This window comes from Ovis canadensis, chromosome 2 (assembly GCF_042477335.2).
Source record: "Ovis canadensis isolate MfBH-ARS-UI-01 breed Bighorn chromosome 2, ARS-UI_OviCan_v2, whole genome shotgun sequence".
In the NCBI taxonomy this organism is placed as follows: Eukaryota; Metazoa; Chordata; class Mammalia; order Artiodactyla; family Bovidae; genus Ovis; species Ovis canadensis.
The window spans coordinates 211146722-211290900 of record NC_091246.1 but is presented as its reverse complement, the minus strand read 5'-3'; the positions used below and the strand labels follow the sequence as shown (position 1 = coordinate 211290900).

Sequence of the window (144179 nt, the reverse complement as noted above, 5' to 3'; positions counted from 1 at the left end):
TGCCAAGAGAACACACTGGTCATAGCAAACACTCTCTTCCAACAACATGAGAGAAGACTCTACACATGGACATCACCAGATGGTCAACACCAAAATCAGATGATTCTATTCTTTGCAGCCAAAGATGGAAAAGCTCTATACAGTCAGCAAAAACAAGACCGGGAGCTGACTGTGGCTCAGATCATGAACTCCTTATTGCCAAATTCAGACTTAAATTGAAGAAAGCAGGGAAAACCACTAGACCATTCAGGTATGACCTAAATCAAATCCCTTATGATTATACAGTGGAAGTGAGAAATAGATTTAAGGGCCTAGATCTGATACATATAGTGCCTGATGAACTATGGAATGAGGTTTGTGACATTGTACAGGAGACAGGGATCAAGACCATCTCCATGGAAAAGAAATGCAAAAGAGCAAAATGGCTGTCTGGGAAGGCCTTTAAAATAGCTGTGAAAAGAAGAGAAGCAAAAAGCAAAGGAGAAAAGGAAAGATATAGGCATCTAAATGCAGAGTTCCAAAGAATAGCAAGGAGAGATAAGAAAGCCTTCCTCAGCGATCAATGCAAAGAAATAGAGGAAAACAACAGAATGGGAAAGACTAGAGATTTCTTCAAGAAAATTAGAGATAACAAGGGAACATTTCACGCAAAGATGGGCTTGATAAAGGACAGAAATGGTATGGACCTAACAGAAGCAGAAGATGTTAAGAAGAGGTGGCAAGAATACACAGAAGAACTATACAAAAAAGATCTTCATGACCCAGATAATCACAATGGTATGATCACTCACCTAGAGACAGACATCCTGGAATGTGAAGTCAAATGGACCTTAGAAAGCATCACTACGAACAAAGCTAGTGGAGGTGATGGAATTCCAGTTGAGCTATTTCAAATCCTGAAAGATGATGCTATGAAAGTGCTGCACTCAATATGCCAGCAAATTGGGAAAATTCAGCAGTGGCCACAGGACTGGAAAAGGTCAGGTTTCATTCCAATCCCAAAGAAAGGCAATGCCAAGGAATGCTCAAACTACCACACAATTGCACTCATCTCACTTGCTAGTAAAGTAATGTTCAAAAGTCTCCAAGCCAGGCTTCAGCAATATGTGAACCGTGAAATTCCTGATGTTCAAGGAAGTTATCGAAAAGGCCAAGGAACCAGAGATCAAATTGCCAACATCTGCCTGATCATGGAAAAAGCAACAGAGTTCCTGAAAAACATCTATTTCTGCTTTATTGACTATGCCAAAGCCTTTGACTGTGTGGATCACAAGAAACTGTGGAAAATTCTGAAAGAGATGGGAATACCAGACGACGTGACCTGCCTCTTGAGAAACCTATATGCAGGTCAGGAAGCAACAGTTAGAACTGGACATGGGATACATTTAGAAAAGATGGCGGAGGAATAGGACGGGAAGATCACGTTCTCCCTCACAAATTCCTCAAAAGAACATTTCAACGCCGAGCAAACTCCACAAAACAACTTCTGTAGGCTGGCAGAGGACATCAGGCAACCAGAAAAGCAGACCATTGTCTTCAAAAACAGGTAGGAAAAAATATAAAAGACGAAAAAGGAGACAAAGGAGGTGGGGAGGGAGCTCCGTCCCGAGAAGGGAAGCCCGTCCCGGGAAGGGAATTTTAAGAAGAGAGGTTTCCAAACACCAGGAAACACTCTCCCTGCCGAGTCTGTGGCGAGCCTTGGAAACACAGAGGGCAACATAATAGGAAGGAAAAATAGATAAATAATTAAAACCAACAGATTACAAGCCCACCAGTAACTCCCCCAGCGGAAAAGCAGCACAGACGCCTGCATCCGCCATTGGGAAGTGGGGGCAGGGCAGGGACGCGCGGGAGGAGCGGGCTGCAGAGCTTTGCAAGAATCGGGCAGGAACGCCCCACCCGCAACCAGAACGATCTAACTTGGGCTAGCAAACCAGACTGTGGGATAGCTACCACGCGAAAAGCTCGAACATAAGACACCGCCAGGACTGAGCACAGAACAAAGGACGGAGCAGAAAAAGCCGGCTGCAGACCATCCCCCGCCGGGGACAGGCAGCCAGAGCCGTAAGGACTGGAAAGGGGCAATTGCAGACCCGGAGAGACTTTACTTACCTAACTGCAAGCAGGCTCCTTTGCTAAGACTTCTGGGGGTGCTGGACAGTCACAGTCTGCCTCACGGGGTGCGCCAGCGGTCCACCCAGAGAGCTGAGCGGCAGCGGCGGAAAAGGTGACAAGCCGCGGCGATTGCGCTCGCCAAACTCCTGAGCTACTCGGACCTGGGAAGGGCACAAAGCGCAGTCCCAGCCGCATTTGTGCCTCTGAGGGCTGCCTGAGCACCGAACCTGAGCGGCTTGGACCGGGGAAGTGCACGCAGCCTAGGGCCGGCCCCAGACGGTTCCCGGCTGAGCATCGTAGAGCTGGAGCGGTTTGTGCGCCGCGAGAAAGGACAGGTCAAGCGGGGCAGAGATACTGTGTACACACGACAGTGCTATTTGTTTGCAGCATCCCCCCTCCCCACAGCGCGACTGAACTAGTGAGCCTAAAAACCAGCAAACAGAAGAAGTTAAACAGAGGGAACCACCTTGGAAGTGAGCCCACACGGCCCATAACATCAGAGAAGAGCCAGATATATTTTTAATTTTTTAATATTTTTAAAATCATTCTTTTTTTTTGCTTTTTGCTTTTTTTTTTCCTTTTTTTTCCGAGCTTTTTTTTAATTGTTAAGTCTTCTATTTCTCCTCTAATTTTTATTTCTATAACCTAGCATTACTATTTTTTAAAAAAAAAAAAGACTTTTTTTTTTTTTTTTAAGGCAAACACCATATATACTCTTTGGATGGCTGTTGGTGTTTTGTTTTGTTTTTTTTTGTTTGTTTGTTTTTTAATAATTCTTTTTTTTTCTTTCTTCCTTTTTCCTTCTGCTTTTCTTTAATATTGTATCTTTGAAAATCCAACCTCTACTCCAGATTTTTAATCTTTGCTCTTAGGTTTTTGTTGTCAATTTTGTACATTTAAAAACCCAAACTTCACTACCCAAGTTTACCTGAGAGCGAGATTACTGGCTTGACCACTCTCTCCTCCTCTGGACTCTCCTTTTTCTCCACCAGGTGGCCTCTGTCTCTTTTCTCCCCCATCTCTTCTCTATCCAACTCTGTGAATCTCTGTGTGTTCCAGACGGTAGAGAACACCTAAGGAACTGGTTACTGGCAGGATTTGTCTCTCTCCTACTCATTCCTCTCTCTTATCCTCCTGGTCACCTCTGTCTACTTCCTCCCTCTCCTCTTCCCCGTATAACTCTGTAAATACCTCTGAGCGGTCCAGACTATAGAGCGCACATAAGGAAGTGACTACTGGCTAGCTTGCTCTCTCCTCTCTTGATCTCACCGCATCTCATTCCAGTTACCTCTAACTACCCCCTCCATCTTCTCTTCTCCTTGTAACTCAGTGAACCTCTCTGAGTGTCCCTCAATGTGGAGAAACTTTTCATCTTTAACCTAGATGTTTTATCATCGGTGCTGTATAGATGGAGAAGTCTAGAGGCTACTGTAAAAATAAAACTGAAAACCAGAAGCAGGAAGCTTAAACCCAAAGCCTGAAAACATTAGAGAACTCTTGAATTCAGGGAACATTAAGCAATAGGAGCTCATCAAATGCCTTCATACCTACACTGAAACCAAGCTCCACCCAAGGGCCAACAAGTTCCAAAACAAGACATACCACCCAAATTCTCCAGCAACACAGGAACACTCCCCTGAGCCTCAATATACAGGCAGCTCAAAATTATCCCAAAACCTTTGATGTCTCATAACCCATTATGGGTCACTCCACTGCACTCCAGAGAGAAGAAACCCAGCTCCACCCACCAAAACTCCAACACAAGCCTCCCTAACCAGGAAACCTTGACAAGCCACTGATAGAACCCCACCCAAAGTGAGGAAGCTCCATAATAAAGAGAACTCCACAAATTATCAGAATATAAAAAGGCCACCCCAAACGCAGCAATATAACCAAGATGAAGAGACAGAGGAATACTCAGCAGGTAAAGGAACAGGAAAGTTGCCCACCAAACCAAACAAAAGAGGAAGAAGTAGGGAATCTACCGGAGAAGGAATTCCGAATATTGATAGTGAAAATGATTCAAAATCTTGAAATCAAAATGGAAACACAGATAAATAGCCTAGAGACAAGGATTGAGAAGATGCAAGAAAGGTTTAACAAGGACCTAGAAGAAATAAAAAAGAGTCAAAATATAATGAATAACACAATAAATGAGATCAGAAACTCTCTGGAGGCAACAAATAGTAGAATAACGGAGGCAGAAGATAGGATTAGTGAAATAGAAGATAGAATGGTAGAAATAAATGAATCAGAGAGGAAACAAGAAAAACGAATTAAAAGAAACGAGGACAATCTCAGAGACCTCCAGGACAATATGAAACACTCCAACATTCGAATTATAGGAGTCCCAGAAGAAGAAGACAGAAAGAAAGACCATGAGAAAATCCTTGAGGAGATAATAGTTGAAAACTTCCCTAAAATGGGGAAGGAAATAATCACCCAAGTCCAAGAAACACAGAGAGTCCCAAATAGGATAAACCCAAGGCGAAACACCCCAAGACACATATTAATCAAATTAACAAAGATCAAACACAAAGAACAAATATTAAAAGCAGCAAGGGAAAAACAACAAATAACACACAAGGGGATTCCCATAAGGATAACAGCTGATCTGTCAATAGAAACTCTTCAGGCCAGGAGGGAATGGCAAGACATACTTAAAGTGGAAAGACAATAACCTACAGCCCAGATTACTGTACCCAGCAAGGATCTCATTCAAATACGAAGGAGAAATCAAAAGCTTTACAGACAAGCAAAAGCTGAGAGAATTCAGCACCACCAAACCAGCTCTCCAACAAATTCTAAAGGATATCCTCTAGACAGGAAACACGAAAAGGGTGTATAAACCCGAACCCAAAACAATAAAGTAAATGGCAACGGGATCATACTTATCAATAATTACCTTAAACGTAAATGGGTTGAACGCCCCAACCAAAAGACAAAGACTGGCCGAATGGATACAAAAACAAGACCCCTCTATATGCTGCTTACAAGAGACCCACCTCAAAACAAGGGACACATACAGACTGAAAGTGAAGGGCTGGAAAAAGATATACCACGCGAATAGAGACCAAAAGAAAGCAGGAGTGGCAATACTCATATCCGATAAAATAGACTTTAAAACAAAGGCTGTGAAAAGAGACAAAGAAGGCCACTACATAATGATCAAAGGAACAATCCAAGAAGAAGATATAACAATTATAAATATATATGCACCCAATATAGGAGCACCACAATATGTAAGACAAATGCTAACAAGTATGAAAGGGGAAATCAACAATAACACAATAATAGTGGGAGACTTTAATACCCCACTCACACCTATGGACAGATCAACTAAACAGAAAATTAACAAAGAAACGCAAACTTTAAATGATACATTAGATCAGTTAGACCTAATTGATATCTATAGGACATTTCACCCCAAAACAACGAATTTCACCTTTTTTTCAAGTGCTCATGGAACCTTCTCCAGGATAGATCACATCCTGGGCCATAAATCTAAACTTGATAAATTCAAGAAAGTCGAAATCATTCCAAGCATCTTTTCTGACCATAATGCATTAAGATTAGATCTCAATTACAGGAGGAAAACTATTAAAAATTCCAACATATGGAGGTTGAACAACACACTTCTGAATAACCAACAAATCACAGAAGAAATCAAAAAAGAAATCAAAATATGCATAGAAACTAATGAAAATGAAAACACAACAACCCAAAACCTGTGGGACACGATAAAAGCAGTGCTAAGAGGAAAGTTCATAGCAATACAGGCATACCTCAAGAAACAAGAAAAAAGTCAAATAAATAACCTAACTCTACAACTAAAGCAACTAGAAAAGGAAGAGTTGGAGAACCCCAGAGTTAGTAGAAGGAAAGAAATCTTAAAAATTAGGGCAGAAATAAATGCAAAAGAAACAAAAGAGACCATAGCAAAAATCAACAAAGCCAAAAGCTGGTTCTTTGAAAGGATAAATAAAATTGACAAACCATTAGCCAGACTCATCAAGAAGCAAAGAGAGAAAAATCAAATCAATAAAATTAGAAATGAAAATGGAGAGATCACAACAGACAACACAGAAATACAAAGGATCATAAGAGACTACTATCAGCAGTTGTATGCCAATAAAATGGACAACGTGGAAGAAATGGACAAATTCTTAGAAAAGTACAATTTTCCAAAACTGAACCAGGAAGAAATAGAAAATCTTAACAGACCCATCACAAGCACGGAAATTGATACTGTAATCAGAAATCTTCCAGCAAACAAAAGCCCAGGTCCAGATGGCTTCACAGCTGAATTCTACCAAAAATTTAGAGAAGAGCTAACACCTATCCTCCTCAAACTCTTCCAGAAAATTGCAGAGGAAGGTAAACTTCCAAACTCATTCTATGAGGCCACCATCACCCTAATACCAAAACCTGACAAAGATGTCACAAAAAAGGAAAACTACAGGCCAATATCTCTGATGAACATAGATGCAAAAATCCTCAACAAAATTCTAGCAATCAGAATCCAACAACACATTAAAAAGATCATACACCATGACCAAGTGGGCTTTATCCCAGGGATGCAAGGATTCTTCAATATCCGCAAATCAATCAATGTAATTCACCACATTAACAAATTGAAAAATAAAAACCATATGATTATCTCAATAGATGCAGAGAAGGCCTTTGACAAAATTCAACATCCATTTATGATAAAAACTCTCCAGAAAGCAGGAATAGAAGGAACATACCTCAACATAATAAAAGCTATCTATGACAAACCCACAGCAAACATTATCCTCAATGGTGAAAAATTGAAAGCATTTCCCCTAAAGTCAGGAACAAGACAAGGGTGTCCACTTTCACCGCTACTATTCAACATAGTTCTGGAAGTTTTGGCCACAGCAATCAGAGCAGAAAAAGAAATAAAAGGAATCCAAATCGGAAAAGAAGAAGTAAAACTCTCACTGTTTGCAGATGACATGATCCTCTACATGGAAAACCCTAAAGACTCCACCAGAAATTTACTAGAGCTAATCAATGAATATAGTAAAGTTGCAGGATATAAAATCAACACACAGAAATCCCTTGCATTCCTATACACGAATAATGAGAAAGTAGAAAAAGAAATTAAGGAAACAATTCCATTCACCATTGCAACAAAAAGAATAAAATACTTAGGAATATATCTACCTAAAGAAACTAAAGACCTGTATATAGAAAACTATAAAACACTGATGAAAGAAATCAAAGAGGACACTAATAGATGGAGAAATATACCATGTTCATGGATTGGAAGAATCAATATAGTGAAAATGAGTATACTACCCAAAGCAATTTACAAATTCAATGCAATCCCTATCAAGCTACCAGCCACATTTTTCACAGAACTAGAACAAATAATTTCAAGATTTGTATGGAAATACAAAAAACCTCGAATAGCCAAAGCAATCTTGAGAAAGAAGAATGGAACTGGAGGAATCAACTTGCCTGACTTCAGGCTCTACTACAAAGCCACAGTCATCAAGACAGTATGGTACTGGCACAAAGACAGACATATAGATCAATGGAACAAAATAGAAAGCCCAGAGATAAATCCACACACATATGGACACCTTATCTTTGACAAAGGAGGCAAGAATATACAATGGAGTAAAGACAATCTGTTTAACAAGTGGTGCTGGGAAAACTGGTCAACCACTTGTAAAAGAATGAAACTAGATCACTTTCTAACACCGCACACAAAAATAAACTCAAAATGGATTAAAGATCTAAATGTAAGACCAGAAACTATAAAACTCCTAGAGGAGAACATAGGCAAAACACTCTCAGACATAAATCACAGCAGGATCCTCTATGATCCACCTCCCAGAATGCTGGAAATAAAAGCAAAAATAAACAAATGGGATCTAATTAAAATTAAAAGCTTCTGCACAACAAAGGAAACTATAAGCAAGGTGAAGAGACAGCCTTCTGAATGGGAGAAAATAATAGCAAATGAAGCAACTGACAAACAACTAATCTCAAAAATATACAAGCAACTTCTGCAGCTCAATTCCAGAAAAATAAACGACCCAATCAAAAAATGGGCCAAAGAACTAAATAGACATTTCTCCAAAGAAGACATACGGATGGCTAACAAACACATGAAAAGATGCTCAACATCACTCATTATTAGAGAAATGCAAATCAAAACCACAATGAGGTACCACTTCACACCAGTCAGAATGGCTGCGATCCAAAAATCTGCAAGCAATAAATGCTGGAGAGGGTGTGGAGAAAAGGGAACCCTCCTACACTGTTGGTGGGAATGCAAACTAGTACAGCCACTATGGAGAACGGTGTGGAGATTCCTTAAAAAATTGCAAATAGAACTACCTTATGACCCAGCAATCCCACTGCTGGGCATACACACCGAGGAAACCAGAATTGAAAGAGACACATGTACCCCAATGTTCATTGCAGCACTGTTTATAATAGCCAGGACATGGAAACAACCTAGATGTCCATCAGCAGATGAATGGATAAGAAAGCTGTGGTACATATACACAATGGAGTATTACTCAGCCGTTAAAAAGAATTCATTTGAATCAGTTCTGATGAGATGGATGAAACTGGAGCCGATTATACAGAGTGAAGTAAGCCAGAAAGAAAAACACCAATACAGTATACTAACACATATATATGGAATTTAGGAAGATGGCAATGACGACCCTGTATGCAAGACAGGGAAAGAGACACAGATGTGTATAACGGACTTTTGGACTCAGAGGGAGAGGGAGAGGGTGGGATGATTTGGGAGAATGACATTCTAACATGTATACTATCATGTGAATTGAATCGCCAGTCTATGTCTGACGCAGGATGCAGCATGCTTGGGGCTGGTGCATGGGGATGACCCAGAAAGTTGTTATGGGGAGGGAGGTGGGAGGGGGGTTCATGTTTGGGAATGCATGTAAGAATTAAAGATTTTAAAATTTAAAAAATAAAAAACTAAAATTAAAATCAAAAAAAAAAAAAGAACTGGACATGGAACAACAGACTGGTTCCAAATAGGAAAATGAGTACGTAAAGGCTGTATATTGTCACCCTGCTTATTTAACTTATATGCAGAGTGCATCATGAGAAATGCTGGGCTGGAAGAAGCACAAGCTGGAATCAAGATTGCTGGGAGAAATATCAATAACCTCAAATATGCAGATAACACCACCCTTATGGCAGAAAGTGAAGAGGAACTAAAAAGCCTCTTGATGAAAGTGGAAGTGGAGAGTGAAAAAGTTGGCTTAAAGCTCAACATTCAGAAAATGAAGATCATGGCATCCGTTCCCATCACTTCATGGGAAATAGATGGGGAAACAGTGGAAACAGTGTCAGACTTTATTTTTCTGGGCTCCAAAATCACTGCAGATGGTGATTGCAGCCATGAAATTAAAAGACACTTACTCCTTGGAAGGAAAGTTATGACCAACCTAGATAGCATATTCAAAAGCAGAGACATTACTTTGCTGACTAAGGTCTGTCTAGTCAAGGCTATGGTTTTTCCAGCGGTCATGTATGGATGTGAGAGTTGGACTGTGAAGAAAGCTGAGCACCGATGAATTGATGTTTTTGAACTGTGGTGTTGGAGAAGACTCTTGAGAATCCCTTGGACTTCAAGGAGATCCAACCAGTCCATTCTAAAGGAGATCAGTCCTGGGTGTTGTTTGGAAGGAATGATGTTAAAGCTGAAACTCCAATACTTTGGCCACCTCATGAGAAGTGTTGAGTCATTGGAAAAGACTCTGATGCTGGGAGGGATTGGAGGCAGGAGGAGAAGGGGACAACAGAGGATGAGATGGCTGGATGGCATCACCAACTCGATGGACATGAGTTTAGGTGAACTCTGGGAGTTGGTGATAGACAGGGAGGCCTGGCATGCTGCGATTCATAAGGTCGCAAAGAGCTGGACACGACTGAGCGACTGAACTGAACTGAACTGAACCCACTCCCGTATTCTTGCCTGGAGAATGAATCCAGGGACAGAAGATCCTGGTGGGCTACAGTCCATGGGGTCACAAAGAGTCGGACACAACTGAGTAACTAACGCACATGTTCCCAACTTAGTAGCTGTAGGCTCACCAGGCAAGTGCCTGAACTTCTGAGTTCAACTTTTTCATCTGTAAAATGAAAATAATAATGATAATATCTGCCTCGTTAGTTCGTTCTGGTAATTAAATGAATTAACCCAAATAACCTATTTCCACCTATAGTGTTTTATTTGCTCAATTTTAGCTGCCGCTGGGGTTTAAAGTCACAGAAACAGCTCATGACTTCTCACCTATTCTCCACACTGCTTGGCTCAGCCTCCTATTTCAGTCAAATGGCCAACAGAAGGACCAAGGGTATCTATATGACTTGCATGGTGATCCTGTGGTTAGCTGGTAAACACGTCAAGCTGTCTGTGGTGACAGTGGTGAGGCTTTGTGATTCCAGCTGTCTTGGTGGGTTTTGTTTTGAAGATGCAAAGATTGCTTAATTACCTCTAAAAGAACCGCTTGAAACTTTCTCTTGCTTGACCAGTAAAATTCAGCCAAAACTAAAGCAATTCCCTTATTATGTGTGCTCTAAGCTGAATATAGAAAGAAGACAACTAAGGTGAAATGTGTGAAAGGAAGAGAGGTGTGAAGAAAGCTAAGTGCAGATTTTGATGTTATTTTCAAGTCCAAGGTGGAAAGTTTTCTTATATTATCTCGTGGGAAAAAGTCTTATATTTTCTTATATTATCTAGTGGGAAAAAGTCCCTTGAAGCTTCCCTCCCAATCAAACTGCATCCATAATGATAGAGGAGAAGGAAACAAAAATCACTTTTCCCCCAAATAGTTTCCAAGTTGGCTGTTCAGTTTGATATATTCAACTTCATGTTGACAGAGTTTTCCCTAAATATCCCCAGAATTTAATGAAATAATACCAATTCTTTAAGGACATCAATTATCCAAGCCAGATTCATTTTGATGTCCCATTTGTGCCTAAAATAGATAGAACAGTGTGCGTGGTGACCTGGAAAACCCACCTGTCTTCCCCAGAATGTTTGAGAGCATCATGAGCAATGCTTCTCTCTATGAAGCATAGTCCCTTCCAGTTGGCCAGAACTGGAAAGTTCTTGCTTGTAAGTGCTTAGTCGCTCAGTCCCATCCAACTCTGTGTGACCCGTGGACTGTAGTCCACCAGGCTCCTCCGTCCATGGGGATTGTCCAGGCAAGAATACCAGAGTGGGGTGGCATTTCCTTCTCTAGGGGATCTTCCCAACCCAGGGATCGACCCCAGATCTCCCATATTGCGGGCGGATTCTTTACCATCTGAGCCACGAGGGAAGCCACCAGGGAAGGTCCTTTTTTGGAGATATCAGAGGATGCTGAAAGCACAAGATGCCTGATGAAGTGCCCTGATTGGTCAGCTGGCAGTACACGCCCAATCAGAGGTGGGCAGTGATTGGAGGATAAGGACAGCGAAAGTTTGAAGGGAGATAAGAGAGGAAAATATGAGAGGGAGCAGAGAAAAGAGTTGAGGGATAAGAAATAAAAAGGAGGGGGAAGGGAGATCACAACAGTCAGAGGAAGAGAGAACTGTGAGAAGGAAAGCAATGTTTCTAGGGAAAGATTTTAACAAGGAAACATTTATTGAGAACAACCCATTCCACCTCTGCAGGCTTAACTGGCTTCTTAAAGGCTTCGATAAGGTAGCACCTCTGAAATGAAGCATTGATCCCCAAATTTCAAACCTTCTTGTAGCCATCATTTTATTTTTGGTTTTATTTTTGCTTTGGGTTTTTGTTTCTGCTTTCATTATTTCCCAGTGCCACTCGGACTGTAATTACCTTGACACATATTTTTACAAAATTTGCCCTTTTGTTTATATTTTTATTTAAAAGTTAAAGAAATCTCATACCAGTAATTAAATGGAAAGATAGTATTATTTGCCGTAAATAAAAGGTGATGAGATAAATAAAATAGAAACAATGCATTAAATTCTAGCTAGAGAGTGGGAGAGTTGGAGATTAGCAAATGTAAGGGAAGTGGTGAAGATATAAGGCTACTGAATGAGACTTGTCCTTTGATGTAATCAAAAAGAATGAAAGAGAATTGAAATGGGAAAAAAATTATATTCTCACTTTGTGAGTCAATGTGATTTTATGTCATGTTCAAGTTCTATCTGAACTCATTTTTTCTCATACTCTCCAAAACTAGTGGTATCCATCACACACTTTGAAAAGCTTACAAAATGCTATATTTTGTTTTTAGACGGGACCTTGCTCTTTATAAATTGATACATTTTCTCCTTGACGAGCCATCAGTATCACCAGACTTTAGTTAACCTTCAGTTCAGTTCAGTTCAGTTCAGTTCAGTCGCTCAGTCGTGTCCGACTCTTTGCAACCTCATGAATCACAGCACCAGGCCTCCCTGTCCATCACCATCTCCCAGAGTTCACTCAAACTCACATCCATCAAGTTGGTGATGCCATCCAGCCATCTCATCCTCTGTCATCTCCTTTTCCTCCTGCCCCCAATCCCTCCCAGCATCAGTTTTTTCCAATGAGTTAACTCTTCGCTTGAGGTGGCCAAAGTACTGAAGTTTCAGCTTTAGCATCATTCCTTCCAAAGAACATCCAGGGCTGATCTCCCTCAGAATGGACTGGTTGGATCTCCTTGCAGTCCAAGGGACTCTCAAGAGTCTTCTCCAACACCACAGTTCAAAAGCATCAATTCTTTGGCGCTCAGCTTTCTTTATAGTCCAACTCTCACATCCATACGTGACCGCTGGAAAACCCATAGCCTTGACTAGACGGACCTTAGTCGGCAAAGTAATGTCTCTGCTTTTGAATATGCTATCTAGGTCGGTCATAACTTTTCTTCCAAGGAGTAAGTGTCTTTTAATTTCATGGCTGCAATCACCATCTGCAGTGATTTTGGAGCCCAGAACAATAAAGTCTGACACTGTTTCCACTGTTTCCCCATCTAGCCCCTCTTCTGGGAGTTAATCACCTCTGGGAGTTCTAAGAGTATATGATAGGAGGAAATCCAGGATCAGAGCTGGGAGATGTACCACCCCAGAGAAGCACTGCGAAGTAGTCACTGAGCACTGGGTAACATCCCATCCTGCACCCACTCTTGCCCTGTCCAATATGGCAGCCTCCAGACCACGTGGTTACTGAGTACTTGAAAACTGCTAGTCCAAATGGCCATGCACTATCAGTGTAAAATACAAACCAAATTATTTTAGGACAGTAACCAAAAAAGATAAAATCTCATTAAAATAATTCTAAAACGAATACATGTTGAAATGATAACATTTTGGATGTATTAGGTTAAATAAAATATGTTGCAATACTAAACTCACTTGTTTCTTTTTAATTTTTAAATTATTATATTTTGAACCACCTTCAGACTTTTCAGAATAGTTGCACAATTGTACAGTGTTTCCAAATATTCTTCACCTAGCTTCCTCTCAACACAGTATCTTTTGTAACTACAGTACAGTTATCAAAAGCAATAAATTAGTGTTGCCATAATGCCGTAAACTAAACTGCAAACTGTATTCAAATTTCACTTTTTTCCACTGATACCCTTTTTTGTTGTTGTCCCAGAATCCAACCCAAGATGCAGCATCAAGTTTAGTTCCCTTAGGTCCTCCAGTCTAGGACAGTTCCCTGGTCCTTCTTGTCCAGATCCAGAATTTGAACACAGGGATTTAATTCCAGCACCTGGACTTAAAACTGCCACACTTATTAAAGCCACGTGTGTGTACATGCTAAGTTGCTTCAGTCATGTCCGACTCTTTGTGACCCTATGGACTCTAGCCTGCCAGGCTCCTCTGTCCATGGGATTTCCCACACATGAATACTACCCAGGGACCAAACTCAAGTCTCTGTTGTCTCCTGCATTGGCAGGCAGTTTCTTTACCACTAACACCACCTGGGCAACCCTTTCAAAGCCATGACATCAGTTAATTCATCCTCCACAACTCAAGATTTACCAGTTGTAAACCCTCTGTTTTAACTTTTTCTCTGCACAACATACAGTGGGAGAATCGACATTTATTTAAGCTTTCATACACTGTGCTACGAATTTAACACATATTATCTCATTAAATGCTCAGAGCAGTTCTATTTTACAAATAAGAAAACTGAGGCTCAAGAAAATAGCAACTGGCAGAGACTGCAGTCACATGTTTGACTACTATCTACCCATTATATTCATGTATGTTTCAAATGGCTCCGCTGAATAAGGGTTTCATTTTATCACCTTTTTAATGTTTTAATAATTTTGAAAAATTGGTCCTCTACTATAAGGATTCTATCCATCCTCAGGTTTTATGATAATTGATAATGAGCCTAATGTTCACAATGAATCTGCCTGTAGTTGAATACAGAATCCATTGTGTTACAATGGAGTATTACTCAGCCGTTAAAAAGAATTCATTTGAATCAGTTCTGATGAGATGGATGAAACTGGAGCCGATTATACAGAGTGAAGTAAGCCAGAAAGAAAAACACCAATACAGTATACTAACACATATATATGGAATTTAGGAAGATGGCAATGACGACCCTGTATGCAAGACAGGGAAAGAGACACAGATGTGTATAACGGACTTTTGGACTCAGAGGGAGAGGGAGAGGGTGGGATGATTTGGGAGAATGACATTCTAACATGTATACTATCATGTGAATTGAATCGCCAGTCTATGTCTGACGCAGGATGCAGCATGGTTGGGGCTGGTGCATGGGGATGACCCAGAGAGTTGTTATGGGGAGGGAGGTGGGAGGGGGTTCATGTTTGGGAATGCATGTAAGAATTAAAGATTTTAAAATTTAAAAAATAAAAAACTAAAATTAAAAAAAATTAAAAAAAAGAAAAAAAAAAAAAAAGAAAAAAAAAAAAAGAATCCATTGTGTTAATCAATACCCACTCCAGGGGCTGAACAGCAGAATATCCTTTAATCAAAGAGTAGAACTGATCACCACTTCCTGGGCTTGTGCTGCTTGAGTGGAGACAGGCAGAGTGTGGGCCCAGATGAATATTCCACAGATTTCTGAGACCAGAGCAGAGAGACGTAATTCTTTCTATTTGTTCAACTGGGTTGTCTTTTAAAAAGTTTAGTTAGGTGATTTTTAAATTCCTGAATAATTAAACATACCTGGATAAGCTGTAGCGGTGGCTGATATTATTAGATATTAAAAAGAAAATATTTCTAAGGGTGTTCTAACTTGACGTCCCATCTCAGAGACGTTTTCAATTCCAAAATACAGCCACTAGGAGGTGCTGATGGATCATACTTGACTCTCAAAACCTACAGTTGTATAAATGCTTTTGTTTTGCTGCAACCAAAGAAAAGAAAAAGAACAATTTCCATAGATGTACAGTGCAGTTCAGTGCAAGGGTAAGCGTTGTTTTGTTTTGTTTTGTTTTTAACAGTTTGCAGTACAAGCCCATAGGGCAAACACAATGCAGGTAAATCCCAGCAAGAAGAGATGGATTATCTTGTTGCAGTGATACCTTCACTGGAATTGTTTTCTTAAATGAATTTTTTATTTTCATTCAAGGAAATGATTGCTTGAAAACCTGTGCATTTTTTGTCATGACTGGCCTTGGAGAGGGGCTAGAGAGGAAGATAGTGGGAGTGCTTCCATACAAAGATTTGAGATTTGTCCTTGAAGGAATGTGACATCCCAGTGAAGGCAAGAAAATCAGCTGAAATTGCCATGCATCCCATCAGACTCATCTTGGTCCTATTTCCACCCTCTCTAACTGTAAATGCATTTCATAGTACTTGCCTGAGCAGCATCAGATTCGTCACCCACAAAGCAAGGTAACCTGAAACAAAATTCATATGCTTACATTCAGGGAAGAAACAAAAGGAGAGGGCAAAGGCTGAGAACAGAACATGACCCCACCACCCATGGGGATATGTCATCTGGTTAAAGACACCCCGAGGAGAAGTACTGATAAAGGTCAGGTGGAGGAGGTGACAACACCTGATCACGTACCTCAGGGAGAGGAGAAAGCTGAGCAGAAGCCAGTTCCTTGTGAAAGATTGACTGGTTCCCCAGACATCATGGTCTTAAGAAATTGATTGCTGGAGTCAAAGGGAATTGAATTCCCAGTTTTGCTTTTTAAAATATCTTGCGTCGTAAACAGTTTTTAGTATCCTAAGCAGTTCGGTTTATATTTTTAGTGTATTAACTGTGTTAAAATATTTAAATATAACTGTTTAGAATGTCTGTAAATAAATGGCTGCAGAGTTTTTAGAGAACCCTGCTTCTGAGCTACACTAACACAGCAATACTGCCTTTCCCTCCCTCCATAAATGGTTGTTCTTGATTGTTCCCTTTAACCACTGAAGATCCCCTGGAGAAGGGAATGGCAATCCACTCCAGTATTCTTGCCTGGAGAATTCCACGGATAGAGAGCCTGGTGGGCTACAGTTCGTGGGGTCACAAAGAGTCAGACACGATTGAGTGACTAACACACACACATACACTTGGAGAGAAAGGGTTTCTCAGGTAGCAATAGTCCTGAAGAACCTGCCTGCCAGTGCAGGAGACACATCAGGAAGATCCCCTGCAGGAGCAAACGGCAACCCACTCCAGTATTCTTGCCTGAGGAATCCCATGGACAGAGGAGCCTGGCAGGCTACGGTCCATAGAGTTGGAGTCAGACACGACTGAAGCGACTTAGCACACACTTGAAGAGAATGGACAATCACAACACAGGCATGCCTCAACTCCCTGAGAGCATACATTCTGGAAGTTCATTGGCAGGCCATGTTTGGAACTGAGAAAAGTGTGAAGGACAGTTAGAGTCCTTAGGCTGCCAATCAGAGCACATGCAATCCCTAGGCTAGACTGTATCAGGAGCAGAGAGAAGCTATCTGCACTGAGCGCTTACTGTATACCACCACCAACAACCATACCTTACTTCCTTTTACTCTCAAAGTAACTTTGAGGTGGGTATTAAGATACTATTTTGTAGATGATTTGGATTAGACAGTTTATAATAACCCCCATCAAAATCCCACAGTCAGTAAAGTCAGAGATAAACCAATTGACTTCAAAGCCTGTGCCCTTTCACTTAACACCCCTGTACCTATCACACGCTTTCCGTGTACCAGGCTCTCTTCCAAGTGCGTCACACATCATGTCATTTAAACCCACAATGGGTGTAACAGATAGGTACTGTTATTTCCATTTTAAAGGTGAGGCAACTGAAGTACAGAGAGGCTAAGAAGAGGTAAAGTAGCTATAAGGTAACAGGGCCTGGATTCCAAACCAGGCCTTGGGGCTCCAGAACTCCTGCTGTGAAACCAAGCACCACCTAGGGACCTTCAGCAAGTACTCAGGCACTGGCTGAGTTACAAATCCATGGGCCAGAGGCCATGACTGCCAAAAGGGAAAGAAAGGGGTTTCTCTCCCCACACTGGGTTCTCTCCCCATACTGGGTAAGGTAACACTTGTTTAGAGTTTATTATTTGCCAGGCTCCATGTTCAGTGCTTTATATTTATGATATCATTTGGTTCTCATAGTAGTCCTGGGAGAAAAGGATAATTAGTCTTATGTTTAGATGGGAATACTTGGGCAAAAAATGTTTCTTAACTTACCCAAGGACATGCAATTAATAACCAGCAATTCAGTTCAGTCGCTCAGTTGTGTCCAACTCTTTGCAACCCCCATGGACTGCAGCATACCAGGCTTTCCTGTCCATCACCAACTCCCAGAGCTTGCTCAAATTCATGTTCATCCAGTCAGTGATGCCATCCAACTATCTCATCCTCTGCCATCCCCTTCTCCTTCTGCCCTGAATCTTTCCCAGCATCAGGGTCTTTTCAAATGAGTCAGTTCTTCACATCAGGTGGGCAAAGTACTGGAGTTTCAGCTTCAGCATCAGTCCTTCCAATGAATATTCAGGACTGATTTCGTTTTTTAGGATGGACTGGTTGGATCTCCTTGCAGTCCAAGGGACTCTCGAGAGTCTTTTCCAACACTACAGTTCAAAAGCATCAATTTTTCGGCACTCAGCTTTCTTTATAGTCCAACTCTCACATCCATACATGACTACTGGAAAAACCATAGCTTTGACTAGACGGACCTTAGTCAGCAAAGTAATGTCCTTGCTTTTTAATATGCTGTCTAGGTTGGTCATAGCTTTTCTTATAATAAATAACAGAGGCAAGACTGAAAATGTAACTTGGAGGGATTTCCATGAAGTATTGTTGAATAAGAAAAGCCAAATCCAAAAAAGTATGCACAATGTACATATGTAAAGAATTATTAATATCAACATGGAGAAAATATAGGAGGAAGCATCTCCTATATGCTAAGCACCTTAGCATATAGGAGAAGGTGTGAAGGATGTAAAAAGTATTTACATCACACATTTTTCCCATATGTGAAAATTACGCATATGTGTTTATGCACATATAATCATACAATTTATATGAAAGATATAATAAATATAAATAAAGTTAAATAACCACACATATTTGATGAAACTCAATATCCATTTTTAAAGTTCTTAGAACCCTTTATTGTTAAAGATGTATCTTTGTAACACTGGAAATGTTAACAGAAGTCCAAGTAAACGTTATATTTAGGTTTAAAATTCTGGGTGTATCACGTTAAAGTCAGGAAAAAGGCTAGAAGTCCAATTATTATTCTCTATCATTCAATATTGTTTTAGAAGTTCTAGTTCATGCAATAAGAAAAATAATTAATAAGGTGAAAGCATTATAACGGAAGACACAAAATGACATATACAAATGATTCTGTTATAAAAGAAAACAATACATATACATCAACACAATACTGCCTGCACACAACATAAGCCCAATCCTAGATGCCACTTTTCAAGTGGCAAAAATTAACATTGGTGCCACTTTATCCCCTTTACTACTTATCACTTACTAGTTTCTACTCCTCCAAATCTTGGTGCCATTATGTTTCTCTAAGTCCTAAAATTACCCACTTCTTCCTCTCCTCCTTAGTAGAAGAAAGTGACCTCCCTACACACACACACACACACACACACACACACACACACACACACGCACAAGCACATACACAAACTAATTCATACTTAAATGAGAATGACCACTAAAATTCTATTGTATTGCCTTTGCTTCTTTGTCAAAGACCAGTTAACTATATTTATATGGGTCTATTTCTGGGCTTTCTATTCTGTTCCGCTGATCTATTTGTGTATTATTTCACTAACACCACAGTGTTTTCATTACAGTAGCTTTATAATGTCTTGAGGTCAGGTCATCTTGATCTTCCAACTCTGTTCTTCAGTGTTCAGCTGGCTATTATAGGTCTTTAGACTCTCCACATAAATTTTAAAATCAGTTTGTCTACATCCACAAAATAACTTTCTCAGACACTGATTGGAATTGCATTGAATCTATATATCAAATTGGGAAGAACTGTTGTTGTTTTTTTTTTTTAATTGAAGTGTAGTTGCTGTACGATATTATGTAAGTTACAGGTATACAACATAATGATTCACAATTTTTAAAGATTATACTCCATTCATAGCTGTTATAAAATATTGGCTATATTGAAGACAATACTGAGTCTTTCCATATATGAATATGACAAACCTCTTCATTTATTTTGTTCTTCTTTGGTGTTTTCATCATACAGTTTTGTAGTTTTCTTCATATAGACCTGACACATATTTTATTAGTTCTATATTACACATTTCATTTCTGGAGGTACTAACTTAAGTATTAATGTGTTCCTCTACAATATGAATTTTTCCAGTACTTCTCATTATTTTCTCCCCTTAGGTGGGACAGGATGGTGGAGAAGGGAGAGGTTTGGGACTACATGGAAGGCCAGAGCAGACTGAGGTTGGGTATTTCTTTTCCCTCACGTAGGTTATGTCGTGATAAATTTCCAGTAGATTAGGCTCTAGTAAAATACTTTCTTCTGAGAACAGAAGAATAGGATGCTCTTGCATATTTCAAAATGATTCCTTTTCCTCTTGTTCTGGAAGCACAAGAAGGTTTTCCTCTAGGCTTAACTGTGAGACCTGGTAGAACTTCTGGAAGTAAAACCCAGTGAAGGCCCAGCACAGCCAGTTTCCTTTCCAAGTCTTTCCGAGATTTCTCTCATCATGTTTGAATGTTTCTCTTCCGAGTTTAGTTTTTCAGAGCAGAGATCCTGAGGAACTCAAAGAACAACAGGCAGGAATCAGGAAATCTGTCTTCTGGTCCTAATTACATTACCTTGAGCAAGATGGTTAACTTTTGTGGATCTTTACTCCTATCATCACATAAATAGAGTTGGAAATAGTTTTTAGTTCAACAAGAACAAAAGAGAGTGTCATTCAGAACAAAAGAAACATTGCTATGATTTAAAGTCCAATATTGTAAAAATACATAACTTTTTAAAAAGTGATATTTATTTTACCAAACTGAAGACAAGGAAAAAGAACACTCTAGACTCTCCAAAACTTTTGTAGGCTTTCCTGCAGAAGACTGACCACTTTTATCATCATGAATAAGATAACCATACAATAATTGAAATCAACAGAACATTAAAAATGATGTCGTTCAAACTATAGATCTGTTCTTTTTCATTTCTTTTTTGGTCAAAGTACATTTTTTAAAGCCCATGGGTCACTGACTATTTATAGAATTTACTTAAAGAACTTCGAAAGTTCAAGTGTACACACAGTGCAATAAGAATCATGTATGGATTTTGGGCAGGTCTTCAAAATGTTTTGCAGTCAGATAGTCTGCATGCTTCTCTGGAGGTTACTAGGCTCAGCCTTCCTCTGAAACTTGGGCAGATGTGAACTGAGCTGGACAAAAACTCCAAGCTGGATCTCAGTAGCTGTTCCAAAGCTAATAACAGCTCCATTTCAAGAATTCCTTCTTGCTGATCAAACAAATGCTCAGCAAATTTAACCCAGTCTTTCCCATTTTAACTGCTAAAAATATTTAAGGCTCACGCCCTTCGCATCATAACTTCTCTGTTTCTGAGGAAGGATGATGTTAAGACTCAAAGCAATCTCAAATCCTTCAAGCGTTTTCTAGTTCTTCCCCACCTCAGCATTTTTCTAGTTCATAAGAGACAAAAAAGTTGAGGAAATAAGCTTATTAGATCAATTAAAAAGAAGGAGAGGAAAAGATGGGATTAGAAAAGAGCAGACATACAATTAACATGAAGCCAGCTTGCTTGCTTTTGCTGGTGCTCATTCGTGTCTGACTCTTGGCAACTCCATGGACTGTAGCCCACAAGGCTCCTCTGTCCATGGGATTCTCCAGCAAGAATACTGGATGGGTTGCCATTTCCTCCTCCAGGGGATCTTCCCCATCCAGGGATCAAACCAGATTCTTTACCACTGAGCTACCTGGGAAGCCCAATGTGAAGTCAGAACCCTAAAACCCTAGTACAAAACATAAAACTGCCAATGTACTTCCATCTGATTTTCCCAGATTCTCAAATTTCACAAAGTAAATTTTCGAAATAAAAAGTGGAGGACCTTGTTCACTTTTCCCCTTTCCAGGTCATGGCATTTAGTGAATAAAATTTGAAAAACAAAACAGTTCCTAGTATAAACTAACATAACAAATTCATTGAAAGGACATACCTGAAACCAAAAAACAGGGAAGTAAACAGTCTTCAGATAATGACAATTCTTTGAATGGAATCAAAAGTGTACTATATCAATCACATTTTTCTCATTTTACTACAGACAAGTGAAAGTTTATCAAAGAATACTCCTCCTACTAGGTCTGGCATCTGAAAACCTCCCAACTTGTCCATCATGAGAGTGAAATTAAAAAGAAGAGCCCAAGATGCAGCAGGCAGAGGATGGTTTCACAGTGCTGCCGAGGGAACATCTGGCATGTGAAACTATACAGAGTTCTTAATTTGAACCTCCATCAAAAGTGATTGTAGTATCCAAAAGAAGCAAACCACTAACCTTCACCATACTTTAGATACAACAGTTGATCTTGCAACTTGCAGGTATCCTGCAACCTTGCTGACTTTGTACATTAGTGCTAAAAGTTTTTTGGTGAACTATTGAGGTTGTTCTATGTATATGATCATTTCATACACAAATGAGAGAGTTGTATTTCTTATTTTCCAACCTGGGGGCTTCTATTTCTTTTTCATGCTTAATTTCCCTAGCTAAAACCTCCACTACAGGGTTGATTAGAAGTGGCAAAAAGAGACAGCCCTGTCTTATTCCCCTTCTCAGAGGAAAAGCTTTCAGTTTTTCACTAGTAAGTATGATGTTAGCTGGGCTTCCCCAGTGGCTCAGAGGTAAAGAATCTGCCTTCAGGAGACACAGGAGAGCGGATTCGATCCCTGGGTCAGGAAGACCCCTGGAGGAGGGAATGGCGACCCACTCCAGTATTCTTGCCTGGAGAATCCCATGGACAGAGGAACCTGGCAGGCTACAGTCCATAGCGTTGCAAAAAATCAGACACTCACACAGAGAGATGCTAGTCAAAAAAGGACAAACTTCTAGTTATAAGATAAATAAATTCTAATATACAATAGGGTGTTTATAGTTAATAAATACGATATTATAATACTTGAAAGATGCTAAGAGAACAGATCTTAAACACTCTTACCACAAAAAAAGAAATGGTGATTATACGACGTGATGATGGTAGATGCCAGATACAAGCTTATTTTCAGAAAATAAGATTCTTACACAATTGATAGGTGCAAGATACAAGCTAGACAAGATACCTTGTAGCACCAAAAATGACCAGCATGACCTGATAGCTAATTCTTAAGGGGCAAAACTTAAGTTTAATTTTAAGTTATTCACAGATCATAATTATGCTTGAGCTAACTGTACAGGAAAATAACATTTATAAAGTTTCAGTCCATAACCACAGTTTAGTTGTTTTCAATTAATCTTTGTGGCAGACATTGCTAATTGTCCCCCAGCATCTTGTCCTTTTTTTTTTTTCATAATAGAAAATTTTACCTGGATACATAACTCCACCAACAAAGCTGACATCTCTCAGCCACCTTTTCACCTAGATGTATCATGTGACCAGATTTTGGCCAATAGGAAATGAGAGAAAGTGATGTGCAATTTATAGGTCATACCCTTAAAAATACAGGGATGTCTTCTTCCCCCTTCCTTATTCCTGTTTGTTGGAATGTAAAAGTCATGGTGGAAGTTAGAGAATCCTTCACAGATCACAATATGGAAGTCATAAGTTGAGCATAACAGAGAATGCCCGCCACCCCCTTGGTCTTCTTGAATTGTTTCATTCAGACCATTAAGTAAGAGAGAAATGAATTTCCATCTTATTTGACCCACTGCTATTTTGGCCTTTGTTACAGAAGCCAAATTAATATCCTAAGTTTTACAATCTTTGCCTAAAATTTCAGGTTTAAAATAAAAAATCTCAAGATATTGCTAGACATATTTTTATCTAACTCGTTGCAGCTTTCAATGTTAATCACAATTTTGGTATTACAAAACAAATGAACAAAAAGACCAGATAAATAATATCCTTTACAGAATATTATCTTAATAGGGCTCCTCTTCAGCCATTTGTTTCTCTCTTTTCACTCTCTCTTGAACACAATTCAGTCAAGTTCTTTCTCCTTCTCCTCCATCAAAATCACTTGGTGAGTGACTGGGATCAACAATGACCTCCACATAATGAGATTCTATGCTTAATTCTCAACATCAGAATATCGGTACATATTTCCCTCTTTGAAAGACTTCACTCAGTTTACAGAACAGCTCACTCTCCTGGACTTCCCCCAATCTCACCAGCTGCTCTGTGTCAGTCTCATCTTCATTGCTCTTACCTCATATTATTAGAGTGCTCCTCAGTCCTCAGAAATCTCTTTTCTATCTACATTCACTTCCTTGGTGATCTTATCCAATCTCATACCTTTGTTGTTGTTCAGTCATTAAGTCATGTCTGACTCTTTGTAACCCCATGAACTGTAGCACACCAGGCTTCCCTGTCCTTCACTATCTCCTGGAATTTGCTCAAACTCATGTCTGTTGAGTCAGTGATGCCATCCAATCATCTCGTCCTCTGTCATCCCCTTCTCCACTTGCCCTCAATCCTTCCCAGCATCAGGGTCTTTTCCAATGAGTCAACTCTTTGCATCAGGTGGCCAAAAGACTGGAGCTTCAGCTTCAGTCCTTCCAATGAATATTCAGGGTTGATTTCCTTTAGGATGGACTGGTTTGATCTCTTCGTAGTCCAAGGGACTCTCAAGAGTTCTCCAACACCACAGTTCAAAAGCATCAATCCTTCAGCACTCTGCCTTCTTTATAGTCCAACTCTCACATTCATACATGACTACTGGAAAAACCACAGCTTTCACTATGTGGACCTTTGTAGGCAAAATTATGTCTCTGCTTTTTAATACACTGTCTAGGTTTGTCATAGCTGTTCTTCCAAGGAGCAAGCATCTTTTAATTTTGTGGCTGCAGTCACCATCCATAGTGATTTTGAAGCCCAAGAAAATGAAATCCCACAGTTTCCAAAATTTCCCCATCTATTTGCCATGAAGTGATAGGACCAGATGCCATGATCTTAGCTTTTTGAATGTTGAGTTTTAAACCATCTTTTTCACTCTCCTCTTTCACCTTCATCAAGAGGCTCTTTAGATCCTCTTCACTTTCTGCCATTAAAGTGGTATTATCTGCATATCTGAGGTTTTTTACATTTCTCCCGGCAATCTTGATTCCAGCTAGTGCTTCACCCAGCCCAATAGTTCATGTGATGTACTCTGCATATAAGTTAAATAAACAGGGTGACAATATACAGCCTTGACATACTTCTTTCCCAATTTTGAACTAATCCATTGTTTCATGTCAAGTTCTAACTGTTGCTTCTTGTCCTGCATACAGGTTTCTCAGGAGGCAGGTGATGTGGTGTGGTAGTCCTGTTTCATTAAGTATATTCCACAGTTTGTTGTGATCCACACAGTCAAAGTTAAACTTATAACTTTAAAACCATATAGATATTGCAACTCCTAAACTCTCTTTCCAGCCTATAAGCCCTACGATGTCAGGAATTCTTGTCTGCTTCTTTGCTGGTGCTTCTTCAGAGCCTAGAACTGGACCCGGTTCATATCAGTGCCACAAATACATAGTTGTTGAGTGAATAAATGAATAGCTAGAAGCTTCTTTGCTTTATCAAAGATCTCTTTAAAGCATTTAATATTTATTTTCACGTTGAAAGTCTTAGTAGAGGGCCAAGAAAACCCTACCTTAACTCAGCATACTGAGCATATGCAGAATAAAATTCAACTATTCAACTAGAGGTTGTAATGCTGGGCTGGAAGAAGCACAAGCTGGAATCAAGATTGTCGGGAGAAATATCAATAACCTCAGATATGCAGATGACACCACCCTTATGGCAGAAAGTAAAGAGGAACTAAAAAGCCTCTTGATGAGAGTGAAAGAGGAGAGTGAAAAAGTTGGCTTAAAGCTCAACATTCAGAAAACTAAGATCATGGCATCTGGTACCATCACTTCATGAGAAATAGATGGGGAAACAGTGGAAACAGTGTCAGACTTTATTTTTTGGTGCTCCAAAATCACTGCAGATGGTGATTGCAGCCATGAAATTAAAAGACGCTTACTCCTTGGAAGGAAAGTTATGACCAACCTAGATAGCATATTCAAAAGCAGAGACATTACTTTGCCAACAAAGGTCCATCTAGTCAAGACTATGGTGTTTCCAGTGGTCATGTATGGATGTGAGAGTTGGACTGTGAAGAAAGCTGAGCACTGAAGAATTGATGTTTTTGAACTGTGGTATTGCAGAAGACTCTTGAGAGTCCCTTGGACTGCAAGGAGATCCAACCAGTCCATTCTAAAAGAGATCAGCCCTGAGATTTCTTTGGAAGGAATGATGCTGAAGCTGAAACTCCAGTACTTTGGCCACCTCATGTGAAGAGTTGACTCATTGGAAAAGACTCTGTTTAAAATTTAAAAAAAAATAAAAAATAAATAAAAATAAAATTAAAAAAAAAAAGGAAAAGACTCTGATGCTGGGAGGGATTGGGGACAGGAGGAGAAGTGGACGACGGAGGATGAGATGGCTGGATGGCATCACTGACTCAATGGACGTGAGTTTGAGTGAACTCTGGGAGATGGTGATGGACAGGAGGCCTGGCGTACTGCAGTTCCTGGGGTCGCAAAGAGTCGGACACGACTGAGCAACTGAACTGAACTGAACTGAACTGAACTGAATGACAGTTCAGTTCAGGTCCTCAGTCGGCCTTAAGAATTTATAGCCACAAATAAACAGAACATGAGCTGATATGACAAAGTCAATAATAGGCTTAAAGAAAATGAGCTCTCATTAGTATTCAGCTCTTCCCACATCTGTGAATGCTAGTCCCCAGCACAAACTCTTCTAGGGTCATAAACAATGCTCAAAGACCAGCACTTTCAAATGGTGCTTACAGGATCCTCTTGGCTTCTGTGTATATTTAACAACCAATTACACTCAGTGGGATTCTTGGGCAATCTGAAAAGAGCACATGTGTCTGATTAGAAATATTATCAGTTATATGCAGGCTCACTTAGTCCTAATATGACCTGTGTTTATCCAAAACTGAATTAGGAACTGCAATTAGCTTTCTCTTAAAAAAATCATCCTATTGGTGTCGCTGTTGTTCAGTCCCTAAGTTGTGTCCAAGTCTTTGTGACCCCATGAACTGCAGCATGCAAGGCTTCCCTGTCCTTCACCATCTCCCGGAGCTTGTTCAAACTCATGTTCATTGAGTTGGTGATGCCATCCAACCATCTCACCCCCTATTGCCTCCTTCTCTTCCTGCCCTCTGTCTTTCCCAGCATCAGGGTCTTTTCCAATGAGTCATCTCTTCACATCAGGCGGCCAAAATATTGGAGCTTGAGCCTCAGCATCAGTCCTTCCAATGAATATTCTAGGTTGATTTCCTTTCAGATTGACTGGTTTGATCTCCTTGCTGTCCAAGGGATGCTCAAGAGTCTTCTCCAGCACCATAATTCGAAAGCATCAATTCTGTACATGTTTAACTTTCTGGATGTTTATTGAATGCCCTCTGAGTGAGCATCTCAAGGTGGGTGTCTCTAGGTATGTGTTTCTGTGTGTGAGTGTGTATCTGAGACTACATGTCTGTCTATGGTCTGAAAATACTCTGCAGATCTCAGAAGGAAAAAGAAGAGCTGACTATTACCTGAAAATCAGTTGCTAAACAGAACATTCGGGAGAGAAAATACTTTCCATCTAGGAACCTAGATGGGCTTCCCTGATAGCTCAGTTGGTAAAGAATCTGCCTGTAATGTGGGAGACCCTGATTTGATTCCTGGGTTGGGAAAATCTCCTGGAGAAGGCATAGGCTACCCATGTCAGTATTCTGGCCTGGAGAATTCCATGGACTGTATAGTCCAAGGGTTGTAAAGAGTCAGACATGACTGCGTGACTTTCACTTAATTTCACTTCAAGAACCTAGATTGGAACCTAAATTCTCTTCAGAGAATTGAGCAAACTTTTATTATAAGAGCTAGGTAGTAAATATTTTAAGGGTTCAGCTACCTTTGGTTTTTGGTTTTGTTTTTTAAAACCCTTTACAAATGTAAAAACCTTTTTTTAGGTCATGCGTCATTCAAACATAGGCTGCAGGCTGGATTTGACTCATAGACTATAGTTTGCCAGCTCCTTGTCTAGCCCGTCATAATAGCTTCATTCCCCTTGCAAGTCACTGCTTTAGAAGAGGACGTGTGACCCAATTCTAGCCAATGAGATATATGGGAAAATCTGTGAGATGCCTCCTCATCTCTCTGGCCCCCCAGAAACTACTGCAGCTGTCTTGTCATGTGGATCAACACAAAAAGGGACCAGAGCCAGAAGGGTCACAGGGAAGTGAAACCAGACCCTTAATTGTATCCTGCCTAAAGCCCATCCTGCCTCTGGACTTATTGCTATGCAGAATAATGACTTCCATCACCACTGAGCTCATCTGAACCAGTATTTTCAGCTACTATAACCCAAAGTCCAAAGTCTAATTGATCCAGATGGTAATGCATCCAGAGCAGATGAGAAGAGGAAAAAGAATAGTTGGGAAGATAAGATGGCAGAAGATGTTTTCTCAGTTCCCTGAATACCCTGTCCTTCCCTTGATCCTCCTCAACTCCCTCTCTGATTTCATATATAAAGATGTCTGAATGAGTATTAAAAACTAGTTTAGTTTTAAAAACCCTAGAATTTTAGAGAAAAAAAGAGACATTAGGGATAATCTACCATAATTCCTTCATTCAGTGAATGAGAACATGGAGCTCAGAGAGAAGGAATTTGCCCCTAATTACACAGCTACTTGGCAGTAGGGATGGAATTAGACATGGGTCTTAAATCCAGGTCTACATACTGAAACAAGTAACCCAAAGTCTACACACCAGGATATAGGGTCTTCCAACCGTGCTTATCATGAAAACCTAGAAATCAAGATTTCCCTTTGAACATAAAGAAATTTTGTTATATCCAGGCATATAATCATTATATCTGTGTATTAGTCAGTGTTCTTCAGATAAATATAAGCAATAGGCTGAGAGAGAAAGACTCTGAGGCTGAAGCTCCAATCCTTTGGCCACATGATTCATAGCCAATTCATTAGAAAAGATCTTGATGCTGGGAAAGACTGAAGGCAGGAGGAGAAGGGGATGACAGAGGATGAGATGGTTGGATGGCATCACCAGCTCGATGGACATGAGTTTGAGCAAACTCTGGGAGATGATGAAGGACAGGGAAGCCTGGCTTGCTGGAATCCATGGAGTCACAAAGGGTCAGACACGACTGAGAGACTGAACAACAACCACCGTATGGAGGCTGACAAGTCCCAAGATCTGCCATTCGCAAGCTGCAGATGCGTAAGAGCCAGTGTGTGATCCCAGCCCAAATATGGGCAGGCTTGAGACTCAGGAAGAACCAGTATTTCATTTCCAGTCTGAAAGTGGGAAAAAAGCCAACAATTGAATTCAAAGGCAATTAAGCAGAAGTAGTTACTTCTTCTTCATGGGAGGGTCAGCCTTTTATTCAGGTCTTCAATTGATTGAATGAGGCCCACCCACATTAGAGAGGGAAATATGCTTTACTCAGATTACCAATTTCTTTTTTTTTTCCTCTTTCTCTTCTTTTTTCTTTTTTTCAGCCAAATAACACAGCATGTGATCTTAGTTCCCAAACCAGGGATTGAACCCCTGCTTCCTACACAGGAAGTGCAGAGCCTTAATCACTGGACCACCAGTGAAGTCCTGAGCCTACCAATTTAAGAGTTAGTTACTCCCAGAAACACCCTTACTCACACCCAAAGTAATGTTTGACCACATAACTAAGCACCGCATGGCCCAGTCAAATTGACACAAAATTAACCATCACAATCTGTAAGCACTGGATTTTCGGGTCTGGGTAAAAGGGAGGCAGAGTTGTACATACAGCCCCCAACACATCTATCTTTGACAAGTGTCCCTGGCTTCAAAGCTGTGGAGAACTGTGGTGTCAGGAAAAGAAGAGGTACCAAGGCCTCCTGTCTGAGCCCATTCTTTTGGATTTGCAGCTAAGAGTGGATAAACTACAGCTAAAATAACCCCATGTACACTAGAATTTGAAATGTCAATCCTGACATTTAAGAATAAAATGGAAAAAAGAATAAAAGGTATGAGTATCTTAGAGAAATTTACTCAAATAGAGAGGATTTTGGAAAGGCAGAGAGTGTGATAAGAATAGCTTTGTCTCTGTGGTTTTTCTAGAAAGCCAGGGGTCCTCCAGTTTTGATAAGAAGGTCCATTTATCATTCTTTCAGTCTTGTGCTCATGAGTGCAGTGTTGCAGGGAGGGAAAAAAGCCATAATAGAAAGCAGTAGAGGAAGGGGCTCTCCCTTACTGATTGGAATTTTGGTCAGCGACAGAGCTCTCTGTAGTTGTTCATATAAAGATCTTGGGGCCCCATTAAGAAAAGATTAAAAGCTTATGATTGGGGTTAATTAGCATTGACACCTAACACCCTGTAAATGTTCAAAAATCAAAATAACAGGAAGAAAAAATAAGAAGGCGCTCTATAGAAGCCACATAGAGTAAAAAGTTTACAAAAAATTGGAAGCAATGTCAGCAGTTTCTAATGGGAAGTGAAAGACAGATGAAGAACTTAACTATTTAAAGAAATCAAGAGAGGCCCCATGAAAATGAAGATTCTATTCATGGCCTTCAGTAAAATTTCCTCTGAACCTTTTGAGTGATGAAAATGTATTATTTTTAGGTAAAGTACATTTGCAATTTCATTGCTTGGGCTGCATATTTGGTGGATTTTCAGGCTATCAGATAAATTTCACAGCATAGAGAGTCCAATCAGAGGCAGGAAGGAGACTTGGCCATTGTTGGAGGATGTAATTCTATGGCTTGTGCCAGAACTGGTGTTCGGGAGAACACCCGCTAAGACCACAAGTGCCACACAGCTGACAGCAATATCCTGTTTTTAAAAAATTAAAGAGAGGTTGGTTAATTACCATACTTTGGAGATCAAATCTGGTTACACCCTTCTAGACTGACAATCTTCTTCCTACTGAAATAAATGCACCTGGAAACTTCCCCAAAATATGCCTGTGACCCTATCCCACCTGAGAATTCATCTCTTCATCTTCTAAGTGTATCTGATTTTCAAGGTCCTAGAAATGGCCTCTTGTTTGCCTGACCTCCTTCAGAACCATGGCAAAGGGTCAAAGATTGGAAGCAGCATATCTGGAACAGGGCTAGAAATTAAATGATGCTGAATATTCATTAGGAGGACTGAAGTTGAAACTCCAATACTTTGGCCACCTGATGCGAAAAGCTGAGTCATTGGAAAAGACCCTGATGCTGGGAAAGACTGAGGGCAAGAGAAGGAAGGCAACAGAGGATGAGATGATTGGATAGCATCACCGACTCAATGGACATGAGTTTGAGCAAACTCTAGGACACATTGACGGACAGGCTCCCCTGGCATGCTGCAGTCCGTAGGGCAGCAAAGAGTCCAACACAACATAGTGATGGAACAACAACAATAAATTAAATGAAAGAGACAGAAGTAAAAATGTCCAATGTCTGCTTACTGTCCAGGAACTGAGTTATTATCAGCTGAGCAGAGTTAGCTTCTAAAGATTTCCTCCTCCGGGGCAATCTGGCCAACATCTTGACTGGTACATGCCTCGTGAACCCACAGGAGTGGGCCACAGGCCCTAAGTAAAGAGAAGAGAATGGTGGGGGGCAGCACAGAAGAAATCTTGGCTGATGGTTTTTAATCCAGATTGTTCCATTAAAATAGACATACTATATGTTTAACCTCAAGGAATAAGGAGGTTCCCCCCCCCCTTTCTTTTTTTCAACAAGAATTAAATGCTGTGGTGTTTGGAGACATAATTGTATAAATTGTGAGGAAAGAAAAAAACTCTTGTGTTCAGACTGTTTAAAATACTTTATGAACAAGGCCAAAGACATTACTACGTAGAAACCTCACACACAAAAACGTGAGACACAAAGAAATAAATCAAACTATGAAGCAGTAAGTTCGAGACCTGATTGGGAGGTAAGGCTGGGCTTCTGACTCCAGAGGATTCATCCCCTCCAGTTACCATGTCTTCAGAACTGAGACAAGGGCCAGGAGAGGGAGAAAAGAATATAGGACAAAGAGACACTTGTTTCTTTTTTTTTTTTTTTCCCTACAGTTTTTTAAATCTAGACACTAGGAAAGTGTCAGACATTTTGTAAATAATAATGGATAATGTGCACATTTGTAAGCAATCTTGTGCTAATGATATCCTACATTTTTTTTAAACCCTTAAAATAGCTGCTTATCTATCAAGGTTTTTTTTTTCCCCAAGATAAAAAGTACAGAGAAAATAAAGTCCTAGTCTTCTTTGTTTTGCTAAAAAAAGTGTTAGTCCCAAATCCCAGGATATCATGGCAGCCAGGGAGAGACAGTCTGACGAGGAAAAATACATAGAGGAGGCTGAGTCCGTAACCCTTTGCAGGAAGGACTTTATGTACTGCCCCTGCTTTGGACTGTCTATGTCCAGGATGTTCAGTTCCTGAGTCCATGCCAGTTCTGAAAGGGACAAGAGGAGGTGTCTGATGGGGTTTTCTCCCACAAAGGCAAACTGTTGGTAATTAACAAGGGTGGCCAAGAGGCTCTTGGGTCATCGGGTATTTAAAGGGATATGGGAAAAGACTGTTCAGGAAAAGGAAATTGAAGGCAGTTAAGTCCCTGTGTCCACATGAAATGGAGATGCGCACTTTCCACAGTCAACATCCTCGTGTCTCATGGTTCAGAACACAAAGCATTCTGGATAGTAGGGAGAGTATAACCATTGCTCTCGGGCTCCTCCTCTTGGCAGATCACTCTCATTTTAGGGAACTTGCTTATACCAGAAAGATGGAGGCTTTCTGATCACATTCCTCAGAAATGGTTGCAAGAAGGGTGGATCACATCCTCAGCTAAGCTAGAGTCCTGAGCAGAAAAGAGGTGTTCTCTGGAGAGGAGAGACCAGAATGCAGTATGAGAGTCCCCATCCTCAGTGACCCAGAGCAAAGACATAGGGGCTCAAAAGCTCACTTGGCTCCAAAGTGACCCACTGTGCCCATCCCAATTCTTGCTAAGTAATCTTCAAGCTCCTGAGTCTTCCTGATTCATAATCATCACCGTTTCCCTGACCAATATGCTTTCTTTCTTTTCCTGGGTTTCCTCTGACTTCTAAGTGTTCATTTCTTCATTCTCAGCATTCCTTTCATGACAAGTCCTATTTATAAAGCCTATTAAACCAGAACAATGGTGCTCCCACTTGATCCCATCTCATCATAACAGACCTCTGGAAGAATTCTTTATGTTCAGAGTTTCTGGTGCCACGAAATGAGATTATTGTCTTCCTCAGACATCCAAGTTCACACTTGACAATGAATTCCTTTAAGAAAAATTCTGGAAATAGGAGGAAAAAGCACAGAAGTATTTCCCTGCCCTAGCTCTAGTCCATAATTGGCAATGATAAGTAACATTCAGTTGTATATAGTGACTTGTTCTGATTGAGCTTCTTGTGGTTCTCAACCCTGGCTACACATTAAAATCACCTGGGGGAGGTTTTATAAACAAATGCCAGTGTCCCAAGCCCTTGTGGTTCTGATTCAGATGGTCTGAGTTAGAACCCAGGCAACAGTAGATTTTGATTCCTTGTAAAGTATTTTTTGGAAAAGGCAATGGCAACCCACTCCAGTACTCTTGCCTGGAAAATCCCATGGACGGAGGAGCCTGGTAGGCTGCAGTCCATGGGGTCACAAAGAGTCGGACAGGACTGAGCGACTTCACTTTCACTTTTCACCTTCATACATTGGAGAAGGAAATGGCAACCCACTCCAGTGTTCTTGCCTGGAGAATCCCAGGGATGGGGGAGCCTGGTGGGCTGCCGTCTATGGGGTCACACAGAGCAAACACGACTGATGTGACTTAGCAGCAGAGTATTTTTAGTTTCAGTAATTGTGTTGTTTGTCTCTGTATATTTATTCTTTAAATCTTCTAGGCCTTTGTTAATTTATTCTCACATTTTCTCCATTTTGTTTTCGAGGTTTTTGATCATCTTTACTATCATTATTCTGTATTCTTTTTCAGGTAGTTTACCTCTTTCCTCTTCATTTATTTGGGCTTCTGTGTTTCTAGTTTCTTCCTTCATTTGTGTAGTATTTCTCTGCCTTTTCATTATTGTTTTTAACTTATTTTGTTTGAGGTCTCTTTTTCACAGGCTTCAAGGTTGAATTCCTTCTTCCTTTTGGCTTCTGCCCTCCTAAGGTTGGTCCAGTGGTTTATGTAATCTTCTTGTAGGGTGAGATTTGTGCTGAGTTTTTGTTTGTTTGTTTTTCCTCTGATGGGCAAGGCTGAGTGAGGTGGTAATCCTGTCTGCTAATGATTGGGTTTGTATTTTTGCTTTGTTTGTTGTTTAGATGAAGTGTCCTACACAGGGTGTTACTGGTGGTTGGGTGATGCCGGGTCTTATATTCCAGTGGTTTTCTTTCTGTGAGTTCTCACTATTTGATACCCCTAGGGTCAGTTCTCTAGTAGTCTAGGGTCTTGGAGTCAGTGCTCCCACCCCAAAGGCTCAGGGCTTGATCTCAAACAAGCTGAAATCCACAGACCAGTGCAGAGACAAGGTTGAGGCTCATGTCCCTGTGACCCGAATGGCAGGGATGCTTTTCCTTTATGTCGAGAAAATGAGCTTTGAATCCCCAAAGTCTGACTATAGGGCTAAACCTCTCAACCACTCTATTTTGCTGAGAAAACCTGAAAAGAGGATGATTCTCTGATATGTTCACACCCAATTATAGTCACTGTGGCAACTCCTGATGAAATAACACCTGTTTTTGATGGAATTTCTTTGGCTGGTGAAATATTGGTGAAGTGATGTGTGGCAGTCTCAGGCAGAAATGTCCAGAGTCAGCACATGGTTTGCCACATTCTCCATTTTACTTCTGCCACTAGATCCAGCAATGTTCCAGACAGAGGCTGTTCTGTTTGCCTAGCTGAGCTCCAGGCACCAGAACCCCTCGACAGCCATTTTTAAAAGATCCCCTGAGATGATGATTACAATGAACAGCTCAAGCTGAGAATCACTGCTAACTTCATAAACAGAGTCTGACTATATCCGTTTTTTTCCAAGTCAGAATTCTGTGTTCCTCTCGGAGGCAAGCAGCTCCGAGGAGATATTTCCTTGATTCATGACTTGCTCTTGCCTGTCACGTACATTTTCTTCATAATTGACTTAGACATGCTATGACTCATTTCAAAAGTCAAAAAAGCCCAAATTCCATTTTAGGTAGATCTGAACAACTACAGCAGTCTTCGTGCTCTCACATTTGAAAAGTGCATTCTACTCTACAGATCACTGTCTTGACGCAGTATCTCACTCCATCCTCACCACAGTCCTAGAGTAAAAAGGTCAGATGTTATTCTCCCATGTTAAAGAAGAGAAAACCAATACCTAAAGAGAGAGAGAGAGAGTGGTTACCCCAGAATCACACCAAAGGAAAATGGAAGAAGCGTGTCTAGAACCAGGTCTCATATCTCAGTCTAGTCTTCTTCACATCCCTACAGTCTGCCTACAGTCAAATTTGCAACCCAACCCTATTGGCCCCATATTACGACCTGCCTTTTTTCGTCACTTAAAGGGCTTCTCATTCTCAAGGTGCCTGCGGATCGTGTTAAAAATGCAGAATCTGAGTCACTGGGTTCAGGATGGGGACTAGGATTTTATGTTTCTAATCTGCTCTTCGTGGGCACCAATGTTGCTGGGAATCATACATACTTTGAGTAGCAAAGTCATCACAAAATCACGACAGATATCCCTTGAAATAATACTGAAGAAAAAAATTAAACTGAGCTTCACTCCTCTACTGGATGCTCATGAGACAAGACACACTTATTGAAGCACATCATCCCGATCCTTGGCAGTTCTCTCTCTAACTAGAATATGTCTTACTCTTTTGGCAGCCAAATCAACATCATGCTCATGTCTGGAACCGGATCAATAGCTTGAGTTACAGCAGCCATTGGCTATAATTTCTTCCCCCTCCCCGACTCTCCAACTCTCCTTCTAGTTCTCAGACCAGCAGGATAGGCCCACTGGGGCCAGAGAGCCATCTGGCCATGCAGCTGGCCTGGGCTTCTGAATCCGAGAACACAATGGTGATTCACTGCGCGCAGTCTAAGTCCTCAGATGACATCTTCCATTCCTGGAAATAAACTACCAGAAACAGTTAAGTTGACAAAGGGTTTTGTCTTGAAATCCATTCAAGTAATGTCATATTGGCATGTACTTTTTCAGTGTGTTCTTGTCTTTAAAATAACTTAATAGTTACATACCTTAGCGATATGTAAGAAGATCCTAGAGAGCACAAAGAACAAGGACCCAAAGATGTAGGGTTATTCTTGCCATGGACTTGGAGCAAACGTGATTAGCATTTCATTCTTTAGAAAATTAAATGATAAAACCGCAGGCTCTCCAATAATCTTTCTTAGCCTTAATATTCTCTGAGACAGTGATTCTATCTTCACGAAGTAGTACAAGAAAAGATTTTAGAGAAATTTTTTCTCTCTTCCTTCTACTTAGTCATTCCCTTCTCCCAAAGGTATCCTACACTTCAATTGCCACACAGGCCATTTGATCATTGTCCGCTATACCATGGAGTCATCCCATATTAAACAATCATTATTAAGGACTACCCGTTGTATGTCATCCACACCATTGTATATTATCCAGTTTTAAAAGGCACATATGGAGAGAGTAACATGGAAACCTACAGTACCATATGTAAAATAGATAGCCAATGGGAATTTGCTGTATGACTCAGGGAACTCAAACAGGGGTGCTGTATCAACCTAGAGGGGTGGGATGGGGAGGGAGATGGGAGGGAGGCTCAAGAGGGAGGGGACAAATGTATACCTATAGCTTGTTGTTGATGATCTGTACCTACAGATTCTTGTTGATGTTTGATAGGAAACAGCAAAATTCTGTAAAGCAACTGTTCTTCAATTAAAGAAATGAATAGATTTTTTTTAAGTAAAATAAAAAATATTAAAAAGGCACCATTGAGTGTATGCAGCTATGTCTTAACACACAGATACCTCCCCTCAGTCTCCTGTGAGTTGGATTATTTTTTCCTAGCCCCCTATGTCTCTGCTTTTAATCCCCTGCAATTTGATGAATGTATATTCACATTCACAGAGTTGCTAAAGAATAGTATTTTGAAATAATAATCATTTATTCCCTTTTACTTCTCTCTACTCCCTCCATGCCCCACCCCCATGTTCTCAGAATTTACCTCTGCTCTTCTTGGCCCCAAGGAAAGAATATGCTAAAGAAAAAGAGCTACTCCTGTTGGTCTTTCTGCGTCTTCTTTAACAAAAGTCCCCAAGGTAAGGGAGGCTCTCAAAAAAGCTGAACTGAGGATTTCTCTCAGCCCCCTAAAGAGACTCCACCAAAGGTCCTGCCCTGACCTCTCTCCCTGGTGACACCACCTGGCATCAAGACGTCAAGACCACAGGGAAAGAAGGGAATGGCTGTAGGGCACATATAGACCAATATGTACCAGAGATAATGTCTCTCAAGAACCCCCTACCCAAACAGAGCATGAGTGTGGCTGAAACCTTCTGTACCTGGAGGATGAAGAAGACAAAAAGAAAAAAAATGGAAACTGGACAGGTGTGGGAAGACCTGATATCAGACTACCCCAATATCTTTAAATTGCACAAGATCCAGAAGTATGACACAATCCTGGGGAGAAACGGGGAAACCCCAGGAAGGACTGAGGTTAAGGTATCTTTCCACTAGCCTAGCGGAATGAAGCTTGCAGTCAGAAATCAAAATCTGAAACTGAGTTACTAAAATGAAGACAATGAACTGAAATATACATTATCCCTTTCTAAAATTCATAACTGCTCTCCGTCCATAGGATGCTGTATTGCATTGCCTTGTGTGATCAACTCTGGTAGGAATCAACACTGCAGAATACTAGGGAATCCAAGATACTATTCATTAAGTATTCCTTGCTAGCTAAGCATCCTTGAAGTACCTGGAGCCATGCACAACACATATATAGCAGTCTCAGTGAATACCGTTTGCTGGCTGACTGGTTGTCTGAGCAACCTGCATATTTAATGAAACACTGAAATGACTCTCTTCCTTTATCTTAGCATGCCAGTTTGAATACAGACAGAAAGCTATTTGAATCAGTAAAATGGCAGCAGAGACTGGGCCCTTAATAATAGCTTTTACCAGATCCATTTCCTCAGATTATTCCAAAGCTCTAGCCTGTAAGAATTCCATCCTTTTCACCAGGGAGCTGACCCTGGAAGGCAGACAGCTGCTATAAGTGTTTTTACAAGAACTGTAAAGGCGTTAACAGTATTGAAGCTCCAGGAGCACTGTGAAATTTGGGATGCTATGTCCTGAAGTGTGACATTCACCTTTGGCAGCTGTGCTGTAACCAGACATGGCCAGGTGTTAACTGAAATTGAAAATAGCCTTTCAACAGTCCCACGTCCTCATTATTTTTAACATCATAGCTCGTGTTGCTAAACATATTCCCAAATCTCTCCCTTTGGACAATTTGGAAGGGGAGGTATTATATTAAGAAATAGATGGATAATAACCGCTCCCTACTGGAAGTTCAGAATAAACGCCAGTGAAGGCATCAAGATCCCTCTGAGGGGCAGCCATGTTGGATTCTGTCTGTTGCTGCAGAGGCTAAGACACACTTCAAACAGCTTCTGCATCTCTTCTCAGCTGAAAGTGACAGGATTTCACATTTCACTTTAACAGTCACTGTTCAAAAGTACTAACTTACCACCCACGAATACTGTTTTGTTGCTTCCTTTTCCTTAAAAAGTTTTTTTTTTAAGTGAGGCTTAGTATTTAAGTATTTAAGCAAGGAAACAGGGAAGAGGTATGATTTTTAATACCTCATCGCAAATGTCAGGGTTGTGACCCTGGGTCTTATTTCATTGTCAAACCTATGCCTGCTAAGAATGCTTTCCTTACTGATGTTTTCAGTCATAGCTATGTTTAGTTCACTGTCCAAGTGATTTACTGGGTATTCCAGACATTCAACCCAAAGCAAAAAGGTTGAACAAGTAAGATTAATTTTTTACTATCCACACCTAGAAGAATGCCAAGGACTCTCTCTGCAGACACTGCAAAACTGACAAGAATCTCTTGTCTCCAAGTTTTCAAGATAGCAGCTATAAAAGGAAAAGCCGTGGACCCAAGATATTCTAACAAGTTAGAAACCTGCAGTTGGGTTATAGACAAGGATAGAAACATTCTCAGCCTATCTAGCTGTGGAGGTATAGCAATTAGCCAAGATGGCAGTGGTCAAGCTCTCTCACCCCGCATTCTGCAAACAATGACTTTGCACGGTTATGTAACAGCGGAGATAATTTATAGCAATGCACATGCTTATCCACATGGCACCTTTGTTCTGTATACCTGTATAAGCACCACCTGAAACAGCCCTTGCAACTGCATCAGCCGTGAGAAAATGAAGCATTTTTGCCTTGCTGCAGTATCAGCTACTGGGAATGAAGTATGTCTGCAGTTGCTACAGTTCCTCACATTTTCTTCCACCTTCCCTGCTTGTGCCTTGCCTACACTGTGTTCAGCGATCAGCGAGACACTACCCTAGATACTCTTCCATAAGGTTATTTAGGTCACTTGAAATACTCCTCTTTTCCTGAATACCATACAGACACACACGTCTTCAATGTCTGTGTGATGTCTGCTCCCCAATTCTAATCTTACAGATGAATGTAATAATAATAATAGTTCCTAACTCATCTCAAGAAGAAAAACAAAATAATTCAATCTTAAGGGTTTAAAACAGAGTACATGGCCAGCACCAAATATTTGTGATTATTACCCCTCAGGGTAATATTACATACACAAAGTTATCACTTATCAATGTTACAGAAATACCATTTTCAATGGATATGTCATGATTATTCTAGAACCTGCAGGTTAATTACATATTCTTTGTTAGGGTCTTCCCTTAGAGTGCTGAGTCCACAGTATTTTACCTGAAATTCCTTGGACAGGGCATCCTTTATGATCACCCACCTCATTAAAGTTTCCTTATCACACAATCAATAGGATACTCAGAGGCATCTCATTTAAATCTAAACTTAGCCCCATTGATTGACCCAGAAGCCATCCCTCCATTCTCGGTCTGAGAAAGTACTTTCTGCCAACCTACCAACAATGGGAGAGAATGTTGAGCCTGCAGCTGGACAGAGACAGCTCAAGGTTCTTCAGTTATGTGCATAATCAAGGAGAAAGTGGCTGAACAAGCTTTTTCAAGTGTGGCTCTGTAAGAGAAGCCACCCCACAGAATCTTAGAGCATGGCTAAATGTCAACAACACTGACCAGCTAATCTCCCTAGTACGACAGCTGAGACCAAACAGACTACCAAGGCTTATGGCAGCAGTACATTTCTATAGCAAGGAGGCCATAATTCCCAGTCAAAAGGAGTTGTTAGGACAAATAGAAAATCTGTAAAGTTAGGGCAGATATCACAGCTCCAGAGTGGCTACAAAAACAAGCTTGTTCCTACTCAAAAATGGTGGCCAAGACATTGACTGGACCCCCCCATGGGTTCCCAGTCCAGCTTTTCATAGGCTTCCAAGGGTTCCAGCCAATGGGCAGCCCAATTCATTTCCAACAAATGTTGAATAGTATTCTTTTTGTGTAACCTATCCCTCAGCCTTTCCTGATCCGGAAATGACAGCAGTTCACCTTATAGCTCTGGACTTGGACTAGATACACTACTATAGGGCTGAAAGCACTAACTTAATTTTGACTTCTTAAATAGGCACAATTACCAAAAGATCTCTTCCTGCTCTCTCCCCTCAGTAGTCCTCACCCACTAGACCACATCTCCATTCTTTCTTTCGTCTCACAAAATCTCAGGCCTCTATCCTTCCCAGTCCCAAACCTGTTTTAACTTACTGGCTATGTGTAAATAAATGATCATATTCTGTGCAAGATTCTTAAGCAAGAGATGCTACCAAGAATATGTTTGTGCAACGTGTTCTTATTAAGCATGATTCATTCTCGCTCTAGTAACACTGCATAGGAGATACAGCAGAAATTTAAGGCACAGACTTGACCTCAGGAAGCATATAATTATTAACCTCTTCTAATGACCATCATCTCCCACTCTACTAGACTCTAAGAAAATGGTTAGTAAATTCTGTGTGTAGGAAATAATGTTATGGCATAATACAATGACAGTAAATGGATGCTAAATAATCTCCCCATTTTCTCAACCCCGGCCCAGCAAAAGCCATAAATATCTCCAATAATAAGTGCGTCTTTGAATGAGAAAAGCCATCAGATCACGTGATGAAATCATCAAAAGCATGTGTATACACACATAAATTAATGGCTTTTCTTTAAACCGTGAATCTGAAGTCCTTTGCTAATTCTTGATAAAGCTGGCCAAGTTCAGGCTATGTGTTCTTATTTAAAAACTCACATCTGTTTCTTGTAATTCATTAAGTGGCAAAACGCCACTCTCCTGCTTCTGTGCACCTATTGTTTAACTTGGCTCTGTTTCCAGTGGTCTGAATGGTGTTCTCTCAGATGGACAATGTGTTTATTCATTTAGCTATAGCTGTTGTTATTATAAGTGTGTCTTTGAAACAGACTTATAATGTCTGGAAGGAAGAAAAACACCTAGAAGAAAGCAATCAAGCATATCTCTTTTTCTTAATGTTCTTTTCCCCCTACCCAAATATTAAACACATCCTACTCCTCAGAACATCTTTCTGAAAGATGTAGTTGCCAAAAGGGTAGTAAACTATCCTGAGATTGAATCTAAGTAAATTAGCTTCTAATCCCTATTGTTCAAACATTAATAGGCCTTGTCAGGATGCCTTGGCCCTCATGAAAATGCTTCTGCTTATTGTATGATGCTAAAAATGGCCCCCAGAACCCATCTAGCTCAAATAAAATGAATCTTTAGTATCATAATTTTTAGTAAAATAAATTACTCAAGGCACCATTTTGTGATGCAGGGAGCCTAAGATTTTGAATGGCAGTATGGAAAGGACTTCCTGATGGAATATGTCAACAAAAATGAAAAGAAAGACTATGGTGTCCATTTGATAAGGATTAAACATGCAAAAACTGAAAGCTTGCTCTTGGGAGAAGAGCCTTTATGACTTCTTGAGTCCCTCCAAGCTCTAGGGTTGAATGATTCCATAATAATAATGTGACTGCTTTGAAAAGTATTGAGATAATGAGATTGGCCAAGGAGATAACCTGAAGGAAAATCTGAGTAAAGAGTGACGCCGTCTGTCAATCATAAAGGAATTCAATAGGTGAAACAGAAAGAGGTCTCTTGAGAAATGGTTGGCCACAGGGTGCTACACCTCATCACATTTCTTGCTGGTAAAACCCTCTTGCTTTGCTTAGAAGGGTTCATTTGCTGAGCTTTCACAAATGTAGAAATATGGACTCAGCAGTTTACAAAGCCAATTGGCAGTTTCAATCGTGTCACTTACAAGAAGAATTTGATAACCAATTCAGAAATGAATTGTGCTCCTTTCCTCTCTTGATTACCACACCTCACCAAACCCATTCTGACTGTTCCAAGCATGTGGTCTCAAGTCTAATTTGTTGTGGGGTTTATGTACTGAGTTATTTCCAGAAAGCAAAGCTCTGAGGTTTAGGGGAGGGTGGGGAGGGAGAAGAGAAGGATATCTATTAAAAATATCACATGACTTTCTTTTCATTCAACAATAAATGTGTTCTAGCAAGAAGGAACTAGGAACACAGTCCATGTTGAATAAATTTTATCTGCTCATTTCAAAACTTATAGGACAATAACTATATTAACATTTATGTTCCTTATCACATACATCATAGTCAGTACCACAATAAAATAAAGCTGAACATGATAGATCAAGTAAACACATCCTATAAGATCTTGGGTAATATGACCTTGTTTCTGAACCATGTTAATTAACAATTCTAAACCTTGACCTTCTTCTTTATAAGCCATGACCAGCTTGGCACTGCCTACTTCTTAGGGCAGTGGGGATGATCAAAGGAACTACCATTTCCTTTGACTACTTACATTTCAGCAATGTACATGAAAATGCTTTTAAAACAGAAACATGTTCCTCAAATGAAAAGTATTGAGAAAATTCAAGCCCAGAAAAGTTGTGTGCTGTGTGAGACGGGGAGTTAATTAGCTATGGGTCTGAGACACGGAGCTAGTTGTCTTTATTTACAATCCAGCAGTATTTCCTCTGGAGATTCTGTCATCTTTCCAGTTTCTCCTTGCAAACAACTTGGAGACCAAACTAACAATTTGAAAAGACATGCTTTAGAAATAAGCACTACACTGAGGCCTTTACCACCCAAAAGAAATGAAAAGAGTTTAACATCAAAATGTGGAACAGACCTGTTTGAAAGGTCCTCTTCTAACTAAAATGACTCAATATTCTGCTTTGAAACTAATGTTTGAGAAACTTAGGGATACAGTCCTAGGTGGTCCTTCTCTGGGTGACACACTCTTTCACAAATCACCCACCAAGGAGGCATGCGAATTTATACCTGCTACCAAGTCCTTCTCTGACATTGACCGCAAGCTAGGTCTGCTTCCAGCCACTAAAGGAACTCCATTAATGGAGTCTTATGCTTGAGATTTGTTCTGAAAATGTGCAGAATTCTAGATTACAACTTATCTTGTATCATTTCCTGGGGAGTAGTTTGCAGGTTTATATCCGGTAAGTAAAGGCCCTACAAGCCTTCGAGGTTTCTCCTTATGTTGTTCTTAATTTCATTCAACAGTGACCATAGCCCCTTTTTCATATTCAGGCATTCATTCTACTCAGCATGTCTACTGAAAACCTACTCTGTACCAATCACTGCTCAGTGTCCAAGCCATTAAAGTGGAAAAAATGGGAAGAGGGAAAAGAATACATTTTCCAGACCCTGACACCATCAATGACAACATACCAATACCTATCCACTGTATTTTATGTCCAGGATCACACTCATAACTGGCCAAGATTCAACTTATTCAACACCTCAAGTCCCTGTTCATTTCCAAGACACAGGGACATGAGATGTCCCCTCCTACAAATGAGGACTGCTCCTTGATTCTAGCTCCAGGCTCTTAACAAAGGGAGGAAGGGAGGACGGAGAGAAGAAACTGATCTTAGTAGAAGTCATTTTCCATTTTCAATCTAATGTTGTGTTTCTTTTCTCTTAAGTTCCCCACTTGTAAGTTACTCAGCCAAATCAAATCCTAACACCCTGGACTAGTATATGCAGTGACAAGCAACTCCAGGGGAGAGATGGCTTTAGTAGTAATACTTCCTGCAAATCACACTCTGTGTTTATCCCCCAGATTTACTCAATTTGAGCAGGATCAGCACAGCTTACTCATCCCTGACTTTTTTTTTTTTTTGCACTAATATACTTGCACACAGTTAGGCATTTATCACCTGAAATTTCTATAGTTTTGTTTTTCTTCCCCAAGCACAGCCCTCTACAATTATTCTTAATTGAAATTCATTTTGATAATATCTGAAAATCTCTACAGCTTCTTAGGGTTACTCTGAACTCTAGTGAAAGTTCTGTAGGCTTTCAGACCTAGAAGAAATCTTGGATATAATCTCTACAGCTTCTTAGGGTTGCTCTGAACTCTAATGAAAGTTCTGTAGGCTTTCAGACCTAGAAGAAATCTTGGATATAGCGAGTCTGATCACTCCTCTTCTGCTATAGAGAAGGCAATGGGGATCCAGGGGCATAGAGGACATTTTCAAGAATGTATGATTTACATTCAGCACAAAACAGAGTTAATCTCAGATGGTTCAACTGAAGAAACTTGAATAAAGGGACTTTTTACAGAAGTGTGGACAGGGTTAAGAGTAAACAGTAGGTGCTGAGACCCCCCAGCAACCAGCCACTGCAGAGATTCTTTGCTTTCCCTAGAGTTTAAGGAGAAGTGGAAGATATAGTAAGCAGAGCTCAGTGGGGCTGGAAATGAGAAAAAGCCCTCAACCAGGGATATAGTCGGGGAAGAACACAGCTACCATCCTCGATGCTGTGTCAAAGCAGTGATGATTGGAGAAAATACCCTGATCACTGACCCCCCGACCCATGTCAGTCTGGTGTTTTCCATCCACCATGATTGCCAGAGACCAAGGAAGGCAGACGTGTGGTTCATTCAGGCCAGCTTTTCCCACAGAGAGCAGAGCAGCAGGGCCAGGAGAGCAGACTGGGAGGAGAATAACTAGAGACAGTGAGCTTCCCTGGTGGCTCAGAGGGGAAAGCGTCTGCCTGCAATCAGGAGACCTGGGTTCGATTCCTGGATTGGGAAGATGCCTTGGAGAAGGAAATGGCAATCCACTCTGGTACTCTTGCCTGGAAAATCTCATGGATGGAGAAGCCTGGTAGGCTACAGTCCATGGGGTCGCAAAGAGATGGGCGCAACTGAGCAACTTCACTTTCTTTCTCTCTCTCTTACTTTCTTTCTTACAGTGAATTCAATCACCCAGCTTTAATACACATCTTAATACACATCTCCATTTTAACCATCATCAGTCTTATTTCAGGGCTTCCCAGGTGGCTAGTAATTAAGAACCCACCTGCCAGTTCAGGAGACATAAGATACGGGTTCAATCCCTGGGTTGGGAAGATCCCCCGGAGGTATGGCAACCCACTCCAGTATTCTTGCCTGGAGACTCCCACAGACAGAGAAGCCTGGAGGGCTACAGTCCATAGGGTCCCAAAGAGTCAGACCCAACTGAAGCAACTTAGCATGCACACACACAGTCTTATTTCAAAGGCCCTATTTGCCTAGCAAATATTTGGTGAAGAGGAAATGAAGGAAAAGTGAAAGAAAGGAAGGCAAACAGGAAAAATGTAGACCTGACCTGTGCCAGGCCCTCGGCCAAGTACTATAAACAGTCATGAAGAAATAACACAAGTATTTTAGTAATATAGTTACTATACTTAGTAACTATTTAGTAACTACTAAACTATGTTTTAGTAATATACTTACTGTGTGAATTACTACATGACATAGTGTTCAGCCCCTGCCGGGCCCATGCTGAGCACTTTATAAACACCAACTCATTCAATTTGCAACCTCGCCCATCAGAGGAGGAAACAGAAGCATAGAGTATGGAGTAGAATTAGTCCCAGCCCCCTGCAGCAGAGGTCATGCTGTAACTATTACTCCCCTCTGCCTCCACAAAGGAAAAGTCCCTTAGGGAATTCATTATGTATTTGGGGTCCCAATAATATTAATGGGCTTCCCAGGTGGCACTTAGTGGTAAAGAACCCGCCTGCCAATGCAGGAGATGCAAGAGAAACAGGTTTGATCCCTAGGTTAGAAGGTTCCCTGGAGGAGGATACAGCAACCCACTCCAGTATTCTTGCTGGAGAATTCTATGGGCAAAGGAGCCTGGCAGGCTAGACTTCACAGGGTCTCACAGAGTCAGACACGACTGAAGCAACTTAGCACACAATATTAATGCATGGTACTTAGTTATGAGCATTAAACAATAACAAATTATATCAGTACAAGACAGTGTAAGGAGGAGTTCAGGAATGAGAGTTCAGTGGGGCTGGAGCCATAAACGAACAGACCAGGGTGCCTCTTAAAAGGTGTGCAACCCAGAAATGGCTTCAGGAGACTGCAAACTTGCTGGGGCGGAGCCAAGAGCAGAACCAGGTTGCCTGGCTCCAAACAGGGATTCCTCATCCCTTTGTCATTGACAATTCACTTTCAGGGCTCCATAGGTGTTTCCTTGGAGACAGGGTTTCAAAGGATAAATCTAGTACTTCCCTCCACAGGAACTTAGGATCTCTCCTTGGCCAGCCTCCTGCCCTCAGGCCAGGAAATACTGATATGCTTTTTCGTCAAATGGAGCAATTCTTCTGCATTCATTTTCTTGATTCTGTGGGAAAGTGACCAGTATTTTTAAAGAACTGAACACAGGCTTATAAATATATGCAAGAAAACATTTAAACTATGGAATATAAGCAAAGTAAGACTAACTTTGTCCATCACACATTAGTCTCTATTATTGCCAGTTTTGAATATAATTTAGGCTCAAAGAAAATGCTACATTTGCTTTCTTAACCATCTCTTAGACACATGAAGTATTTAATAAGAATATTAACTGAGGTCTTTTTGTTCAAGGACAAAGCATGTAATTTTCTTTTCATTTGCACACGTATTTTGATCTTGAAGGGACTAGACATCACATTTGGTTTTATGTTATTGCTATGTGATTTTCCAATTAGGTTTCTGTTATGTTCTGCAAACAGAAAAACCAGCCTGTATCTAATTTAATACCTATAAATTTCCACAGATGGTCGCAGAATATTGTAGAGTCTAGTGGATAAAGATTTTGCCACATGTTTTCAATTCGTGAGTTAAATTTGTGTTTCTACCACATTCTTTATTAAAAATTTCCATCAACGATTTGGTTTCCGGAGAGTAAGATTATAAAATAATTCTCTCTGTTTCACTAGGCATAGTGACATCTGATTTGGAAAAAAAAAAAAATTTGTAGATTAGGCAGCCAAGTTAGACAGCAACAGTTCAGCTGTGACTGATGAAGGCAAAAATGTTAGCACAGTTGTTAAAAGTCAGATTCACCCAGACTAGCTTGATCCCAGTGTGTATAAAACACCACAGAAAAGGAAAGTTTCTGAGGGTGGAGCCTAGGATTCCATGAGCAGCCATAAAATTCCTTATACATCTGTCAGTGCTGACAAGTTCAGCCTTATCCTCCTCTTAGCTGAACCCGGGCCAACAGCTGAGGGGCTCATCACTGAGTGCAGAGTTTAAGAGAAGAACACAGAGTTTGATATCAGGCCAGCTTGAACCCAGATCTGTCTCTGTGTAGATGGTCCCATGATGAGACTGTGTGCAAGTTATTTAACAAAAGTAGAATAATATCTTCCCATCTAATGGCTGGAATGACAAATTCAAGAAGGACTCCCCATTTCCCTGCAATGAGTTCTCTCTAGAGAAGGTACTAAGCTATCAACAAACTTTGACACAGCAGAGAGGTAAAGAAGGACCAAGGGCAGTAGAGTAACCACGTGTGAGGGTTTCGGAAGGTTTACAGAGGAAGGGACATTTGAGCTGGGGCTTGGAAAAGAAAGGAAGTGACTACTTTCCTGGGGTTATCAATGACATCTTGAATACTATCTGTGATAACTCTTTGATTCATAGAGACCTGTGTTGAAAAAGGTTCTATGGTTCTGTCCAGGATTTTCAGTGGCCTTGTGGTCAATCTCAGACCCAGTGTATGGCAATATCTCCAGGCAAGCTCTCCAGGAGAATGTATTCTTCCCCAGTTTAGGGAGTGAACTGGTCTGTGGCCTCAGTTCCTTGTCCAGAAGGCCAGTTCTCACGGACACCCTTCCTAGCCTCCCTGTAAGTGGGACGTACTATTCTCTGTATCCTCAAAGATCTGTGGGAGTCCTACCAGCTGACCCACCAGAACACCAATGGCCATCTAGTTTGGGGTATTTCTTACCATTTCATTTCCTGCTGTGGTGCCCACCTGCCACATTAGACCATGCTGCCCACCTGAATGGAGCCTGAACCCATCACAAGTCTCCAATGCAGCCCACAGGAGTGCTGGCCACCCAGAAGGAGCCAGTCCTTCAATCAGGTCCCTTTCCCAGCCTCTATCCCACCCAATCGCTTGCTTCTTTTCCTTCCCCACCAGCTGATGTTGATGAGGATCCAGCAGGCCTGCCCTAAACCAATCTGCAGTGTAACGCACAGTGATGCATTCTCCCTGGCTCCAAATCCACATCTACACGTAGGAAGGAAAACTGTTCCAACCCTCCTTCCTATCATGTGCTCCCTGGAACACCCAGGCTGGTGCTCCAGGAAGCCCCCGGAGCAAATCTAGTTCCTCTTTCATCTGGCAGCCCTCCATATCTTGAACACAGTTCTCATGTCCTTCTTGAATGATCTCAGTTCAGTTCAGTTCAGTCACTCAGTCGTGTCTGACTCTTTGCGACCCCATGGACTGCAGGACGCCAGGCCTCCCTGACCATCACCAACTCCCAGAGTTTACTCAAACTCATATCCACTGAGTCAGTGATGCCTTCCAGCTATCTCATCCTTGAATGATCTACTCAAGCACAGATGACAAACACCACGAACACTCAGATGGGCACAAGCACAGTGCACACTGCTGAGCTTCGCACAGGCTTAAGGTTCTCCATTCAGCAGTTCTTTCATAATGCTCCCCCATCATCAGCTCTCAGCCCTGCACGGTGCCTTCCCCCATACCACACACATACCTCCTCCAACACCATCCGTCCAGAATGGAGCCATTACCTTTCATGTACATTCCGGCAGAGTAGGTTGGTTTTTCTTACTTTAGCCCCAACTGGTCCCACACTTTGACTTCTGGTAGACATACTTGTTTATGGCTATCTCCATCACAGTCTCAGATGGATGGACCCCCACTTCTCATCTGGACTTCTCTCAGTCTTCTATGTGGCCTGTGGCATTGGGTCTTGCTTGATCTTTTTTTTTTTTTTTTTCACAGAGTGCTGGTCTACTTCATTTGCCATTTGGGGTGGGGGGAACTTCAGGCTTCAGTCTTTTGCTTCACTTTTTTTTTTTCTCTTCAAAGAGACTCATTGCTATTTTCCAGCACCCCGCAACCCCAGCTTAGAGGCTCTCCCTTCTCTTTACCCTCATCTCCCAAGCTCACCTTCTATTCCAAGCTGATTATTATCCTTTTAGAAACTTTAGAAACCCCATTCCAGGGGTCACAGATATACTTGCAAGGTCACTCACACTGACTTCCAACAGTCATTACTTTCTTTTACCTCCAGCCTGTTTTGAATGAGGTTTGACCCCATGTATAGAGGGAGCATGCTATGGTTATGTGAAAATTATTTCTTCCCACTGGGCTGTATTAATGATTTCCATTTGCCCATCTCTGAGTGACAAGTTCTAATACCTCATTACAGCCAGCAATGTTGCTGCATGGACTTCAGCTCCAGTGACTGGGAAAGTAGATACTGCTTAAACTGTGTATCAAACACATAGTGTATGTTTAAATGTCTTCAACTTCCTGTTTTCTTTGCTTTCTAGGGACAATTCTCAGCTGTTGGAGCTAGTCTCATCACACCTTCCAAAAGCCTCTTAAAGCAATTGTTTTGAAACAGTTATTCAAAGTAAGAATATTTGCTTATTCCACAACCCATGTGTAACCCTCAGAAACACACTTTGCTTCTCTAGCACTTCGATCTCCACTCACTTTCCATTTTCCCTTTTCCTTTTTCAGGTAGACCCTCAGAATTCAGATATGATCATTTGAAAAGAGAGTGGACTTTGGAATTCAACATTGGTTCTAATCCTGACTCTACCTCTTATGAGCTGCATGGTATTGGGCAAGAAATAAATCCCCCTGAAACCTCAGTTTCCTCATCTGTAAAATATGGCTGATGTCAGTATCTCTTCTGCAGGGATCTTGTGAGAATGACTTCAGCTAATTTATACCTCTGCAGTGTTGAACGTTTCACAAATTGGTTTCTTTCCCCTCTTCATTCCAAATAAGGAGCTCATGAACTGCATCCAGTATGGTGACTTCCTCAACAGGAAAGCAACTAGAGAACATTAGTCTTCATTCACAGATCCAATCTTTCTGTCCTTAAAGTCATGGTTAAAGATAACTTTGATGTTCCAGGACAAAACAGATGCTCACAGGACACTACAGACTGTTAGAGTTGCAAGTTAACTACAAGGAAGGAAAGCAAGGCTCATTTTCAACCCATTGAATAAAATATTGGGTTGGCCAAAAAGTTTGCTCTGGTTTTTCCATATGATGTTACAGAAAAATCTCTTTGGACAACCCAATAAGGTAATAGTGGGATGACTGCCACATGGACTAAAATGATGTCAAGATGAAGCCAAAAGAAAAAAGGCAACATTGTCATAAAAGTATAGTTCATGAAACATCATTTGTGCTGCTTTCTAAAATTTGAAGTTGCCTCCTGAAATATATTCCTTACAGTTTTTCCCAGAGCGATCCTCCTCTTTTTGTTCAAAAAGACAATATCACCTTGGGTGACTAAGATCATGTTTTTAAATCACAGTTGGTTGTCATGGTAACCTGATGGCATGTGATTTAAAAAAAAAAAGCACATTTCATTTCACTGGGTGGTTCCATGACTTCCAGCAGAATTGAGAAGCTTTCTCAGAGCCTTGGAGACCTTTCTGGAACACTGTTGGCAATGGTTGTTTGGCCTTCTCTTCTGTTGCATCCGTCTGCTGGATTGCTGAGGATCACCCAAGACCCTCTTGCTAGGGCCCTGGAAGCTTAAGGGAGAGCAAGAAAAGATGGAGCCAACAGCAGGCAGGAAAGAGTGATAATGATCACATTGAGGCTCAGAAGAGCAGCTGGGGTGGAGGTGAGAGGAAAAACAGGTTTTCTGGAAACAGTCTGGGGTGGTGGCAATGACATTACTAAAGCAGCCTAAAAAGGACAGTTCCTGGGCAGAAAGGTTCAAAGTGTCACCCACAGCAGAGCCCTGATGTGAAAATCTACAGACCTGTCTTCTCAGACTGTGACCTTGGCCAAATTTCCTAATGTCTCTGAGTCTAACTTTCTTCCAATGCATGCTCAGTTGCTTCAGTCCTGCGGACTGAAGCCCAGCAGGCTCCTCTGTCTATGGATTTTTCCAGGCAAGAATACTGGAGCGGGTTGCCATTTCCTCCTCCAGGGAATATTCCTGACTCAGGGATCAAACATATGTCTCCTGCATCTCTTTCGTCTCTTGCATTGGCAGGTGGATTCTTTACCACTAAGCCACTTGGGAAGCCCTAATTTTCTTCTAAAATGTGAAAAGAATTTCCAAGGTCCCTTCTCTAAGTCCTAACCATCTGTGAAGGTAGGATGCTGACTTAAACCAGAGCATCTGAAAGTAAGATCGCAGAGACCCACTGAAGAATGAAAACCCCCCAGACGCTGCCTCAGACCTTATAATTGAGAAGCTCTGGGTCTGTGGCCCCTTGATCTACAGTTCCCCCAAACATTTCAGTTAAATATTGTGCATAATCAATGTAAGAACAGATGTAAACAAGTCCACCACAAAAGCAAAGATTTCCAAGAAGGGTCTGAACGTCAGACTCCACACCACACAGAACAAATGGAGGTGACCTCTAAGAAAAATCTTCAGAAGATAAAGAACGGCCCCCTTTGCAGGACCCGTTAGCCTCCAGCGAAACTGAGCATCATCCGACATGTGCCCGGGAGTGAGAACAGGAGGTCGTGTCAGTTCCGAAACAGCAATCATGGTCTCAGGCTCTTCCTGCCCACAAACTCCTGTGGAGGGGTCAGCAAAACACTTTTTATTCACACCACATTAAGGTACAAAGTTTCCTGCTGATAGGGTTGTCAGATCAAACACAGGGCATCCTGTTTTTGGGTTTTGAGGTTTTTTGTTGTTTGTTTTTTTTTTTTTCTTTTGGCTGAATCTGGCAAACCTACTTACAAACTCCTACCCCAGGCTGTAGACAGGGACACACAAGCGAGGAAGGAAAGAATGTTTCCTCCCTCTCCACCATTAGGTCGTGTCATCCTTCGAGTCTGAACAAAGAAAACTGGCCTGTGCTGAGGAAAACAAAAGTGTACAACAGAACAAGGCCTCTGTAGCACCCGAGTCACGGCTCTAACCAGGTGCAAAAGAGAAGTCAAACAACAGAGTAGCTTTCCTGAGAAAACCCAAGTTCTCCTTACCTTTGAGACCTCTCCCAGACAATAACTTAAACGTATAAATTCTCCTCCTTCCTAATTGGCTTTTCTCCAATTAACAGCACAGTGACATCAACAATTTGCAAGTTAGTTCTTCAGTCACTAGGTTGTGTCCCACTTTTTGACCCCACGGACTGTAGCCCGGCAGGCTCCTCTGTCCTCCACTATCTCCCGGAGTTTGCTCACAAGCATGTTCATTGAGTCGGTGATACTATCTAACCATCTCATTGTCTGTCACTCCCTTCTCCTTTGCCTTCAATCGTTCCCAGAATCAGGGTCTTTTCCAAAGAGTCAGCTCTTCGCATCAAGTGGTGAAAGCTCTTCGCATCAAGTGGTGAAAGCATTGGAGCTTCAGCTTCAGCATCAGTCCTTCCAGTGAATATTCAGGATTCATTTCCTTTAGGACTGACTGCTTTGATCTCCTCGCAGTCCAAGGGACTCTCAAGAGTCTTATCCAGCACCACGATTCAAAAGCATCAATTCTTCAGTGTTCAGCCTTTACGGTCCAACTCTCACATCCATACATGACTGCTGGAAAAACCATAGCTTTGACTATATGGACCTTTGTCAGCAAAGTGACATCCCTGGTTTTTAATATGCCTCCTAGGTTTGTCATAGCTTTCCTTCCAAGGAGCAGTATCTTTTAATTTCATGGCTTCAGTTACTGTCTGCAGTGATTTTGGATCCCAAGAAAATAAAATCTGTCACTACTTCCACTTTCTCCTCTTCTGTTTGCCACAAAGTGATGGGACCAGATGCCATGATTTCCTCATTTTGAATGTTGAGTTTAAACAGCTTTTCCACTCTCCCCTTTTACCCTCATCAGGAAGCTTTTAGTTTCTCTTCAATTTCTGATGTTAGAGTGGTATCATCTGCATATCTGAGGCTGTTGATATTTCTCCCAGCAATCTTGATTCCAGCTTGTACTTCATCCAGCCCAGCATTTTACATGATGTATTCTGCAAGTTTGCAAATTTGGATCCCAAGTAAATTAAATGTGTATTAACTGTGGATATAAAAGAGGGTTCAAACTCTGTATAAAAATATAGTCAATTTTAGCAACAACCCACTGTTCAAAAAATAGAGACTAAAATTGAGAATTCATTTTCCCCACCCCCTACACACACACACCAAAAAACACTGGACGATTAGATTGAGATAAAAGTAGAATGTGTGGGGCAGAGAAGCCAGCAGGAGCTCACATTCCAGAGCCTTAAAGGTTTAAACTGAGAAATATTATTAGATTGACCTACACATAATTCTGTTGGTCAAAAAGGAAACAGATTATGCTGAAGCCACCTTCAGAAGCACAGCCAGGTTCCACATAGAAGACATGTCCCTCCCATCATCCCAGATGTCCTCAACTCTCCAGTAGATTTATTTGAGCATCTACTGTGTGCTTAAGGCTGTGATGATGCCTATTTTGGAGAAGTTCCCACCCAGGCTAAAGACATTCATATTTGAAATGATTAGAGATGAAACTGAGTGTAGCTACGAAACAAGGGGAAAACATTCATGTATGTTTGAAGTGTCAGCACATCTGATAGAGGGAGCAGAATCTGAGATGAATCTTTATAGATGCAAAAATGAAGGATAGAGATATTTAGGGGTGAGCAACAAGGAAATGGGAAATGGCAGAAATGAGAGTACCATGTTGGAAGAAGGGAGATGAGAAGATGTATGTGCTAGGGACTGGTAAGAGTTGGGGTTGGCCCAGGCAACCCCTGGTAGCTGTATCCTGTTCCCCTCATCTCCAGATTCCTACCTGAGACTAGTGGTTCCAGGAGGAGGGGCACAGTGCCCAGGCTCTCCCTCCATGGTAGACCGAGTCTCACTGGGATGAGTGGAGTCTTTGGGCTTCCCCAGGACCTTGATCATTTTCTTGCCCATTTCTTCTGCCATAGGAGAAACTTTTTTGAGTTAAAGAGTATTTTATCTCTTCAAAACTGAGACTGAGTGAAGAAAGCAGTTCTTAGCTCAATAGTGGTATTTCAGATAATAGTAGAGGAGATATTAGGATATTCTTGTGTAAAGAAGATATTAGGTTTATGTCTGAAAAATGCCTGAGACATCCCTGAAGACCCTCCCTGTCATTTAGATCTTCTGTCAACTATGGAGAAAAATGATCTCTCTAAAGACTTGGAGGAACAAAACTGGTAATAAACTATTCACTGGCATTCCTGAACGATGTGTTTCTTCATGGCTTCCAACCAAAGACCAAGAAATAAAAAGGAACAGTCTTCTACAAAGCAGGAGCTTACTCTGTGTGTGCTGTGCCCGGTCAACTCAGTCGTGTCCAACTCTGCGAGCCTATGCGCTGTAACTGCCAGGCTTCTCAGCCCATGGGACTCTCCAGGCAAGAATACTGGAGTGGGTTGCCATGCCCTCCTCCAAGGGATCTTCCTGACCCAGGGATAGAACCCCTATTTCCCGCATTATAGGTGGATTCTTTACCAACCGAGCTGCTGGAGAAGCCCTAGGAGCTTACTCTAGGTGTTATTACCATATTTGGAAGACCTATTCCTTTTTATTTAGCAAATCTTCCTGAAATGCTCACTATGTGCTTTCTCATTTGTTTGTTACACTTGCTTGGGAAAAAAGAGCACACAGTGAGCAAGAGGAGCCTGAACGGGCACAGCTCATGGGATCGCAGAGTCGGACATGACTGGGCAACAAAGCACGTAAACAGTCAGCGAGCGAGCGAGAGAGCTGCCTAAACAGCAGTCCTCAAAACGTGATGGATCTGAGACGCACTGGGGGGGTTTGTTGGGAGAGCAAACTCCTGGTCCCACAGCCTGAAGATTCTGATTCAGTACATCTGAGGTTAAGCACTTGAATCAGCATTTTTTGTAAGTGACCCAGTTGATTCAATTATAGGTGGTCCCTGGCCACTTTGAGAGTCATTGCAGAAAGCAACAACAGGATGTGGAGGTCAAGAATGAGAAGCCTTAAGTGGAAACCAAGCAGGCTGAGGCAACATACTGGTTAACCAACAATCACAGAAGGGCTGTGTTCCTCACATTTGTGAATGAGTCCATCTGGAAGCCACAAGGGAAAGATCATGTACCGCAGAAGCAGAGCAAAATGGCTGCAGGGTTGACGACAGTGGAGTTGCCATGGCAACTGTAATCTGTGTTTCAGTAGAGTTGAGAAAGGCCTGGGTAAGAAAGAGGAGGTGAGAAACCTGTGCTAAAGAGAACGCTGTGTGATTTATTAAGGGCTGCTGGAGCTGTGTGTGGTAGCTGCTTCGCATCCCAAACAGTGAGGAAGAAATCAAAACGACAAAGGATGAATTCCTTTTAAGAGGGGCTTGCAGGTAAAGAGTTGGTGGACAGCTGATTCATGAAGCATGATTTGCCCTTTGGGTTTTTTTAAAATTTGTTCCCGCTCTTCCTAATATTGAAGAGTCAACCAAGTGCTGAATGAATCAATCAAAAATAAACACAATACTCACATCTACGGAAGGTTAAAAACAACTCTGGAAAACGACCACCACAGATTTTTATTTAATTAAAAATATTATACATGTTGTTGCATTTTCATGGAAAATATCAAGTTAAACAACACCAACAGTGTTAGTTTTCAGAGACCTTTGCACCCTGTTTTGCCATTTGCTGCTTTTTCCTGTCTGTGGCATTAACCATGTGTAAGGAATTGGCGCCCAGTAGAATTGGAGCTTCCTTGAGGTTCATACCCACAAGACTCCTGAAATGAGCCGATTTCTCCACGACGATGATATTCCATCAAATTAACTCAGATGCCACCTGTTTTGGCTTCCTTGTTAAAGGAAGGGAAAGGAGCTGGCATAAAAGCCCAAAGCACATGTCACCACCAATGCAGCCCACATGTCTGCAAGGATCAGCTATGACCTTATCCGATTTCCAAGCCAGTTGGCACGTGACCTTGTACTCTACCCAGTGTTTTAGTGTCCTGAGTCTCCACCATAAAACTTCCCCTGAACCCATGATGGGAAGACACTGCCATATAGTGTTTCTATTCAGACAATCAGCAAATACACAAAAGCACATGTGGTCCCCATGCACAATACTATCAAATAAAAAAATACATATTGTTACAATACAACCTTTGGAATCACTGACTAAAATATAGCCATGTGAGTATTTTTAAAGTCTTCACATAATTATATATTTGTTAAGAAAAATAACACAGCATAAGTATTTTACTGAAAGACATTTCAGCTAGAAACTTCCCACTGGTAAATACAAGATGTATACAATACCATCCTCTCCACACCTTCTTTCATTGCTTTCTTGGGATGGTACTATTCCCTAACTGTTGCCCTGACCCTGGGTCGTAATGCTGCTTCCCCAACACACTCTCAAGTGATGCTTCTACTGTAACTGGACCAGATGTGACAGAGCCAGCCTGGCTCTGCTCTTCTGCTCCTTTCCTTTAAATTGTAGTACACTGAACTGGGGTTCTGCATCCTGCTTTATGTCAGAGATGAATCCCCCCCCCAAAACACAAACAAACAAAAATAGCTGGATAGCAAACAGTTAGAATTGCCTCAGCTCTTAGAAATTAGAAAATAGTCCTTTCTCTTCAGTATGGTCTCTCAATTGATGGGAATAAAATAAGGCTGAAATTGCTTTTCACATTCTGGCTCTGTTGGGGGCATTTTCACGTAGACCCCTGTAGTAAGAGGGCTTCTTTTCTTTAGCTGCCAAACATAAAAAGAAACAATCATTAGTACTGAGGAATACAGAAGCTACTTCTAACTGTAATAGGAATCAACAAATATTGGGTCCCTACCCCACTGAAAAATGAATGTTCATAACATGCAAAATTATAAGCCTCAGGAGATTTTCTTGATTCAGCTATTAAAATTCATTTCATGTAAAAAAACAAAAACAAAAAAACCCTGTGCTATTGACATAAAATAGAAATCATTTTCCCTGACAGGGAGACAGGAGGAAGAAACTCTGAAACAGCTTTAGAAAGAACTTCCAAAACGCCTGTGATAACTGACTGGGTCTTGTGTGTCAGGGGATGAGCTTGCTAAGATAATAAACTTCAATTATTCTCTTTGAGAGCTGTAGTCCTCATCTCTACTCCTCATATACTTTTGATTCGTTTTTTCTCTGTCCACACTGATTTCCAGTTTTTATCACCTCAGTAAACCAAGATCTAATGTATTAGTCTGCGTGGCAGTTTGTAGCAAATGAGGTAGAAAGAAGCTACTGCCACAGAACAGATTATAGAGCATCTGGGAATAGAATGTGGAGGCGAGGGAGGCAAAGAGGGAGGGGAGAGGAAGGTTTGTGATGGCGAAGCCAGCCATAGGCAAAGGAGGCTGAAAGTGACTGTCAGAGAGAAACTGTGACGGGAGCACTGATTCCAGACCTCTTTCTCTTCTACAACTGCAATAAATAAAAACTGGGTTCTCTTTTACTGTGCTGGAAAGGAGGGTAAGACTTTCCAGTCAAGCAGACTGGGTAACAGGGAGCCCTGGGCAGGGGTTACGTGGACACCTACAGCTTAGACAAGGAAGGCTCAAGTAATGGGGCACAGAGAGGTGGCTTCCAGGTGAAGTGAGGGACACTAACCACCCAGGTGATCTTCTCCAGCAACATTTTGCCCAACCTCGTTTTGGGTTTCAGGGTTATGATAACTCAAGTACAATTGTCATGGAGATAAAGAGCAAAACAGCTGCGCCGTGTTATTCACACAGTTACTCAAACTGAAACCTAGTGCAAAAGCACACAAACATTCAATGTCAAACACACTCATCTAAACTATTAGTCATCCTGAAACCTCAAAGGCCAATGCCAAGGGTTCTAGTGTGTTCTTTACCACTGTCCTTGCTCTTCTTCACTTATTGCTTCATCTCAAGAGAACTCGACTCAACGGCGTCACTTGGTCATTTATCATCACTAAAGGCATCCTGACCAAGAACGGTGCATTGCCCGCATTGCACTCACCATTTTGCTCAAAGAAACAGCTGTGATGAGGAAGCTGTAGAAAAACAACCCTGAACTAACTGCTGCCAGGATCCAGAGGAGAAAATCAGAATCCGGGCATGGTTCTGGATCTGCAATAGAGAAGAAAGTAGAGCTTCCCTGAGATGCTTTCTAAATTCTAGGGCCTTACTCCCCTGACTGGTGAGAAAGGGAGTAAGTTCAAGCTGCCAAACCTTGATGTCCAACCCTAAATAGAATCGCTGGCCCCCAGCTAAGTCTGTCTCTTGGGGCTACTCGACTAGGAGTTTCAGATCAAAGGCCAAGGCCAAATTTCATGCTGGCCATCACTCCAGAATGAGCGCCCCTCCCTGCTGGGAGGAAAAACACCTTCCTCAACTCATCTTAGAGTCAAAATGCTGTTGTCTCACCATCCATACTAAGCAGGACTACCACATGTTATGCCAGAGAAGTCTTTATTTCGTTAATTTTTGTTGGAGTAGAGTTGCTTTCCAATGTTGCGCTAATTTCAACTGTAGAGCAAAGTGAATCAGCTATATATATACATATATCCCCCCCCTTTTTTTTTATTTCCTTCCCATTTTGGTCACCACAGAGCACTGAGTGGAGTTCCCCAAGCTCTACAGTAGGTTCTCATTAGTTATCTATTTTATACATAATATCCACAGAGTATATATGTCGATCTCAATCTCCCAATTCGTCCTACCACCCGCCTCTTTCCCCTCTTGGTGTCCATACATTTGTTCTCTATGTCTGTGCCAGAAAACTCTTAACGAGAATTCCCACAATCCTAGACATGAAAGACCCAAAATCAAGGGGCCAATTTGTTTGCGTGGCAAAGAAGAGACAGCAGTGCAAAAAGTGTCGGTCAGTGATGCTCACCAATGACATAAATCTGGGTTCCATTGCCCTCGCCCATGTAGTAGGGCGGCGGGTACATGAGCTCCACTTTGCAGACATAGAGCCCAGTGTCCATGGCCCTCAGCCCTTGGATGGTGAGGTTCACTTTGTTTCCTCTGGAGGTGCCAATGCAACTGGAATCATCCAGGAAGGTTAGCTCATCCTCCACCATGTAGGTCCCAGCACAGACTTCGGTCACCTGGATGCCTGCCTTCCGCAGCACTGTCACCCGGACCTCATCAGCTTTGCCTGAAGACTCATATTCACATGTGAAGCTGGCAACACCCCGGCTGCTAGCCAGCACCACTGGAGGCTGGGTCACATTCATCCCTAATGTGGGAAAACCAAAGGGAAATCAATGAACTCAAGCTCACCCACCACCAGGTCCAGGCAAACCCTTGGGCAGGGTGATCTCTGATGGCCCCCTCCAACTTCACCTGTCAACCCTTCTCTCCCCTCATCAACAAACCTATCACCCTCCCCACCCCTCCCCTCTTCCGTCCACCCCAATGCCCCCTCCCTCCATCTCTTGCTGCCTTCTGGCTTCTCTTCCATAAAGGTGCTTCCTTACTGGAAAACAGTTTTTGGAAGGCAGTTGGCTGTGGCAATGAGAACACCGATGTGACAGACAGAAGGGCTGGCTCTACCATGAAATACATGGTTTGGGGAAAGCTGCACCTCCCTCATAGCCTTCATTTTCCCTCCCATGCAAAAGAGGGGTTTAGCTCAGATGACATCACAGTGCCTCCCAACTCTGGTATTCTAAAGTTATAGTAGAGCTGTAGGAACTGTAAAAGGTAGTAGGGGAAATTTTGGAGGCTGAGGTAGAGAATCTTGCCTTACCTCTCAAAGTACACCTTAATTACCTCTGCTTACGTCAACCTGGCCTTGGATCTCGATTGCCCATGGGGAGCCGAGCCCTGGCTAACGTGCTGGCCACCCCACTTCCCTGTGTTATTACCGCAGAGTGAAGGATGCTGCTTGATGGAGGAAGCCGCAGAGGGAGGGCACCGGGTCGCTTCCTCTGTAGGCTGAGGCAACCCTGCCATTCACTTCTATGGGCTTCCCCTGACACTGCCATCACCCCTTCCTCCACCCTCTCTCCTTCACTTGAACACCTTGTATTCCTCTATCCTTTGTCTTCTCGCTTCTACAGGAGAAGGGAGGCCAGCTTTCCATACAAAAGGACTCACATCATATAAAAAATGATGGCTTCATGACAAATTACCTTCCTATAAGTAACTCAGCCCCTTTCTAGTCCACCCATCATACAAGTGACACTCAAAACCTGGATGGAACTGAGTAACTCATTCTCTTCAAACCTTTTCATGCCTTATACACTTGGTTGTTGTTGCTGAGTCATGTCTGACTCTTTGCAACCCTGTACACTGTAGTCCTTTGGGCTCCTCTAGCCATAGGATTTCCCAGGCAAGAATACTGGAGTAGGTCACCAGTAGGTTTCCTCCTGGAGGAGGAAATGGCAAAAAGACTCTCCTCCTCTGTCTTCCTGACCCAGGAACCAAAGCCATGTCTCCTGCATTGGCTGGCGGATTCTTTGACCTCTGAGCAGTCAACTGCAAAATCAAATAAAGTAAATAACACTCACTGTCTCTATAACCTGATCCTAATTTACTACTCCAGTCTGAGTTTCCAGGACACCTGTTCCTTTAGACTGAAAGCACTAGTCTTTCCCCCAGGCACCTGTATGGGCACCCAGAAGAGAGAATAATATGGCAGTGCCATTGCCATGGGTAATGCAGCAACCCTGGTTGGCTAGACAACAGTTTTCTTCCTCAGCCCTCATTTCTGTCTACCAGAGATGCCCTCTGAGCATCCTCTGTACTATTACAACTCCACCGTAGTACTTAAATTCCGCCCTGTATTAAAGGATGTTTTTGTGCATCACTGTATGCTTCCCATTTGTTGTGTTGACTCTAAACCTAAAGGAGACCAAGTTTCCTGCCCTCCCCCATAGCAAGCTTCGAATTATTACCACCAAATCTGGTCACACTTCATTTTCCAATATCCACCAAGAGCAGATCCCAGAGACAGGTTGAGACAAATTTTCTTAAAAGTAAATGTGATTGTTTCTCTGGATATTTAACCTTTACATTATTTAAAACATGTAAACTAAGAAAATATGTGTGAATATTTCTTATACAGGAAAAATTAAATAAGCAAATATTTTTTGAGCCCCTACTTTGTACAAACCACATAGTTTTTCAACCGAGGTCTACAGGGATAGAAAGCAGAAATTTATTAGAAAAGATCACCACTGTAAACCATGTAACAAACCTAGTATCAGCCTTTAAAGGGCTTTATTTCATCTGAAAACTGGGGAACCTGCCCCTAAAGTTCAGAGATAAGTCAGGCAACAATTAAGTATCTTATGCCAAACAGACCTATGGCCCTTTCTTTTGTTTGTTCCTTTATTATTTCATTCTTTCTTCCCTTTTTTTTTTTGTTTTACTACTTCAAACTGCTTCATTTTAAAAATAATTACTAGCTAACTAGTTTATACAGTTGACTCAGTGGATCTTAAAACCTTGCATTGAGTAAAGAAGGCTGCAGTGTTAAACAAGCAGGCTCATTTGTTTATAAAAATGAATCAGAAGACCTTAAAACCTTGAATTGATAGGAAAGAAACATCTCATAATTTGCTTCAATCAATGTTTTTTAAAAAGGAAACCTTGAGCTAACCCTTATTCCAAGCCCAAATGGATTTAGGATGGTCTCATCTCTCTTACATCGCTTACCTTTACAGTATTTTCTTCCAGTCTTATAGAAGTGTCTGAAATTTCTCCTGTCTCCCAGACCAACTCACATATACTCATTAAGCTTCCACTCCATGCCCAGTAAGCTGTTGCTAGCTGTGTCTCTGCTGGTTTGCTCCTTCCAGCTGTCCCTTGCCTGCCTTGGAATACAAAGCTGCCCAAACCAGGAGACTGGAGTCTCACCTTTAGCTTCTGGCTTTGCTATAAATCTCTGCCCTTGACTGAGAAAAGAAATGAAACCCAGTGGGAGAAACACCTCCTCCACCTTCATGCTCCAAAAGTCTCACTCACCTTTAGAGAAAACAGGAATGAAGAGAAGAAAAAACAGGGCAGTGCAGGGCCAGGTCCGAGAAGCCCGCCAAGTCCCATGACTCTGGAATCCAGAGCAAGCCATGGCTTTATGGGAGCGCTTGTTCAGGTCTTCAGGAAGCAGAGCAAAAACTTTCAGGATCTTGAAGCTTTGAAATGTGTTTGAACCCACACAGAATCAAGGACTTTATATAGCTGGCTTTGATCCCAGGTATGTAACATGTGCACACACAGAAGGCACATGTATCTATCCTTTTTGTTTTGGTTTTACGAGAAAGGAAGACGTGGGTTTAGCTGCTACGTCGAAGAGATAACCTCAAACACTCAAAGTAAAACTGAACAAAACAAGCCGATCCATGGATGGAAAATGCACTCAATTTGAAACTGAAGCTTCTTGTTCACTTTGAGGATAAGTGGAGACTTGGAGAATTTCCTGGAGCGCAGGAGTCCCCCTAAGTCCCAGTTTTATCTAATCGTCTAGGCATCTTTTGTCACCCAATTTATTTCACTGACACCCCTCAGAACTGCTTTAGCTGCTGGCCCTCTGAGCCCTTGTGTTAAAGACAGAATGAGTCTGTTGTGCTGTTCTTAGTTGCTCAGTTGTGTCCAGCTCTTTCCAACCCCATGGACTGTAGCCCACCAGGCTCCTCTGTCCATGGGAATTCTCCAGGCAAGAATATTGGAAGTTTTGCCATGCCCTCCTTCAGGGGATCTTCCCAACCCAGGAATCAAACCCAAGTCTTGTTTTGTTTTACAGATGGATTACAGATGAAATCCATTACAGATGGATTCTTTACGGTCTGAGCCACCAGGGAAGCCCAAGAATACTGGAGTGGGTAGCCTATCCCTTCTCGAGGGGATCTTCCTGAGTCTTCCAGAGACTCAGGAATCTCCTGCACTGCAGGCAGATTCTTTACCAACTAAGCTACCAGGGAAGCCTCCCGAATGAGTCTGGACACCATTCATAATAGCTTTCCACCTGTGAGACACCATCCTTGGCGTGCTTTGCAAAGCAGAGTTTATTTCTCCTAGCTCCATTTAGCATTCTGTTAAGAGAAAATATCAAAATCACAAGAAATAAATTGATCTGCCTCTAGTTTTGAAGATTAAGAAAAAATTCATGCATTCTTAAGAGATCTAACTCCTCAAAGACAAAACAGAGTTGGATAAGGTCCAGAAAAAGTCAATGATCCAAGATATTCGAACCTTCCATCAGAGGATAGATTTTCTTTTTTTGTTTCTCTAATGGGAACTTTTCAAACAGAAAATCCAGGAACTGAGGTTAAATATGACTGAAGTGCTTAAATTTATGAAAGCTGTAAAGAGAACAAATGTTCATCCTCTAAGAAAATGCTAAGCATTGGGGACTATATCACTCTTAAAACTGAGGAGTTTTCATGTATTTCAATGATGAAAGAAACACTTATTCAGAGGCTTTGAGATGCCAGAAACTGTGTGTGAATAGAATTGAATGATGACCAGACAAAAACATAGTGCCTTAAAGGACTTCTAGAAGACTGACCCACAAGCAGATGGTGTGGTGTGATGCTGGCCTCCTGCAGTCCTTTGTGGTCTCACGTGCCCATGCTCCTCAGCACTGCAGAGGGCACTCTCTGGAATACAGGCCTGATGCGTCTCATCTTAGCCTGTCTTGCAGCATTCCCTCACGTGCCCCTTTCCTCTGATTGTCGTCTCTCCAGCACACTCTTTCAGGTTTCATCACCTTTGCCAAAACTGTTCCTCCTGGCTTCTTCTTCCCATTACTTTGTTTTATCCTCCTTCTCATCCTCCAGGAGGCAACATCACCTCCTCCTGGAAATCTCTCCTGACCTGGCTCTGTGCTATCCTCCACAAGCTCCTTACAGAAGCCCTCAAACCACAGCTAAAATGCCAGCAGGTGATACCAACCTAATGGTCACTTATCAAGGGTCAGATCCCAGTCTGGGCATTGGAGATACAAAAGTGAAAAATGTATGATCCTAATCTTGAGAGGAAGCCAAGGCAGTCGCAAGGCAGATGATTAAACCCATGATCGGGAAATTGGGAATAAGTGCTGGAACTGAAGTATTGCCAGAGAAGAGCAGAAGCCATTGGTTCAGCCTGTGCAAGTCAGAAAGGACTTCTCAGAGGAAGTAAGCCCTGAACTTATTGTTAAAGACAAGGGGCAGGAGACAGATACTCAAACAGAAGGAACAGCCCATGCCAGGCTGGAAAGAGCACAAAGTATTAACATTCATTACAGCCAGAGAACAAGATGAGTATGGGAATCACTGGTAGGTAGAAGTCTAGGTTCTTAGTCTTCAATGCACCATAAGGAGCAAATAGGCATGATTAAGTTCACATTTTAGGGAAATTCCCCCAACACAGGAGGATGGATGGGTAAGATGAGCTCAAGGAGGAACAAGATATAACCAGGAAAACCCAGAAGGACACTATTGCAACACCCCAGGCAACCAGGTATTGGCAAGCTTTTTCTATAGAGGGCTTCACAGGCCACACAAAATGGTCTCTGTTGCCACTACTCAACTTTTCTGTTGTAAGGTTTAAGCAACCACAAAGAGCTCATAAATGAATGGGTATGGCTGTGTTCCAATAAAACATTTTTTTAATGTCCATCATACCTCAATGAAAAACAAAATTTACAAAAATAGGAGGAAGTTGGATTTGACCTGCAAGACACTGTTTGCCATCTCCTGGTCTAAACTAAGGCAATGGCAAGGGATTACTGGCTTTCCCAATGCATAAAGGAGAAAACCAAAGCACTGAGAGTTAAGGAGTGTGAAGTAAAAGTCGCTCGGTCGTGTCTGGGCCTTTGTGACACCATGGTCTGTCCATGAAATTCTCTAGGATTAAGGAGACTTATCCAATCCCCTGTCATTGGTAGGAGAGTCAGGATTTGAAGCCAAATGATGCTGTTAATCACTATACTAAAGCAAAGGATTTAAAGTCAAAGAGAACTGGGTTTGAATTCTAGTACAATGACTTGCTACCTGTCAATCTGGGGCTATGATTTTCAGAAAATAGCCTCAATGCTATGGCAAGGATTAAATGAGATAATGTATGTCAGGTATGTTAAAGACCTATTATGGTGGCTGGCTACTCAGTAAATGTGTGCTGTGCTTAGTCGCTCAGTCATGTCTGACTCTTTGCCAGCCCATGGACTGTAGCCTGCCAGGCTCCTCTGTCCATGGGGATTCTCCAAGCAAGAATACTGGAGTGGGTTGCCATGCCCTCCTCCAGGGAATCTTCCCAACCCAGGGATCAAACCTGTGTCTCCTGCATTGCAGGCAGATTTTTTTTTACCATCTGAGTTGCAGAGTCACTGAGAAAACAGAAGTGTAATTTATTGGAATAGAAAATGTAAGAAAAGCAGACCAGATAAGTGATGATCGTGAGTTTCATTCAGGTATGTTGAGTTTAAGGTATCCATAGATGGTAAGGTGAGGGCACTCGAAAGCAATTGCCATGTGGATCTAGAGCTCAGGAGAAGGAGCTGAGCTCAAGATGTTAACGTAGTCAGCTATGAAGCCACAGGTGAAAATGTCACAGGCCCAAGACACATGATGAACACATTACGACTATTTTAATAGATAAATCAATGAAAACAGTTTAACATAAAAAGAGATGAGAATCACAGTAAAAACTTGTAAAGAACTCTTACCAAGTCCCCTAAATACACTTTTATGAAACTATTTCTGCAAAATAGCAGCTGTAAAAGCCACTGCGTGAAAGAATATCGGTGAAAAAGATATATTCACATTTATTATCCAGTAGATGACTTGATATTTACAAAGAGAGAAAATAATCAACAAATCTAGCAGATACTGCTTTAACAAGTGATCAGACTGAAGATCATCTATGATGGGCCTTTCTGACATCAGGTCCAGATGCAATATACTGAGAAGAACACACCTCTGTAGCATTACTGCCAAAATTGCTTAAACTGAATCAAATTATGAAAAAACAACTAGAAAAATTCATAGTGGGAGCATCCTGCAAAGCAATTGGCCTTCAAAACTGGCCTTTGAGTCCTCAAATACGTTAATATTATGAAAGATTAAAAAATAAACAACCTGAAAAAACTGTTATAGATTAAATGCAATTAAGGAGGCATGACAACAAAATCCAATGCGCAAGCTTCTATTGAAAAAATCAACTATAAAGTGCATTATTGAGATATCTGGGCAAATTTGAAATATAGACTATAGCTGACGATAGCGCATTAATTTTAAATTTGCCAAATATTGTCTTATTAGGGTTATATAGGGAAACATCTTTGTTTTGGAGTGATATTTGCTTAAATATTTAGGGATAAAGTTGGCAAATAATTCTCAAATGGTTCAGCAAAGATATGTGTATATGTTTGTATTAGTAGACAGAATAATACTAATAAGACAGCAATGACAAAATGTTAACAACTGGAGAATCTAAGGTAAAGACTATATCGGTGTGCTCATGGTACTACTCTTATAAATTCTTTTTTATTTTTAATTGGAGGATAATTGCTTTATAATATTTATTGGTTTCTGCTATACAACAATGCAAATCAGCCATAAGCATGCATATATCCCCTCCCAAGCATCCCTTCAACCCCACCTCCATCCCACCCTTCTAGGTCATCACAGACTGCCAAGCTGGGCTCCCTGTGTTATACAGCAAAGTTTCAAAGTAAAATGTTGAAAGTAGAAATTATAAGACCACTATTAATATAGTAGATACACAGATAAGCAAACTGAAATTTAGAGAGAGGAATGGCTTGTTTAAGGTTATTCTCCATCCCCTTTCCTCACATCTGTTCTCTACCTAGGAGACAGACCCTGTAGAGGACTTGATTCTCAGGCAGGTTGGCCTCTGGGAGGAGTCAGCTGATTTAAGGCACTGGCATAAGGTCAGAGGGCATGAGGATGGAGGTCAGAGTATTTCTTCCCTGCTTTCTCCCAGATTCAGGCCCTGCCTCTGGCAGAAACATTAGCTCTGCACAACTATAGCTCCCGCGGAATTCCCCGACACTTCTAGAATGCCAGTTCTCACTGTTTCTTCCCCTGCTCCTTTCAGTCCTGGAAGTGGTATCAGCTTCTACTGTTGCTAGCATCTGAGTGCTTTAACATCTTCTGCCCCTTACCCTCTTTAATACCTCTAAAATACAGTTGACCCTTGAACAATACGAGTTTGAAGTGCAGGTGCATGTATATGTGTGTGTGTGTGTGTTTTCCAGTGGTACTACAGTACCACACCACGCTTGGCTGGTTCAATCAACAGAAGCAAAACCAGAGTTATGGAGGAATCACGGATACCAAATGTCGACTCTCAATTATGTGCAGATTTTCCTTAACTCCCACATTGTTCAAGGGTCAATTGTAGTACTTTCAGTGAGTCTCTTATTTGAATCACCTGTTTCCTGTAGAGTCTCTCATTGACCCAGTCCTAAAGCTAGTATGTGGTGAAAACTGGCTTTAAATCCTGGCCTCATCCTACCCAGTACTTCTTTTCCCCTATTATCTCATCAGCAATAATAATAAGTCCTATCATGTAAGTTTGTATTCATTACAGTTGTGTGCAATTCTGTCTCCCCTATTTCAAATTCTATCTTGCACCCTCATCCCTGGGAAAGATTGAGGACAGGAGAAGGGGGCTACAGAGGATGACTTGGTTGGATGGCATCACTGACTCAGTGGACATGAGTTTGAGCAAATTCTGGGAGATAGTGAAGGACAGAGAAGCCTGGCATGCTGCAGTCCATGGGGTCACAAAGAATCAGACATGACTTGGTGACTAAAGAACAGCAACATCCTCACTCCACACCTAGCATCTAACTAAGAACTCCTTTGTATAAAACAGGCAATGGAGAATTCTGCATTTTGATTTCATTCTCAACACTTTTATTGCTCTTGCACCTCATTTCCAGCTCTAGGGAAGGTACTAATAAGTAAGGATTCCATCAGAGGACTGATAAGCACCAGTGAGCCCAGCACAGTGGTTAAGAGAGTACGGCTGGAGTCAGACAGACATGAGTTCAAATCCTGCCTCCACTGCTTACTAGATGTATCCTGGGTGAGGTTTTCGAACTTCTCTGATCCTCAGCTTCATCATCTATAAAATATGGCTAGTTATGATAGCCAATAATCTTGTAGGGTTATTGTAACGATTCAATGGTTATTGACATTCAACTATGCCAATAAAATGTTGAAAGCTGTGCTTAGCATATAGTAGTACATGCCCGGTAAATGTTAACTCATCAATTAAATACAGAGAAAAGCATGGATTTCAAACTTCAGTTGTTTCATATATAAGCCCTTTTTTTATTGTCACCACTCTGAAGGGCATGGCAACTACTGCAGTATTCTTGCCTGAAAATTCCCATGGACAAGAGCAGCTTTGTAGCCTAGGCAGGCTACAGGTCCTAGGGGCACCAAGAGTCAGACATGACTGAAGCAAAATAACTGAGCACACACATTATCATTACTAGTGACTGGATGGTACATTAGACTAATATCGGGTTCTTTCTTTTCTAACACTCACACATTTATTCAATTTTTGCTGTTTTCAATGTCATCAGTATCTGGAATCAAATGATTGAGTCTGAAAAGCATCTCCCTTGTGGTTCAGACAGTGAAGAGTCTGCCTGCAATGCAGGAGATCCGGGTTTGATCCCTGGGTCAGGAAGATCCCCTGGAGAAGGAAATGGCAACCCACTTCAGTACTCTTGCCTGGAAAACCCCAATGACAGAGGAGCCTGGCAGGCTACAGTCCACGGGGTCGCAAACAGTTGGACACGACCGAACGACTTCACTTTCTTTTTCCGAGTCTGAAAACTCACAACTCTAGACACAATCAAAGATTTCTGTATTGTGAGCTCTCAAATATTCAGTGGTTGAATATTCAAATGTCTGAGGGTATCACATCCTTGGATGTTGTCATTTCAGGGTAGGAAGGGGAAAATCAATTTTGTTATTTACTTTTATCACTCTAATATTTTTTTTAAAAAAAGGTTGGTGGTAAAGGAAATGAAAATAATTGGCTAAAATTAGGGTTCGGGGATTCACTGTGATTTCATTTCCTCACCATCTTCCTATATCCTACTAGTCTGAGTAAACCCCAGACTGGTTTTGTAGTACTCTTAGTGGTTACTGGATTTGAAAGATCTGTCCATTTGCATAACTCACAGTGATGCCTACAGTGAAGTGCCTTCAGAATTCCAGATGAGATATGGGTTGGGTAGGGTAACTGGGTTATTACTTAATTGTAGAACTCCTCTGAATTTGTAAAGCTCATCCTGAGCTTAGCTGAACTTGTAAAGGTTTTTTTTCTTTTTTCTAAACCTGCTATAATCCTTTCCCCAACTAGTACACCACCCCTCAAAAAAAGTCTTTTGTTGAAAAATTTGCACCTGGCATTGAGTGTGGTACATACTGCAAAACATCCTTTACTTGATGGTTTCAGATGTAACGGGAAGAATGAAGAGTCATATTTGCATAGCGTGCAGTTTCAGGACATCCCATTACGTTGAGCCTATAATCATGCCTAATTAAGGTTATATACTGTGTTTTTATGCTAATTAGCTCATCACAGTGTAACTCCTTTCAAAATCGACTTCAAAGGAAAAAGAAAATCATCTACCAAAGTGATTGCTAAAGAAGGATCTATCAATCATCTCACTGAGAAAGAGAGCTAAAGAGAAAGGAAATGACATGCAAAGTGACTGGAAAGAAATTTTAGCTTCATTACCATTAAAGGGTGAAAATACGGGCTGGCCAAGAACTTACTTAAATAAACGTGGTAGGTGAATTTTCAGTCCCTAGGAAATTAATCTACATCATAAAGTCAGGTAAAAATGGACGGCTCTGGGCTGTGGACTTCCTGCGCATCCCTTAGTAGGGAAATAGAGTGGTTCCTGCCGACTTTTTATTCTACAGGGTCCCCTCGCTGGGGGAGCGAAGAATGGGGTGGGGGGATGTGGAAATTGTTGCCAGGGAAGCAAAGTTTTATCTACTAGTCTTAGTGACAAAATGAAATGCAGAGGCTGCTTCAGCTGAAGGCTAATTCTCAGCTATCAGAGCTTTATTTATGCAGAGACAAAGACAGATAAACTTTTGAATGAATAAATGATAAAGTCAACTGTGACTACAATTGTCACAAAGTAATTTGAAGGGGGGAATCTATGTTCTAATTACCCAAGCTGCTTACTATATATGATTGAGCACTTTTGAATGTCTTATCTCCATTTATGGATATCGGTCTCATATTTCCGGTTTTTGCCTTAATCATCTCTGATTATCTCTGTCTTCTTAGCATCTCACACCTAAAAGTACAATTAAGTTAGATTGTGTTTTATTCTTAATCCTTCACCCTTGTTGCCACACTGCCAGCCATGAATAGTTTAAGTCAGTGACTTCATCCAAAACCAAGAATAGATATTTTCAAAATAGACGACCCTTTTATTTTATACATTGGATAAGTGATTTGCTGAGAAGAAAAGTGGCTTGCCTAGGATCACACATCTAGATCTTATTCCTTAATCATCAAGCAGAAATAGAAAGAGAAGAGTAAATAATCAATATTTAATCTATCATGCACCCCAGCTCTCTCCACCTGAAAGGTACTCACAGCCTGCCTGATTGCTGTTTAGGACAAGTTGAGATTGGCCTAGTATCATTTTCATTTTACTAAAGAGGGAAGTGTACCAGGCACTGTTTGCCTACCTTAGTGAAAGGAGTAAGAAACCTTGGAGTGCAAGTCAAAATTGCCTTTGATACTGAATAACCCACCCCACCCTAAAAAGTTGCTAGCTAGCCATCTATGAGGTTGCACAGAGTCAGACAGAGTCGGAGCAGCAGCTATAAATAGTGGGCATTGGAAGTGTCAAAGATTTAATGGAACCCATTTCTCCCATGTTATTTGTGGTTAGGTCATCTCAGCCTGAAGCATTTATTTCAGATTCTTGGTGGCAGAGACAATCACTGTTTTCATATTTTGAGCTATGTTATTTCAAGCCCTGCTGCTATTGCAACATTTGAATGATTTCAGGCCTTGATCTTCTCCACACCTTATGGTCACACCTTGCACATAGAAAAGGAGCATCTTTACTCCTTTGTAGTTTACATGATAGTAGCTGTGATGGTGCAGAAAGTTGTGTTAGATGATGAGGAACACAGGGCGATTGCACAGCCTGTTGTGGGCACTGAATCCTAAAAGAAATGTGAGTTCTACCCTCCCATTTTACAGAAAGTAAACAAAGCCCCTGCAAGGTGAACTGATCTACCCCAAATTATATGCATAACCTGTTAGTGGCAGAACTAAGATGAGAGCTCAAAAGTCCATAAAAAGTGAAAGAAAAAAAAAAGTGAAGTCGCTCAGTCATGTCCGACTCTTTGCGATCCCATGGACACCAGGCTCCTCCGTCCATGGGATTTTCTAGGCAAGAGTACTGGAGTGGGTTGCCTTTAACATCATTCACCGTCTTCCCAAGGGCTTCTAACTCTAATTTCCAGCTAGTTTGCAACTTGAAATTCAGCCCCACCAAACTTCCTGGTGGGTCTTGGGTCCCCTAGAAGACAGATCAGCAAATCAAATTTTAAGTAAAAAAAAAAAAAAAGAAAACTTGGTCTTATAGTAGCACTAATCACAATAGTCAAAAGATGGAAACAACCCAAGTGTTCATCAAGTGATGAATGGATAAAGAAAAAGTGGTATATGCATGTGTATGTGTGTGTGCTCAGCTGCACAATCGAGTCTCTCTACAACCCCATGTACTGTAACCCACCAGGCTCCTCTGTCCATGGGATTTTTCCAGCAAGAATACTGGAGTGGATTACCATTTCCTCCTCCAGGAGATCTTCCCATCCCAGGGATCAAACCTACGTCTGCTGTGTCTCCTGCATTGGCAGGCAGATTCTTTACCACTGAGCCACCTGGGAAACCTTCCATATTCAGCCATAAAGAGGAATAAGGTATTGATGCATGCTACAACATAGAGGAACCTTGAAAATAGTACCCTGAAAGAAATAATGCACAAAAGGTCACATATTATATAACTCCATTTGTATGAGATATCCAGAACAGACAAATCCATAAAGATAGAAAGCAATCTGTGGATGACCAGAGACTGGGGGGAAAATCAGGAAATGGAGAATGACTGCCTGATGGACATGGGATTTATTTTGGATAATGAAAATGTTCTTGAACTAGATATTAGTGATGGTTGTGCAGCATAGTGAACGTGAAAATATCCTGAATCATACACTTTTATATGTTTAGTAAATTTCATGTTATGTTTAGGTTTACTCTACACACACACAAATATATGGTCATGCCAATGCATTCGGTTGGCATTCACCATCTTAAAAAGCATATCACTGATCTTACAGTATGTATTGGCCATACATTTTTCCTCTTCTCTAAGTAATCTAGATGAAACACATAGCCAGTTTTGCTTCTTTCCTAGAGTAAAAGGAATGAACTTGCAACTGGTTGAAGCAAGGAGGAAAAGTTCTGATTATTCCTCATCACCTACAATTGTGACCACACGTCACACTGAACCATCACCAGCCAGAATCTAAGATATGGATCATTTGGCTCTGTCTTCTCCTGGGCACAATTTTCTAATAGGTTACTTAAGGTTGTAGAATAACTAAATGAGATGGAGTTAGGCTGTGGCAAGAAACTTTGGCTCAAAGAACTGTATTATTCACGCATGCTTTAGGAGAATATAATTTAGAAACAGCTGGTTACATTTAGCAGCTTTCCTTCACAGGCTCTATTTCATGGATTATGCTCCAAGAGAAAACTCTCTGGCCCAGAGTTTCATCCATGAGTAGGAAGCTAAATGATTGCACTTACTTGGGCACATCAGGACCCAAGGCAGCAAAGGCAGCACTATGACGAAAACACAGGGTCTTGGGTTATGTCTGGCACAGGTATGGAGCCTAGTTTCTGTATTCATCTAAGAGCATCGTTACAGCAAGGAAGTTGCCTTTAAAACTCTAAGGAATCCATTTCTTATATTTTTGTTTTACTTCTCTACTACTACTTCTACTAAGTCGCTTCAGTCGTGTCCGACTCTCTGCGACCCCATAGACGGCAGCCCACCAGGCTCCCCCGTCCCTGGGATTCTCCAGACAAGAACACTGGAGTGGGTTGCCATTTCCTTCTCCAGTTTTCCTTTAAAATTGGAGGAAGTTACAGTTCAGTACACACAGGCAAAGTAGTATCGGACTCTTTGTGACCCCGTGGACTGTAGCCCACCAGGCTCCTCTGTCCATGGAATTCTCTAGGCAAGAATACTGGAGTAGGTTGCTTCTCAGCATTACCTAAATTTACTCTGATCACATAAAGTTCTTGCCACATGCAAACTTTGTCATCTCTGGTCATTTCTTTACACTGGTTAAGAAATGCTGACAATTAGAAAATACCAGAAACATTTTTTCCCTGTCCTCCCCAAAAATATGCAGGTCAAGAAGCATTGGTCAACCATCCCCCCTGCTTTTCACCCTCTTATAAAAGAGACAAGTGTGCGCTTAAGAACAAATGAAGTTGTTAGGAATTTTTGACTCACAGTATAAAAAAGAGCTAAAGGAAGTTATGATTTATAAAAATTAAGTCTTTGCTACTGGAGTTTATTATCTTGATTTATATGCTAAATTCAGTAACCAAGGTTATGGTGATAAATATTGTTGAGTAAATGCAATTTTTTCTTATCATTTGGAATCACTATTTTCACTTGAGAAAATAAATCATTTCCTAATGCTCTGGCTCCCTTCCTAGAAACCCAGGGCTTTTTTTTAATTAGCATCATAAAATGTTTGTGTATGTGAATGCCATTTGTATAATCTGAATATATTGATTAATTTCAATATCTCTTATAATAAAGAAAAACTGGGGGAAACAGCCTCAAGATTTTTAAGAGAATGGAAATAAAGAGGAAAATGAAAAGAAAGAAGAAGACAAACATAAATGGAGAAGAGGAAGATAAAACAGAAACTTTAAACTAAGGATAATTTGCATATATTCAAAAAAGTATCAATTCTGACCTACCTGACAGAATTAATCAACGATCATAGATCATTGGTTTTGATTGTGGGTGGAACTTTGGTAAAATTCCAGAAAGCTCTCAATATCACAAAACCCCAAAAAAGATGCTCTGTTAGATGTTTTTATAGAAAGAATGTACAGATAATGTCACTCTAGTACTAAATTTAGCAAATAAATTTGATAGTAATTGATAAGATTATAGAACCTATTTTTAGATTCTGTAACTCAAATTACCACAGCATAAATAGTAATTTTTTTAAACTCACTAGTTTAAAAGTCAGGAAACTCTTACTTAGATTTAACCACATTTCTATTGACACTGACTTAGATAAGAATGTTTTAAGATTTATAGCAGTTTGGGATGTACCAAGATTTAATGCCAAAAAAAAAAGGGGGGATTGTTCTATCCTCAGTTTCAAGCTTTAAAGATCAAAAACCAATCAATGAAATTCACAAATTATTTTCTACAAAATATTTTAAATAAATTCTGAGTTAATCGATCATTCCCACTGTGTTTCCCAGCAAATATTCAGCCAAGATACAATACATTAGAGGGAGATAAAGACTTTCTCATGCTCTCTAATTCCAATTTATTGAGTCAGAATTTAGTCACAGTATGTAAGGGATAAAATGCGTAAAATGGTGGTGTGGGATATAAGAGATTGGAGTTACAGATGTGGCTTTCAGTTCAGTTCAGTTCAGTTCAGTCGCTCAGTCATGTCCGACTCTTTGCCACCACATGAACCATAGCACACCAGGCCTCCCTGTCCATCACCAACTCCCAGAGTCCACCCAAACCCATGTCCATCAAGTCGGTGATGCCAACCAACCATCTCATCCTCTGTCATCCCCTTCTCCTCCTGCCCTCAATCTTTCCCAGCATCACCGTCTTTTCTAATGAGTCAGCTCGTCGCATCAGGTGGCCAGAGTTTGGAGTTTCAGCTTCAACATCAGTCCTTCCAATGAACACCCAGGACTGATCTCCTTTAGGATGGACTAGTTGGATCTCCTTGCAGTCCAAGGGACTCTCAAGAGTCTTCTCCAACACTACAGTCCAAAAGCATCAATTCTTTGGCACTCAGCTTTCTTTATAGTCCAACTCTCACATCCATACATGACCACTGGAAAAAACATAGCCTTGATTAGACGGACCTTTGTTGGCAAAGTAATGTCTCTGCTTTTGAATATGCTGTCTAGGTTGGTCATAACTTTCCTTCCAAGGAGTAAGCGTCTTTTAATTTCATGGCTGCAATCACCATCTGCAGTGATTTTGCAGCCCAGAAAAATAGTCAGCCACTGTTTCCACCGTTTCCCCGTCTATCTGCCATGAAGTGATGGGACCGGATGCCATGATCTTAGTTTTCTCAATGTTGAGCTTTAAGCCAACTTTTTCACTCTCCTCTTTCACTTTCATCAAGAGGCTCTTTAGTTCTTCTTCACTTTCTACCATAAGGGTGGTGTCATCTGCATATCTGAGGTTATTGATATTTCTCCCAGCAATCTTGATTCCAGCTTGTGCTTCCTCCAGCCCAGTGTTTCTCATGATGCACTCTGCATATAAGTTAAATAAGCAGGGTAACAATATACTGCCTTGACATACTCCTTTACTGATTTGGAACCAGTCTGTTGTTCCATGTCTAGTTCTAACTCTTGCTTTCTGACCTGTATACAGGTTTCTCAAGAGGCACGTCAGGTGTTCTGGTATGCCCATCTCTTTCAGAATTTTCCACAGTTTATTGTGATCCACACAGTCAAAGGTTTTGCATAGTCAATAAAGCAGAAATAGATGTTTTTCTGGAACTCTCTTGCTTTGATGCTACCTAAATAGGGATTACTTTAGCCATATAATTTTATTAGAGTTTAACTGTCTCATCTATGAAAATAAGGAGACTCAACTAGGAAAATCTGTTTCTTTTTTTTTTCTTTCAATTCTAAATAATTTCTAATTAAAAGTACATTTTCCCTTCATGACATGTAAGTGGAAAAAACAAGTTAGAATATTATATTTAGCATATGATCCATTTTGTAAAAATAAACTGAAAATGCATGCAGACTTTTACATAGCAACATGCTAACAGTGATTACATAGAATTTTTATTTTCTTTTTTCACCTACCTATACATTCCATTTTTATGAATGTACATGTATTATTTGTGGTCAGAAAAACAGATACTACAAACAATAAAAATTAAAAGTCTTTCTAATGTTTATAGTGCACTAAGTGTATGCCAGGTTATCAGTACTTTTCTGCTTTTGTAAAAGGTTTAAAGGAGATAAGATATGGATATAGCTTCCTCCTCATGCAGAAATTTGAAATTCAAGATGAGTCTATTCAGGAACTTCAGTTTCTGAAATATCAACCAAAGAAGAATTTCTTCAGCACAACATATTATGCTATCAGATGCGCATCACTCTCACAATCATTTAAAAGTATTTCTCGTGTTAATTTTCCTAGAATACTATGAAAAATACTGTGCACATTAAGAAATACATTCTTTTCCCAAAGATAAATGATGTTTATTTTTTGTTGTTTTGTTTAGTCGCCAAGTCATGTCTGACTCTTTTGAGACTCCCTCCATGGGATTCCCCAGGCAAGAACACGGAGTGGCTTGCCATTTCCTTCTCCAGGGATTCGTCCCAACCCAGGGATCAAACCCAAATCTCCTGTATTACAGGTGGATTCTTTACTGCTGAGCCTTGGGCATGGTTAATTAGACATGTAAATAAATACATAATGTGACCAACATAGGAGACAGACATTAGTGGGCTAGGTTTACTAGAGAATGTTTATTAAATGTAGTCTGAGCTCTTCAGGTTTTAATTCATTGAGACCTTGAATGTAGGAGTCATAAGTTTAACATCCATCTCTTATTGGTTGTGACAAGGAGGAACTGACCCACACAGGCAAATAGGTAAACCTGGTTTCACATTCCACTTCAGACTTTTCATTCTCTGAATGCATGTCCTTGGTTTCTAACTTCATAGAAACTACACAAGATACACAAACAGGTCGTTCAAACAGATAACCTTTAGTTTAAGGTGGAATGCAGGCATCAAGGGGATACAATGTCAGAATCAGATATCAGAATTCCTAGAAATTCCCATGTTCAGTGACATAAAAATTAGGCATGACCTGAAGCATACTAAGGACAGAAAATTAAGGGACCAATCCTAAGCAATGTTAGAAATTCTCTGGCCAATTTCTCTATGTCAAAATTGTATTCCTACTTAAAGGTACTTTTTCCTTTATGGTGTGACAATATAGTCTAGGGCTGTCAACCATGCCAGCCTCTTCTCTGGCAGAAGGAGGCAAGGGAGAAATGAGAGACCCAGCTTTCTTTAGCACATCGAGCCCTGTTAGTTATTCATGCTTAGGTTACACTGTAACATTAGGGGAGACATGGCACAGTGTCCCAAGGAAAATCTCAAGGAAATATAAAGATGACTGGCTCCCCATAGCTCATTATAGCTGGAAAAAAAATTTTTTTAACCCTCTAAGTGATGAAAAATTCAATTGCTTCATCTTCATCTGGAGATGAGCATAAAACCTCGAATCCAAATGATGGCAGCCCATCAAATATGTCATCTTGGAAGACTATATATTTCCAGTGATGCTGTTATTGATCAAGACATCTCTGAGATGCCTCTTTTGAAATTATTTTCACTTTTATGGAGGAGAAAAAAATTCAGTGTCTTGTTACTCTGCAATTACATCTTGGTTTTGATACAAAATTGAAAACACCTCGTTTGGTCACCAAAGTCCCTCAGTTAATGAAGAAATCATTGAGAGAAATCACCGTATTCAGACAACAAATAAGTGCTGCCTTGGAAAATGTTGGAAGGATCGTGCTACAAGGCTCTGAATAACAAGAACGTTTTCAGTAACGGTGGCATCACCAGAGCAAAGAATGAGCTAATACATCTGGAGAGTGAGCAGGAGATAGGATCCTGCCACACGAAGCACATGGAAATGGAGAGGGAGGCTGATTCTCTCATTGTCTATCACTGGTGCTGGACTGCAGACAAGCTTCAGACCCCTGGAGGATCAGATAGTTTGGAATAATGGTGGTATTCCAAACCATCTCAAGGCACAATCCAAGGAGCCAAACAAAAAGAGATTATATAAACTGAGTAGAAAATAAAAAATAGGAATCCAGGTAGATGGTAACTGGATAGTTTTTCATTCAGAAGGTTTCTCCACAGACTGAGGAGCCCCAGGCCCCAGATAGAAAATTTCTGGCCTCAGGAAAATGGCAAGACAGAGGAAGACAGTCAAAAGACTCAAAGCAGAAACTCAGTCCTCTGAGATTCAGACAAAAGGACTTGGAGGGAAAATGAGATTTATGTGAGTATGGAGAGAGCCGAATGGCTATTTCCCAAGATTATAGAGCCCAGTTATCAAAAGCTTCATTGGATCCAAGTCTTGGATAGTTACAAATGCAAAGCCTCATTCAGTGAAGGACTAAGAATTTTAGAAGAGAGGTAAAACAGAGCCTGTAGGTGAGGGGTAGGTACATGAGAACACAGATGAAAGAAACTGGTCAAGATAGAGGTAAGAGATATAGGTAATGGATTGGATGTCCAAGGTTACTTTCTAAAGAGACCAGGATTCTGGTACATTTATTTTACCAGATTAAATAAATCTAGTACATTTATTTTAGAGTATCTATCACTCATTGACAAACCTAACAAGAAAAATAACATTTGCCTCTGGATATCATTCCTAGAAGGGTTCTACTGTATTCCATTTGTTGATGGGATTTTCCAGTCATTATTTTTTTCAATTAAACTATCCAAGTTTAGCCGGGTTGAAACCAGACCGTGGTTTTCAAAGTGTAGACAAATTGAGACCAGACTATATTCTAAACTCCCCCATGTTCTGGTTTCATTACGTTCTTGAAACCCAGATCAATTTTATGAAAAAGTTGATTAAACTGGGCTTGATTCTTAACAAAACTGACCCAGTTAGAACTTGAGGCTGAAATGAATTCAGTTTTAATTTGGGGGTGCAGTGCTTACAGTAGAAGTGAAACTAAACCAAAGAGGAGGAAAAAATTATTAAGTGATAAAATTATTAATCCGAATTTCAGAACAATGAGTGGACAATAACGGGTAAGAAAATATTTCCAAATCTAAAAGCCCAGCAATTACTCTAAGATGATCATTCTAAAGTAACTTTTCTGATTAAGTTCAAACTTTCCAAGAACATTCACCCCTTATCTGAAACTGAACAATGAGAAAATTCAAACTAAAAGTCATTGTTAACTGCGTGCATGAGAGTTGCGTTTTCAGGATGGAACTATCGAGTAATCGTTGTTATTTTCTAACTGCAATATTGAGGTAAAAGACAAAAAGTCAAGGAGGCCAGAAAAGAGAAGGAAGGGGGTGAGAAGGTGTGACGGGAGCAGAAGAGAGAGAGAAAACGAAGGCATGTGGAAGAGAGGGAGGGAAGGAGCAAGGAAGAAAGGGAGAGAGGAGATGGAGGGAGGAAGGAGAGAAAGAAGGTGGAGAGCAAGGAGGGGGAAAGGAAAGAGGCACACATCAGACAAGGACTGCTGTCCATGTGTTCTCAGAGAGACTCAGTTCCGACCAAATCCCCCAGGAACAGAATACTGCTAGTCTTATTCTGACTGTTCCCCTGTGTGCTTTGTTGGTCAGTCATGTCTGACTCTTTGAGACCCCATGGACTGTAGCCTGCCAGACTCGTCTGTCCATGGAGAAACATTTTCCTTGGTGCAGAATGTACCGTCTGGACCAATCCCCGAGAGTTCTGTCTCCAGGAAATCACACAGTAATTGAGCCAATATCAATACCCAACTCCCACTATTATTATCTCTCTAAGTCAGCGTTTCTCAGCTTCAGGACTATATACATTGGAGGCCAAAATGGGATTAAACCTGTAAGGGTTTTGTTAAGAATTATCCATGACTGAAAATAAGGAGGGAGGCAGGGATTGCTGGGAGAAACATCAGATCATGATGTAAATCTGACCCCCCGCCCCCCACCACCAAGGGAAGGAAGGAGGGCAGGAAGTTTGGGTGGAAGTGTTCTAGACCCTTATGCAGTCTAAGAAAGGTTTGGCCAGACCGTCAAGGTCCTTAAGCCAAGGTGGACCATCTGGAACAGACTTGCTTTACAATTCCTGCCACGCACTGTGGGAGGCAAGACTTCAGCCTAAACGGCAGCCATGTGGATCCACTTCACACAGGTTTTGGTAGCTCCTCTCTCACAGTTCCTTGGGCCTTTCTTCCTGAGGGAAAACTCAAAAGAGGAAGATGAATGAATAAACCACCACCCTTAACCCTGTGATTGATCTCAAGGCCATAACTCATCTTTCCCTCTCCCCCCTCAACTCTGAATTTCTTCCCCACATGCTCACCTATTACCTCCACAGGTCTCAGGGCCTGCCCTGGTGGTGTGACCCAAACCTGGGTTTCTGAGGGGTCTGAGCCTTGATAATCATACCCTTCACAGTCTGTGGTTGCTACACATGTCTGTTCATAGTTACAAAGTGGCAAGACCCAGGAAGTGGATCATCTGTGTTCCATCTGTGTTCCTCTGTCCCACTGTATAGAGCATCCCTACCTCCTCCTCTGACCAGGGTCAATTATCTCTACCAATATGTTGACTCTCCTTCCTGCCCGCTGGTCCCAGGACGCAGGACTTCAAGGTATCCTCCTGGCAGCTGAGATCCTTGCTGTGTCTTCTAGCAAGACTGTGCTCCCTTTGAGTGGCAGAAACAAGAAGCACAGAATGCCCCAGGGGGTCATTTATGGGGAATGATGGTAAATGGGCCCACTTTTTCTTCTACCTTTTCATCCTTGGATTCATATTCCCTTCCTACAGGGGACACAGCACCATATAGGAGTCTCTGACTTAGTAAATACATTGCATCCTAAAGAATGATACCCCATCCTTCCAGAGTATTTCCTCCAAGCTGGCATTTCAACTGCTCCTTTCAAGGGACGTTGTAGCAACACCATATGAGGCAGACTGCCTCCAGGAACATTAAAAGATACAACCAGTGGATATGAACCCATTCCAACACCACCTTCAAGGTAAAGTACATCCCTGGGTCAGATGATCTTCAGAATGTTATTCTTGGCCTGTGGAGTCAACATTCTACAATGGATAGTAGTGTTGGTTTGGGTCTCTGCAGGCAGAAGAAGCAAATATCTGTCCCCAGAATAGGTTATCTGTCCCTGTGTGGATGAACCACTGGACTTTCCAAGCATGAAGGGGTCTCAATGCAGTCAAATTTTTACTAAGTGGCCTGTTGATTTCCCCAAGGAATAGTGCCATATGGGATACTTGGTATTGCTAACAATGTGGACATCCATAGACAGCATTCACAAGATCTGCCTCTGCAAGTAGAAGTCCATACTACTGGACCAATATGTCCTGTCTCTCTCTCTCTCTCTCACTCTGTTCATGTGTCCGCTTGACCAGTTCTGGAGTAATCAGTGATGAAGTCTGGCTAATGTCAACTGGCCAAGTCATTTTGTCCAGTTGGTTGTTCTGTGCTTCTTTTTTTGTGAGTGTTTTCTGATGGGCATTAACGTATGAAACGAAAATCTTTGTGCCTGATGCTCTTTTCCATATGTGTAGCCTCAAGACTACACTGAGGTCTGCCTCAGACCTTCTCTCCAGTCTTCCAGGTTTCCTCTTTCTTGATCAAGTGACCAAGCCATTGACCACACTGCAGGATCTATATTTTCATTTCATATCACTTCTCTTTCCACACAAAGTGGGTGGCTGGGAGCACAGCACACAGACCTGCCCACTGGAAGGACTGTTCCTCCTCGCTGTCTTTCAGGGCTGCTCCTAAATATGGTTCTAATGCAGCCACTGTCAACATTCAGCTTGCAGTCAAGTACAAAGCAGAGCCACTTATAAACAAAACTCTGGCTGTTCCCCTTGCTTTCAACTGGTCATTCTGGAATACCCATTTGGTCATAGGTGTAAACTGGGGAGGGGCATTGGAACGACTGAGGTAGATGGCAAGGGCTCTGGGCCATCTGCTTATGCAGCTTATTCATTCTCTCTAGTTCTTCCAGGGTTCAGTCCCAGATATCCCATTTACAACTTATGATTGACTATTTTGGTGCCATATGACTTTGATGACTTGGTAAATCTAACTGAACCCAGCTCACATAGTGCAGTTCCAAATACATAGTCTCTTGGAGTTTTACAGTCAAGTTCTCTACCTCTGTTGGTATTCAGTAACAAATCAAGAGCTGTTTCTTAGAAAGTAGTGCTTCAGTGGCATGGCCTTGCTCCAGAATCCCAGAGGCCCTCATTCTACTTCTCCCACTACAGCTTGCGATTCTACTGATACCTTCTGCCTACAAGGTCTGCTGGATCACATGACCCAAGTGGCAGGACTAATTGTACTATACCCTGTACCTCTACAGTGTCTTTTTCTGCTTTGAACTGAATGCAAAGCTGGCAGCCTTTCTTGTCTCCCAGTACAAGGGTAGGAGCAATGTTTCTAGATGTGGATGTGTTACGTCTAACTCAAAGAGGTCTACCAGATGTTGTTTCTCTTCTTTTTTGCTTTGTGCATATTTGTGTGTGTGTGTGTGTGTGTGTGTGTGTGTGTATTTGTCTTCTACTTTGGAGGGGATATTTCAGCATGGACCTGAACACTGGACTCTAAAATCTGGCCTTGACTTCCTATCCACTAGAGCATATATGGTTTACCAAGGCCCTGAATGCCAGTCATCTTTTGCTTAACCTGTTCAATCACCATGATGTCATTGATGAAATAGATCAATGTGATGTTCTGTGGGATGTCCAGGTGGTCCAGGTCTCTTCAGACTATTCAATGGCAAAAGATGGAAGAGAGGTGGACCTGAGACAGAATCTTAAATGAATATTGTTGTCCATCCCATGTGAATGTTGTTTCTGATCCTCTTTTATATTTGGAACAAAAAAAAGCATTTGCCAAGACACTAGCTACATATCTTAAGTCTGAGTCTTTACTTATCTGCTCTAGGAATGATTTGCCATCTGGTACAGCAGCTGCAAGTGAGGCTGCTACTACTATTGTAATCTGCAGAAATATTAGTATCCATCCATATTCTAGAAGGGACTATTCTGGTAAATTAAAATGGAGATTTGGCAGCAACTACCACTCCTGTGTCTTTCAGGTCTTTAATGATGGCACTCATCTCCACTAGCACCTCTCCCCAAGATATGACATTGGTGGCTGGGAGGAGTCTATTATCTTGGATACGGCAGAAAGGGTGTTGGGAAATTTCAAAGGTTTCCACTTGGTCTTCCCCTGTATGATAACCCTTATTCCACAGACCAGGAAACCTATATGAACTTACTCCAACTTCCAAATATATCAACTTCTATTTTGTAATCTTCAAGGATTCCATTTATTACTTGGCCCCCATAGGCTTCCCTGGTGGCTCAGATGGTAAAGAATCCACGTGCAGTTCAGGAGACCTGGGTTCGATCCCTGAGTCAGGAAGATCGCCTGAAGAAGGGAATGGCAAGCTGCTCCAGTATTATTGCCTGGAAAATCCCATGGACAGAGGAGCCTGGCAGGTAGAGTCCTTGGGGTTGCAAAGAATCAGACACAACTGAGCAACTAACACATGGGCTCTAATTCTAACAAAGGGTACCATGATGGCACTTGGGACTCCAAGGATTGATTTATATTAGACTCTATGTCCGTTCAGTTCAGTTCAGTTCAGTCACTCAGTCGTGTCCGACTCTGCAACCCCATGAATCACAGCACGCCAGGCCTCCCTGTCCATCACCAACTCCCGGAGTTCACTCAAACTCACTCCCATTGAGTCAGTGATCTAGCCATCTCACCCCCTTCTCCTGCCCCCAATCCCTCCCCATTAATCTTCAATATATCTGGTTATTCCCCTTTCCCTCATCTGAGTAAGTGGTCATAAGTCCCTTGGGAGAAAGACTCAGGTAACTGTCACCATATATTCTTACCACAGTGCCGAAGGGTCCTTCTTCCTAGGCACCTGGTCACCTCTTCGGTCAATGGATTCTAGATCTGAAAATTGGCTCAGGTCAAGGAATTGAGAAAGGGATTTTGACTTTTTATTTGGGTGATTGTCCTCAGACTCCTGATTCTCCACTCTTGCTTCATTTTTCTTGTAATCTCATGGCTTTCCAGAGCTCTGTCATCCCCATGGATGTTAATAAGCCCAGACTTGTGATGGCTTATCCTACTGTAATCCCTCCATACAGAGGAGGCAACCACTGCATTGCTGATGTCTCTCTCCCCAGCACATTCTCTATGACCTTGGTGAATGATTCGTCCATGCCCACTTCATCGGGCTCTTTGTTCCTTCCTTTACCATCTTCCAGGGCAACTCAAGCATTTCCATTTCATGAGTAGTGGGCATTGCTTTATCCAGCCTCTAGGTGAGTTTGACCCATCCCCTAATTTCACTATGGTGTTAAATCCCATGTCTCAAGAAAGTACTCTTAAGTCAACTAATCCATAAAACTACACGTTAACAGATTAAAGAAAAATAGCAATCTGAGGTGCTGTTGCCTGGGAAACATTTAATAATATTCCACAGAATGGCCAGGAAGATGGAGATCCAGCTTCTCTGGAAGTTGCTGCCTGTCTCTTGAATCGTCCACAGTCCCACACCTGTTTTTTGTAGAGCAATCCACTTAACCTACCAGTCTCTTTGAAACTTATTTTGTGCATGCAACTCCTTCTGCCTGGGCTGCCTTACCTTTTCATTAGCCTGGTAAATGCCTACACTTTCCGCGAATTCTTTCCTTCTCCTTCATCTCCATCCCAACAGATTTACACTCTTTCTTCTGCCATCACCTTATCAGCATCTTTTGTTAATTTGTAGGTCTCCTCACTACATTCTGTTCCTTGAAGACAGGGACCACATCACGTTCATCTTCATGTCATCATTTTGAACAGTAAGTGTGCACATAATGAATAAATAAAATGCTTGAAGATTATCTCCCAGAGGAGATGGGAACATGTAGCATAGCTTGACATTCATATTTTGTTTTAATCTGCCCTGTTCGCATTTCTTTTCTTTGGTCAGTCAGCACACTCATCTATCCATTTTATCAGACTACCTCCCACTATGGTGGCTTCTGAAAGGCAATAAGAAAACTTTTCCAAAAGTGCCAACAGTCTGAGTTTACATGTTTGGAGGTTTCAGGCAGGTGTCAAAAATCACAATGTATGTTCCAACAGTCAGACACTGAGATTTTTTAAATATCTAGATGTGGAATGTTCAATTGAAAAACATGTGGAAGCCAAATCAGAGCTTTCCATTTTAATCTGGACAGAGCCCTACTTTTGCTAGGAAACTGGAATCAGTTTCCTAATAAAGGAATCTCAGGCGGCTCATATGAATTTGCAATTTCCCAATTGCCTTAGAGTCCATAGCACTTGTTGAGCCTCCAACATGCACAAGAAGGAGGTCCTAAATAGTTTCCAGGTGTCCATGGAAAGAGATATTCAATGGCTTTGGGCTAAGAAAAGAATAATAAAATGATATTCTTAAGATTCCTGCATCACAAACTCTTCACAAGTTCCTTTAAAGCAAACTTGAAGTGAAGTTATAACTGTCAAGAATACACACACACACACAACCCAGGACCCACACAGCAAACATCTCAGCAATGTTCTATCATTCCCAGAATAGTAATAGCTTAACAGTGAGCATGGAGTGTGGGAGGGAGGCTCCAAGAAGAAGTCTCCCACCCCTCTTCTCATCTACATTCTCCCACAGTTGTCAGCCTAAGCCTCACTCACACTGGTCCAGAAGAAACATAAGGCTTATCATATGCTTGACTGCAAGCCATAGCTTAACATTAGAAATGTACAAGGAACTGGGTGTGCTGGAAGGAAATCAAGCAAAAGCATCTGTAAGCTGAAACTACGTTGAAAACATATTACAACATGATAACCTAAAGTTTCAGTGGCTTTGCTAAGCCAGAAAGAAGGAAAAAAAAGGAAAGAAAACACATTTCTCACTTCTAGAGTTGCCTCATTTAGGGTAACCATGTACTTGTCCAGTCTCAGGTCTCGGGCTCCAAAAAAGTTGAATTTAAAAGATGTTGCACCCGTTCAGTCTTCCTACAGCCTATAAAATTCAGGAGTTTTGAAACTCTGTCTATAAAATGAAAGAAAGTCTTTAAAAAGTCTAATCAGGAAGGAAGGGAAGACAGAAAGGCTGCCCTGACACAATTCCAGCTTTTCCTTTTTCAGTCTACAGCCCCTCCTTCAGCCAATACAGAGAGTTCAGAGTGCTTCCTTGCTAAAGTCATTTGACTCTGTTTAGTTCACAACCAGTCTTGTTTGGTCCTGGAAAAGGGACTAGTTAGAACTGGACATGAAATCTCAGGGAGTACTCCCATGCTATGGACCAACATGAATGAAATACACTGGGATGGCCTGCCACTGACTCCTGTCTCCCTTACCAGGAATTATTACTCATTTGTGTATCATGTAGTCTGAACCAGAAAAAAAGCACCAGAGTGGAGAGAAAACAACAGGAAAGATGTCATGAGCGATACTTATGCAGCCAGGTATTGATATACCCATACATGGTATTGACATGTGGGTAATAAGTGAAATGAACTTGATTTTTCTCCACACAAAGTTGGTGTAATATGACTGATGATTTGAATATAGAAAAGAAAGTATAAACCATGATCGACAGAATCCAGCACAAAAGAAGATGAGGGCAGAAAATCACTCTGTTACTATACCAGCAAAGAGCATGATTCATAATATCTAAGGCACGTCCTGTTTGAGGAGAGTGTTTATATTCATTTTTTATTATTTTTACTATATAAGCAACATGGTAGCTATGTACAAGTTGGAAAATTCATAAAGGCAATAGAAATTTCTATATCCATAAATAGTGTGCTAACACAATTTTCTCTGTGTACTTACTAGACTGTGGACAAAGGACTGTAGCAGTCTTGTTCACCACTGTTAACTCAATGAAGAGTCTTGGGCTGCATAATTGAGCAATTTATATATATATGTGTGTGTATATATATATGTGTGTATATGTATATGTGTATATATATATATATATATATATATATATATAAATGGAATTATCCCATACACAGTATTTTGCATTTGACAGTGTATCATTGGTATATTTTCATGTCAATATATATCCATCTAAAGCATTTGTTTGCTATATTTTATGATCATTGTTTGTACCATGCATAAGTGATTTACATAAATGATTCTTTTTCTATCTGAACCCTTTGTAGGAGGCCTTTCCTTCCTTCTTATCTTCCTTTATCAGAGCTGTTCCCCGTTTCTTTTTCTTTCTTGTGTTTTATAGAAGTATTCTCATACAATGAGCATGATGGCTTTCTGAAGAACTGGTTAAAGATTCTGACTCTGGACCCCAGCCCCTAGAAATCCAAATTCATTTGATTGAAGCCAGTCATAAGAACCTGTACACTATAAAAAAGATCCCAGGTGATTCATCTGTGGTGGAGGTGGGCAGACACACTGTGAGAATCACCATTTTGCCAAAGTACAGAATCTTGCAAATGTGTTTTTACTCTTTCTCAATACTTTCAGTCTTCCACCCTCTGGAATCCCTGGCCCTGTTTTGAGAGGAACATAAAGATCTGCTTCTAGATCCCAGAAATCCAGAGAAAAGGACTTGGTGCTTAAAGATTCTTAGCTATAGGATGAGCCAGAACATATAGTCAGTCAGAGACTGATTTATCAGTCAGGCCTGATCTGTTCTGCTGGTTCTGAAAACAGCAAGGGAACTGAGACAAAACAGTGACAGAAGGACCCTCTCCTAAGGTCCTCTGATAAAATTTTAACCTAACTTCAATTTTACAGATGCCTTTGAATGCATATGTATGTGTGCATGGGTGGGTTCCGTTATACTGTACCACCAATTAGCCTATAAAAAGTCCAACAAGGTCAGAAAACATCCTGGGAAGTTCCTGTGTTCTTTGCTTTGACTGCCCTCTGCCACTGTCTCTCATCCCTGTATTTGGTGAAGTGCTGGGAAGAGGCTGGCACAGGAAAGAAGATGAAGAAAAGTCACTTACAGAGCCTTTGAGTCAACTTCTCTTCCACGGACAGGCTTGGAACCCCATGACTTACTGGAAATCAAATAACAATAAACTGACCTTGCAGTCTGTGACCAAACAGTGTGTTAGTCACTTAGCCTTGTCTAACTCTTTGCCACCCCATGGACTGTAGCCCACCAGGCTCCTCTGTCCATGGAATTTTCTAGGCAAGAATACTGGAGTGAGTAGCCATTCCCTTCTCCAGGGAATCCTCCTGATCCAGGGATCAAACCTGAGGTTCATACATTGCAGGCAGATTCTTTACCATCCGAGCCACCAGGGAAGTCGACTTACTGGATAGTAAGCTAAATAACAATAAGCTGACCATGCATTCCATGGCCAAACAACCTCTGTCTTAATTTCCTCTTTCAAGGATCGGGGGGCGGGGGGAACACAGTGGCCAATGAGGTGTGATCCCTAGAATAAGAATGGTGGATCTGGAGTCATATGATAGGAGGAAAAGGAAGGACAGGCAGCCCTCTGGTAGCCTACCTCCCCTCTTCGCCAGAGGCTGGCACAGACCCGACTATGTGAGGTGCCTTCTGAAAACTCTTCTAAGACCACCATTATATTTCATGTTATATTCAAACACTTGAACATGGCTATTCAGGACCTTCACAATATCACCAGTGTTTTTATCTCTCCATACTCACCCTTGCCTCTCCTCTCTCCAGCCCTTCCTCAGCACATGGACACACACCTACTATGTGCTTCAGTCACAAGCACACTCCATTCAGATCCTCAGAGACACCATTCCCTCTGACTTCCTCCAGTTGGAACATTTTGGATCACTCTTGGCACCTCTCCTCTTGAAGAATTTCTATGCAGCTCTTACATCTCAATTTGGACACTGCTTCCTCTAGGAAGCCTGCCTTCATCCTTCCCCCTCCATACCAAGTTGAATAAAGGACACCAAAGGACATCATTTCTTAATCCCTGGAATTTCCTTATTTACAAGAAGCATCTTTGCAGATGTAATTAAGAATCTTATGATGATAATAACAATATTCTGGGTTTTCCAAGTGGGCCCTAAATACTATCACAAGTGTCCTTATAAGAAAGAAGTTAATAGAGAGAATATGGAGACACACAGAGGAAATGGCCAGGTAGGCAGGGATTGGAGTGATGTGGCCCAGAATGCCAGGGCTGCCAACAGAAGCCGGAAGAAGCAAGGAGTTTCTAGAGGGAATGCAACCCTGAGGGATTTCTAGCCTCCAGAACCGAGAGACTTAATTTCTATTGTTTTTAATCTACCAAGTTTATGATAATTTGTTAAGATAGCCCCCAAGAAACCAACACTCCAAACTGAAAAAGTTTCCCTTTCCTCTTCTTCCATGGCACAGCCCACAAAGCACTTACAGCACTCAAATATTATCAACTACTTACTCGTCTTCAGACTCCATGTGATTAGGGTTAGAACCCTGTCTGGTCTGTTACCCAGGGTACCCTCGCTGCCTAGAACAGGGCTTTTCATACAGTAGATCGTCAGTAAACATTTGAGAACCAGTAAGGGGATGGATAAATGGATGAACGAATGAACGAACAAGAAAAGATGTTGCTAGAGAGAGAAACAGGGGAACCAATAACAATTATTTGAAAGGCTATTATTCAAAGAGAGTGAGAGAAAATGAAAATATATTCATGTCTACTGCATCAGCCGCTATGCCAGATAGCTAATGAATATTGTCTCATTAATCCTCACAAAATTCTTGAACAGTAGCTATTATTGCCCTGCTTTATAGAAGTAAGGCTCAAAAAATGAAGTGATTCATGCATGATCATGCAGGAAGAAACAGACATCTGTGATCATCTGGGGTGTAATTAGGCCCAAGGGTGAATGACAGGGTGGTAGAATTCAACTTAGAAAGCCACTCTTTGTATTAAAAGCCAGAACTATCTGGCAATGAAACAGGTTGACTCAAAAAGTAGACAGCATCATTGGGCATGTTCAAGCAAAGACAAGATGATCACTCATCAGAACACAAAGCAATTAGAATTAGAGGAGAGGTTGGTGTAGATTATTAGATGACCTCTAAGGCTTGTACCAACCCAGTCTCTATGGTTCTAGGGTAGGCTGGGAAGCCAGTGAATGAAGAGCTTTGTTGAAGGCTTAATATACACATGAATTTGTTCTTCTGGGCTATTGAATCTATCAGAGAATTAATGGGGAGGGCGTGTATCTGGCAGAACAGGTAGCCCCATAGCTAAATTTACTTATCTTGTTTTCTAATATCCCAAATGTACTATACAGTAGCTGGCTTATACAACATTTCAAGGGTAAGCTCAGAACTGTATTAACATTTTCTCAAATTATACTTGAACTTAGAGTTGAACTTATGGAATATAGTAGTAGAGCAAATAGGTACTCCAGCTGAACCTAAGCAGAAATCATGGATGGACATAACAGAAAATGCATTTAGCCCCAGCACAGTAAGAAGGCAAAATGGAACAGAGCATGGAGGAGGGACTGGGTTCTTCTTCCCAGGCTCCTCACTCCCTACACACCAGCCACATTTAGCCAAATTTACTCCCACATGAGGGCTTTAGCACAATTTGCCCCTCTGCCTGAAATACTCTTCCCACATATCTTAGTAATTGGTCCCTTCTTATCATTCAGATTTCTACTTAAACCTCATCTCATCAGTGACATCAGTGACCACCCATCCCAATGCAGGCCCACAAGTCACTCTCTGTTTTCATCTTGGTGCTTATCATGGCCTGATGTTATTTTATTTATTTATGATCTATTTCTCCCTATCAACTCAATGGTTCCAGTGCCTAGAACAATGCTTCGTACATCGTAAACACGCAGTAAATGTGGGCTGAATAAGTGGATGACTGAATGAATAAACACGCTCGTAAAAAAAAAAAAAAAAAAACTTTCTTCTTGCGGAGGCTGCTGGGGCGGGGTGGGGCTGTTACTCACGGTACTTTAAACCTAAGCCCTGACCGTAACTTAGCGTTCACATCTTTGCGGCATTGATGAGAAGGGGAAAAGCTGGAACCACCAATTTAAGGTTGTAAACACTTTTCTGTCTTGCAAGGTGGAGACTCAAACAGTAGAGACCAATCTGTGGTTCTGGGAACATCATCGGAGTAGGACTTCAGTTTATAGAACAAAGACCCTAATCGTAAATGCAGGTGTCTGAGATATGACATTACACTTGGAAAGTGAAATGCTCTTCTGAGAATGTAAAAGGTTGTCTATAGGGTGGGCAGACCATGCTTCCTTTGAAGAAATGTTTCTTTTCTAAGAATGAATTTGGATGGTGCTGCGCCTGTACGTTTGCTCTGGTTCCCATGGAGCAGGGGTTTGTATGAAGAGAGGTGTGCAGAAAATCTGCTGCTGGGACCTTGAAAATCCAGGATGGACAAACTTTATTTCACTTCACAGGAAAGTCAACGGGCCTGGGCTTGGCAGCATGCAATCAGAATACCATCATCGCAGCCCAACTTGTGATGCTATAGAAATCTGTGCCAACTCAGCTCTGAAAAAGATTTAAATCAATCAACCAATAAGCAAGCTGCCCTTTACTTTTGGAATTCAGAAAGGGAAAATGTAAGATCACACACACACACATCTCTGTATGTGAATTATCTATAATAATAGTGGCCTGTTTCATTCTGTTGTGATTGTCTATAATCTATCCTGTGGACAGGAGTGATCTTTAGAAATAAACCAATCTGAAAGGAGCACTGGGAAACTGGACCTTGGAATGAGTCGGTAAGGAAAAGTCTCCCACTGTTTGGGACTCACTGTTCTGAACCTGGACCCTGAAAAATTAACATGTTTTCAGAATGCTCCTTACCTATTGTTTTTTCTTTATTGTAAAATAACAGTATTTGTGACAATAGCATCCTAAATTATGATAATAAACTCTTCATCCTCACAAAATAATTTGTTTCAGTCACCTGGTCATGTGATAAGTATTTGTTAAGCACCTACAAACTGCTCCAGTATTCCTGCCTGGAAAATTCCATTGACAAAGGAGCCTGGCAGGCTACAGTCCATAGGGGTCACAGAGTCAGACACGACTGAGTATACACACGTGTGCCAGACATCCTGCAGACGCTGAGAAAACTGTGGTGAGCAAAACAGCCATTACCCCTACCCTTGAGTTGCTACTATTTAGTGGCGAAAGACACATTAGTCAAATACAACAACCCAGAAGAGAGCAAGGAAGCCATGGAAAGGTTTAACCAAGTCTACGGAGCAGAGGAACAGGCTCTTCCAAAGGAGTAACCATTCTCAAGCCAAGATCTCAACACTGAATAGACTACTCCAAGCAAACAGGAGGGAAAGGAAATTCCCCGCAGTACTGTGTTCAAAACCCTGAAGGAGAAAAGAAAATGGCATATTCTAGGACTAACTGGCAGGCCCAACAAGACTTCAAAGATACCAAAGTACAGTGCAGGAGTCAGATGATGCAGGCCTGGGGGTCATGGTTGGCATCTTTTCCTCTATTCTAAAATCACAAGAAGATTTGGAGGGCTTTGAAAAGACCATTCTGGTGTGAAGTGGAGGTGGTTCCATGGAAGAAGGCAAGAGGAAGCCCAGGAGAGGCATTTAGGAGATGGTCATTAAGTGATGATCTCTCAGTTCAAATCCATTCTTCTATACTATGCATTGTGATGCTGAGTCTGGGAGTCTGAAAACCAAGTTTCTCCTTCTGATAACTAGATCCATTTAGGCTCTTGCCAGTAGAGGCACTAGAAGGAGACTGGAAGACTGAAGCAGGAGGAAGGCGCTTGCTCTTCCCCATCTGCCTCATGTTTGTGTGACCATCACCCCAGGGCACTGTGGCAGCAGAATGCCTTCCGTAGCGTCAGTTGAATCCACTTTTTGATTGCATCCATGTGCAGAGTTAGTTTCATTATCCCTACCCCACTCCCCAGAGGTACCAGCACCAAATGGACTGAACACCGGGCCTCAGAGGTCTGGGTCCCAGGCATACAAGCTCCCTCCTGTTAGCCTCTTAAGTTTTAGTCAATTTAACATCTTCTCTTGTTTCCCTCGTACCAGGGGTGGTCGTTGCACTTGCTGCCTCCCAGATACATTTGAGTTTTCTTTTTGCTTCTCAGTTGCCTAATTCACATGATTATTGTCTGGTTAACAATTCTTTATGCTAAATTCCCTCTGTCCAAATAGTGTGGTTTCTGTCCCCTTACTGGACCCTGGCAGATATAGGAAGTTGACACAGCACTGTAGCAGATAATTAAGAGTAGAGATCACAAGGAAAATGGGGAAATATTGCTTTTTATCTGAAGTTTCTATTCCATCTTGATTGCTCTGTTATTGATTTGGTCTTTAAGATTATAAGGAGAGGGTCCCTATTCTTGTAATAATCAGTTGAAATTAGGCTACAAAAGGTACCTAATAAATTTTTTATTTATTTTTATTTAATATTTATTGGATACATTTAAATAGGCTTTATAAGAGTTTAAACATTCTCAAGGAACATCTTTACAATTTCTAATTTATTCCACCATTATCTTTCTAAACATATGTATTTAGAAATAGATATATCTAGAAATCAAAGTCTGGAAAAATATAATGGCCCAATTAACTGTGCTAAAATAACATGGGAATATTGTCTAATAATTTTACTGCAAGATTTTATAAAAACACTCTTGAATCCTACTGGTTGATATGTATGCATATTAAGTCACTTCAGCCGTGTCCAACTCTTGGTGATCCTGTAGGCTGTAGCCCACCAGACTCCTCTGTCCATGGGATTCTTCAGGCAAGAGTACTGGAGTGGGTTGCCATGCCCTCCTCCAGGGGATCTTCCTGACCCAGGGATCGAACCTACGTCTGTTACATATCCTGCATGTATATGCAGGTTCTTAACCACTACCACCACCTGGGAAGCCCAGTTGATATGAGGCACAAGTTACTTTGCCCAGCTTGGTAATGGATCTCTTTTCAAAGATTATTTCCTCAGTGGAAATGGAGCACACAGCCATTGTTTGATTTAAGGTACGTCTTTAAATGTCTTGGAAGAATAAAAGCCGTGAGCTTTCATTTATTTGGGTTATGAAAACACAGACTTATATCCCCAATGCTATTAATAAAATATTTAAACTGTGAAATACTTCTATGAAAATGTTAATTATTCTTCCAAGAATATAACTTTTATTAAATTTTTATTTCAATTTAATTTAAAATTGCAATGATTTCTTTTAATGTTTGTGTCTTTATACTTGTCAAGGCAATCAATTCACAGAATCACTACTCTATGTCATTAACCAAATTTTTTTCTTTGAAATATTTAAGTTTTCTATTAGAAAATTAGTCTATTAGATCCTAGCTCCTCTTCCCATATTACAGTATTTCAAGCCACATAATTTTCTCTTCCCAGTTGTGAGATCCTGTTGATTTTACCTTCCTCAGTTCCGTCACATTCATACCCTTCTATCAGTCTCTTCCTGCAGTCTCTGGTTGACTCCTGCTACTTACTTCTTACTTGGAGTTTTGCAGTAGCCTTCTAAATAAGGACTGCCAGAAGCAAATAAAAATACAGGCAACTCAATTAAATATGAATTTCAGATAAACTACAAATATATTTTTTAGTACAAGCATGTCCCAAATATTGCATGGGATATTTGTAAACTTAAAAAAATATTTTTTGCTTATCTGAAATTTAAATTTAACTGGACCCCTTGTACTTTATCTGGCAGTCTTACTCCTAACTCGTGTTTCTATCCTCTCCTTTTCCGATCTACCCTGTATATATTTCTACATATGTCTTAAAAAGTACTGATGATATCACACCATTATATCACCCTTTCCCTGCTTTGAATTTTTCAGACAAAAAGAAGTCACTGATGATTTTAAAATTTGGGCACCTTACCCTATAACATTCAAGATTATCACAGTACCCTCTTACAACGACATTTTGGCACTTCATTGTTCACAACTGAATTTCTACTGCTTGCTGACCTCAGAGCTCCATGTTTTCCTGTTGCCATATCTTGTCAACATAAGCCAACTTTTAGGGTATCTTTTTAATATTAAAGATTCATTTCAGAAACAAAGAGTAATACTACCTTCACAGAAAGCACTTAGTGGATATTAATTTTTCATTGTAATTGCAAAATTATAATAATCAGATTGTCTCCAAGACCTCAAGGAAAAAAAGGAAAATGTATGAGATTTTTTTAAATTGCAGCAAAATAATAATTCAATTCCTAGTGCACATTTCCCCAATCATTCACATCCGATAAGATTTATCTCCACGTCTAATGATCTGGTGGAATGGGTTGCCATTTCCTTCTCCATTTCCTTCCCAACCCAGGGGTTGAACTTGGGTCTCCTGCATTGCAGGCAGATTATTTACCATCTGAGGCATGTCTAATGTCTAACGGGGATTGTTTATTGGGGCTTCCCCCACAGCTCAGTGGATAAAGTATCCACCTGCAATGCAGGAGACACAGGAGACATAGGTTTGATTCCTGGTTCAGGAAGATCCCCTGGAGAAGGAAATGGCAACCCACTCCAGTATTCTTGCCTGAAAAATCCCATGCACAGAAGAACCTGCCAGTCTACAGTCCAAATGATCACAAAGAGTCAGACACAACTGAGCGACTAAACATGTACATTGCACGTTTACCATGTTGAACCCCAAAGCTCCAACCTGGAAAAGGATATATTACTCTATATTAAATGTAAACACTATTGTTGAAACTAACTCACAAGGCTAAATCCTTGACAGATGAGAAATCAGTTGAGTTATCCAAAATGGAAAAACCTAGCACCTATATGTTAGTGAAACAAAAACAAACACCCAACTCATCCCCAAAATGCTGCTCTGAAACTAAGCTGCAGTTCTTTTTCTACTTTCTACTATCCTTTAGTCTTAATTTGTTCTTTCTCTTTATATTGGAGAGCCCTTTTGAATTTCTGAGAATTTGTCCTGTATTCTCAAACTTAGGTATTTAGCTTGAACTCATATGAATACACGTTTTAATTTTCCAAATGTGGTTTAAAAGATGAATAAATAAAATAATCTTAAACATCCCAAATAAATTTTATTTGAAGTTTATACACACAAACACACATGCACGCCATCAGGATCCCAGCTTTTATGCTAATTTCCATTTGGGTGTATTAAGAAGGGCAGATATTAACTTTTGTTTTAACGGCCCTTTTTATTTTTTAATATTTTTCTCCAGAAAGAAAAACATTTTTTAAAAAATTGAAGTATAGTTGACCCACAATGTTGTGTTAATGGCCCTTTTTATACACCAGTAACAATAGTGCTTGCATTATGCTTTCCTTCCCTCACAATACCATCTTACATGGAAACAATGTGAGAAAAGGGATTGGCTTCTGAGAAATGATATAAAACAACTTACAGTACATGAGTTCAATGACTCAAGATGGTGAGGCAGAGACAACCTACTTCTACTTGCTCTCTAGTTTTACCAGTTTATGCATTTCCAAGTATTCTTCATAGATGTTTCACAGCCTGCTTCCTTCTACAATCTGCAAAAAATCTCTCTCCCGCTTGAGAACCTTTCAATGGCTTCCGTATTAAGAAGACCACATGCTAATTTAATGGAACCCCTGGCATCCTCGCCGTGCTTGGGAGAATGACGCGTGAGCGTGGTTACGGGTGAGATCTCAGACAACTGGGAAATGACTCTGGTTCTCACCAGGGTCAGTCAGTCCTCACGATAATGAATGGATGAGCCAGCACCTTCCCCTCCTAGCGCGAGGAAATGGGCCTCCAGGAAATGAAATATCTCCACCGACACCAAACCCCAAACCAATGAGAGGAGCCAGCTTCTGGCTTTAATCTTACCCGACTCAGCTCTGTGGAAACAAGACTGCTGGCTTGCAAAGAAACCAGAAATAACACTTCCTCTTCTGGTTCAGGCAAGAGCCGACAGACACCTTGAGAGGTTACCAGGTTCACGTTTCTCTACCCTGAACTAGGTCTGCTTTACAAAGCATTTGGGAGACTCGGACTTTCAGTTGGGGAAAGGAAAAAGAGCGCCAAGAGGGGAACTATAAGCGCCATCACAGGCATCACTGTGTCTCCAGTGTGAACACCGTAGCTGGAACAAATGAAGAGCTCACCCTTCTGGTGGGTGCTGAATCTGGCTCCCCCTGCCCACGGAGCCAATGGTTAGCATCACTTCTCAACTCCGCATTCAGTGACACCATACTGTTAGTCTGAAGTTAGCTGGGTGGGTGTCTGTACACCCTGGCCATCGGCAACGCTCCAAGTCCGCCTCCTCTCCTTCCTCAGAGAGCCAGTTGTTAACCATTTACCAGCTCAGTTGACGCTTGTTGTTGAATGTCTGGACTGCTTGGGGGCTTTCCAGGTGGCTTAGTGGTTAAGAATCTTCCTGCCAATGCAGGAGATGCAAGAGACTGCGGGTTCGATTCCTGGGTTAGGAAGATAAGAAATGTTATCCCACTCCAGCATTCTTGCCTGGAGAATCCCATGGACAGAGGAGCCTGGTGGGCTATGGGGTCACAGAGCCAGACAAGATGAGCACATAGCACACATGGATTGCTTACTGTATTCCAGGAGTTTTTACAATACGTCAACTTACTTGATCATCACAACATTAAAAGGTGGAAATAATGAGGCAGGTACGAGTGTAAAGTAGTTGTGATATCTGTCAGCCCTCAGAGTGTTGGTGTTCACTATCATTGCCCTCAGTTCATTACTCAGATGAAGAGACTGTGGCTCACCTAACGAAGTAATTTGTCCAAGGTCATCCAGCAATATCTGCGACTTGAGCAAAGGCTGAAAAGAAAGCCCCTGGAGGCTCTGCTATACAACGTTGCCTGAGCAGGACAAACCCAACAGGGCATTGGCCTGCACTCTGGAGATAATACACAAAGAAAATGAAAGTGGAGTTCTTATCAGTTTAGTTGCTGGAAGCAGCACTGTCTTGCCCTTGGAACCAAGTAAGCAGGGCCCCTATACTGGCCCATTTCAAGAGCTTTTCTCCAGTGCCTGGGAACACCCAGAATTAGCAGTACCATCTAGGCAGGAACCCAAACAGGGACCTTTGTTGGTCTGTCCCTGCTTCTCCCTTTGGGGATGTTCTCACACACTCTAGCCCTCTGCCCCAAACCCCCTATCCACCTGGAGAGGGGACCAGAAGATCCAAGGAGCTCTGGGACCATGCTCATGGGGTGGCCCCAGACTCAATGGCCAGGGTTCATTCCAAGAGGGTGAACTGCTAAGCAGATTGCTCCTGATGGCCAGTAGGGTATTTATTTTCCTAGGTCCATGAAGTGTTGAACTGCCAGAATGGTGCTAACATCCTAATTTGGATAAAGCTTATTCCCTGATCCCGGGGGTAGGCAGAATGATGGCCTCCAAAGATGTTCATACTTCAAAACCTAGAACCTCTTATGATCTGTTATGTTATATGGCAAAAGAGACTGCTGCTGCTACTGCTAAGTCGCTTTAGTCGGGTCCAACTCTGTGCGAGCCCATAGATGGCAGCCCACCAGGCTCCCCCGTCCCTGGGATTCTCCAGGCAAGAACACTGGAGTGGGTTGCCATTTCCTTCTCCAATGCATGAAAGTGAAAAGTGAAAGTGAAGTCGCTCAGTCGTGTCCAACTCTTCTCGACTCCATGGACTGCAGCCCACCAGGCCCCTCCGTCCATGGGATTTTCCAGGCAAGAGTACTGGAGTGGGTTGCCATTGCCTTCTCCAGGCAAAAGGGACTATGCAGATATAATTAAGGTATAGACCTTAATTAGAGAAATTAGAGTATGCTGGATTATCCAGGTGGGCCCAATCTAATCACATGAGCCCTTAAAAACAGAGAACTTTCTCCAGCCAGAAGCAGAAGATGAAAGAGATCAAAGGGAAAATCCAAAAGATTCAAAGCATGAGGAAGACAGCCTACTGCTGCTGGCATTGACGATGGGTGAAAAGACGCCATGGGCCAGGGAATGCAGGTGGCCTCTAGCTGAGAAAGACACCTGGTCAACATCCATTAGGGAAATGGGAACCTCATTCCTATAACCACAGGGAGCTGAATTGTGCCAACCATCTGAATGAGGTTGTGAGCAGATTCCCCCCTGGAGCATCCAGAAAGGATCACAGACCTGCCCAGTCCTTGACTCTAGCCTTGTGAAATCTGGGATGGAAAACTAGCTGAGCACCCAGACTTCTGACTGTGAGATAATAGATGAGTTGCTTTAAGCCACTGAATATATAGATAGTCTGTTATGGCAGCAATAGCAAACAACCAGCCGATCTTCCAGTTTGAGCCACATGTGCAGACAGGTGCACAGACTCTAATCTGTCCACGTCCTGACCAAAGAGCTGCCTCCAGCTATAGCACTAAGGAAGGCAGGATGGGGCAGGTGTACTTTATGTTGTGCCCCTCCCCCAGCACCATTCTGCCTCCCACTACCTATCCTTCCAAGTGAGGCAAACCCCTCCCCCAACCCCACCTCCAATTGGCTGGTGACCTCATGCTCTCTTGGGTCAGTATTAAGCTGTGCCTGGCATGGGACACTGATTCCTTACATGAATGAAACCACACTCTTCCCCACCTGCCTATGAGCGCTTCACCTCTCCTCCCAGCTCGAGTGGTGTATGAAAGACGGAGGTGTAGTCATCGTGGAAGAAGATCACGTTCTAGGAACAGAATGATAATGATCTACAAATTTTAAAAGAAGATGCGATTGAAAGATATGCTGTTCCATCTTATGCTACAAAATTCTGAACATGACCAAAAACCAAATGATTGTTCACATTTTCCTGTGTGCTCTGAGTATGACTTGTATTTGTGATCATTCTCAGAGAAGTGCAATAACAACATGTGTGACAAGCACGGGAAGCCCGTATTCACAGGCAGCCTGACGGATGATGCAGTATAATGACTAATGCTGTAATCGACATTAAATAAATGAGAGGAGTAGACGACAGAAGCCAGAAGGTCTACACAGTTTCGATACAAACAGGTTCTGAGGAGCCATGACGTGATAATAGCATTGCTACCTTTTCATCATGGCAGATACAAAAAATTATCCAGGAATCATGAATCTGACAACAAAGATTACAAAGTGATTGCCAGACCTAACCAGGGATCTTTATGTACAATAACAGGACAATAAGTAAATACTTAAGTACCTCTTCTCTACTCACCAATCTATGTCTTCATTGACAAGTCATATGGACTTCACATGGATCCATCAAGTTCTGTGAGATGCTTTCAATCAAATTGCTTAGATGGACAAGGGCGCGGGAATAAAAATTTCCCCAGACCCTTACGTACCCCAAGACAGCAGTGGCACTGTTAAACCCTTCAACAGCTGTGGTGGTGACCGGCTGATTGTTCTCCTCCATGAAATTCTTGATCACGGACCCTCAGCCAGAACTCTCACTTCCCAGCCAATGAGTGGAAGCAGCAACATGGGGTAGAGTCAGGGGCTTCTCCCAAGTCCACTAGCATCCTGCCTGAAGTGGAGCCTACATCAAGCCTCCCGGTCACCCTGTGTACATGCCCCACTCCCTGTCAACTGTTGGGGGGCTCCCCATGTTCCCTGCCTGCATAAATAGGGGGTGGTGTCTCATAGGCAAGACACTCGATACAGGGTCTTCTCATGGTCCTGATAACTGATCTTTTTCATAAATTAATTTTTATTGGAGTACAGTTGCTTTACAATGTGCTAATTTCTACTGTACAACAAAGTGAATCAGTTATAAGTATACACATATCCCCTCTCTTTTGGATTTCCTTCCCCTTTAAGTCACCACAGTGTATTGAGTAGGGTTCCCTGAGCTATACATTAGGTTCTCGTTAATTATCTATTTATACATAATATCAACAGTGTATATATGTCAGTCCCAATCTCCCAGTTCACCCTATTCTCCCCTTCCCCCCTTGGTGACTGATAACTGATCCTGACTGAAAACTTCTGGTTAACTTTTGTGCAGAGGTTAATGCCAGGTCACTAGAGTATAATTTAGTCTAAACCATCAGATCATGGACCATGAGAGTCAGAAAGCACCCTAGAGAATCATCTTCCCCAAAGTCTACACAGTGCATTGTTAGGATCCTGAGGCCCAGAGGACACAAGTCAGTTCCTCAAGCCTCCACAGGGCAGATCCCGGGGTCTGCAACACAGGGATATGCTTGCTCAGCTGCTCAGCTATGTCTGACTCTTTGCAGCCCCATGGACTGTAGATTGCCAGGCTCCTCTGCCCATGGACTTCTCCAGGCAAGAATACTGCAGTTGCCATTTCCTATCTTCCTGACCCAGGAATCGAACTGGCACCTCTGGAGTCTCCTGCATTGGCAGGCAGATTCTTTACCACCAAGTCACCTGGGAAGCAGATGCTAAAAGGATATGAGCTACAGAATATAGTGGTTAAAGGCTTGAGTCTTGCGGTCAGGTTGTTTGAAACTATAGCTCAGTTTTTCCATAAGAAAAATGAGCATAATAATAATAGTGCCTAATTCATAAAGTTGTTGTAAAAATTACATGGGAAAATATATGCAAAGGGTTTAGGACAAATACCTGGTGCCTAGAAAGCACTAAATTCACATCCCTCATACTATTAAATAAGGCTGCCTCACTGGTCGAGATGACTACACCTAAGCCGGCACATGGCCGGCTGTTACATGGTTCACAATCATGAACCACTGCAAAGCTGGTCCCTGGGGGAATCTGCACAAAGAGTTTACAGAATTACAAACACAGATGGTAGGAGCTGCCAGATTCCAGCCTGGAGGCTATGCTTGTGTATAAAACACGTGGTCCCCTCCTCCTGCTGATGTAATCTCACTGTAGTCTGTCTTCTGACAGACTTGGTCCTTCCTTGCTCTTGCTAGGGTCACAGGATTACCAAATTCAGAGAGCACATGTCTACTCTCACCTTTGTTGACATTTATCTTTCTTTAAACAATCCTTGAAACTCTCTCCTCCCTTGGAGTTGTTCAACTTTCCATAACAAAATACCATAGGCTAGGTGGCTCAAACAACAGACCTTTGCTTTCTCATAGTTCTGGAGGCTGAATCCCCAAGATCAAGGTTCTGACAGGGCTGGTTCCCAGTTTGGCCTCTCTTTCTGACTTAGAGATGACATTGTCTCTCTGAGTCCTCAGGCATGGGTGCTAAATCGCTTCAGTCATGTCCATCTCTTTGCCACTCCATGGACTGTAGCCTGCCAGGCTCGTCTGTCCATGGGATTCTCAAAGACAAGAGTACTGGAGTGGGTTGCCATTTCCTTCTCCAGGGGATCTTCCCAACCCAAGTAATCAAACCCATGCCTCTTGTATCTCCAGCACTGGCAGGCAGGCTCTTTACCACTAGCGCCACCTGGGAAGCCCCTCTGAGTACTCCCCTCCAGGGGTTCTTCCCACCCCAGGGATCAAACCCAAGTCTCCTACATCACAGGTGGATTCTTTACCATCTGAGCCACCAGGAAAGCCCAATGTAACCTTATTTCTCTCCTAGTGGCTCAGATGGTTAAGTGTCTGCACACAATGTGGGAGACCTGGGTTTGATCCCTGGGACAGGAAGATCCCCTGGAGAAGGAAATGGCACCCCACTCCTGTACCCTTGCCTGGGAAATCCCATGGACGGAGGAGCCCAGTAGGCTATAGTCCATGGGGTCGCAAAGAGTCAGACACTACAGAGCGACTTCACTTATCTCCTTAAAGTCTACCTCTAAACATGGTCCATTGGGAATTAGGGCCTCAGCAAATGAATTTTGGTGTGGGGCAGGGGGAGAGGGGCACAGTTCGGTTCATAACAACTTGACTTCCATAGCATGACTCTCTCACAGTTCCCTCCCACCTCTCTGACCACCAGTTTGCAATTTCTCTGTGGTCCTCTCCATTTCTCTTCCTGTAAATGCTAGAGTGCCTCAGAATTCCGTTGTCTGACTCCTTCTCTTCCCCACCAACCCCAATACACATTCCTTGAGCAATCACACTTATATGCATGGTTTCCACTACCATATCCAGGCAAGATGGTGCCCAAATCTGTATCTCAAGCTCAAGCTCTCCTAGCTCCACATCTGAATGCCCAACTACCTACTGGCTGTTTTTTATGAAACACAGAAATGTCAGACTCCCCAAGACTAAGCATCTCCCCACATCAACCTAGTGCTGCTTCTGGATTTCCTGACCCATCAGCCAAATGAGAAATCTTGAGCTATCTTTGATCCTTTCTTTTCTATACACTGTACAATCCATGAGAACAGGGATGACATCTCTCCCACTGTACCCTGTATTTCCAAAAGTTACTACAGCACTTGGTTTAAAGCAGGTGTCCATTAACACTATGAATAAAATAAGAATTTAACCCAGGCACAGGCACATATAAATATAGTCAACTAATCTTTGACAAAGAGTCAAAAGCAATATAGTGGAGCAAAGACACTATTTTCAACAAATGGTGCTGGAGAAACTGGACATCCATATGAAAAAAAAAAAAAAAGACTCGACACAAACTTTACACTATTTACAAAAAATAAATCAAAATGGATCATAGACCCAAATTTAAAACTTCAAACTGTAAAACCCCTATAAAATAACATAGGAGACAACCTAGGGTATGGCAGCTTGGGTATGGTAATGACTTTTCAGAAACAACACCAAAGGCACAATACATGAAAGAAATAATTGATAAACTAGAGTTCATTAAAATTTAAAACTCTGCTCTGCGAAATACAATGTCAAAATAATGAGAAGACGAGCCACAGACTGGGAGGAAATATTTGCAAAAGACACATCTGATAAAATACTGTTCTCCAAAATGCACAAAGAACTCTTAAAAATCAACAATAAGAAAAGAAACAGTCCAGTCTGAAAATAGGCCAAAGCCCTTCAAAAATACCTCATCAAAGAAAAGATACAGATGGCAAATAAGCGTATGAAAAGATGTTTCACATCATGTTATCAGAAAAATGTCAATTAAAGCAATAAGATACCACTACACAATTTGAATGGCCAAAATGCAGAACTATCACAACATCGGTTGGTGAGGAGCAACAGGAACCCTCATTCATTGCTGGTGGGAATGCAAAATGGTACGGCCACTTTAGAAGATAGTTTTGTGATTTCTTAACTAACTAAACATACTCTGACCATATGATCCAGCAATCACATGCCTTCTTCTTTATCCAAAGTAGATGAAAACTTTATGTTCACACAAGAATCTGCACACGATATTTATAGCAGCTTTATCCATAACTGCTAAAATTTGGAATCTGGTAGACCGGGGGCCTTAAGAACTGTGTCCACAACATTGTACAGGAGGTAGTGACCAAAACCATCCCCAATAAAAAGAGATGCAACAAGGCAAAGTGGTTGTCTGAGGAGGCTTTACAAATAGCTGAGGAATCAAGAAAAGTAAAAGGTAGAAAAGGAAACATAAACCCAAGTAGAAAGGGAAACATATACCCAACTGAATGCAGAGTTCCAGAGAACAGCAGGGAGAGATAAGAAGGCCATCTTCAATGAACAATGCAAAGAAGTAGAGGAAAACAATAGAATGGGGAAGACTACAGATCTCTTCAAAGAAATTGGAGCTATCAGAGGAACATTTCATGCAAGGATGGGCACAATATAGGACAGAAAGAGTAAGGACCTGACAGAAACAAAAGAGGTTAAGAAGAGTGGCAAGAATACACAGAAGAACTGTACAAGGAAAGTCTTAATGACCCAAATGACCACTATGGCATGGTCAGTCACTTGGAGCCAGATATCCTTGAGTGCGAAGTCAAGAGAGCCTTAGGAAGCATTACCATAAACGAAGCTAGCGGAGGTGATGGAATTTCAGCTGAGCTATTTAAAATCCTAAAAGGTGATGATGTTAAAGTGCTCCATTCAATACGTCAGTTTTGAGTCAAATTTGGAAAACTCAGCAGCTGCCAAAGGACCGGAAAAGTTCAGTTTTTATTCCAAGCCCAAAGAACAGCAATGCCAAAAAATGTTCAAATTACTGTACAATTGCACTCATTTCATGTGCAAGGAAGGTAATGCTCAAAATCCTTCAAGCTAGGCTTCAGCACTATGTGAACCAAGAACTTCCAAGCTGGTTTGAAAGAAGCAGAGGAACTAGGGATCAAATTGCCAATATTCACTGGATCCTGGAGAAAGCAAAGGAATTCCAGAAAAGCATCTACTTCTGCTTCATTGATAATGCTAACGCTTTTGTGTGGATCACAACAAACTGTGGGAAATTCCTAAATAGATAGGAGTACCAGACCACCTTACCTGTCTCCTGAGAAACCAGTGTGTGGGTCAAGAAACAACAGTTAGAACCAGACATAGAACTGATTGGTTTAAAATTGAAAAAGGAGTACAATAAGGCTGTATATTGTCACCCTGCTTCTTTAATTTATATGCAATGTGTGTGTGTGTGTGTGTGTGTTGTGTGTGTGTGTGTGTGTTAGTCACTCAGTTATGCCTGACTCTAGCGTACACATGTGAAATGCTGGGCTGGATGAATCACAAGCTGGAATAAGATTGCAGGAGAAATATGAACAACCTTAGATATGCAAATGATACCACTCTAATGGCAGAAAGTGAAAGAGGAACTAAAGAACCTCTTGATGAGGATGAAAGAGGAGAGTGAAAAAGCTGGCTTAAAACTCAACATTCAAAAAACTAAGATCATGGCATCCGGTCCCATAACTTTATGGCAAATAGAAGGGGGAAAAGTGGAAACAGTGACAGATTTTATTTTCTTGGGCTCCAAAATCACTGCAGATGGTGACTGTAGCCATAGTATCTATGAAGTTAAAAGATACTTGCTTCTTGGAAGAAAAGCTTTGACAAGCCTAGACAGCACATTCAAAAGCAGAGACATCACTTTGCTGACAAAAGTCTGTATAGTCAAAGCTATGTTTTTCCAGTGGTAAAGTACAGATGTGAGAGTTGGACCATAAAGAAGGCTTTGGTGCTAGAGAGTCCCTTGTACTGCAAAGAGATCAAACCAGTCAATCCTATAGGAAATCAATCCTGAATTCATTGGAAGGACTGATGCTTAAGCTGAAGCTTCAATACTTTGTCCACCTGATACAAAGAGTTGGATCATTGGAAAAGATCCTGATGCTGGGAAAAATTGAAGGCAATAAGAGAAGGAGGCACCAGAAGATGAGATGGTTAGATAGCATCACTGATTCAAAGAACATGACTTTGAGCAAAATCCAGATCGTGAAGAACAAAGGAGCCTGGGATGCTGCAGTCCATGGGGTCACAAAGAGCCAGACAAACTTAGCAACTGAACAACAACAACAATGAAACTTGAAAGTAACCAAGATATCCTCTAGTCAGTGAGTGGATAAATAAACTGTGGTAGGTCCAGACAATGGATATTGTTGTCAGGGGGTATTAAGAAAGGAAGGATAAATAGATGGAGCACAGATGACTTGAAGGACAATGAATTAAACAATGATACATATAGTATATGTTACTATAATAAAGGGTGCATGCTATTACGCATTTGTCCAAACACATCGAATGTACACCAAGAGTGAATCCTAATGTAAACTACAGGCTTTGGATAGTAACGTGGTCAACATAGGTTCATCTGTATAACAAACGTACCACTCTAGTTGGGGAATATTTGTAACGGTAAGGCTATGCACGTGGGGGGCGGGATACGTGGGAAATCTTTATTTCCTCTTAATTTTACTGTAAACCTAATACTACTCTGAAAGATACTCTTTTTAAAAATTTATGGATCCCACATTCCTCATATATAATCAGTCATCAAGTCCTGTTGAATCTACTCTCCAAGTGGCTCTCAAATCTGTACCCTTTCTTCACCTACACTATTTCTGCATATCCTTCTAGCCATGTTTCAGAGTCTCTTTCTCTGTGTGTGTCTCCTTTTATGCACACGAGCCATGGAACAGGTGTGTGCCTGTTCCATGTCACACTTCTATGCCTGTACATATGTTTTTCCTGTGAAACATCTTCGTCACCCTTCATCACTAAGCTCGTTTTACCTCCTGGTGGTCCAGTGGTGAAGACGCCAAGCTTCCAATGTAGGAGGTACAGATTCAATCCCTGGTCAGGGAACTAAGATCCCACATGCCACAGTGTGCAGCCTAAGTAAATAAATTAATTTAATTAAAAGGACATTAAACTCATTATCAAATTTTATCACTAAATAAACATAAAACCTTCATGAACTTTGAAAACATAAAAACCTTCATGAACTACCTCCCATCCAAACCTTGGCTGGCTTAGATATCTCTCCTCTGGGCTCTTGATACAACAGTATTGGGCTTCCCAGGTGGCTCAGTGGTAAAGAATTTGCCTGCCAATGCAGTGAGCTGCAGAGAATGCAGAGATGCAGGTTCAATCCCTGGGTCTGGAAGATCCCCTGGAGTAGGAAATGGCAACCCACTCCAGTATTCTTGCTCGATAATCCCATGGACAGAGAAGCCTGGTGGGTTACAGTCCACAGGGTTTCAAAGAGTCAGACACAACTGAGCAAGCACAAACCTCAAAATCCACACAATAGTATTATAGAAAAAAATCACACCATATGGTGATGTCTCTTTTCTTTTCTGACGTCCAGCCACCATGGAGGGTAGATACTGTCTGCTGGTCACCTCAGTATTCAGAGGTGGTATTCAGATCACAAGAAACAGTGGCTAGAATCACAGACTTTGGAGACAAGTGATGTGGATTCAAGTTTTTCTGCCTCTTGAGCTCTCTGAACTTCATTGTCTTATCTTTCAAATAGGGGAAGGAACTGATCTACAGAGGATAGGGTTGTTAGAGGGATTATTAGATGAGGTAGCAATTGTAAAACAGTGTGATGCTTAGTACATAATAGGGTCTTAGTAAATAGTTACAGAGTGAATTAATTCGCTAATTAATTAAACAATGATGTATAGAAGTATTATACATGTGTGTATATATTAATACCTACTCCCTATGCTCCCTTGGATCAAGACTTGCTATTGTCAATGAGGAGGTGAAAATCATTTTAGAACAACCCCAATTCATTTGTAGCATTGTTTTGGACTATGTTGGACTATCTGAAATAACTGGTCCAACATCAGTAGGGTTTAGGCTGGGAGGCTGCTCCCTGGGGGGTAATCTTGGGCAGCAAAATTCAGGAACCTCCATTCCTGACTTCTCACCCTTCCCACCATATCAGTCTCTCCTTTTCTCACCACCACGCCACGTGCCCAGCGCTCTGAGTCTGCACCTCTGTGTACGAGTGAAATTATATGACCTAGAAACTTTTGGTGACAAAGTGACATAGTACAAGCCTAATGAAATAGGACACTTTTTCCCATCTAAATAGAAATGGCCTATTAGGCTCTAATTCTGACTTCTTGTTCAATCCAAGGAGATATTGACTAAATGAGTTAAGAAAAGCCTGATTATCCCCACAGAGGTTTTGAAGCTCTTCCATTTGGAAGTTTCTAGAGGCATAATCCCTATATACAATTTATCTACCTCCATGAATGAAAAGTAACCCACATCAACCCAATAACATAGCCCACCAATAATGTAGATTTCTGAAGGGGAAAAAGAGAAAGCAAAATTCCCTTAAGTAAAATATTTAGACAAAATTAAAAGCTCCTCGTACAGTAAACTATAAACAACTACATTTGAAATGGTTCTCATGATAAGCAGGATTTTCAAAGGCAAGTAATAACGTATCTCCTTGCTCTCACGGTTACTGCTGGTAGTTTTTGTTTGGCTTGGTTTTTAATAATCTGCGTACAGTAAAGTTTTTATCCTCTTTCTTAGAGGAAGTGACTTTGGTATGACTGCTCAGTCATTTCAGCCATGTCCGACTCTCTGTGACTCCATGGACTGTAGCCCCTCAGGCTCCTCTTTCACGGGACTTCACAGGCAAGAACACAGGAGAAGGCTGCCATTCCTACTCCAGAGGATCTTCCCAACCCAGGGATCAAACCCACATCTCCTGCAGCTCCTGCACTGCAGGCAGATCCTTTACCCACTGAGCCACCTCAGAAGCCTGATGTTGGTATGCTGCTGCTGCTGCTGCTAAGTTGCTTCAGTCATGTCCGACTCTGTGCGACCCCATAGACGGCAGCCCACCAGGCTCCCCCGTCCCTGGTATTCTCCAGGCAGGAACACTGGAGTAGGTTGCCATTTCCTTCTCCAGTACATAAAAGTGAAAAGTGAAAGTGAAGTCGCTCAGTTGTGTCCGACTCTGTGCAACCCCATGGACTGTAGCCCACCAGGCTCCTCCATCTGTGGGATTTTCCAGGCAAGAGCACTGGAGTGGGGTGCCATTGCCTTCTCCGATGTTGGTATAGTTTAGTTCATATCATGGACAGTTGTCATTTCTTTCAGCTGCCTACTGTTTATTTGAGGAATTGCCTTTCTTATGAGTCTTCAAGAAAGGCAGACGCCACTCGCCTTTATAAAAACTGAAATGCCAGACATTACCTTTCCAGGAACCCCCTGCAAGTAGCTATATGGGTCTAGGATCCAGGACCCACCAATCAGAAGCACCCCCTCTGGACTGTGAATCTGGTGCTAGTGATGAAAAGAAGAGGTGACTCTGAGGCCCTCCCTCTCCAGAGGTGGTGGCAAGATCACAGTTCCACGGCAGCAGTGGTTAGATGCTCTCCCCATCCTCTACCTGGAGCAGAAGTGCTGCCACGTCAGCAGGAGAGCACAGCATTTGGCAGCGGCAGTGGTGCCCTCCCTGAGCACGGAGTGGCCCGACTGTGGGTGTTGTGCCTTGCTCCTCTACCTCCAAGCCTGGATCTCCTATTAGGCCAATGACCCTACAAGCAGCCCAATGTCATTTTAACTAGTGAGGTTAAATCAGTTGATGTCTGTTTGCATTGCCTACAGCCAAGAATTCTGACAGATTTTGAGAGCCTAAGGGGAGAACAGAAATTCGGAAAGCTGAAGCTGGGCTGTCCTCACCTCCAGAGTGAGTGTCTCAGGGAGTGATAGCTCCTTCTTTTCAGATCCACCACCAGACAGCTGGCCACCTATGGATGGCTTTTAAAATCTGGCCTGCAACTACATGCTCAGTGAAGCATAGAAGAAAATAGATCAAAGCACTGAACTGCACTGTACTGAATGTGGAAGTGTCAAGAGACAGCAAGCAATAGACACCCATGAACTGTGCATTTCAGAAACCACAAGTTGAAAATCTGTGCTCCCTTGGGCCTTTCTCTTAGTCTGTTTTGAATAAGGCTCCCATTTCTGTTAAGGAAACTCCAGAGGTATGCAAATAAGTGGTTCAGACTATTTACTTTTTAAAAAACTAATTCAACGAAGCTTTAGCAAGGCTGTATCATGCCAAGTAGTGAGCGGGGTTTGTGAAGGATTCAGAAGTGAATGAGATGCAGGCGTCAACACCTGTACATTTATAAAAATGTCGTGCTGTGTGCTTACACAGTACTCCAACTAATTCCAAGTGTTATAGTTTTTAATGCCTGTGTGCTAAAGTCCAGCTTTGCGACCCTGTGGACTGTAGCCCACCAGGCTCATCTGTCCATATGATTCTCCAGGCAAGAATACTGGAGTGGGTTGCCATTTCCTACTCCAGGGGATCTTCCCAACCTAGAGATTGAACCCTCTTCTATCTCCTGCATTGGCAAGCAAGTTCTTTACCGCTAGCGCCACCTGGGAAGCCCCTATAGTTTTTAATACATATATTTTATCTCCATAGGAGAATAAACTCTTTTTACCCCTGTCAGAGGCATTTAAAAAAAACAAGATTACCTTGCTAATGAAAATATTTATCATAATACTTCCTGATACTTCCTATACTATAATACTTCCTACTTCCTATGATAAATATTTTTATTAGCAAGGTAATCCTGTTTTTTTAATGCCTCTGACATGGGTGAAAAGAGTTTATTCTCCTATGGAGATAAAATATATGTATGCAATCCTGTATGCACTAACCAATAGAATCTCAGACATCCTGGAAAATCAAAAATTCTAAGTATAGAAAAATCTATCTGGCCCATAGACTACACATTTTAGATGGACATACTTTTTAAAATATCTGTTTCTAGGTGACATCCTGGTGATCCAGTCAGTGATTAAGATTTCACCTTCTAATGCAGGGGGTGTGGGTTTGATCCCTGGTCAAGATCCCGCATGCCTTGGAGCCAAAGGCCAAGACATAAAACAGAAGCTATATTGTAATAAATTTAATGAAAGACTTTAAAAAATGGTCCATGTCAAAAAAAATCTTAAAAAAATTAGAAACTTCTGTAAAATGAAATAATTTTTTCTATGAGAATTTGGAAAACTCCTTCATATTCAAGATTCCTAAGCAAGTGCCTTTGGCGTGACATTTGGAACTCTGATTTTGTTGGGTGAATGCCAGATAAAAGAAAAGGAAATAATTTTGCTTAACACACAGTTTTGAGAGTACAATGTGGAGTCAGATGGCAGTGTGATCTCTTTCCAAATTAGACATACTTCCAAAAACAGGAACGAGAATAAAGAAGGTTTCACTGTAGGCCTCAAGAGATTGGCCTGCCAATCTCAGGCTCACAGGCTCACAGCAGGGACTAGACACAGTGTGGTCACAGGAGCATGGAACTGGCCACTGGCTTGCGTTCTCCATCCCACTGAGTAATCTCAACATCCTATTGCACCAAGAAAGCCCAGGCAAGACCTGCTGTTGCCCCACAGACACTCAAGGTCCAGATCAAGTCCATGGACACATGCTTACTATTACTTGGGGTCATCAGCTCCCTGGGACTCCTCACAGGGACCCTGAGACACAACCCAGGGACTGAACCCAAGTCTCTTGCATCTCCTGCATTGACAGGTGGATTCTTTGCCACTGTACCATCTACAAAGCCCCAATAAACCTGTAAACATAAAGTTTTCCTGGGTTCTGTGAGCCATTCTAGCAAATCGTCAAACCTGAGGAAAGGATCATCAGAACCCCCAATTTATAGCTAGTTGATCAGAGGACATGTGGCTCAGAACTTGCACCTGACATCTGAAAAGAGGGTAGTCATTTAGTTAGTGGGATCTGATGCTAACTCCAGGTTCAGTTCAGTTCAGTTCAGTTCAGTTCAGTCAGTCGTGTCCGACTCTTTGCCACCCCATGAATTGCAGCAAGTCAGGCCTCCCTGTCCATCACCAACTCCCAGAGTCCACCCAAACCTATGTCCATTGAGTCAGTGATGCCATCCAACCATCTCATCCTCTGTCATCCCCTTCTCCTCCTGCCCCTAATCCCTCCCAGCATCAGAGTCTTTTCCAATGAGTCAACTCTTCGCGTGAGGTGGCCAAAGTATTGGAGTTTCAGCTTTAGCATCAGTCCTTCCAATGAACACCCAGGAGTGATCTCCTTCAGAATGGACTGGTTGGATCTCCTTGCAGTCCAAGGGACTCTCAAGAGTCTTCTCCAACACCACAGTTCAAAAGCATCAATTTTTCAGCACTCAGCTTTCTTCACAGTCCAACTCTCACATCCATACATGATCACTGGAAAAACCATAGCCTTGACTAGAAGGACCTTAGTCGGCAAAGTAATGTCTCTGCTTTTGAATATGCTGTCTAGGTTGGTCATAACTTTCCTTCCAAGGAGTAAGCGTCTTTTAATTTCATGGCTGCAATCACCATCTGCAGTGATTTTGCAGCCCCCAAAAATAAAGTCAGCCACTGTTTCCACTGTTTCCCCATTTTTTGCTATGAAGTGATGGGACCAGATGCCATGATCTTCGTTTTCTGAATGATGAGCTTTAAGCCAACTTTTTCACTCTCCTCTTTCACTTTCATCAAGAGGCTCTTTAGTTCCTCTTCACTTTCTGCCATAAGGGTGGTGTCATCTGCATATCTGAGGTTATTGATATTTCTCCCAGCAATCTTGATTCCAGTTTGTACTTCTTCCAGCCCAGCGTTTCTCATGATGTTCTCTGCATAGAAGTTAAATAAGTAGGGTGACAATATACAGCCTTGACGTACTCCTTTTCCTATTTGGAACCAGTCTGTTGTTCCATGTCCAGTTCTAGCTGTTGCTTCCTGACTCCAGGTAGATGGGGTAAATTGTTGGAGACCCAGTTGGCATCAGAGAATTGGCTGGAGTTGGGGAAAACATCTCAGACAAATCACTAGCGCTTTAGGAGACACAGACTGTAAGTGTCACAGCTGAGGAGTATCTTCTTTTCCAGAATCGAGTTTATTTTGCTCTTTGGAGTTAAGGCTTCAACATATGAATTTTAAGGGGACACAGTCCATCATAGCGATATATTTGTTTTCCAGAACCTGTATTTGTTTTCTAGAACCAAGATGAGCTTCATCACTATCTCTAGTGACTGCACCATATTTAGAGTTATAAGATGTGAGAGATGGAAGCTATAGGGAGGAAACTGGGTTCCAGGTGGGTGAAGTGACTTGTTCATAGATGTAGTTTCAGAGTAGTGAGGCTGGGAGTAGAACCCAGACTCTCCCCTGCCAGGTCAGTGCTCTTTCCAAAGGGTAGCTCCTAAGAAGAAACTTTGAAGAACTTGACCAGCAAGGAATGGCTTTAGAACATGACCTGCTCAATGAAACATTTCCCTTAGGGGAGCCAACCGTATGGCCAATAAAAAAAACCCAGTACATGTTCCTAAATCCAGCACTTGGGGTTTTCCCTTGTCAAAATAAGCAACGTGGTGTTAACCAGGCTGGATTCAAAGATCATAGTCAAGTCCGTGGCTACATTCCTAAGCAACTCCCTCTGAGTCTATGAGGGTTTTCCTAAAACTTAAAGGAGGGTCAGGGAGCTTCCTTGTGCCTTGACTTCGTTTCCCATAGAACATACTATTATCATGGTATAGCCCTCAAGACCTAGTGTCTTCCCCTCCTCTTGGTCAATCTCACATCTCTTTGGCCAGTCAAACGATGGCATGCTAACACCAGTTCTTACTTTTGTCCCAGCTCTGCCAAGCCAGGTGCTTCCTGCTGGCAACCCAAAGCAGTTCTCTCATGAGCTTCAAATAATCCTGGCAGGACACTCACAGGACTATCCTGACGCTAAGTACTAAGCCAGATGCCCCACAGGGACCCTTAGCACCCCAAAGGCTCTGAGCTCTAAGTCTTCCTTCAAACGCCGCGTCGTGAAGTCCATTCCAGCCCTAACACTCACTCTTCTGATCCGGACCAGTCTTCTCTAATTCACCCTAAATACTGCAGCCAAATTAACCTCACAGGATACCTTTTCTCTTTCTCACCTTCAAAATAGTATATACGTTATTTTTTTTTAACAAGACCTCAAGATTTTATTATATTTGAGATAAAAGATGAGGCTTAGAACTGGGTCACTTAGTCTTTCTCATCCTGTCTCCTCTCAGTTCATAATGCTTGGATCTGCAGTTGGTGTCAACACATTTAAGCCTCTGCACAATCTTCTTTGTGGTTTATGTATAGCTTACTATCTAATATCATGTACATTTTAAAAGATTGCACTACAGACTTAATCCATCTTTCCAATTCTCCTCTGCACTCTGGGAAATGGCTTTTCTCAATTAATTGAAGGGGGAAAGTCCACTTTCCCTTTTCCTGCATTTGATGGTCTTATATTGCAACCAGCACTCACCCACCCCCGCTCCCCTACCCCTGACCCTGCAGAGTTACCATCCTACTCCATCCCCAGGGGCAGGAGTGACGGCAGAAGTTCCACCCTAGAGCATTGTCCCTCCTCTGTCCGCAGAGTGCCACCAGAGCACCTGCCCCATTTCTGGACTGAGAAAATGGTACCCACTACATTCTCCTACACCAATACTACCATGCATTGGTGACTGGGCACTGTTAGCTTGGCCTCTAAAATAAACCATCAAAGAAAACTTAATAGTGGAAGATGTACAATTTTTCTGCTATTTTTTTCCTTCCTGACCCTTGCATGGGCCTCTTTCTGGTCCATGGGAATACAGACAGCCCCATACTTGCAGTATAGAAAAGACATCTGTTAGACCTGTAACCTGACAAGTGTGACGGGAGTTCCAAAGGAGAGGGAAGAATGCAAAGCACAGCATGTACAAGGAGATTCCACCTGGTCTGGGGGATCAGGCAGGGCCTCCTTCCGGAAGTGACTTTTCATCTGAGGTCTATAGGATGAAGAAGAGTTACCAAGATAAGGGATGGTTCCATACCAGGGGTAGGGGTGGGCAGCTGATGCAAAAACCTCTGGTGATGGGGAGCATGATGCTTTCCAGAAACTAAAGGAAACTAGTATGGTTTGGACCAGGAAGAGGGTAAGGGAACTTAGAATGGAAACAGGAAAGAGACAAAGACATGAAGACCCAAAGGAAAAAGCTTGATACGAGGCAGACTTATGAGAAACGAGTTTCTTCTTTTTATATGATGAGGCCTTCTTGATCGGTAAACACAGAGTATAGTATAGAGGGCAATGGGTCATCACTGCCACCAGTCATCCCTTTTCCTGCCACCCGCATTCTTCTAAAATCCAGAGCCCACTTCATCCCCTCCAGACAGTCCTCCCTGATTTCCCCTGCCTGCATTGCCCCTTACAGCACTTAGGTTTCCCTGCATCACAATCAATGGCCTTTCCTATGCCACTGGTACTAAGAATAAAACACCAGGACAATAGAAAGCAGAAATCGCTCCAATTCCTGGTTCACCCCCCTTACTGTGGGAAAATGCAAGCTTCACTGGATTTTTAAAATGATGTCTTGGCCATTTAACATAGAAGGAAGGATTTCCTGGTTGTGAGGAACATGTGAGCAAATGGAATCTGGGTATGCAGTGCCCTCCTCACTCACAGCTGCATCTCAAGGCAAAATTTCTCCCCTTGTTCCATAGAGAGGATTATTTATAGTCACGAAAAGCATTGCATCTACCAAAAACAAAAGCAAAGAACAAACCAAAAAAGGAGAAAGGCTTTCCCGAGCAAAAAGGAGGTGTGAGTAGTTTCTGAAAATCAAGTCAATCATTTTGTGTCTGAAGATTATCACAGCCTACTCTTCAGTTATTGCAGTAAATCATACTGACCTATAGATGGCGCAAGGTGACTACTGAATAAATATCTTGCTACAGATACAGATCACAGAATCAGGCAGGTCTAACAAATTTCAGAGGCCAACTGTTAGCATTTTCTAAGCTTGTGACATCAGGCCAAAGACAGTTAAAGTCTAATGGCTTTTTCAAACCATATGACTGTGTCTCTCCATGCTTCGTTCATCTGTGTCCTCCTAATTTTGTTCTTTTGTTTTTAATTACCAGAGCTACAGTGGTAATCTATAATCAGTTCTCTATTAACTGTTACAGTTTAGAGAATTTACATTCTTGGGCATAATCATAAGGTCAGTACTGCTAACATGACCCCCACTTGCAGAGCCCTTCCAGAGTGTAGGCACCTTTTTAAAGTACTTGCTTAACCACGTCAACTCAGGTAACCCTCATGGCAATCATGTGAAATAAGTAAAGCACTGTCATCCATCCCCTATTTATAGGTGAGGAAGCTGAAGCACAGTGAAATGTGAAATAATTTTAATGAAGATCACACAACAAATAGTAGAGCTGGGATCTGAACACAAGCCATCTGGCTCCGGTGACCACGTTCTTATCCGCTAGAAGAACGCACACTTAGAACTATTACTGGAGCATGAGATGAACTAAGGCCATCTTCCCCCTCCTTGATAAATCTGTGACAGGTTGGCTTGAGGTCGAACATAGGAGTGAAAACAGCTCCCTCCTGGAACTTTACGGTTCCAAGTCTCCACTGGTCAAGGGAATCCAGTATAGACCCAATAAGGCTGCAAAGGGCAGAGTCTGGGAAAGTTAGCAGAGCTCTCATTACCAGGAGAAGAGTGGGAATACTGCTGATTCAGCCTGTTACATTTGTTTCCCATTTCTAAAATGAAAATTCCATCCAGCTCACTGAGGCATATAATTCACGGGAGTCCCCCAGTGGAGGCAATGGGCAGTATCAGCCTGCCGGGGATAACCTGGATCCAGAGTAGGAGGCCCCTCTCCATCAGAATTTTAATGTGTGGTTTCAACAATGGCCAGTTTGTGAAGAGTAGATAACATGTAAAGTGCATTTGGTAGCATCTCAAAAAGTTAACCAGAGAATTACCACGTGGGTGGAATCGGAGAAGAACTGAAAGCAGGAACTTGAACAGATGTCTATACACCAATGTTCATGGCAGCATGATTTACAGTAGTGAAACTTGGGAAACAACCTCTATGGTCTGAATGTTTCTGTCTCCCCCAAATTCCTATCTTGAAATCCTAATGCACAATGTGATGGTACTGAGACAGGGTCTTTAGGAGGTGAGCATGTCATGAGGGTAGAGCCCCCATGAAAGGGACTAGTGTTGCCATGAAAGAGGCCCCACAGAGATCCTTTTCCCCTTCTACCAGGATGAGAAGTCGGCCTTCTGCCATGCAGAAGAGGATCTTCAACAGAACCAGACCATGCTGACACTCTGATCTCGGACTTTGAACCTCTAGAACTGTGAAAAATAAACTTCTATTCTTTAGAAGCAACCCAGTCTGTGGTAATTCATTACAGCAGCCTGAACGGACTAAGACAACCCAAGTGTCATGTAATTGGATACACAAAATGTGGCATATCCATACAATGGAATGTTATTCGGTCATGGAAAGGAGTGAAGTACTGGTGCTTGCTGCAATTGGATGAACTTTGAAAATACTATGCGAAATGGAGTCAGTCACAAATGGATAAATATTGTATGACCTGTGGTACCTAAAATATGCAAAATCAAAGATGTAGAAAGTAGAATAGGGGTTATCAGTGGCTGAGGGGAGATGAGGGTGGTGATGAAGTCATTGTTTAATGGAGACAGAGTTTCTGATGCAGCTGATTACGTTCTGGAAATGGATGGTGGTCATAGTTATACAACACCTGTGAAGGTACTTAATGTCACTGAATTGTACACTTAAAAAATAACGAAAATAGTGGGACTGACCTGGTGGTCCAGTGGCTAAGACTCTGTGCTCCCGATTCAGGGGGCAGGGTTCGATCCCTTGTCAGGGAACTAGATCCCACATGTTACAACCAGAAGATTTGGCATGCCACAACTCAGATCTGACACAGCCAAATAAATAATTTTTTTAATAGCTAAAGCAGTAACTTTCAGGTTATACAGATTTTACCACTATTAAAAAAAATTCATGTTTTTAAAATGTAAAGTGTCTAGGAAATTTGAGAGATATTGCCAGTTACCTAGCCATTACCTAGTCTCCCAGAGCCAAAATCTAGTCTCTTTTTCTTTATTAACAGAATCCAATCTGTTGGGGGCTGCAAGGAGTCCTGCTAAAGTCTCCGTTTCCCAGGCTCCCTGCGGATAGGGATGACCATGTGACTGTAAGCTGTGCAGTGAGAGAAAAATTTCTCTTTACTGAGTGAAACTTTTGTGAAAGTTCATTAAAAGGTGGGAGTGGGAGGTGCTAATTCATCTGGCATAATCCCTTTTACCTCTGACATTTTCCAGCATGAAACCATGGGTATGATGGCTGGAACTTCAGCAGCCATCCGGAAACCACGAGGATGGAAGTCAGCACCAGAGAGGCAGAGCAGAAGGAGAGGAGGAACCTGAGACATCAAGGGCATTGTGGAGCTGCTACACCTTTTGTGGAAGGCTTATCCCTGAACTCTACACATTACTTGAGAGCAAAGAGAACTCCTCTCTAGTTTAAACCAGTGATTTTAAGATCTCTCTCTGCTACTTACTGAACACAATTATTAACTGATTCAGCACCTTAATCCCTATTGTTATTATTATTGCTAGTGATTTTATTAACAAGGAAGTATCTCCCCAGGCCAGCGTTCATTTGACAATGTCATAAACACCTGTAAGTTTGGAGTTGTCGTAAAATGAGCTATCCACAGGCCTAATGGATACTCACTAGAAAGCCAAAGGATCTGGTAAAACAGACTCACCTGCTTCCGCAGCCGCACGGGCCATAATATTAACTGGAGACATCACTGCCTGGCCCTGGAAGCAGCCACGTTGCTTTGATGCATTTCCTCCTCAGCAAGCTCCAGTGGTGAAGAGTTTTCTGCACCACAGAGTGGAAAGAGGATCAGGAGGCATAGGCATCTTTTCCTTGCCAGAGTTAAAGGGAATCTGAAGGCTTCTCCAACCGCCTTTCACAAGATAATGACGAACTAACCAGTATGAACTGCCTGGCTCATCATCTGAGTGAGTCACTCTGACACCTCATGGTTCCTTAACTTCCTCTGTTTCCTCGACCTTGCCTGCGCCCAGCCCACGCCAACTTCTGGCTGTGGCCACACCCTGGATTTTGTCAGCGGCAGGAACTGCTCTACCGGAACCTCCACATCCGACATTTACTGTTATCCAGCCCCTCCCTCCTCCTCAACTCCCTCGCCCCTGTACTTCCCTTCTTTGACCTCTTGATGGTCAATCCCATGAGTGTGTACATTGGTTCAAAGACATTCAGTACTGTCTATCAAATTCAAATTTGACTCAGCAACCCTCTTCCTGGGCATTTATCTTACAGATCATTGGCATCTGGTCAGTAACACACATACAAGATAACATACCCAGAAGAAAGTTTGTTATTTTGGGGGTTTTTGGTAACTTGTTGGGAAGATCCCTTGGAGTAGGACATAACAACCCATGCCAGTATCTTACCTGGGAAATCTCATGGACAGAGGAGCCTGGCATGGGTCCGCAAAGAGTTGAACACGGCTGAGCAACTGAGAGGGAACACACACACCCATCAGACTGAATGCTAGGCACCTATTTTTAAAATTGAGGCAAATCCACATGCAATGATATGAAAAGTTCCCCAAGATACATGTGTAAAAGACAGAGTATTTTATTTGTACCACCTGTGTGGGTATAATTAACATATATATTACCTGTATGTTTAATATATACACACATATATAAAACCCATATCTAAAATATGAGTATATACATATATCTATGAAGACTCTTGAGAGTCCCTTGGACTGCAAGGAGATCCAACCTGTCCATTCTGAAGGAGATCAACCCTGGGATTTCTTTGGAAGGAATGTTGCTAAAGCTGAAACTCCAGTGCTTTGGCCACCTCATGCGAAGAGTTGACTCACTGGAAAAGACTCTGACCCTGGGAGGGATTGGGGGCAGGAGGAGAAGGGGACGACAGAGGATGAGATGGCTGGATGGCATCACTGACTCGATGGACGTGAGTCTGAGTGAACTCCGGGAGTTGGTGATGGACAGGGAGGCCTGGCGTGCTGCGATTCATGGGGTCGCAAGGAGTCGGACACGACGGAGCAACTGAACTGAACTGATGCCTATAATACATTTACACATACATAATCCCCACTATACTATCTCTGAAAGGATATATAAGACACTAACAATAGTAGAAAATGGAGGTGGATGGTGAGAAAGGAAGACTTAATTTTCACTCTATATTCTCTCATGCTTCAATTTTGTTCCATGTACTATTATTACCTATTCAAAACTTTTTTCAAAAAAGAATGTTCATCACAGAACTTTTCCTTGCTCTCCTAGTCTCTTCATAGGTTTGCTGCGTCCTTTACTGGACACAAATTCATGGTCCATCTGTAGCAGACACTTAAAAAAAAAACTTTAAACTTTTTATTTTGTACTGGGCTATAGCCAATCAACAATGTTGTGGTAGTTGCAAGTGAACAGCAAAAGGACTCAGACATACATATACAGGTATCCATTCTCCCCCAAGCCCGCCTCTCAGCCAAGCTGGCGCATAGTAGCAACATTGAGCAGAGTTCCGTGTGTGTAACAGACACTGTTGATGCCCAGTCTTTATCTTCCCAGGCCTTCTCTTTCAATAGGCATTGCTAGACCAGACTTCCAACAGTCAGCCTCTCTTTGCCTGAGGCCAACTTCAGGGTACCAGAATTCTCTATATTCACATGTGTGGCAGCCCTCGATCCATGCATGATTGCCCCGGAGCAGTCCTAACCAACGGCAAATGGGAAGTGATGTGCAAGGGCACTGGGGAGATCACTCTAAGATGAGTTTTCCCACTGGCTCCCAGAGTCCCCCTGCAGGAGTAAGCTCCCCTCGCATGTCTGCCAGGTACTCTCTTTTCTGATGTGTCTCATTCCCCCTCTTACCTACAAGCGTTTTTCCTGGACTCACCTCCTAGTAAACTTCTTGCTCTTGAATCCCTATCCCAATATCTGCCTTGAGAGATCGCAAACAAAGATGCAGCCATTTCAACTATACCATCAATTTCTCATGACTGTCTGTGCTCCTCCTGTGGCTAATCTACAACTGCTCTTACCCCAAACAACAAGCAGTCCAGTGCCCTTCAGAAAATCACTTAACCATGCCAACCAACCCTCTGCAAACTCAGTACTTACAAACTCAAGCTGGCTCTTCAATGCTGCTGAAAATTCCTAGTCAGCTTCTTTCTCCTTTACTGGAAGCAGTATCTTCAAACTATTATTAAACTTGAGTCTAGAGTCCTGCTTACTCTCGTCTCCTTCCTTCAGAGTCACCACCTACTTCCCCAAGAAAAGAGAAGCATCAGCTGTTAACGCCTGGTGATTTCTGTATCTAAGTATCCCACACATGTTTATTTATTTTTCCTGATAAATTTCTTCTCTGGGATTTTCTTTGCATACGTACATAAGGTACAGATGAGGTAGGTTCACATCCTAACTGGCAATTTACCAGTCTTGCAACTTCAGGCAATTGACTCAATCTCTCTCCTCTATAGTACAGAGATAGTAACAGTATGGTTCATACTGTTCAATCATGCTTCATATGACTATTTGAGAAGTAAATGAGTTAATATATGCAAAGCACATAGACCAGAGTCTGAAATATTGTAAGAGCTCAGTAAATCTCATGGTTTTTGTCTTTTCCAAATATTCTGCAATGAACACTTAATATTTTTGAAATAAGAACAAATGAATATTATTATACATACATAAACGGATGTTCACATATCCAAAGGTCTTTATTTCCTTATGCTAGGGCCCCCATCTGTACGTACTAACTCAGCCTCTAATTTGTCTTCTAAACCTGTGACCCACTAGTTATCCCCCTTCTCACTTCTATCTTCATTCTCCCCTTCTCCATTGGCTCAGCCTCAAATATACTCAAATTTTTCTTGTTCAAAAGAATACATTTCCTTCCACCCTGCCCTCATATAAAGTTAACTCTTTCCTGTCCCTTGCTGCCTACCTTTCTCACCTCATATTACCCACCAAAATCAGACTTTCACCTCTGCCATTCTAATAAGCTCCTCCAGCAGCAGCTTCTGATCTCACTTATCAAATTCTTTTTTTTTTTTAGTTCTTTTCTACCAAACCTCTTCCTATAGCGCTTGAAAATATCAATTACCACCTCCTTCTGTTAACTGACTCATCATAACTTATGGAGCATTTACCATAAATGGATTATGAGCTGTTTAAAGTACCAGAAATATAGTGATAAAGACCCTCTAAGATTGTGTTTCCCCAGGAAGCACACCCAGAGACAGGAACTCAGCATAAGTATCTTTTTGGGAAAGAGATCCCTGGAAACACTGATTGGGAGTGAAAAAGTGAACAGAGTATGTGAAAAAGCCAAGCAGTATGAATAATTCGACTCAGCCCTGCTTTGGACCTCTCCAAGACAGCAGAAAGCAAACTTCAGCACTGTCCCCCGGAGAAGGTGAGAATACAGCTATTCTGCCACCAACCTTCACCTGCAAGTAGCTTCCCAGCATGTGAAGCACACCTCATGTGCTAGAGGAAAACTCAGAAAGTTACAGGTGCTGCAGGGAGAAGATGCTGGTAACTATGGTAACAGGGGTGTGTCAGGGGTGCCAGCAGAGTCTGCTCCAAAGACTGGCAAGGTTCCTGTTCTGTGGAATGTCCAGAGACAAAGGAAAAAATGAAAGCAAAAAACAAACAATGTGATTGCAGATAGGGCCAAATGCTATGAAGAAAGTGAAACCATGTGATGAACTGGGGATTGAATTTGGATGTTACAGGTTGAGTAGTGTCCCTATATCTGTTGGAGTCCTAACCTCCAGTAATTCAGAGGGTGACCTTTTTTAATTCTGGAGAAAGGAGTTAATCAAACTAAAGTGAGATCATTAGTGTGGACCTCCATCCAGTATGACTGGTGTCTTAATGTAAAGGGGAAATATGGGCATACAGACCCACCTAGAGGGAAGACAATGTGAGGAGACACAGGGAAAAGACATCTGCAAGCCGAGGAGAGAAGCCAGGAGCAGACTCTCCCTCCCAGCTCTCAGGAAGAAACCAACCATGCCAACACCAGGTTTTTGGGCATCTAACTTCCAGAAACAAGACAACAAATTTCTGTTAAGTCACCTAGTTGGTGATACTTTATTATGGCAGCCTCAGAAAACTATTGCAGTGGGTGTTGGCTACGGAGATGGGATGCTCAGAGAAGACCTCTCTGTGGAGGTGATGTTTAAGCTGAGGCATCACCAAAGACAGAGCCAGAGTGCATTGGTCTGGGGTAGAGCTGTTCAGATAAGGGAGCAGCAAAGGCATGGGCCCTGTGGAGGAGGGGGTGGGCTTAGTACATTCAAAAACTAGGAGGAGGGCTGTTGTGGCTGGATTTGGTGAACAAGGGGAAAATGTACAGGATGAGGTTGGAGAGCTGGGTAGGGCCAGATGTGGGTCCATTTAGGTCATGATAAAAGTCTTGGGATTTTAGTGGAAGTGCAATAGAAAATCACCGAAGGATTTTAATCAAGGAGTGATATGATCTTCTTTGTGCCTTTGAAGAGTGTTCTGTCTTCTGAGTGGAGAATGGTCTTGGTTGGGGGGGGGGGGGTGGGGGGGGCAGAGATAGAAGCAGAGGGACCATTGAGGAGCCTGTTGCAGTCCCGGGGAGAGGTAAGAGGGTCTTGGATCATGAGGTGGGGGAGTTCCAGAGAAACAGGGAAGAGGTGAACAAATTCAGATATAAATAGGAGTTGAATTGATAAAAATTTGCTGATGAGAGGAGAGGGGCGTAATCAGAAAGACACCTGTTTGCTCACTTAGGCAATTGGATGATGTGTTTAGTCGCTCAGTTGTATCCAACTCTTTGCAACCCCAGGGACTGTAGCCCCCCCAGGCTTCTCTGTCCATGGGATTCTCCAGGCAAGGATACTGGAGTGGGTAGCCATTCCCTCCTCCAACTGAGTGGAAGGCGAGCCATTTACTAAGATGGGGAAACCTGGAGATGACAAGTTTAGAATAAGAAGGGAGGTGAATCTTCCTCCCCCCTTGCCTTTCAGGGCACTGCTCTCTCCTGCTTGTCTCCTTCCTTCACTGTATTCTTTCTATGCTTCTTCTTGGCTCCTCTTTCTCTATTCATCCTTGCTCCCACACTCTCTCTGGATGATTTCAGCCATTCCCGAGACTCTGGTAGCACCTATCTGCCAATCATTTCTGACTGTGCATGGCCAATCCAAACTCTCTTCAACATTCTTGTCCATTGGAAAAAATGCACAAAGTGAAAATCGTGAATTAAGTTTTGAAACAGAATTGAGGCCTCTAGGCTGGGAAACATCATCTAAGATAGCTCGGAGGAACTGCTCTGAAGAGGTGGGTAGGGGCAGATAAAGGTGTCAGTATACATTAATTTTGGTGAAGAGGGATACGTGCCATCAAGCACACATTTTGGGAGGAAGTTGTTGCTAGTCACGAGGAACAAATGTCTCTATTAATGATTTTAGTACTTTTCTAGATGTGAGAAGATGCAAGAATTTGGGCTCATATCATCTCCTGAAAATATCTGTCTGAAGGGCTATTCTGCTACTTTTTCTCAGCGCACAGAATGCCTCATTCCTGAAACCCTTTCAGGGTGTGTTGAAGGTCAGTGACTACAGTGACTAGTGATTTAATCCTTGTAGAAGCAAGTGACAATTAAATGGCAAGTGACAATTTTTTGTTGACATTCCAAAATTGTATTTTCAACTGCCTTGTAGATTTCACACCTGGAAATTCAACTAAGGTGCCCACGCCTCTCTAGGTCCACTCATGCAGGCTCACCCTCAAATCTACTCATCCTCGGGGGTTCTGCAGCGAGTCTAACAGCTCAGCCATCCATCTGCCCTCTTTTGTTCTCGTCTCCTCCCACTTCCGCCCCAAGTTTTTCCCCAAGCTCCATGATGGTTAAATGTGGTTATGACAACTGTCACTATGGAGACTTAAAAAACAGAAGAGCATTGGGCATTAGGATTTTAAACAGCATTAATGATTTAGTGGAACTGAAAATCCTGTTCTTAAGACATTACTCTAAAGTTATGTGAAATATTGTGAGGTTATCGGAAATATTTAGTGATTGGAATATGTTTTGATGAGAATGTAAATCTCCTAGAGAAGAGAAAACAATCCCTCGACTAGAAATTAGGAGCCAAAATTTAAGTATAAGCTTTGTCACTTTATTTGCCATTTGTTCTCAGACCAACCTAGATAGCATATTCAAAAGCAGAGACATTACTTTGCTGACTAAGGTCCATCTAGTCAAGGCTATGGTTTTTCCAGTAGTCGTGTATGGATGTGAGAGTTGGACTGTGAAGAAGGCTGAGCACCAAAGAATTGATGCTTTTGAACTGTGGTGTTGGAGAAGACTCTTGAGAGTCCCTTGGACTGCGAGGAGATCCAACCAGTCCATTCTGAAGGAGATCAGCCCTGGGATTTCTTCAGAAGGAATGATGCTAAAGCTGAAACTTCAGTACTTTGACCACCTGATGCGAAGAGTTGACTCATTGGAAAAGGCTGATGCTGGGAGGGATTGGGGGCAGGAGGAGAAGGGGATGACAGAGGATAAGATGGCTGGATGGCATCACCGACTCAATGGGAGTGAGTTTGAGTGAACTCCAGGAGCTGGTGATGGACAGGGAGGCCTGGCGTGCTGCGATTCACAGGGTCGCAAAGAGTCGGACACGACTGAGCAACTGAACTGAACTGAACTGGATAAGTCATTTGCTACCTCTATGTCTCAGTTTTCTAATCTGTCAAATGGCTATGGAAGTTAATACAACTCCTACTCAACTCACAGGAAGTTCACTGTGAAGGAAAAAAGATTATTACCATGAAAAGTATCAGGGAGGAAATAAATGAAATCAAACAGAATATTAAAAGAATAATCCATCATGACCAAGTAGGGTTTATAATAGGAGTAAAAACATATTTTAACATTTGGATATCTATTACTATTACTTACTACATTAACAAATCAAAGAGAAGAAATAATATAAGCATAGAGAAAGATGCCCAAAAACAGTTTAAAATAATTCAATGTTAATTTGTGATTTTAAAAACTCTCACCTAGTTAAGCAACTTTTCTTTTAATTCTTGGCTTGCTCAGTTAATTTGTTATGTGTTTCTCGTGAGGGTAGTTTTAGGGTGAAATCTTCAAAAGCCAGTGCTTTCAAAAATTCTTTTCAGTTAAAGAAAAGCTGCCAAAAATGCTTTTCAGTGACAAGCATGAAGGAATAGAATTTGAAATAGAATTTTGTCTTTTGAAATCATCTTAAAGGCTTTTATTACATTATTTTCCTTGTGTGAGTATTATTGGCATAGTCTTAATTTATGGATGCAAAGTCTTCAATCAGAAATGCAATCTCCAATAACATCTGTGAAAGAACACCCGCTCTGGGAGCAAAGATAAGCTCAAGAGTATAGAAGCACAAAGTAAATTTTGATATTTGCTGTCCTATTTTTTTTTTTAAGAATTTTGATTTTTCTTTTCCTTTTTTTTTTTTAAAGAATTTACTGGCATTCCTATCTCTTTCTAGCAACTCATGCTGACTGTATCTAATTGGACCACAAAAACCAGTCACTCATCTCTCCCACCCTTGGCCTTTCCCTCTGCTTCCACACCATGAGTGAGTGTGAGCAGCCTTGAATCATTTCCACGTCACTGGCAATGCAGACAAGTTAGAAGAGCTTTTATTTGTCTGTTTTCTTCAGTGTAAAGTGATCTGCCTAGATTCCAAGCCATGGAATCATGGGGCATGATTATTGAAAGGGGTCTCAACAACCCAGTCTAGACCAGTGGTTTTCAACCCCAGCTGCACATTAGAAACAGGTAACAATCCTCAGTCTTCACCCTCAAAGCACTGAATTTAGTTGGTCTAATAAGGGATTCTGACTTTGGTACTTTTGCAAATCTCCCCCAGTTGATTCTAACATGTAACCACAATTTGAAACCACTGCTCTACTTTAATCTTTTCATTAAAAGAGTGGAATGTAGACTCAGAGTGACCAGCTGATAACAGCAGATCTCACTGATGTCTATGTAATACTGATGTTAAGAAGATTTCCAAAACTTCGAAATAAGCCCAAAATGTATGTCCATTTAATGCTTTCTTAAAACACTGATTTTCCAAGGGAAAGTAACTTTTATTTTATTTACTATTACTCTTAACTAAGGTCCTGACATTTTTAAGTCTATGAAGGTTGGATGTTAGCTTGTAAAAATGAATACTATACAAATGAATTTTCATATAATAGAAACAAAAATCATGTCTGTTCAACTGGGAAGATAAAATCAAAGGTTATGATTTTATTGGGCTGTGGGACATTAGCCAGTTTTATGTCTAATTTACTTAGCTTATTCCAATCCATTTTTCCAGTTAGATTCTCACTCCCCTTCCTTCTCTGCCTCCTTCCCTCTTAATTGATCATTGGCTTTCTCTGCGTTTCAGGTTCCTAACTGCTTTTATCATCTTTCTGGTTACCTCATTAATGAGAAATAAAACTTTGACACTTGCTTACTAAGTATTTACATAAAAATTATGAGTATAAAATCAAGAGAATTATGTTTCAACAGTGTAAAAGGATGTAAATTTTATTAGAATGTCCTAAACCATTATGAGACTTTAACTGATCATTCAGGATGTAATGTATTCTGTACTCCAAATAAATTACTCATCAACCACCTTCAGAAGCCATGAAGTTGGAACTTTTGCTTCAGGCGAAGTGGAGTAACAAGAACCTAACAAACTCTTTCTCTAAAACACGTACACACACACAACCTAAAAAATAAATGGGAAAACTATGTGAAATTACAATTTTTAGATATTAGACACCAGGCAGCAGAAGACAATGATTTCTGAGAGAGAAGAAACAAAGAAGGAGCTCTCTCAGATTGTCTGAGCTTACTGCCTAGAGAGTTTTCAAGACAGTTCAGGGAGGCGATAAACCTGGGAGTCCAGGAGCCAAGGTACCTAGAGTTTCATGAGCAGAGTATCAGACAAGTATCACAGAGAGAGCTCTAGAGATATGAGAGCATCGTCATTAAGTCCTCAGCTAGGAACTGGTCAGTGTACACATATTAGGAAACTCCTTGAGGCCAGGGAAAGGATTAGAGGAAATAATACTTGTTGATCAAGCTAGGCTGGAACTAGTTCCTGTTCCTACCAGCCAGAATGGATAAACTAATGTTTCATGATGTATTGGTTAGAAGAATCAGTAGTGAGGAAAAATTGTCCTTAGATTAGAGGCTGCTCTGGTCCCACCCACAAAGCTTAAAAGCAAGCCTGAAAAGAATCAAACTTTTTCTGAGTAATTTAGCTACATCCCAGGATAAGTATCAAGGATATTTTGGGAATATAAAAATAACCAGCACCCACAAGGTAAAATTCACAGTGTGTGGCATCCAATCCAAAATTACCAGGCATGCAAAGAAGCAGGAAGTACAAGCCATAATAAAGAGAAAATAAAGAGAGAAAGCAATCAACATAAACAGATCAAGAAATGTCAAAAGATATTTTAGAATTAGTAGACAAATGCATGAAAACAGTTATGATAACTCTGTTCCATGCATTCAAAAAGGAGGGATTAAGTATGTTTTTTAAAAAGACATGGAATATATTCAAAGCTATGGTTTTTCCAGTAGTCATGTATGGACGTGAGAGTTATAGTCATGTGTGGATGTGAGAGCTAAAGAAGGCTTAGCAGCAAAAAATTGATGCTTTTGAACTGTGGTGTTGGAGAAAACTCTTGAGAGTCCCTTGTATAGCAAGGAAATCAAACCAGTCAATCCAAAAGGAAATCAATCCTGAGTATTCATTGGAAAGACTGATGCTGAAGCAGAAGCTCTAATACTTTGGTCACCTGATGCGTAGAGCTGACTCATTAGAAAAGACTCTGATGCTGGGGGGATTGGGGGCAGGAGGAGAAGGGGATGACAGAAGATGAGATGGCTGGATGGCATCACCGACTCGATGGACATAAGTTTGAGCAAGCTCTAGAAGATCATGAAGGACAGGGCCGCCTGATGTGCTGCAGTCCATGGGATCGCAAAGAGCTGGACACAACTAAGGAACTGAACAGCAATATAAAAATGACCCAAACAGAACTTCTGAATATTAAAGCTATAATGTCTGAAATGAAGAATACATTAGGTAGAATTAACAGTGGATTAGGCATTGTAAAAAATAGAATTAGTGAGCTTGAAGACATAGCGATAGAAAAACTCCGAAAGAAAAGAAACTGGAAAACAAACGAGCATCGGAAATCTTCTAGCAGCCTAATACACATATAATTGGAGTACTAGAGTGGCTAATAGAAAGTGGGAGGAGCAGAAAAATATTTAAAGAAACAATGACTTGTTATGGGGAGGGAGGTGGGAGGGGGGTTCATGTTTGGGAATACATGTAAGAATTAAAGATTTTAAAATTTAAAAAAAAAAAAAGAGGAGAATTAAAAAAAAAATAAAATAAGAAACAATGACTTAAATTTTTTTCAATTTGATGAAAACTATAAACCAGCAATCCAAGAAGCTTCAGCTAACTTGGCATAAAGAAAATTTAAAAACAAGAAGAAACCTCCATTAAGGCACAACATAATCAAATTGGTTAGAATCGGAAAGAAATCTTCAATGCAGTGAGAAAAAAAACACCCTAAAATGCAGTATCTCCTCTAGATTGTTTAACGTCCGATTCTCCACATCCTGACCTTGCAAACCATAGGTGGTGGAGCCCAGGACCTCTGCACCTCAGCAACATAAGCTTTCCTTTTCAAGCACAGCTCAGAATGCAGACAGGTTCTGATGTGCACTATGAATTTTTCTCTTTGTTGTTTCTCCTTAGCAGGGCAGGAACTAGGGTGAGGCAAGTGAGGCACTCCCTTGAGGCACAAATTTTATTGGGATACCAAAAACTCAATAATTCAGACAATGTTTTAATGTAATGTTTTTAAATCAGAATGAATACAAGCAAATCCATGATAAAATATCAAAAGTTTGAATGAAGATGGGACCCCACCAGGTACTTGCATACCTCCATCTCCTCAGTGCCAGCCCTGCTCTTGAAAGAGTCCTGAAATCCTCAGAGAATTTCCATCTCATCGCCCCTCTGCATTACCCATGTTAATTCAGCCCTCTACCCACCCTCCACTCAGATTTCATTTTGGTGCCTAGACAAGAAACCTCTAGAGCCATCCCCAACTTTCTCATTAGTTTCATTTTCTTTGTTTCTCTGCTGCTAGAGACATAAGAGAATTATCTTCTGCAAGCAGATTATATTTCTAAAGCTTTTGCCTCTGTGCTAGAGAGTATTATCAAGAAATTTCTAACAATACATTCTTATTAATCAACTAGATAAAAGGGAAAAAAAACAGACAAAAAAACTTTATTTACTACTAAAAAGTGAACAATGGGAAGGTATTTTGGGGGTGACTTGTTTTTTGGGTTTTTATGTGTTTCTTTGATCAATTAAATGCAATTCATAGAGGATTTTTTTTTTTTGCTTTCTCTTTTGTTTTAATAGGGCTTTAATAGGTCTATTGAGTTGCTATGGTTGCAAGTTTGCTTTGGCATTTTCACTAGGAAACGATGTGGATGTAGTCTGAACATTCCTCCCACTTCTCACATCTGCCCACGTGCTCCAGACAAGGATTTAGTAACCTGATTTCCAGCGCCAACCTCCTCTGCCACCCCAGTGAGTGCACATTTCTCAGCCCCTTCTCAGAAAATCTTAACTCCTCTGAGATGTGAAGTTAGGCTCTGCCTCCTACTCAAAATGCACGTTGCAATCCCCAGAACATTGATCTGCTTCCTTTGTGCAGCTTAATAATCTTTACATATACATGAGATCACTATGACATGTTTATTTTAATTATGAGCTCTTTTGAAAAGCACTTAGGAATTAGTTTATTTTAGGACCTACTATATAGCACAAGCTGGAATCAAGATTGCTGGGAGAAATATCAATCACCTCAGATATGCAGATGACACCACCCTTATGGCAGAAAGTAAAGAGGAACTAAAAAGCCTCTGATGAAAGTGAAAGAGGAGAGTGAAAAAGTTGGCTTAAAGCTCAACATTCAGAAAACGAAGATCATGGCATCTGGTCCTGTCACTTCATGGGAAATAGATGCAGCCATGAAATTAAAAGATGCTTACTTCTTGGAGAGAAACTTATGACCAACCTAGATAGCATATTGGAAAGCAGAGATATTACTTTGCCAACAAAGGTCCGTCTAGTCAAGGCTATGGTTTTTCCAGTGGTCATGTATGGATGTGAGGGTTGGACTGTGAAGAAAGCTGAGCGCCAAAGAATTGATGCTTTTGAACTGTGGTGTTGGAGAAGACTCTTGAGAGTCCCTTGGACTGCAAGGAGATCCAACCAGTCCATCCTAGAGATCGGGCCTGGGTGTTCATTGGAAGGACTGATGCTGAAACTGAAACTCCAACACCAAAAGCCACCTCATGCGAAGAGCTGACTCATTGGAAATGACCCTAATGCTGGGAGGGATTGGGAGCAGGAGGAGAAGGGGACGACAGAGGATGAGATGGCTAGATGGCATCACCGACTCAATGGACATGAGTTTGAATGCACTCCAGCAGTTGGTGATGGACAGGGAGGCCTGGCGTGCTGCGATTCATGGAGTCGCAAAGAGTCAGACACGACTGAGCAACTGAATTGAACTGAACTGATATAGCACAGGGAACTATATTCAGTATCTTGTAATAACCTATAATGAAAAATATATATATATATATATAGCTGAATCAATTTGCTGTGTACCTGAAACTAACACAACATTATAATGACCCAGAGAGGTGGTACGGGGAGGGAGGTGAGAGGGGGGTTCAAGATTGGGAACACGTGTACACCCATGGCCAATTCATGTTGATGTATGGAAAAAACAATACAGTATTGTAAAGTAAAATAAAATAAAATAATAAAAATAAATAAATAAATCAACTATGCTTCAATAAAACTTTTTTTTAAAAAGTACATCAATGTTAAAAAAAAAACACACATTATTTAAATTTATCTTCTTAACACTAAGAAAAGATACCCATCTTGAAATTTGAGTATTTTTTTAAAGCAACCCTTAAAAGATATTTTTGCAGCCAAAGAATGACCTCTTGATTCTTCTTTCAAGTTTCACACATTCACATAACTTTTCTTTTTTTCTCCTCGCTTTTTCACATCTTCTCCATTCCTCTCTTTACTGGTTTCTTTTGGAAAATTTATACCCATCATTCAGGTTTGTATGCCTGAAATCTGATTCTTGAATCTGCTCCTTGGAATGTCTTCTAGGTAAACAGGCAGTATAGGCCCTCTTAGGATTGGGTCTCCTGAGTACACGCCAGCGGCAGCAACTGAAAGTGATGGTCCTCAAGCACTGGAGAACAGCGTTCCCCATCCTAGTTCAGGCTCTTATCATTTCTAACTGGTCTTCATTTCTGGACACCGCCCCCCCTCCTTTCTACCCTTTCTAACTTCTCTCCATATTCTAACCTCTGTGATCTTTCTAGACTGCAATTCTATCATTTGAAATTCTCCTACGGTTCCCCATTGTCATCAAGACGGTTTCCATGCCTTTGTACATGAGGCTTTCTCAGCCTGGTATGCCCTTTCTTCCTCTAGCCCAGCCCAATGGCGTCAAGCTATAATAATATAGTCTCAAGGCTAATCTTTTATCCCAGAAGAGTATATTCTGTCTCAGACCTTTCATTGTCTCTGATCTTTGTAGCCAAGTTTATTTATAACTATGAATTGGAATTCTCGACAGTTGTGGTTTCATGATGTCAGATGCCAGCAGAAAGCTGAACCCTTAAATCAGTAATCCACATGTTTGAAAATATGTGACTGCTTAGCACTGTGTAGCTCTGGTCCAAGAGGAAATGAATAATTAGCCAGTCTTTGGGTTACCACTCTCTGAACTCTCTGAGTACATCTAAATACATCATCTCATTTGCTGACTCTCTCACAATAGCCTCAGCAGCATCACTCACATTCTGGTGCTTTGCACAAGATTCTTCTTATGGGCTGTGGCAGCACAAATTCTGATTGCCTGAGCCATGGATAGCGGCGTAGTGGTTTTAATGTTCTTTGACACATGATCCACTGCCTCCCTGGCACACCTAACCAGTGAGCACAGGACTGTTGTTGTTTAGTTGCTAAGCCACATCTGACTCTTTGTGACCCCATGGACTGCAGCACACGAGGTTTCCCTGTCTTTCACTATCTCCCAGAGTTTGCTCAAACTCATGTCCATCGAGTTGGTGATGCCATCCAACCACCTCATCCTCTGTTGCCTCCTTCTCCTCCTGCCCCCAGTCTTTCCCAGCATCAGGGTCTTTTCCAATGAGTCAGCTCTTCACATCAGGTGGCCAAAATATTGGAGCTTCAGCATCAGTCCTTCCAGTGAATATTCAGGGTTTATTTCCTTTAGGATTAACTGTTTGATCTCCTTGCTGTCCAAGGGACTCTCAGGAGTCTTTTCCAGCACCACAATTCAAAAGCATCAATTCTTCAGTGCTCAGCCTTCTTTATGGGCCAACTCATATCTGTACAAGGCTACTGGAAAAACCATAGCTTTGACTATACAGACCTTTGTTGGCGAAGTGATGTCTTTTCTTTTTAACATGCTGTCTCGGGTTGTCATAGCTTTTCTTCCAAGGAGCAAGCAAGGGCTTGCAGTAGAGGGCTATTCTAACCCAAATATGTAAGAACTGTGATATAGTGGAAAAAGCACAAGACTATGGGTGACAAGGCCTGAATTTAGACTCTCACTGTTTGTCTCTATCATGAAACCTTAAACAAGTCATTTCCCTTTCTCTGTCTCAATTATCGCATCTTTAAAATTAGTGAGTTGGACAAAACCCAGTATTTCTCCATCTGGCATCCACAGATTGCCTACATCAGAATCACGAGGGATGCCTTTTGGCAATGCAGACAGCTTGGGCCCCTCCCCATCCTACCGAATCACACTCTCGAGGGTGGGAAGCTGAAGGAACTTTAGAGAGGAAGAGAAATCCAAAATCAGCATTGTAATAGCTTTCCAAGTGACTCTTTCTTTTTTTAAGTGACTCTTATACTTAGTAAAATTAGGGATTCACTGAGATAGATGACCAGGTAAGTCATGGTTCCCTACCAGGGTCTCACCATGCAGTGACAGGTTACTATCTGTTGTGAGATGTGTTATAAAGAAAAAAGTTTTATTAATGATTTTTTAATTATTACTGTTTAGAATATTAGAATGTAAAATTTAGAATGGCATTTGAAATTTAATTATTGGGAATTCAGGGTCATCAGTATCAATTGCCCCACTTCCATTCATTTATTTTCTCTTTTATTAAATTGATTAGCAAAGCAGAGCACAAATCTACTCCTAAAACCCCAGAAATAACACATAACCAGCTTCTTAGTTTATACAGTCACAAGCTACTGTAATAGATTTCTTTGGTGCTGGAGATCTGTGCTGTCTGTGTAGTAAGTACTGCATCTGGGCTTCCTCGGGGCAGTTTCTATTGGCTGCTGTTTTCCTGTGTAAGGCTTATACTTCCTCGGTTTTTTGTTTTGCACACCTCATAATCTTTTGCTGAAAACTGTACATACATTTTAAATATATAATGCTTTTGAACTGTGGTGTTGGAGAAGACTCTTGAGAGTCCCTTGGACTGCAAGGAGATCCAACCAGTCCATTCTGAAGGAGATCAACCCTGGGATTTCTTTGGAAGGAATGATGCTAAAGCTGAAACTCCAGTACTTTGGCCACCTCATGAGAAGAGCTGACTCATTGGAAAAGACTCTGATGCTGGGAGGGATTGGGGGCAGGAGGGGAAGGGGACGACCGAGGATGAGATGGCTGGATGGCATCACGGACTTGATGGACGTGAGTCTGAGTGAACTCCGGGAGATGGTGATGAACAGGGAGGCTGGCGTGCTGCGATTCATGGGGTCGCAAAGAGTCGGACACGACTGAGCGACTAAACTGAACTGAACTGAATGCATCAACTCTGAAAGTCAGATTCCTCTATTTTCCCAGGATTTGTTGCTCTTGTTTGGTGACTTTCCTGGACTTATTCTGTGAAGTCTGTAGTCTTTGTCCTGTGCAGCCCCTGGAGTCTAAGCTCTGCTAGCTTAGGGGCCAGTTAATACTTGGACAGAGATTTCCTTAAATGTCTTGAACCATTAAGCCCCCAGTTCTTGCCTATGGATTGTGTTTGTTTGGGAGGACAACTTCGATACTCCAGCAGGCCATTTCCAGCTCTGCCTTTGCCTTCATTTCCTGATTGCATGGAGCTTTGAGCTAACCCCAAGGTGAGAGCTTAGGGCCTCGCAGGGTTTCTTGAGCAGGTGCACAGACCTATGTATATGCATGTGGGCTTCTAGATTTGTCAAATATGTCAGAAAGTTTCAAAACCCTCTCTGGATGTTTAGTTCACCAGTTTCTCCTCTCCAGTTTTGTGGTCAGTCTCGGAATGCCAGAATCTTGCTGTTCTTACTAAGATTTGGCCATTTTGCTTTAATAAATAGTCCTTAGATTATTGCAAGCCTTGAGTTTTCAGAATTCTAAAGTAGTTGATTTTGACAGCCCTTCTTACTTATGTAAAAAAGTAGATTTTTGAAGAACTTCACTCCATCATTCATTCAGTACCCCCTCACCCCTGGTTTGTTTTGGGGTTTATTTACCCCAAAATCTCACCCCAACTGTGTGTAAAATAAGGCCAGGATTTCAGGGCAGTTAAGCTCCCAGAAGACCCTCAACAATGGATGACTGGTGCCAGTCCTTCAGATGAATGAATTCTGAGGCATTCTGTCGGATTCTCCCAGGTTCTGGGACAACCATTGCTTAACGCACCCTTTTGTTAGTTCTTCATTCCCACCTGATCCTCTCCACTACTTTTTTCCTATTCCAAAGGATCATCTCCCAAATAAACTACCTACACCCCAATTCTTGTCCCAGGCTCTGCTTCAGAGAGGATCCAGACTACAATGTTCTGGTGAACTATATATCCATGTGTGTGTTGGTTGCTCAGGTGTGTCCAACTCTTTGCCACCCCATGGACTGTAGGCCACCAGACTCCTCTGTCCATGGGATTCTCCAGGCAGGAACACTGGAGCGGGTTGCCATTTCCGTCTCCAATATATCGATGTGGCACGCATGAATTACTGTGTGCTTTGCTTCACTGCAATTTGCTGCGTTTTATCAAATTTGGGTACATTCAATGGAAGTAGCACTTATGCGTATCCCAGCATAAAAGAGGGGTAAGCATTAAGAAGAGCTGTTCTAAAACACAATGATTTCTAGGACAGAAAAGAGCTGCCGGCACATGAATTTAGAAAAACCACAGCAGGATGCCTCCATATGTTACAATCCCTTTGCTCCCTAAACTAGATTCTATCTCAACTAGAAAAGCAGCCTTCCTTGCTCTAAATTCATCCAGCAGTTAACTTGAATAAGGTCTGGGCAGGTTCTTTCTTGGCTGAACCCTGAAATAATAACCACAGGACTATGGTAATAATGATCACGATGCCGACAACAACAGAAATAATGGTTACCATTATTGACAGCTGGCCACACCAGGAAGTCACCATAACCACTTAAAGCTTAGACTACTCCAGCTGATAAGAGTTACCACCTGACGGGAACATGTGTCTGAGTTGCTGTCCTTTATTGGGTGCCAGAAGGTCATGGTGTTTGTCCAAATCGAATTTGGATTTACATAAAGTACCTGTATCCTCTGACTTTCAAATGTTCTTTTAACTATATAAAATCTCATTTGCAGCATCCTTCCATCTGGAGATTCTTGTTGCTATTCCAAGTGGCCATGGGATGCATTAGCCACTGACACACATGGTTACTGTTACCAGGTACATACAGAAAAACTTGCACTAGCAGTTTCTATTAAGACGCCTAGCAACAGACTTTGGAAAGATCTGAGAGGTCCGTGTCATCACTTGGCTTGTGAGTAATCATCACCTGGATGATTCTCACACCAGCATGAAGCCTTTCAGCTACCATTGGGCAAGGGGTCTGGCCTGTCTCAGTGGCAGGGTTACTGAAAATACGGGCTGTACTGATTCAGAAACCAAAGGCATCTTTCAGTTAAGGATTTGACACAGACAAAAAATACTAGTTTAAGGGTCATTTGTGGAGATGCGGATATACCTAGGATCTGTCTTCAGAGTGAAGTAAATCAGAAGGAAGAATACAAATATCTTATATGAATGCATATATATGGAATCTATAAAAATGGTACAAATGAACCTATTTGCAGGGCAGATATAGAGAATGGGCATGTAGACACAGGGAGAAAGAGGAAGGTGGAATGAATTGGGAGATTAGGATTGACATACAGTACCCTGTGTAAATAAGCTGCTATATAGCACAGAGAGGTCAGCTCGGGGTGCTACGATGACCTAGAGGGGTGGGATGGGGATGATGGTGGGAGGGAGGTCCAAGAGGAGGGGATATATGTATACAAATAGACAAGTCACTTCATTTTACAGCTGAAACTAATACAGCTGTAAAACAACTTACTCCAATTTAAAAATAAACAAACACAATTAAAAAATAAAAAGCCAAAAAAAAAGTAGAAAAATACTAAATCTACTTTGTGGGATAAAACATATACAGTTTTATACACTATTCATTAAAAGTGGCATTTAACCCTCTGTGCTACCAATTTCTCCTCAATAGAGGGGGCAAGAGTAATAATAATAATCACAATAACAGCGACAATAAGTTCTATTTTTTGAGTACTTATTATGTTCCAGAAACTTCACATTCATCATCCCTAACCTTCAGAAGTATTCTGTAAGACGGTAAGAAGTACTCCATAGGAACACCATTTCACATATAAGGAAACTGCCATTCACAGAGACTACCTTGCCTAACTTAGAATATGACATTTGAATGAATGAAATTATTTGTGAAAAGGAAACTGGGACTATTCTAAAGCTGGTCTGGTAAACTTCTACTTCTTTCAGAGGGGCTTCCCAGGTGGCACTAGGGGTAAAGAACCTGCCTGCCAATGCAGGAGACATATGACAGGCAGGCTCAACCTCTAGGTTGGGAAGGTCCCCTGGAGTAGAAAATGGCAACCCTCTCCAGTGTTCTTGCCTTGAGAATCCCATGGACAGAGGAGCCTGGCAGGCTACAGTCCACAGGGCTGCAAAGAGTCGGACATGACTGAAGCAACTTAGCATGCGTGCACTACTTTCTTTCATATTAGTTCAGAAATACCATCTCTTTCTTTTGCTTCTCTTCAATAGCTCATGTCAAGTTGAGATTTTCTTGATAATGGATCCAAAATGCTAATTTCAGAGCCTTCTCATATTTTTCTGTTTGCAATTTCTTATAGTTGTTTTTTGAATACAGAGATTTTTGACCCAACTAAGGACAACTTACTGACAACATAGGCATTTCTGCCCTTATTTAATATTCCACAAATCTATATAATGCCAGAAATAGTGGAAGAATGACTCTAGTAATAACCTCTACAAAATATTTATAAAGGCTTTGTGTCAAAAGTAACTATTGCATTTGAATCAGACAGTATTTTTTAAGGGTTTTAGATTTTTTTGTTATTAAAATGTTGCAAACTAATTATAAGTTTGATGAAACAGAAAATAGTAGGAAGTACTGTTTATAAATGTGACATCACTTGTGAAAGACAGCCTTTGTTAGCATTCTGCTGCACTACATTTCCTTCCCATCTCCTTTCTGTGCATAAGTTTTTTGATTTTTTTTTTTTTTAGAGAAGGGTATTTCCAGGCTATCATTCTTTGTTTATCTTAACATTTAATCTTGAAAAGGTTTTTGGTCATCTTTTTAAGCATCATTTTAAAGACAGCACGTAGAAGATACCCATTGCAGTATTATTTGGGACATAATCTGTATGTCCAACAATTGGAGAATTTAAAGATGTCTACTTGAAAGCATTTACTCCAAATATATTTTAGATGTGTTTCTTTAGGTACAGAAATTATACACATAAGATATTATGTATACATATAAGATATTAAATATATATATATATAAATTGTACATATAAGATAGATATCTTTCACAGGTTTGGTAAAAAAAAAAATCCATTTTTTTCCTCACTAATATGTTGCTATTCAACCAATTCATATCCACAACTGTTCAAGCATGCTGCCTTGACCATGAGTAAAGAAGGTAGACATTTCTAACGTGTCTTCCAAACCTAAGACCAACCAAAGAACCAAACTGCTAGTTTTTTCATGCTTACTGCAGTAAGTGAAACAATACACTTTCAAAGTAATATGAAAACAAAGCTAATTATATCCCTGTACCCCCACTTCTCCACTTCCACCTCCTGAAGGACTGATTAAAAACAATCTAGTGTCTACCTTTTCCCGTTTTTTCTGGTTCATAATACCAGTCCAAGCAAACATAAAGATATACATTGGAAATTCACACTGAAATATTTCTGGATATAGTTATATGGCATTTGGAATTTGCTTAAAATTATTTATTTGCTTCATTTAAACTGCTTAAGAATTGAATTATACATATAAACACACACACGTACATCCTTTAACATACATAGGCTTCTATTTTACATGTTGAACCATTATAGGAAAATTGTCTTTGTTGTGGTTTTGCTTTTTTTTATTTTAACTTCTATCTACCACCTCCATCCCCTCTCCACTCACCCTTATACTTCATGTTAGCTACCAATGTATGCTGCTGCTAAGTCACTTCAGTCGTGTCTGACTCTGTACGACCCCATAGACGGCAGCCAACCAGGGTCCCCCATCCCTGTATCAGTTCAGTTTAGTCCAGTCGCTCAATCGTGTCCGACTCTTTGCGACCCCATGAATTGCAGCACGCCAGGCCTCCCTGTCCATCACCATCTCCTGGAGTTCACTCAGACCCACGTCCATCGAGTCCATGATGCCATCCAGCCATCTGATCCTCTGTCGTCCCCTTCTCCTCCTGCCCCCAATCCCTCCCAGCATCAGAGTCTTTTCCAATGAGTCAACTCTTTGCATGAGGTGGCCAAAGTACTGGAGCTTCAGCCTTAGCATCATTCCTTCCAAAGAAATCCCAGGGTTGATCTCCATCAGAATGGACTGGTTGGATCTCCTTGCAGTCCAAGGGACTCTCAAGAGTCTTCTCCAACACCACAGTTCAAAAGCATCAATTCTTCAGCGGTCAGCCTTCTTCACAGTCCAACTCTCACATCCATACATGACCACAGGAAAAACCATAGCCTTGACTAGACGGACCTTAGTTGGCAAAGTAATGTCTCTGCTTTTGAATATGCTATCTAGGTTGGTCATCACTTTTCTTCCAAGGAGTAAGCGTCTTTTAATTTCATGGCTGCAGTCACCATCTGCAGTGATTTTGGAGCCCAAAAAATTCCAGATGCCATGATCTTCGTTTTCTGAATGTTGAGCTTTAAGCCAACTTTTTCACTCTCCTCTTTCACTTTCATCACGAGGCTTTTGAGTTCCTCTTCACTTTCTGCCATCAGGGTGGTGTCCCTGTATATCCCTCTGCAATTTGTATATACTTTCAGCTACATATGGGGCTTCCCTGATAGCTCAGCTGGTAAAGAATCTGCCTGCAATACAGGAAACCCCAATTTGATTCCTGGATTGGGAAGATCCCCTGGAGGACGGCATGGCAACCCACACCAGTATTATTGCCTGGAGAATCCCATGGACAGAGGAGCCTAGCGGGCTACAGTCCATAGGGTCACAAAGAGTCAGACGCAGCTGAGCAACTAAGCACAGCCCATAGCTATATATAAATATATTTGTCCACATACATATGTGTAAATATTCATAAATTGCCAGATACATAGTAGGATTTTGGCATTGTTTGCTTTACAAAAATACAGCCATATCACGTTATGTAACTCTACAACTTATTGTCTATGACAACACTCTGTGGCAATCCTTCAGTTCAGTTCAGCCTCTCAGTCGTGTCCGACTCTTTGCAACCCCATGAACCGCAGCACGCCAGGCCTCCCTGTCCATCACCAACTCCTGGAGTCCATCCAAACCCATGTCCATAGAGTCAGTAATGCCATCCAACTATCTCATCCTCTGTCGTCCCCTTCTCCTCCTGCCCTCAGCTTTTCCCAGCATCAGGGACTTTTCCAATAAGTCAGCTCTTCGCATCAGATGGCCAAAGTATTGGAATTTCAGCTTCAACATCAGCCCTTTCAATGAACACTCAGGACTGATCTCCTTTAGGATGGACTGTTTGGATCTCCTTGAAGTCCAAGGGACTCAAGAGTCTTCTCCAACACCACAGTTCAAAAGCATCAATTCTTCTGTGTTCAGCTTTCTTTATAGTCCAACTCTCACATCCATACATGATCACTGGAAAAACTCTTGACTAGATGGACCTTTGTTGGCAAAGTAATGTCTCTGCTTTTGAATATGCTGTCTAGGTTGGTCATAACTTTCCTTCCAAGGAGTAAGCGTCTTTTAATTTCATGGCTGCAATCACCATCTGCAGTGATTTTGCAGCCCCCAAAAATAAAGTCAGCCACTGTTTCCACTGTTTCCCCATTTTTTGCTATGAAGTGATGGGACCAGATGCCATGATCTTAGTTTTCTAAATGTTGAGCTTTAAGCCAATTTTTTCACTCTCCTCTTTCACTTTCATCAAGAGGCTCTTTAGTTCTCCTTCACTTTCTGCCATAAGGGTGGTGTCATCTGCATATCTGAGGTTATCGATATTTCTCCCAGCAATCTTGATTCCAGCTTGTGCTTCTTCCAGCCCTGCATTTCTCATGATGTACTCTGCATATAAGTTAAATAAGCAGGGTGACAATATACAGCCTTGACGTTCTCCTTGGTGGCAATCCTTAGGAGTCAACAAATCGCTTAAATGAAACCATATTCTTTTTCTTTTTTTTTTTTAACTTTTTATTTTATACTGGAGTATAGTTAATTAACAATGTTGTTATAGTTTCAAGTGTACAACAAAGTGTACCTGAGAGGAAATCACATTCTTTTTAACGCCTGTTTGACAATCCATGATGCAAATGTGTTCTAACTTATTTATTCATTTTTTTCTACCCATTTGGCATTCATTTTGTTTCTAGTTTTTTGTCACTATAGCAATGTTTCACTAAGCATCTTGCTTTTATCTGTATGAGATAGATTCCCCACAAGAGGGTGGCTGGGTCAAAGGGCATGTGAATTTTTAAATTATTGCTTGTAATTATCATTGCTATTAGCTTTAAAAAAAAACAGACTTTATATATTTGAGTAATCACCTTTCATTGCTGTTTTGCTTATAGTTTTTATTAGAAATGATTAATCAATGTTATCAAATGTCTTTTTAGCATCTATTGATATGATCATATGTTTCATTCTCTCTCAATTTGTTAATGAAATAATTGACGCTGATGGAGTCTTGTTTTAAGTCATTCTTGTATAATCATGGAAGAAATTCTGTATGGTTATGGCATATTGCTATTATACATTGCTGGATACTAGTGCTATTTTATTCTATTTTATTTATTTACTCTATATCTGCTAGTTTGGTCTATAATTTGTCTTTGTTTTGCAGTATGTCAAGTTTTGGTATTAACATTATCCTGATATCATAAGAATTATTCTATCATTTTCTGTGGCCTAGAATAGCTACATAAAATTGAAAATATCTGTTACTTAAAGGCTACATAGAACTCAGCTATAAAACATCAGGTTCTAAAGCCTTTTTCTTAAATAGTAGACCTGCAATTGTCCAGCCTCAATCTTCTATGGCAGCATTCTCTAATTTTATTGATGATAGGAATCAACTGGGGTTCTTGATAAATGAAGAAATGACTAGATTTCAACACTTAAGAGTCTGATTCATTGGGCTTGGGATATAGTCAGCTATAGTTTTAGCAAGAATAGGCAATTCTTATCATAATTCTATAGTAATTAGTCAAGTTTTCCAATTAATTTTGGAATTACTTAGATAATTTTATTTTGCTGGGAAATAACCCATGTCTCCTAAGTTTCCAAATTTATTGAGTTATATATGGCATTATCTTACAGATCTTTTAATCTTATACATTGCTGCTGTTACGTTTCCTCTCTCATTCCTAATTTGGTATAGTTTTGCTTTCTTTTTTTTCCTTAGTGAAGTCCTCAAAGAACTTGCCTATTTTATTGAATTTTACAAAGAACTAGCTTTCAGATGTAGTTAGCCTTTGTATCATTTTAAATTTCATTAATTTCAACCTCTTTCCATATTAGTTCTCTCTTAGCTTTCACACATTCAAATAGTCTATAGTTATCCAGTTTGATTTAACTATATATATATATGTATGTATATATATATATATATATATATATATATATATATATATACACATTATAAGATCTTTTCCAAACCATTGTTTTCTCCACTAAATGTTTTCCCCTGTCTTGAGGTCTTTGGATTTTTATTTATTATTTGCTTAAAGTCTTGCCTCAAGCAAATTCCTCAGACTTTGCTGGGGTCTGTTCTGATTATTTATTCTTCTCTGTGACCCCTGGAGTGCAGCACTATTTTCCTTTGTCTAGTCTTGGA

General features: G+C 41.4%; 1 protein-coding gene across 3 annotated transcripts; it reads right to left on the bottom strand.

Annotated features, from left to right (window-relative positions):
- Positions 1-55951: 55951 nt before the first annotated feature.
- Positions 55952-121926, bottom strand: CTLA4 (cytotoxic T-lymphocyte associated protein 4). 3 transcript variants are annotated; one of them, XM_069578080.1, is made up of 6 exons: positions 121776-121926; positions 120067-120131; positions 119349-119467; positions 59294-59641; positions 58415-58524; positions 55952-57153 (listed from the first exon to the last, which is right to left on the bottom strand). In XM_069578080.1, the coding sequence occupies exons 3-6, from the start codon at positions 119389-119391 to the stop codon at positions 57049-57051; spliced, it is 606 nt and encodes a 201-aa protein (XP_069434181.1). In that variant the 5' UTR covers positions 119392-119467; positions 120067-120131; positions 121776-121926; the 3' UTR covers positions 55952-57048. The 3 variants fall into 3 exon arrangements, with proteins under 3 accessions (XP_069434181.1, XP_069434180.1, XP_069434182.1); XM_069578079.1 differs by lacking the exons at positions 119349-119467; positions 120067-120131; positions 121776-121926 and adding an exon at positions 62377-62668; XM_069578081.1 differs by lacking the exons at positions 58415-58524; positions 119349-119467; positions 120067-120131; positions 121776-121926 and adding an exon at positions 62377-62643 and having other exon boundaries at positions 55958-57153.
- Positions 121927-144179: the final 22253 nt, after the last annotated feature.

Coding starts and splice junctions, on each gene's coding strand:
- CTLA4 (XM_069578079.1), bottom strand. CDS start 62,479: ATGGCTTGCTCTGGATTCCAGAGTCATGGGACTTGGCGGGCTTCTCGG. Junction 59,642..62,376: donor CATTCCTGTTTTCTCTAAAG/GTGAGTGAGACT, acceptor TTCCCACATTAG/GGATGAATGTGACCCAGCCT. Junction 58,525..59,293: donor AACCCAGATTTATGTCATTG/GTGAGCATCACT, acceptor TCTCTATTGCAG/ATCCAGAACCATGCCCGGAT.